The sequence below is a fragment of the Numida meleagris genome, chromosome 2 (genome assembly GCF_002078875.1).
Source record: "Numida meleagris isolate 19003 breed g44 Domestic line chromosome 2, NumMel1.0, whole genome shotgun sequence".
In the NCBI taxonomy this organism is placed as follows: Eukaryota; Metazoa; Chordata; class Aves; order Galliformes; family Numididae; genus Numida; species Numida meleagris.
The window spans coordinates 53,189,762-53,322,151 of NC_034410.1; the positions used below are offsets into that span (position 1 = coordinate 53,189,762).

Below are 132,390 nucleotides of genomic sequence, written 5' to 3' on the forward strand. Positions count from 1 at the left end.
ACTTCTCCTAAGAAGACAGGCTGAGGGAGCTTGGCTTCTTCAGTCTGAAGAAGAGAAGGCTCTGAGACTTTATTTCAGCCTTCCAATATTTAAAAAGGAGTTATAAACAGGAAAGAGATCAACTTTTTACACAGATAATGCTAAGACAAGGGGAATGGGAGAATGGTTTTAAACTAAAGGGAGGGAGATTTAGGTTAAATATTGGGGAATTTTTTCACTGAAAGGGTGTTGAGATACTGGAACAGGCTGCCCAGAGAGTTTGTGGATGCCCTGTCCTCAGGCATGTTCAAGGCTAGGCTGGATGGGGCTCTGGGACCTGTTCTATTGCTTGATCTAGTGGTTGGCAGCCCTGCCCATGGCAAGAGGTTAGGACTAGATGATCTTTGAGGTCCCTTCCAACTTAAGACATTCTATGATACCAGATTCATGACCCTTCGAGGTAGTAAACCACTCTAATTAATAGCTCCACCTTGACAGATCATTGCCTTTGTCACCTGAAGGAGAAAGTTAACCATTCCAATAACTTTTTATTTCTTCCTAGTGGTTTTGTAGTTGCTGGATTATGACTTCTCAGAAGAAAGAAACCTGTTGATTTTGTAGTTTAATTTTGCTTCTCCTTTGTGCCTTTCCACAGGACACAGAACATAAGTGTTCTTTGGTTTGTGGTCGCAAACTCAACTGCGGACTCCATAGATGTGAAGAGCCTTGTCACCGGGGCAGTTGTCAAACCTGCTGGCAAACAAGTGTGTACAATAATGCATTTTTTCTTACATATCATAGAAATGTGTTCACTTGAACTGGTCAGAGTTGGACATAGATTTTGATCTGTAGTTTGTTCTCATTGTTTTGTTTTCCTTATAGTGGAAAAGAAAGTTAATCCATTTTAGATGAGTTTAGTATCTTCGTTGAATTTTAATTGAATTACAGTGAAATGTGTTCAGTTATATTGATCCAGCAATCACTTAAACTTTGAGGACAATCATGCAAGAGTGAAAAAAAATCTAGAATTTTTAAGTTGATGGAACTCTTTTGTTTACAAGTTAAACTTTTATAGGTACTGGAATATGTAGCAAAATCTGTTTACAGGTTTAAAATTCAGACTTCCCTAAGTTAACATGCTAGTGATTTTTCTCTAGATTGACCATCTGTAGAAGTACGTGTCAGTTGCGTGTCATATTGTAGATGGTGAAATTACTAAAGAATTGCTTCAAATTGATTGACAACCATGAGGTACTATTTTAAGACTACTAAGATACAGATTTGAGCTGGTGCGATAGCTTTAAGTGAGTATGTACTCTGTTAAAGTCTGTCAGATTAAGATACTAGTTTTTCATAACTGCTTTTCTCTACTTGATGTAGGAAACCGTATATTCATCATTTCACACCTTTATAATAGAGAATACTAAGATTTCCTGATCTTGGCCTTAAATGGACAAAAGAATACTTCTGTATTTCAGCATGCATGCTGGTAGAACCGTTCTTTAGAAAAGAAATCTTACTGTGTCCAAATACTGCTCTTAAAGCAAAATAGTAAACTGAAAGTCTCACATTCAGGTCATCTCAGTAACTTCAGTCTAGTGAAGGCAGAACAGACAGATAGTGGATGTCAAAAGAGATTTGGTGACCCTTGGAAAGATGTTGAATGGATCAGAAGCACAGGTAGTGTTCTCCTCTCTTCTCCCATTGGAAGGCTGGGATCCAAAAAGGAGAACAACAGACATTGTGAACAATTGGCTGTGGAGATGGTACCACACTCTGAGTTTTGGGTTCTGTGGTGTCGGATGCACCTTTTTGAGATCAAGCATGTTGACATCAAGTGCGACGTGAGAGACCAGGTGTGGCAAGAGCATTCTGGGCAGCAAGCTGGCTGGACTTATTAGCAAGCTTTGAACTACATTCAGAGTGGGAAGGGGATGTATTTCTGAATGACAGAGAAGAGCTAGGGAATGCTGTTAGTCTAGAACATAGCAGGGAAAAATGTCAGAATTATTCCAAAGGGATAACCACGTTCATCAGTACAGGTTAGGGGATGACTTGCTAGAGAGGAGCTCTGCGGAATAGGACCTGGAGGTCCTGGTGGACAACAGATTAGCCATGAGCCAGCAGTGTGCCCTTACGGCCAAGAAGACCAGTGGTATCCTGGAGTGCATTAAAAATAGCATGGCCAGCAGGTCAAGGGAGGTTCTTCTCCCTCTCTCCTTGGCCCTGGTGAGGCCATGTTTAGACTACAGTGACCACCAGTTCTGGGCTCCCCAGTTCAAAAAAGACAGGGACCTCCTAGAAGGAGTCTAGCAGAGGACCACAAAGATGATAAAGGGCCTGGAGCATCTCCTGGATGAGGAAAGGCTGAGTAACCTGAGTCTGTTCAGCCTGTGAAAAAGACGACTGGGGGGTGGGATCTGAAAAATGTTTAAAAATGTCTGAAGGGAGGTGGGAGGCAAATGGATGAGGCCAGGCTCCTCCTGGTGTTACATAGCAATAGGACAAGGAGAAATGGCTTAAAACTTGAACATAGGAAGTTCTGTACTAACCTGCAGAACTTCTTTATGGTGAGGGTGATGGAACACTGGAACAAGTTGCCCTGAGAGGTTGTGGAGTCTCCTTATGTGATGATATTCAAGACCTGTCTGGACATGTACTTGTGTGACCTATTGCAGGGTATCTGCTTTAGCAGGGGAGTTGGACTCAGTGATCTCTAGAGGTCCTTTCCAACCCCTGTAATTCTGTGTATGTGGGAGGGCTCCTCTGAGAAGGTTATGCAGCTGAGCTGAAGTGCCTCTATACTAGTGCATGCAGCATTGGAAACTAGCAGGATGAGTTGCGTATCATGGTGCAGTTAGAAAACTATGACCTTAATGCTATAATGGAAACATGGTGGGACAACTTGCACAAGTGAAACACTGCAGTTGAGGGCTACAGGCTTTTTAGATGAGATAGGCAGGGCAGGAGGGGCAGTGGTGTTGCTCTCTATATTAAGAAAGAGATGATGGATTGCAAAGTGTTGCTTCTGAGCAACAGCCAGAAAGAAGCTAAGAGCTTGTGGGTGAAAATTAAGGACTGGACCAACAAAGGATGTCTGGTGGACAGGGTCTTCTACAGGCTGCCTGATCAAGAGGAGTCTGTTGACCAGGACTTCTTGATTCAGCTATAAGAAGCATTGCACTGGCAGGCTCTCATCCTGATGGGGTGTTTCAGCCACCTAGCTGTTTGCTGGGAAAGCAACACAGCAGGCTGTAAGCTGACTCTTGGGTGTGCCCTGAGGAGAACTTCTTGATCCAAGTATTAGACAAACCCAGCAGAGGAGAAGCATTACTGGACCTGGTGCTCACCCATGCAGATGAGCTCATTGAAAAGTTTAAGATCAGAGGTAGTCTGGCCTTTAGTGACCATGCACTGGTTGATTGAGTTTGTAATCTCCTGGAATATGGGCCTGGCAAAGAGCAAAACCAGGATTCTGAACTTCAGAAAAACAAAATTCCAGCTGTTTAAAGAATTAGTGGAAGAGATCCCCTGGAAAGCTGTCCTGAAGGTCAAAGTAACTGAGCAAAGGTGCCATCTCTTTTGGAACACCTTTCTTAAAGTGCAAGAGCTGTCCCATCACGTCCCCAGGTGTATGAAAGCAAGCAGGGGAGGCAGGAAACAGGTACAGCTGAGCAAGAACCTGCTGGTGAAAGTGGAAGCTAAGAAGTAAATGCACAGGCAGTGGAAGCAGGGACGTGTAGCCTGGGAGGGGTATGGGGATGCTGTCTGATTGTGTAGAGGTGGGATCAGGAAAGCCAAGTCAACTGAGCTTGGAAATGAATTTGACAAGACGTGTGCTGAAGAACGAAAAGGGACTTCATAGCACATTAGTCAGAAAAGAAGACAGAGAGCGTGCCCACTCTGATAAACGAGAAGTGAGAACTGGCAAGAACAGACATGGAGGAAGCTGAGGTACTCAGCAAGTTCTTTGCATCACTCTTCTCTGATGGTTGGATTTCCCACACCTTTCAAGTCCCTGGGGATTGGGGGAGCAAAAATCCCTCCCACTGTAAGCAGAGTTAGTTTGAGACTACCTGATGAGGTAGAATAAGACAAGTCTACCAGGCTCCATGTTATCCTAGGGTCCTGAAGGAACTGGCTGATATGTTTGCCAAGCCACTCTCCATCATACTTGAAAAGTTGTGGCTGTCAAGTGATATCAAGTGTTCAAGAAACGTTTAGATATAGCGTTGGGAGACATAGTTTAGTGGGGTTGTTGGTGGTAGGTGGATGGTTGGGCTAGGTGATCTTGTAGGTCTTTTCCAACCTAGCTCATTCTATGATTCTATCCTTGGTGACTGGAAAAAGAGACACCTCACTCCCAGTAATAAGAAAAGTAGGAAGAAAGACCCAGGAAGATACAGACCAGTGAACCTCACTTCTGTGCCTCTGAAATTAATCCTCCTGGAAACTGTTAAGGTACATGCTGTATGAGGAAGTGGTCAGAACAGCATGCTTTCACCAAGGGCCTATCATGCCTGCTTAATTTGGTGGCCTTCTGTGATGGAGTGACAGCATCAGCGAACAAAGAAAAGCAATTTATGTCATCTACCTGGACTTCTGTAAGGCCTTTGATATGGTCCCATATGACATTCTTATCTCTGAATTGGAGAGGGATACTGTAGCGACCAGAAGGACCAGCATGATGGAAAAGATATTACAAAATGGTGGAAGAGCTAGCATGATAGCAAGGTGCTACAAAGGAAGGGAAGTAAATCTCTCACCTGTATCAGAAGATTCTGGGTTCACTGGGAAAGGCTTCCACCAAGGAGGGATCTCCAGAAAGAGATCTTTCCTCAGTGGTAGTCAGCCCTTAAATGAGGCCTAAGAGGGGTGGAGCCAGGCTCCACCCCTTCCAGTCACACAGGTGAATTGCCTTCACCTGTGCTCCCAGGGCTGACTGGGTCTTTCCTCCAGGTGCTCAATCAGTGGTTCAGGCCATGACTCAGCAGTTCCCATACAGATGCATTTGAAGACTGGGCTATTTATTGGATGAGGAATTGGTTGAATGGCTGCAGCTAGAGGGCTACTGTCAAAGGTTTGGTGTCCAGGTGGGAGTTGGTGGCAAGTGGTGTATCCCAGGGTTCTATCTTGGGATCAGTGCTCTTTAGCATCTTTAATCATGACATACACATTAGGGTTGAGTGTGCTCTCAGCAAGTTTGCTGATGACTCTAAGCTGAGTGATACAGTTGATAAAGCAGGAGGAAGGGATGCTATCCCGAGGAACTTGGACAAGCTTGAGAAATAGGTCTGCATGAATGTAATGAGGTTCAACAAGTCTAAGTACAAGGTGCTGCACGTTGGCCAGGACAATCACAGAATGTGTACAGACTAAGAGGAAAAACTTGAGTGTAGCTCTGTGGAGAAGGACCTGGGGATTCTGGTGGACAAAAAGCTTGACTTGGGGCAGCAGCATTTGCTTGCAGCTCAGCAGGGCAATGGTTTCTTGAGCTGCATCATAAGAAGAGTGACCAGCAGGGAGAGGGAGGCGATAGTCCCTCTTTACTGAGCCCTTATGGAGCACCACCTTGAGTACTGTGCCTAACCCTGGGGTCCCCAGCACAAGAATGACATAGAGCTGTTGGAGCGAGTCCACAGGGAAGGCCTGTAAGATGATCAGTGGACTTCAGCACCTCTCCTTCAAAGACGCTCTGAGGGAGTTGGGTTTTTTCGGCCTGAAGGAGAGAAGACTTTGAAGAGATCTCATTGCAGCCTTTCAGTGTGTAAAGGGAGCTTTATAGAGTCGAAACTGGTATTAAACTAAAATAAGTGAGATTTGTTTAGCAATTAGAAGAAAATTCTTTAGAGAGTGGTGAGGCACAGTAGAACAGGCTGCCCAGAGAAGTTGTGGATGGCCCCACGCCTTAAGGTGTTCAAGGCCAGGTTGAATGGGGACGTGGGCCACGTGATCTAGTGGGTTGCGTACCTGCTTATGGCAGGGATTTGGGACTACATGATCTTTAAAGGCCCTTCCAACCCAAACTAATCTATGATTCTGTGGCCCTGTTAATCAGGCAAGGAACAGCAAATTTGGACACAGATGTAGCAAAGGTAGGACTAATGGAGAAAAAACTGTGTGGTAAGTTCTGTTCAGAATGAAACAAAACTGGACTAAGGAAGGAATCAAGGTGAATGGAGGGGAATGGCAGTCCATATATAGGAAAATAGAGAGAAAAAGACATGAAAGGCACTGGCTACACAAAAGATGCTGCTGGTCAGTGTATTCCTCAAAGTGCAACTGCTGCATCTGATAACCACTGTCTATCCTATTCCTAGTTAGGAATGAAACTCAGTGTGTTCTTGCTGATCCACTGTCTCTTTCTTCCTTTACAGATCAATCATATTCTCTTTTTGTTCTCATGTCTCTTTCTCTGTGTCTCCCAGTATTTGTATTTTTCTTACTGTCCTTTTTTTCCTTTTTTTTTTTTAAGATTTCTGTGCATTCCAGTCTGTCTCCCTCCCAGTTTATTTAAACTCTGAAAAACTGTATTGAACTGTATTAATTTCTGTGAGGTGTTTTGTTGGGTTGGTGTATGAGACTTTATTCCTTTTGTGCTTTATCAATAAGATTTGGAATCTTGTGATAAAAGTTTAAAATGTGTTGTGGTTTAACCTGGCAGGTGGCTAAGCACCACACAGTCATTTGCTCACTCCCCCATCTTCACAGAGGGATAGGGGAAGAGTATTGATAAAAAACAAGCTGAACTTGTGGACTGAGATGAAACTATTTACCAAGATAGAGGAAAGGAAAAGGATAATAATTATGAAATATATATATATTTATATATGAACATATATAGCAATTGATGCACAGGCAATTGCTCACTACCCACCAACCAGTGCCCAGCTAGGCCCCTGAGCAGCAGAAGAGAGTGAGATGAGCTCCCACCCCTTGAGAATTCCCTCTGCATGATATCATATGGTATGGAATATCCCTTTGGCCAGTTTAAGTCAGCTGTCCTAATTCTGTTCCCTTCCAGCTCCTTGGGCCCTTCACTGTGAATGGCCTTGGCCATTTTCCTAAAAGCAAAACATAGGATCATACCAGACGCTCTGAAGAAAATAATTCTAGCCCAGCTGAAACTAAGAGAATCTGTTTCCTAAATGAGGAAAAATTAAAACCAAACTGCACATGACTTGAGGCAGAGAACTTCCAAAACATGCCACGTTGCCTTTGCAGTTTTTGGTCAGGTTCATAAACTGATTAAAAGGATCCATGTAGTGCTGAATGGCATGAAGTATACAGAAGAGATTCTAGGTCAGAGTCAACAAAATGGTACCTTTTTGATTATTTTGTCTGAAATCTTCTCAGCACCATGTGCAGATCTGGGCAGAAGGATGAAATCTGATCACATACATGAGAAAATGATAAAAAAATGAAAATTCAAAAAGCTCGAAAGAAATCTGGACTAGCTTCTTTCCAAACCAGACTAGAGTCAGATATGTAAAGGAAGAAAACAAGAAACTGTGGAAAGAATTTTGAAGGAGTGGGTGAGGCAAAATTTGGATCATGCCCTTTTGGAACGGGAATTCAAGAAATCTCCCTGTTTTTGAGTCAGTGGTAGAACAAGAACAGCTTTCTACTTTACAAGAGCATTACTCCTGCTCCAGTTCAAGACATTGTCAAAGAACCACTCTCTCAAAGCAAACATATTTGTTGTGAAGTGACTGTATTTCAGTTATCTTGTAGGAGACACAGGAGGTAATAATTTCACTATAGCGGTTCTTAATATAGAAAATAAAAACCCAGAATATAACATTTGCATTTTCTTTTAATATTTCTCTTAGTAGAGAAGTACAAATACAAAGACTGATTTACATCTCTTTTGTGATTTGGTTTTTCAGGTTTTGATGAGTTGACTTGTTATTGTGGGGAATCAGTAATTTACCCCCCTGTTCCCTGTGGCACTCAGCCACCAGAGTGCAAAAAAACATGCACCAGGCCACATGACTGTGATCATCCAGGTAAGTCAAGCTATTCAGTTAAAAAAAGAAAAAATTCAAAATGTAATAAAATATACATGGGTCTGTTTGAAAATATATTTACCATTTTGTTAGCTATTTTTGCAGTAGTTTAGTATTTCCATAAGTCTGTACTTCAAAACTAACTAAAAATTTGCCATGAATAACAGCAGTGGTACTTCTAACTTGTGAAACAACACATTATTCTTTCTGATCCAGATAGCAACATTTAGACATCATTGATAGTCAGAATGCATTAAACCATGAGTGTGCAGCCTTTTGGCTTGCCTGGGCTGCCTTGAGTAAAGAGGAGTTGTCTTGGGCTGCATATCTGTGAGTTTCTCTGTATGTAATGCCTCCTATTTATTTCCACGGAAACTACAGCCAATATAAAGAAAACAGTAACAATATTTTTCAACATAGTCACCACCATTAGCTGCGTTTTTACCAGCAGTGAAGAAGAGCCTGCACGCAAGCTGATAAGAATCTGTGCCAGTGGAGGCGACCCACTGTCGACACTGCTAAAACGTACCACCCATTGTCTCACTGTGTTCACATCCACTGTTTGGTCTCCATAAGCATTCAGCAAGTGTTGATGAATGTCAGTGGGTGCCGTTTTTTTCTGCATGGAGGAATTCATTGACATGCCTTTGCTTCATACGCACTTCCATGTCACACACCATTTTGTCAGACTGCCCCTTTGCTGCCATCTGTTGCACAATGACAAAATGTAGTGCAATATTGTTGAGAGGGTTCAACCTCTACTGCCATACCACCAACATCCACCTTTGGTGTCATGGGTCAACATAATAAAACAGGAGACGTTACTTTTGGAGCAGCCCTCATAAAATGTACAATAATATTAATACATAAGTAACAAAATATTTCGTTTTTTAATATTTTTGTCTTAAAACATGAAAAAAGAGACAAAAAGAGAAAACTAGCAGGATATTTGACCTTGTTTTGTGAAACTAATACAGTCTTATTTAATGGCAGTGGTTGCAATTTTCAGTGAGGTCTCAAGATTGTTCACAAATGTGCGTCCTGCCAAAAAGCAATGGCATGAATAAGGTGTAACTGTGAAGTGAAGGGTATTTTTCCTCTGCTAAGGGAGGTCTTATAAAAGTGCAGTGGAGAGACATTATCAGATTTTTGAGTTGAATATCTGATTTCAACTCTGTACATTCCATTTTAATAATTGCAGGTAATGTATTTATATCAACTGAAAATGATGTCACAAACAGAAATTGATGATTTTTTTTTGCAATCTTGAAACCTGTTTTCAAATTCTTTTATCAAAATGGAAGGCATGGCTGCATATTCTTTGCTATTGAGAGCACTGTGTTTAGCCAGTATGGCAAAATGTACACAATTAGTTGCCATTGCTGGAGTCAGCACTGCCCTCCCCATGCACTATTTCAGTTGACACAGTGTTAATAGTGCACTGTTTGGTTGTTGTTGAATGATGGGTGTGCACCTGGAGCCACCTGTGGTGAAGAGCTTCTGCTCCTATATTGGGGAGTGGGCTGCATACAGCCTGCAGGCTACATGTTAGTCTTACCTTTATTATTAAATGTTACATTTAATTAGAGATAACATGCTCTATTGAAAGAGTAGAATAATGTAGTGAACAGTAGTGAACAGTTGGTTTCTGAGTTCCTTGAAATTACATTGACTGATTGAAAACCTGTGCTGTAGCACAGGTTGGACAGATATGCTTTGGTATATTCTGTCTAATAGTGTAATCCTGCTCAGAAGTTACAAATGTTATCTATTCTCTGTTATTTAGTTTTGAAAATGCCGAAGAATATTTGCCTAAAAATCTGCCATCGTAATTTTTAAAGGCTGTTTTAAAGAACAAATTATCAAATTATTATTATTAAGCATCTTTTCTCACATTAGTTGTGTACTAATGAAATACCAACTTATATCTAATAATCCATAATGTCTTTTTTAAGGTATTTGACTGAAGTATGGTAATAAAACTGTTTTTTAATCTGTGGCTGCAGTGTACCATTCATGTCATAGTGAGGAGAAGTGTCCACCTTGTACCTATCTCACTCAGAAATGGTGTATGGGCAAACATGAAGTAAGTCTTAGTGTTTTTGTATTCTAAATAATGTGTAGCTTGGAAATAGTTATTGAAGTTCAGGATGTACTTCAAGGTTTATGTAACTTAAGGAATAACCATGTGATGTTTCAGTTTCTAAGACTGTTGAGTTGTATGTTCATGGCTTCTTTGGAATGGAATATGTTACTGGAGTTGGTGTTTAATATGATTAAATGGGAAAAGTCTTATGCCATGTGTATTCATACTAACTGATATTATTGGACTATGATATAAAGAACACAGTCCTTGTCCTAATTATTTTAGTATTACATTTCTTGTGTGGAAAATGCCAAATAAAGGTGTGAACAGTAAAAGTGTTTTGAGATTTGCTTTTATAATTAATGATTTTCTTTTGTGTCGTCTTTCTCCATCCCTTTTTCAGCTGCGAAGCAATATTCCCTGTCATCTCACTGACATTTCTTGTGGACTTCGCTGCAATCAAATGTTAAAATGTGGAATGCACAAATGTAAAAGAATCTGTCATAAAGGGGAATGTCTTATAGATGAAGAGTGTAAACAACCATGTACTATTCCAAGACTGTATTGTAATCATCCCTGTATGGCTCCATGTCATCCTTCTTCACCCTGCCCAACAACATCCTGCTGTGCAAAGGTTAGATGCTCAGTGAAAATTAACTGCAAATTCACTGGCAAGTTGTATAATTTAACTATCAGCCAAAAACAACAGTAACAAAAAGTGACATTTTTTTAGTAAGAAAAATGTCATGCTATCAATATAAACTTAAATATTGAATAATGTGATGAAGTCTGTTTTGTTTTTTTTTTATTATTTATCATTAAAGTAGTCGCTATTCCAGCAGGATTGCAATTTACCTCTCTCACTTCCTTAAACAAAACAAAAAAAAAAGTTTAAACCAACTGTTGTCTTGTGTAATGCAACAGGTTGATCTTCAGTGTGAATGTGGAAGAAGAAAGGAGAGTATGATTTGCTCAGAAGCATCTAATACGTATCAGAGGTCTGTACTATAATAATTCTGTTAGTGGATCTTTGCAGTTTGATTGGATTTCAGTACTGGCAATATATTTCATTCACAAAGTTCTTCACACTTTTTTTATACTTACACCTATAGATTCTTTTTTTTCCTGTTCCTCTGAGCTTCTGAACCAGCCATCCTGTACTGCACCACATTTCTCTTTTTGCTGTCAGTCTGTAACTGTTGGCATGTCACAGCTTGAATTTCCCATCTGTGGAATTCTAATTCAGACTTCTGAACGTATCTAACAGTCCATGTGTGAGTTGCTGTCAAAATTGCCATTAATGTCTGATGGAACCTAGTCCGTACAGATGATGGAAGCTAAAGAGCTGAAATAGGCAGTTAAATTTAGGTAGTTGAATAACTTTTTAGATTTCATTGACCATAATGAGCGCTTTAGTTCTTAATATCTAAATCTTGGTTTTCAATATGCAAACTGAGTCCTACCTAACTTAATTAATTTTTTTGCAATAAATTTCTCTCTAAATCCTATTTCTAAACTACATTTATTTATTTTTATCTTATGTCAGAGGGTAAAGAAGGGACAAGGAAAACAAGAATCAAGTTGAACTTTGGAACTTAGGAAATACAAATAGCAAAATAGAGACAATAACAACTTTTTTTTTATTCCGTGGCTGTGATCGAGAGGGAATAAAAAAATTAATTTGGAGGGTTAAAATGCAACAAAATTTCTGCTCTACATATCGGTTTATAGGAGAGAGCAGACATAGGTACTTCTTTGTGACAATTGAGGGACAGACTCTGTTGCTAGTGCGGGACCAAGACCTTTATAGTACGTGCTCACAACCTTTTATACCCACGCAACAACCCCTGGGTCATGTGTAGGAGCCAGGTGCCTCCTGCGTGTTTACGTCTGGCGCAAGAAGCTGCCGAGCTTGTTTACTCATGCCAAGGTCTTCTGCTCATCAAAGCAAGAATGCCTTTGTTTTCATATGGTCCCACACTTCTTGTCTTTCAAAGAAAGCTTCCTAATGATTTTTTCTGTTCTTTAATACTGTTATTTGAGGAACTATCCCGGCTGAGGATGTATTGCTTTTCTGACTGATCAATGCCCAGATTTAAATTCTTCAGAAGATGGCTTAGCATCTACTTAATATGTTCTTAGTACTGTGAAAATGCATTGATCAGTAGCATTAAAGAACAACAGTAAGTGGACTTCCAGGAATAGTGTGATTTTTATGATTTTTTTCACTACCAATATAAATCAAAAGATTTGCTCAACATTGAATTATCATTTAGAATTGACGTGAGCTTGTCATTAATGATAACCTGGATGGTAACTGGATTACGAGTTCATGTCTTTGAAGCCTGTTATATTTCCACTATTTCTGAGGCTCAGTCGCTCCACAAATACTCGTACAAGGAACATGGTGTATTTGAAGTCAGTGAGAGTCCTTGTATATATAAGCCAAGTCAAAAGGAATGAAATGAAGCACTGCTCAGTTTAAAGCAGTTGTTTATTTCTCTTGGTTCACATGTGTTCGCACATGTTTAATTTTCTGACTTTGCATTAACTGATATTACCAACAAATCATGAGATATTAGTAAAAACAGTGTTTAATGCTTGCTAATTTTATATGATAACTCTAATGTTCAGATTGCCAAAACATTAAAATACTGTTGTTTTATAGGAGTTAGGTTTGAATTTTTCCACCATCTTTATTTTTGAGGGAAAAAAAAGATGAAAGAAAAAAAAAAAGAAAACCAAACTACTCCTGTGGTATTGCTGTGGAGAGTTCACCAAGCTAATTGAGTGTCCAGGTTTTATCAGAGATGTAACTGGGAGTGTTTCACCAAGTTCAAAGCTGTTTAATATCACAAAAAGCATGCCCAGAGGAACAGGAAAGGGTCTCTGAAGCCCTGTGTGTATACACGATATAGATGCTGTTGTCCTGTTGTCTGATGGCTTGTTACTTTGTCACAACTTGATAAATTTGAAGCTGCTAGTGTGTCTCAGTGTTTCTTTTTTTAAATGTAATATGGTTATCCTTCTTGATGTGTGAATAGTTGTTTTCTGAATGTCATGTGAAGTGTTTGGAGACAAACATATCTTTTTATCTGAGAATTAGCAGGAAAGACAGTTCAGAGAATAGAATGTTAGACGTAGGATTTTGAGACAGGTATATTTCACTTAAAAATGTATTGTACATTTTAGTCATAGAAATTTTAGCTAGAAAATGAGACTAGAAAGGCTTGCTATTGATGGGAATGATGAAGAAGCTTTATAAAGAAAATTGTAAGTTTCAGTAGGCATTTTTTTTGTTTCCTTTTGGCTTGTATCATCAATATTGTCTAAGTAAGCTTCAAAGTTTAAAAAAAATTAACTTTAGAGGTTTTAGTTGCATACATTTAAAGAAGAAACACATGAAAGTTAAAAACACCATTAACCCTGTATGTTCAGGTGCAGTTTTAGTATTAAGCAAGTACGAAGAAAGAGTATTCACATTGTCTAGTCTAGACTTAGAATTGGTGTTCTGAATAATTTCATAAAGAAGCAAGTCTGTTAGTTGCTTAAGATGAGAGAGAGTAACCTTTTAATCAATGTAAGTAGATAAATCTTCTAAAACTAGGTGGTTTAGAACTAGATTTCAGTTCTGTAATCTGACAAGGAAACATGCTTGCTTCTCTTCTTCTATCTGGATATTTAAATGTGAAGCTTTATATACTATTTCCAAGATCTAGTGAAAACTAATACTCTTCTTTTTCAGAATAGCTGCTATATCTATAGCCACTAAGTTAACGGATCTGCAGCTTGGAGATTCAGTGGAAATCAGTAGACTTATTACAAAAAAAGAAATGAAGCAGGCCAGGTAAGGACAGGCATGTAGAAACATATATGAAATCCTTGTGAGTACATGAAGAACAGGTGACTTGGAAAATGCATAGTATTATCAGTAGAATCCTTGTTAAAAGGCTTTTAATAACCTGGCTCTACTTTAATACTGCTATTAGAACGTTTTACTATTCTTTATCTGTTTTTGCTTTAATGTAGAATGAGCTCTCTATCATTGCTTAGTTTCTAGTTATGATTACATATGGCACATCGTATTAGTTTCAGAGTTTCTTTTAGTGGACTCAGAATCACAGAATGACTGAGGTTGGAAGAGACTTCTGGAAGTCAACTGGTCCCAACTCCTTGCTCTAGAGTCTAGAGGCAGGCCTTCTAGACACTAAGGACAGAGACTGCTCAACTACTCTGGACAACCTGTGACAGTGCTCAATCACCTGCACCTATATATATATGTATATATTTTTTTAGTATTTCGTGATGTTCAGAAGGAACTTCCTGTGTCTCAGTTTGTGCCCATTGTCTGTTGTCTTGGCTCTGGATGCTCCTGAAAAGGGATTTAGATAAATTGATAAGATCCTTGCCAAGCTTCTTCTCTAGTCCAAACAGTCCCAGTTCTCTCAGCCTTTCTCAGCACAGGACAAGTGCTGCAGTCCATTATAATCTTTGTCAGCCCTTTTGTTGGGCTCCCTTTGGTATGCCAGAGTATCAGTAGTACAGAGGAACCCAGAACCAGATGCAGTACTCCAGGATTAGCCTCACCAGTGCTGATTAAAGGGGAGGGATCACATCCATTGATGTGTTGGTGATATTTTGTCTAATGCAGCCCAGAACACCATTAGCTTTTCTTGTTGCAAAGGCACATTACTAACTCATGTTCAACTTGTTGTCCATAAGGTCCACAAACTCTTTTGAGTTCATCTGAATTTTCTCAGATTGCTGTTAGCGTTCTTTTCTGGATGAGTAAAAGGACTTATTTTTCCCTAGTCATCATCTTACTATTTATAATATTTTTCTATTACCCTTGTTAGATTTCTTAAATTTCTATATTGATTTATGCTTGGCACTTTTGCTCTCATATTGGCTGTCACTGCAAATCTGTTTTTTGTTTTTAAGAAACAGAAACACTTGTGACTTAAGTTTGGTGATTTTTCTCTGTTCCTCCTGATGTTCCGTCAGAAATTGAATAGCTTGTGTTTTATTTTTAGTATCACTTATTCAAGGCATTGTCAAGTTTCTCCAACTTCATTCTGTCTGTAATTTGATTTCCTTAAATCTTTGCTTTTCTAAGTCCCTAGGTTTTTTAAATTTTTGTTACCATCTCTCTTCTCTAAATTGTAAATTATTTCAGAGTCAATCCATTATATGTATTAAAATCTAATCTGTTATTAGCTGTATTATCTGATCTTATACATTATTCTAATACATTCTTCTTATGTCTTCAGGCTGTGATAATGTGACAGCAACAAAACTAGTTGAACATTGTGAGGAGAAGCTGTGAATCTAATTGTATTTTTTCACTATTCAGGTTGCAATGTGATGAAGAATGTTTAGCTCTTCAGCGGAACAGGTGGGCACTCTACTTGCTTTTTTACAAAAAAATCTGAATTTAAAGCGTTAATGCAACGTGGAAAAAATCTATTTCCTGTATGACCTACAGAACTGATGGAGGTGTGGAGGTGATTCTTGTGTTACAGAATCATAGAATCACCAAGGTTGAAAAAGACCTCCAAGATCATCTAGTCCAACTGTCAGCCTACCACCAATATTGCACACTAAACAGTCTCCCTAAGTATTACAGATACGCTTTCCTTAAACACCTCCAGGGACGATGACTCAACCACCTCCCTGGGCAACCTGTTCCAGTGCCTGACCACTCTTTGACAGAAGACGTTTTTCCTAATGTCCAACCTGAACCTCCCCTAGCACAACTTGAGGCCATTCCCTCTAGTCCTAGCGCTAGTTACATGGGAGAAGAGGCTGACCCCCACCTCACCAGAACCTCCCTTCAGGTAGTTGTGGAGAGCGATAAGGTCTCCCCTGAGCCTCCTCTTCTCCAGGCTGAGCAATCCCAGTTCCCTCAGCTACTCCTTGTGTTCCAGACCCCTCACTAGTTTATTGCCCTTCTCTGTACACACTCCAGGGCTTCAGTTTCTTTCTTGTAGTGAGGGGCCCAAAACTGAGCACAGTAGTCAGTACTTAAGGTGTTGCCTCACCAGAGCTGAGTACAGAGGGATAATCGCCTCCCTGGTCCTGCTGGCTACACTATTTCTGATGGAAGTGAGGATGTCGTTAGACTTGGCCATCTGGGCATACTGCTGGTTCATGTTTAGCCAAGTATTAACCAACACCCCCAGGTCTGTTTCTTCTACACAGTCTTCCTGCCACTCTGTTCTAAGCGTGTAATGTTGCCTGGGGTTGCTGTGGCCAAAGTGCAGGACCCGGCTTTTGGTGTTACTGAACTAAATCCCATTGGCCTCAGCCCATCTATCCAGTCTTTCCAGATCACTCTGAAGTGCCTACCTACCCCCAGGCAGATCGACACTTTCTTCCAGCTCGGAGTCATCTGCAAACTTACTAAGGGTGCGCTCAATGCCCTCATCTAGGTCATCAATAAAGATACTAAACAAGACGGGCCCCAATACTGTCCACTGGGGAGCAGCACTTCTGACCAGTTGCCAGTTGGATTTAAATCCATTCACCACCAGTAGGGATCTGTGTGGAGCAATCTGAGATTTAATAGTATAGTCTATTGAAAAGTCCTAAATATTAGTATCAAACATAAAAAATCTGATCTTTTATATGCTGTTTATCTGTACTGGTAACTCATCTCTACTCTTCAGTGACAAAATGTTTCAGGTTGATTTTTTTTTTGTGTGGTGTTTTTGCTTTTTTCTCTCCTACTCTTGAATTTAGGCGCCTTGCTGATGCTCTTGAAATAGACGATAATTCTGACCCTTTTAACACTCGTTCTGCTGGACCAAAGTACAGTGACCTTTTAAAAGAAGATGCCAGGTATGTGTTTTAATGATGATGGGTGTCATAGTTAAACAGTGTAGAGAGCAAGTTGGAAAATCCATCATGATTCTGTTCTCTTACAGAAACAAAGATACACATTTTCACTTTCTTACTGTGTTATGTGTCTTGTATATATTTCCCTCATGTATGCGCTGTCTTTTTCTTTGGAGTACAATCAAATCTCACCTAGCCTTCATCTTGCCACATTATACAAATTAAAGTCCTTAGTGACATCTTTTTCAAATGACTTCTATTTTCCTGTCAACTGTTCTCTACATGTACTGTAGTGTTTAGAATTGACCAGAATCCTGTACTATATTCCAGATACCTTAAAAAATAGTTTTAATACATTCATATTCCCTTCACGAAAGTATTTCTGTTGATTCATCTACAATTTTACTTGCATTTCCTTCTTAGCTGCTTTAATTTGGTAAATTAATTCTCAAAATAAAGTAATGCACTCAGGTTATTCTCACTGAGTCTCAGCCCTAAGCAAAAGCTTTTCTTAGTCTCAAATGACTTTGCACACTGAAATACTAAATTTCACTTATCTTGCTATAGTCTGCAATATGAATTAGTTTCTCCCTGTATTAACAGATCTACATTTATGTCAGCAGCAAACTTCAAATTGCAGAGCTAAGTCTTTGATATTTTCTTTCTTGATCACTCTTGATGGTCTTTCATCAGTTTGCAAAACATCTGACTTTCCCTCCAAATGGCAAAATCTACGAAGTATATAAGTTAGAGAATTTTCTTCTGGCAACTCAGAATTCTCTGTACATTCTGAAAAGTGGAATGACTTGCAACAGGATTCACTCTCCTCAGCCTAATTGTAGAATCACCAATGTTGGAAAAGATCTCCAAGATCATCCAGTCCAACCGTCTACCTATCACCAATATTTCCCACTAAACCACATCCCTCAGTACAACATCTAAAAGTTTCTTGAGCACCTCCAGGGATGGTGACTCCACCACCTCCCTGGCAGCCCATTCCAGTGCCTGACCACTCTTTCAGAGAGATTTTTTCTGATATCCAACCTGAACCTCCCCTGGCACAACTTGAGGCCATTCCCTCTAATCCTATCGCTAGTTACCTGGGAGAAGAGGCCGCCCACCCCATTGCCACAACCTTCCTTCAGGTAGTTGTAGACAGCAATAAGTTCTCACCTGAACCTCCTCTTCTCCAGTGGATCTTCTAATGGATCTGTTATTCTTGGCCTTCCAGAATCTTTGCTAGCATCGGAGCCTGCCTGTGTTGCATATTAACTTCATGCTTCTTTCCACCCTTCAGTGTGGGGTTCATGCTTTTGTGTAGCTTGGAATGCAGAACATACTTCCTTGCATATTGACCTAGCACTCCCTTTCAATTATTATGTTAAAACGGTTTCATGAAGCTTGCTGCCAAACTTGGATAGACAAAACTACACAGAATTGAAAAGAGTCTCTTTATTTTTTTAATCATGGCTTTATCTATTGCCATCAAAGGAAAATTTGAAACTCTAAAGGAAATCTTGCTTGTGCTTTGTCAGCCTTAGTGGCAGGGGAATGAACAGCCTGAAATTAGATTAGTCTGAAAATAGCCTGATTAGAATCTATTCTAATACTGTTCTTAACGTCTACATACAGAAGGTGCATCTTTATTGAATTGCCTTCACTGTTCCCTGATGCTATTCAGCCTACATACAGATCTCAGAAATCTCCAGATGTTTTCTCAAGGGTATCCCTTTAAAAGATACTTTCAGTTTAGGGAATACTGAATCCATAGCTTCTCTGGGCAGCCTGTTCCAGTGTTCTGTTACTCTCACAAGAAGGTCTTTCTCATATTTATAACCTCCTATGTTCCAGCTTGCACCCATTGTCCCTTGTCCTGTCATTGGATGTTACTGAGAAGAGACTGGCTCCATCCTCCTGACACTCACCCTTTACATATTTATAAACATTAATGAGGTCACTCCTCGGTCTCCTCCAAGCTGAAGAGACCCAGCTCCCTCAGCTTTTCCTTGTAAGGTAGATGCTCCAGTCCCTTAATCATCTTTGTGGCTCCGTGCTGGACTCTCTCAAGCAGTTCCCTGTTCTTGTTGAACTGAGGGGCCCAAAACTGGATACAGTATTCCAGATGCAGTCTCACCAGGGTAAAGTGGAGTGGAAGGAGAATCTCTCTCTACTTACTAACCACACCCCTTCTAATACACCTAAGGATGCAAATGGCCTTCTTGGCCACAAGGGCACAGTGCTGGCTCACGGTCATCCTGTTGTCCACCAGGACCCCCAGGTCCCTTTCCCCTACACTGCTCTCCAACAGGTCAGTCCCCAACCTGTACTGGTACCTGGAGTTGTTCTTGCCCAGATGCAAGACTCTACACTTGCCCTTGTTATATTTCATTAAATTTCTCCCTGCCCAACTTTTCAACCCATCTAGGTCTCACTGGATGGCAGCACAGCCTTCTGGCGTGTCAGCCACTCCTCCCAGTTTTGTGTCATCAGCAAATGACAGTATGTAACAAGCTAAAAAGGTAGTGAGGTCCAGCTTCTGCTTTTTAAGGAGGAAGTGAGAGAATAGATTTTAGATGATGGCCATTAAACTAGTTTCTGTACAGCTTATCTACTCCAACTCATTTAACCTGCAGAGAATTAATATTCTCTCAGCTGGTGAAATGTGCTTTTTTCCCCGTCTGAGTACCTCAGTCTTGACTGTCTTGGAATTTCTATTTGAAAGACACTTGGTTAATATTACTGTTCACTTTCAGTTAATAATCCTTTTACAGGCTGTTTCTTTTATTGTCTTTTTTTTTTTTTTTAAGACATACACTTTAGATGCTTGTAGACCATCTCATTGGACTGTTTCCATTTTTTTTTCTTCTCTGGCCATTTCTCCTTAAAATTCGAATGTTCATGGCTATCATTTAATTCAGTGTTTACTTTCTGACTCGGGATTTAAGTACATTCTGAACTGATCAATTTATTTTTTTCAGCTACTGATTTTTTGTGTTAGCATTCTTTCCAAAATCTCATGCTGCAAGTGCCAACTCTGTTTTGTAGCCTAGATGTCTGGAGTGACCTTTATTTTTAACGCAAAGGGTTAAATCCTGCAGTCTGTCTTTTGGAATTCTCTGAATTATGTAATACTTTTCTCAACTGACGATTCAGGATTTCTGATAACTCCATTCAATGTCTTACTCATCTGGTGAATGGAGACCTGTTATAAAACCTTGAAGATTTTCCATTGATAGGCTGAGTCCACTGTAGCATTGATCTAGTGATTTTGGTAGAAAACCAACTCAGTATTGTTATTTTGCACGTTTGCTTGAGACCACTTGATCCTTTGATCATACCTTCACTTCAGCATCCATAGCTTTGGTAGGACATCCGTGTCTTGGCTGATGAAATTTAGACATAATTCACAAAATAATGTTGTCTTGCTATGAAGTGACGCCTTTGAATAATTTCATTTACTACTAACTTTGAGATAGGAAATCTTCAGGTACCCTTTTTCTGTGTGAAGATGATGTGCTAACAAACGCTAACCTTACTTTTGAAGTTAGTTTATCTGCTTATTTAAGAACAGAGTGCAAAGCTCACTCTGACAGACTCAATCTACTGTGATTAATTAGGGTAAACTAATTACAAAAATCCTTAATATGTCATATCTGGAATATTTAGTTTCCTTGCAGTTAGCTTTATTCTTCTATTGTTTTCATGAATTCTTTACGATAGGTAAGTTGAAAACCTGCCAGTGCACTTTTTTTCTATCTTAGAAAAGAATTTAACTCTGTAAACCCAGTACCTGTATTTATATCTAATGTTGTAATCCTCATGAACTGCTTTAATGGCAAGTAGTTGAAAAACAATGAAATGACAAATTTAAAACCTACATTTTACTGCTCTGAAAATTCAGAGTTGTATTGTCAGATTGTAGAGCTGTATAATAGAATTCTATGCTGGGTTCCAAGGCTTGAAGGGAAAATAATTCAAGGTTTTTGTAATAGTGATGACATAAATGAACATTTTAAAATGCCAATAGAGCTATGTATAAACCAAACTGCACTCTAAACTGCTGTATTTGCCTCAGTTAATTGAGATCTTTAATTTCGTTGTTGTTAAAAATAATGTTAAAAAAATAAAGTTATTCCATCTTTGTACATTCAGTTGCCTTATTTACCTAGTATGTTGTTCTTGCAGGAAAGATTTAAAATTTGTCAGTGATGTTGAGAAGGAGATGAGAATGCTTGTGGAAGCTGTGAATAAGGTCAGTATTTGGGTATTCCTTGAGTTATTAAAAGGAACAGTTTTATCCAGTTTGGAAGGAATCTGGATAATATTTACTAAGCTTTAACACTAATAGTTAAGAATTAACACTAAACATTTTTGGACTCTATTTAGAATGCATATTTCTAATTAGAAAAAAGGATACACAACAGTAGGATTGCTTCTGTCACAGCAGAGTGATGGTTTATTTTTTTTGTTGTTTGTTTGTTTCAGTTAAGATTCAAATAGTGCCAGACATCAGTGCATCAGTGTTGAGGGTTGTGATAACATCTTAATCAATGACCTGGACCCCCAGAAAGTTTGCTGATGATGCAAAGCTGGGAGGAATGGCTGACACACCAGAAAGCTGTGCTGCTTTTCAGCGAGACCTGGACAGGCTGAAGAGTTGGGTGGGAAGGAATCTTATGAGGTTCACCAAGGACAAATATAGGGTCCTATCACCTAGAGAGGAATAACAAAATGCATCAGTACAGGCTATGAACTGACCTTCTGGAAAGGAGCTCTGTGGAGAAGGACCTAGGGGTCCTGGTGGGCAACAGGTTGACCATGAGCCAGCAGTGTGCCCTTGTGGTCAAGAAGGCCAGTGTTGTCGTGGGGTGCATTAAAAAATGTGCTGCCTGTAGGTCAAGGGAGGTTCTCCTCTCCCTCTGCTCTGCCCAAGTGAGGCCACATCTGGGCTACTGTGTCCAGTTCTGGGCTCTCCAGTTCAGGAAAGACAGCGAACTACTGGAGAGAGTCCAGTGGAAGGCTGTAAAGATTACTAGGGGCCTGGAACATCTGTTATGAGGAAAGGCTGAGAGACTTGGGACTTTCTAGCCTGGAGGAGAGGGGAGGGGGGGGAATCCAGTCAACGCTTAGAAATATTTAAAGGGCGGGTGTCTAGTGTATGAGTATTCAAAACCTGCTTTTCTTTGTAGCCTGCTCTAAGCTTTAGCAGGGGGATTGGACTTGATCTCCAGAGGTCCATTCCAACCTCTACAATTCTGCGATTCTGTAATGGATTACCAATCATTTTTGAATCTCCGCTGATAAGTTATTAATCATAAACACAGTGTTTAAAAATTCAGATGTTGAGAATGAAAGCCCTAGGTTCTTCTGATCCCTGTTGCAGAAATTGCTTACTAATCTATGGATGCTTTCCAACATTTGATGTGTGTGGTAGTCCTCCTTTTTCTAGAAGGAAACTTGGATTCAGCCACGGTTCTCTGGCAGACTTCAGTATACCTAGAGAGGTTTATACTGCAGACAAAAATCATAGGCTTTCAGTAAAAGCAAAATTCTGCATTCAGGCCTGCCAGCTTAGCGTACTCTGCCTTGCTGTAGAGCCATGCCTGAACTGAAATATGCAGTTCAAATAATAGACCACGCTATCCCCAGTTCCCTTAGTTTAAGGAACAGTAACCTTCTGTATCATTATCAGTGTCCTTTTCCTTTCTCTCGCTTATGACTGCTTAGACTACAGAGCTCTAATTTGTAATAGAGAGTTAATTAGTGATATAAAATATGATGGAACGAGAACAGGAGAGAATTAGAGAACATCTCTAATTCACAGCAGTAACCGTTAAAATTCCGCATAACAGACTTGAGTGTCTATTGAAAAGAGAGTATACATTGCAGAAGAGAATGAGAAGCATAAAACAAATCAGTCACAACAATACTTTCCCTGTCTGATCTAAAGGATCACAGAATCATTAAGGTTCAGAAAGACCTCCAAGATCATCTAGTCCAACTGTCAGCCTACCACCAATATTGCACACTAAACAGTCTCCCTAAGTATTACAGATACGCTTTCCTTAAACACCTCCAGGGACGATGACTCAACCACCTCCCTGGGCAACCTGTTCCAGTGCCTGACCACTCTTTGACAGAAGACGTTTTTCCTAATGTCCAACCTGAACCTCCCCTAGCACAACTTGAGGCCATTCCCTCTAGTCCTAGCGCTAGTTACATGGGAGAAGAGGCTGACCCCCACCTCACCAGAACCTCCCTTCAGGTAGTTGTGGAGAGCGATAAGGTCTCCCCTGAGCCTCCTCTTCTCCAGGCTGAGCAATCCCAGTTCCCTCAGCTACTCCTTGTGTTCCAGACCCCTCACTAGTTTATTGCCCTTCTCTGTACACACTCCAGGGCTTCAGTTTCTTTCTTGTAGTGAGGGGCCCAAAACTGAGCACAGTAGTCAGTACTTAAGGTGTTGCCTCACCAGAGCTGAGTACAGAGGGATAATCGCCTCCCTGGTCCTGCTGGCTACACTATTTCTGATGGAAGTGAGGATGTCGTTAGACACCCCCCAGATCCTTTTCCTCTGTGCAGCTTTCCAGTCAGTGCTCCAAGCCACTAACTCCAACTTGGTGTCATCCGCAGAATTCCTGAGGGTGCACTCAGTCCTCTCATCCAGGTCATCAGTAAAGATACTGAACAGTATGGGCCCCAATACTCACTCCCTGGGGGACATCTCTCGTGACCGGTCGACAGCTGCATCTAACTCCATTCACCTCCACTACTCTCTTGGCCCAACCAGCCAGCCAGTTCTTTACCCAGCAAAGAGTATGTCCAAACCATGGGCTGCTAGCTTCTCCAGGAGAATACTGTGGGAGACAGTGTCAAAGGCTTTGTTTAAGCCTAGGTAGGCTATTTTTTCTCCAACAGCCTTTTCCTCATCTGCCAGGTGGGTCACCTGGTCATAGTAGGAGATCACATTGGTCAAGCAGGACCTGCCTTTCATGAATCCATGCTGACTAGGCCTGATCCCCTGGTTGTCTCACATGTGCCGTTTGATCTCCCTCAAGATGGCCTGTTACATAACCTTCCCGGACACTGAGGTCAGGCTAACAGGCCTGTAATTCTCTGGATTCTTCTCACAACCCTTCTTATAGACGGGCATCACATCAGCAGTTCTCCTGTCATCTGGAACCTCTCTGGTTGACCAGGACCACTGATAGATGGTGGAAAGCGGCTTGACCATCACCTCCGCCAGCTCCCTCAGGACCTTTGGGTAGATCCCATCTGGCCCCATGAACTTGTGACAATCCAGGTGGAGTATCAGGTCTCTAACTGTTTCCACACCTAAATCAGGAGGGGCTTATTCTGCTCCCCCACCCTAGACTTAAAGGTCAGGAGGCTATGTGCCCCGAGGATAGCCGGTCTGACTCTTAAGGACAGGTTTAAAGAAGGCATTGAGAACCTCAGTCTTTTCCTTATCCTCAGTGGTCATTTTCCCTGTCACGTCCAGTAAAGGATGCTCCTTGGTTCTCCTCTTACTGTTAATATTTATTTGTGAAAACATTTTTTGTTGTCCTTTACTACAGTGGCCTGGTTGAGCTCATGCTAGTAGGCTTAGCCTTTCTAATTTTCTCCCTTCATATGCTAGCAAATTCCTTGTACTCTCCCCAGGTTGCCTGTCCCTTCTTCCCCAGGAGGTAAACTCTTTTTTTTTCTTTTTTTTCCTGGAGTCTCAGTGAAAGTTCTGTGTTCAGCTGTGCTGGTCTTCCCCACAGGCTCATCTTATGGCACATAGGGACAGCATGTTCCTGTGCCTTTAAGACTTATTTCTTGAGGAGCGTCCAGCTTTCCTGGACCCCTTTGCCCTTCAAGACTTACTCCCCAGGGACCTTCCCTACCAGTGTCCTGAACAGTTCCAAGTCTGCCTTCTTGAATTCCAAGGTAGCGGTTTTGCTGACCCCCCTCCTGACTTCACCGAGGATTGAGAACTCTTATCACTTTGCCCAAGACAGCTCCCACCACTGCATAAAAGGCGAATTGCTCACTGGTTAAGTTTCTGTCATGATCAAGATGATCAAGTTAGGGTCACATGACAACCTCAAGGATGAGTTCTGCACAATCCTGCACTTCACACTGTTGGGAACTGCTATTTTGCAAGGTAAAAGAAATCCCCAGGAGACAAATTACATTTCAAAGGGGATGAGATTTCTTTCTAAACAACAAAGACAAGTGATGCAATTCTTAAGCTTTGGAGTCTATTGAATACACGTGCAGAGTAAATATTCTTCTTTCATGAAGTCTTCAGAAGGCAAATCAAAGAGGTACTTGGGGAGTTCCATCAGAATCTTTAATGTTCTATGAGAGATGCTCCAAAAGTAATGCCTCCTATTTTATTATGTTGGAGGATGCAATGCAGTGCTGACTCAAGTTATAGCAAATAATTTTATGCATTTTGATACACTGGCCAAACACAATTGTGTGAACAGAGAAAAATATGCAGCCGTGCTTTCCATTCTGATAAAGGAATTTGAGAACAAGTTTTAAGACTGCCAAAAATATAATCTTTTTTTTGTATATTTGCAACTCCATTTTTGGCCAACATAAATACATTAGCTGCATATTTTCAACTTGAATTCGTATGGTTGCAGTCAGACATTCAACTTAAAAATTTGGCCATGTCTCTTTACTTCTATAAGACCTATCTTAACAGAGGAAAACATTCCTTGCTTTGCAGTCGCAACTTATTCACATCACAAATCACTTTTTGTCAGTACATACATTTGTGAACAACTATTTGCAAGAATGAAGTACAGGAAGAGTAAAATTTCATCAAAAATCTCTGATGAACACCTTGATAACTCATTGAAATTGCAGCCACTTCCACCAAACCAGGGATTGATGCATTAGGTAAACAAGGTCGGATATCTCACTAGTTTTGTGTTTTTGATGCTTTTTTGTTTTAATAAAAATATTGAAGGTTAAAGTAAGTTTTGTTACTTATATACATTGACCATATTATATGTTTTACGAAGGCTTTTCCAAAAGTAATGGCTCCTTGTGACATCAGAGGCAGATACTGGTGGAATGGCAGTAGATGTTGAACCTTCCTGCCAGTATTGTGTTACATTTTATTGCCATGCAACAGATGGCAGCAGAGGGGCAGTCTGACTGACATGGAAGTGCATATGAAGGCAAGGTGTGGAATTGAATCCCTCTTTGCAGAAAATATTGCACCCATTGACAGTCATCAACACTTGCTGAACATTTATGGAGACCAAACAGTGGATGCGAGCCACTGGTGACGTGGTGGTGCGTCTCAGCAGTGTTAACAACGACAGTGGGTCATCTCTGCTGGTACAAATTTTTATGAGTGCAGCATGCAGGCTGTAGCTTGTCGCTGGCAAAAATGCATAGCTAATGGTGTTGAATTTGCTCTGTCAAATAGTATTTTTGTGCCCTTTGTATCTTCAGTAGTTTCCATGGAAATAAATAGGAGGCATTACTTTCGGAGTGACTGTGGCCAAGACAATTCCTGTCCACTCAGTGCATTCCAGGCAAACCAAAAAAGTTAGACACCCATGTCCTAAATCCTTTCTGGTTGAAGATGTGACTTACGTTCTTTATTTCTAGATGTAGAGCTTATTCCCTCATACTGAAAGTATTTTGTATGTTAGCCTATCAAATGTTCAGGTAGCTCTGCCTATATCAATATTACATCTTCTACGCGTTACTGTTACATATATTTACATACTTTTGCTTTGATTTGTTCATGTTTTCGCACTGTTCTTCGGATACAACTTGAGCTTAACTGGATAAATGAGCAATAAAAAGGATTTTTACTCTTTTCCTTATTTACTGAATGATCACTCTACACATTAATACAGTTAAACTCATCTGTCGTTTTATAATTTTTCTTGCCTCATGAACATCTGTTCCTCTAGACTCACCTGTATGTACTAATCTAGTACAGCAGAGTTGTTGCTATTGGTGTATGTAAGCAGACAAGACAGAAAATATTCATATCATCCAGCTCTGTCTGCATATAGAAAGAAATTCTGATTCTTTTTCTGAGCCCAGAATTATCACCACTTTTCTAAAGGAAGTCATAAATAGGTGCAGAATCTGTAGTGCTCTCTTCATCCAAACATTTGTCTAGAACCTGTAAATGCTGTAGTAGGTGGATAGTTTATTACTGATTATTGATAAGTAAAGATTCTATCCTGACTGCATATAATTACTCTTAAAAGTAATAAACATGGAAAAGAGTGATCACAATTTCAGATGTTTACTATTCATAATTTAGCTACTGAACAGTTTGAGAGGAGGCAGATATTAACCATCCATCTACAGAGCAGCTACAATGTATCTATCCCTAATGTTTATCTTCTTATATATGGTCTTCTATAAGTGCATTTAGGTGACTGCAGCAGATTAGTATTCTCTCAATGGAAAGGATGAATTTTCTCTTTATTCTGCCTTTTTCTGTTTGATGTGATGATCGGAAGTCTTGACAGGTTTCATAGTAGAAGAAAAGATTATGACAATTAGGGTTGTTATTATGTAGGATTCCTCTTTTACTGTAGTGCTGATTGCAGTAAAAATTCTTTAAGTTACCCAAAAAAAGATCTCAAGAATCTATGTGTTGATTTCTGCAGTTTAAATAATTTCAAAAAGCATTCATTCTTCTGCTTAATGCAACTGGTTAAAGTTTACAATAATAGTTTCCTAGACTGTTAGAAAAGAGTACGCAGTACTGCATCGAAGTTACTTCAGGCAATACCAAATCAGACTTGAACTAACATTTGTGTATGGTTTAAGATTTATCAAAATCATCCTTTTATTAGATTCTAAGGTGAGGTTTTCTGCATCTTAGTGATTTAGAAAAGACTTTTCATGTGATCTATAATGTGAATACTTTTTGATGTAGTAATTCTCATTGTGTAATCCAGAGGTATATTACTCAGATGCTTGAATGTCTAATGTAGGTTGTCAGAAAATGTCTTAAGAATCATGTTAGAAGGGACCTCCAGAGGTCATCTAGCGCAACCTCTTCGTTGCAGCAGGAATCAACAATAAAGTCAGACCAGGTTGTTCAGGGCCTTTGTCCAGCCAGGTTCTGAAAAGCTCTCTTAAATTGGCCACTCTCATGGACCTTCTATTTCATGTTCCTAAAAATGCTTTGTAAGAGGACTGTGTGTTTTTTTCCCAGACTTTGAGTGCAGCTGATCAGCCTGTAGTTCTCGTTATCATTCTTGCTCTTCCTGAGCATAGGCACAACAGTTTTTTTTTCCAGTCATCAGGTCCATACCCAAAACTCCACAACCTTTCAAAGATGGTTCTGGTCTCTTAGTGTCATTAAATGCCCTACATCCAGTCCCAGAAACTTGTACAGGTTCAGGATTCTCAAGCAATCCCTGACTCAAACTTTGTTTGAAACTGGTAGTTTATCTTCCCCTTGAATCCTGTCTATAGACCCAAAGACCTGTGATAACTTTTTGGTGACAAATAAAGCAAAGGCTGAAATGGGGTGTTTTGAGTGATTGAAGCAGACTGAAGTATTGAGTATCTTATATGATGTTACTAAGTCACACCACCCATAAGGAGGGAGGGACGATTTTATTTTTATTTTTTATGTAGCAATCAGTGTCAAATCAAGCATCAGTCTTTGTTAACTGAAACTAAAACTACTTTAATGATATCAGTACACTTTACTACGTGACAGATTTTGCAGATGAACAGCTTCTTTGGTACAGGGAAGTGATAACTAAATCTGATGCCTTTATAGCAATCTGCAGTATTTGCTTTGTAAGAAAGTAATCTGAAAAAGGAAAATCCAGAAAAAATATCCCGCTTCTTTGGGATGTAAGTAGAGTGAATGTATTCAGAATTTGTTTCACAAATATATATGTATGCGTGTTGATGCTTTGAGGTGATAACTAAATTGTCCTTTTTAGATGAGTTTTATCAATACTGAGTTATTAGCATTTTGTAGTACTACTTTTTGTTACAGTGGCAAAATTTTTGAGGTAGAAGCAGTCTTTCTCATTTCTTTGTTTTCCCCTCACGCCCTGCCTTTCTTTGCTAAAGGAAAACTTTATCATATTTTTTTTTTCTTTTGAATTCAGGGCAAGTACACAAAGAAGAGTCATTGCTACCCACCAATGAACAGAGATCACCGCAGAATCATCCATGAATTAGCTCAGGTTTATGGCATTGAAAGTGTGAGCTATGACAACGAGCCAAAGCGTAATGTTGTTATCACTGCAGTCAAGTATGTAATTAATTTTGTTTTCTAGGAACTGTATATGATTTATCACTTAATTGAATTTTTTTATTTGCAGTGCAATTTGCAACACACATTAGTTTCCGTTAAAATTTTTAAATCCAGTTTTAAATTCATAATTAGGTAGATTTCTGTTTCTCACCATAGAGTACATCTTTAGGAGAGCCCAGTTTAAAAATGAGAAAGCAAGGAAAACAAGATTTTTGGAAGGCTTTTTTCCTTTTGTCTCAGCACTAACTTCTTTTTGTCATGAGCTAAATTTGAGAGAAGTGTCAAAGATAACAGATGTAATACATTTTCATGAAAATTAATGGCTGGATAGAGAATTCACTCCTAAATTTGCACCTTCTTTGGAGAAGCCTGCTATTGGAACTTACTGGCTCTATCTGAATCTGCCAAAGGAAGTCCTATCCTCCCTCAAGACAAAAGACAAAAAAGGAGATGGAGTTACTGCAAGAGATTTCTAAACAAAACTGGAGATACTTGGAGAGGGCCTGTAAGAGGAAGCTCATAGTAGAAGAAGTGAAGCAAGATTAGTGTATTGGATAGAGCATGACTTTCTTGATTCTGGTATCACTGAGTGGTTTATTTAGTTTAACACTATCGGTTTTTAGTTTAGCACTGTCAAATTGTGGTTCTTTGATTCAGTTTAACTAGTTTTTAACTGTAGATACTGACTGTAGTTAATAATAATATTTAAAAAAATAGTAATTTTTTACCTTTCCTGCTATTAGAGGTCATGATTTGCTTCTGAAGCTGTTGATGGATTGGTAGCTTAACTAGAATCTTGAGTACTTCCAGCAGAGTTGGGACACTTCTGTAAGATTTCTCTCCATGAACCCATGTTTCTGCTAAAGGAGGTTGATAAGATAAACCACACTTGAAAAGGCTTACTTAAGAAAAAGGGAGGCTAGAGGATGATGAGAAATTAATGAAGAAATGGAGAAAGTGTTAGAGGAAGGAGTGGGATAGATGATGATGCTTTAAAAGCAAAGATGTTATATGCTGCAAATTTAGAATGAGAAGACTTCTGTGGTGTTAGGAGAAATTGCACACTTGGTTGTTCCCACATATTATTTAGGGAAGGGCATGCAATACAGAACAAACATGCTGCAGTTTTACTTCTGATGCTCTTAATGACGATGAGTACTCTACTGAGAATATTTTTCAGCTGCCTAGCAATGTTTCTTCAGTAGATTCATTCAAAAGTTATTTTCACTGTCTCTTTATTCTCTTCAAAACCTTTAAAGTCATTGACACTTCAGACGAGCGATAGCTCAAGTTTCAAGTTTCAGTATTTCTTAACAGCTTCTTCAATTGCAGGGCTAATAGTCAACAGAAAGCTCAAATGGTTTGATTCAATTTGTTACATGTTGTTCTTAGTATTGCCTGAAGATTTCTTTAAAGGGATTCTCTGGGTATACATAATTAGAAATTATGCTAGGCAAAAAGACCATTCTTTTTCTTCACTCTTTTCCCATTGTATCACTGAAATGGTAACAACATGCAGGTTGTGTCAGAAGAGTGAGAAAGTCTCCTTGGTACTAAGGAAACTTCCACCAACCAGATTGTAGGCTAGGAGCAAAGACTGTAAATCCACTTTGCCATCAGCATCTGCCCCTAGCATCATCCACATCAGTAAGAGCTGATCATATTACCTGCATTAGAATCACTGACATGTAGCATTGCCACTATCAAACTACATAAAGAGCATTCCCAGTGCTGACTGTTGGTGTTCATCTGATTTACCATTTACATTCCTGGTGTAATGTGAAGTAAAGTCTCCAAGTGAATTGTTGCAAGTGCCCTCCATGTTTTCCTGCTGGTCACATTTGCAGTCACCATCTTTTGAGCAGTTGCAGTACCAGATTCCTTCTGAACCAAGATTCCTTTCATGTAGCAGTATGTTGTTAAGACGTAATTTCCAGACTGGATTTGGCACAAAGGGAGGAAGGATTTCCTCACCAAGTTGACATGTGCACTTCACTGTACCTGTTGGTGGTTTCCTGAAGTCTCTTATGTTAGTTTCCTCTTCTGATAAATTTAGGTGCTGGAGCTTTAGTCAGCGTCATTAAGGGGAGCTGGTCTATTGTTACATCGTGTCTAGTGTTCAGCAGCAGCTTATAGGGACTTGGGATGTCGGTTGATTCAATTCATCAATGAGGTTGATGAATGACTCAGCATGAGCCTGCAGTGTGTGCTTTCAGCCCAGAAGGCCAACTGTATCCAAGGTTGCATGAAGAGAAACATGACCAGCAGGTTGAGGGAGGTGATTCTGCCCCTCTACTCTGCTCTTGTGAAACCCCACCTGGAGTACTGTGTCCAGTTCTGGGGCCCACAACAAAATGAGGCATCAAACTGTTGGAACGAGTCCAGAGGAGTGCCACAAAAGCGATCAGAGGGCTGGAGCACCTTCCCTACAGGGACAGGCTGAGAAAGATGGGGCTCTTCAATGTGGAGAAGGCTCCCAGGGGAACCTTATAGCAGCCTTCCAGTACCTGAAGGTGGCCTACAGGAAAGCTCGGGAGGGACTTTTTTAATAGAATCATAGAATCACCAAGGTTGGAAAAGACCTATCACCAATAATTCTCACTAAACCATGTCCCTCAACACATTGTCTAAATGTTCCTTGACTCCATCACCACCCTGAGCAGCCCATTCCAGCACCTGACCACTCTTTCAGATAAGTAGTATTTCCTAACATCCAGCCTGAATCTCCCCTGGTGCAACTTGAGGCCATTCCCTCTAGTCCTGTCACTAGTTACAAGAGAGAAGAGGCCGACCCCCAGCTCACCACAGCCTCCCTTCAGGTAGTTATAGAGAGCAGTGAGGTCTCCCCTGAGCCTCCGCTTCACCAGACTAAAGAATCCCAGCTCCTTCAGCCACTCCTCTCAAGACCTGTGCTCCAGACCTCTCACCAGCTTCATTGCCCTTCTCTGAACATGCCCCAGGGCCTCAGTGTCTTTCTTGCAGTGAGAGGCCCAAAACTGGATACAGTACTCGAGGTGTGGCCTCACCAGTGCTGAGTAAAGAGGGACAATTACTTCCCTACTCCTGCTGGCAACACTATTTCTGATACAAGCCAGGATGCCATTGGCCATCTTGGCCACCTGGGCACGCTGCTGGTTCATGTTCAGCTGAGCATCGACCAATACCCCCAGGTCCGTTTCCTCTACACAGTCTTCCAGCCACTCTGCTCCAAGCCTGTAGCGTTGCCTGGGGTTGTTGCGGCCAAAGTGCAGGACCTGGCACTTGGTCTTGTTGAACCTCATCCCGTTGGCTTCAGCCCAGCAATCCAGCCTGTCCAGATCCCTCTGTAGGGCCTTGCTACCCCCAGGCAGATCGACACTTCCTGCCAACTTGGTGTCATCCACAAACTTACTGAGGGTGCTCTCAATGACCTCATCCAGGTCATCAATAAAGATATTGTAGAGGACAGGCCCCAGCACCAACCCCTGAGGAATGCCACTTGTGACCAGTTGCCAGCTGGATTTAACTCTTTAATAAAACTCTTTAATAAGGGTATGTAGTGACAGGATGGAGGGGAAGGACTTTAAACTGGAAGAGGGTAGATTTAGATAGATATTAGGAAGAAATTCTTTACTGAGACAGTGGTGAGACACTGGTTGTGAATGCCCCTTCCCTGGAGATTTTCACAGCTAGGCTGAATGGGGCTTTGAGCAACCTGGTCTTTAGCAGGGGGGGTTAGAACTATATGATGTTAAAGGTCCCTTCCAACCCAAACCATTCTATGATTCTATAACTTCAGACTTCAGTGTTATTAACAGTCATACCACTAATCTTTTTGGTGTTCCTTCCAGGAACTGCATTTAATTGTCTGTATGCAACTTGGTTCTGTATATTGCTGTTTATAAAAACATATATTTGTATATGGTTTTATATAGATTTTTAGAGAGATTTAATACATGGTTAAATCTTAATGTGTAATATATAGTTAAATACTTATTTTAATAAGTTATGTCTGTTCTCTGATAAAATAATTGCTAGGATATTTTTCGTATAATTTCCATGTAAATGCTGCCTTAACCTCAGAAATGCACAAAACATTTTTGAATGATAACAATACAGTGTAATTAGTAGGTTTTTCGGCCATGTTAAGTAAATGTACATTCAGTTACTTCCACATTGCTTTCTAAGCTGGTTTATCAGCAGCATATATAGGTTGCTTCAAAAATAATGCTCTATTTATTTCCATGGAAACTACTAAAGAATCAAAGGGCACAATAACACTATTTGATAGAGCAAATTCTCAGCTACAAAACACTGTTTTTCAACATAGTCACCACCGTTAGCTATGCATTTTTGCCAGCAATGAACAAGAGCTTGCATGCATCGTAAAGATCTGTACCAGTAACCCACTGGAAGCAACCCACTGTCGCCCCTGCTGAAATACACCATCCACCACCTCACTGATGCATGTTAGCATCCACGATTTGGTCTCCATAAACGTTCAGCAAGCATCAGCGGATGTCAATGGGTGCAGTTTTTTCCACATTGAGGAACTAATTTCCACTCCTTTGTTTCATATGCACTTTCATGTCAGATGCTATTTTGTCAGACTGTCCCTTTGCCTACCATCTGTCACACGACAACAAAATGTAATGGAATATTGGCGGGCAGGTTCAACATCCATTGCTATCCTACCAACATCTGCCTCTAATGTCATGGGCCAACATAATAACATAGGAAACATTACTTTTGGAGCAGTCCTCATATAAGACTGTTAAGAATAGTAAGAGATACAGGTTAACTTCTTGGAAATAGTACTGAAGAGTTATCACTAAGATATCTGAAATCATAGCCCAAGTACAGAATGCATCTTCTCTCTTTCTTCTCTTGTCAGACAATGTAACAGGAATAAATAAAATTATCAGGAAGAAGGTTCATACAATATATAACAATTGTGGAATGGGTTTCTCAGAAAGTCAGTTACTTACTATATATGAAAGTAAACAACCTTAGAGTGTGTATATGTAACTGAAGATATCATTACTAATCTATTTCATTTGTGTGTATGCTAGTGGTTTCAAATACAATGGTACTTTTGAGAATAGAAGTATCGGAAAGACTAAGGTTACATTAAATGATAAAGTCATAAATAGGCATTCAAACAGATGTTTCTTTTCAAGGTGGAATAAAATTAACTATTATGTAATGTAATGTAGATGGGAGGTCAAGAAGTAGCATTTATTCGCCTGGTTCTGAAAAGGAGAGGCCGAGCTAATTTACTCTCCATCTAAAAGGTAACTAGCAGGTAATATTTAGAGGAGATTCTACATCATAGAAGGCAGTGAAACATTCCTTAGAGGAGGAGGCATTCATACAGAAATAGGAAAGCATTGTAGTTTAGTGTACTACGGTTGCAAAATAGTTTGGTCTTAAAATGCCAGTAGCATGGGTTCAGAGGAAGCTGCAAGAAGGGTAAAGAACTGTCCTAGACAAGGTTTAAGAAATGTAATTTATTCCGTTTACTTCCCCCCCGAATGATGAAAAAGAGTCTGTGAATGGGAAAGGTCCTGGTGGTAGAAAGTTTTTCAGTCTTGCAGTTAAATCATAACACTGACTGGAAGCTGAAATAAAGCAAACTCTAGAAAGTGATTCATAAATTTATAGGAGATTTTAAGATTTCTCTACAGCCTGTTAAATATATAGCATGTATGGTATTTTCACAGATTAGATGCCTTTTTGGAATAATCTTTCAAAGCAGTTTCTGTTTTTTTTGTTTTGTTTTGTTATGAATATCCTTCCCCTTTCTCCAGCCATCATAGCCTTTGGACGTGGAATGCAATACTGAAGTTGATCATGATTCACAGACAATACATGCTAGGGACATGATAAAACTTCCTGGAGAAAATACCACCCTACACCATGACCGAAGGGTGTATTGCAGAATGCTCTCAGATATATGTGGTTTAATTCTTAGCTCGTACTGTGTGGAGCCAGAATTTGGACTCAGTGATCCTTGTGGGTCCTTTCCAACTGAGAATATTTTGTGATTCTATGAAAATTAAATATTTGTATTGATGAAATACAAATATAAACACTGACATCGGGACCACTACTTTTAAATGTAACTTTTTTGCCCTGATTTCTTAATGCATGTAACTTCCTATTTCATAAAATAACCTTTTCTTTTATTTCTAGAGGGAAATCCATTTGTCCAAGCAATACCTTAACTTCTGTGCTAGATAAAGAAATGAAGAGCAGGCCTCCACCTCCTATTCCTCATTACAAACAAACAGATAAGTAAGAAATTTGTTTCAAAAATGGTGTTCATCAATTTTGTGCTCAGTTACTTGAGAATAGTGTTGAACTTCAACTTTATAATCCCCAGGTCTTTGTTTTTCCCAAACTATGTGATACTTTGGAGTTTGCAGCCTGTGCTAAGATTTTCTTAAACCTGAAATGAAGTGTTGACAAAATGTTGAGTTGACTGTGTGGTATAAAAGCAGTAATAAAATAAATTTTGTGGACCTAATCTTTTTGTAGATACTAGATAGTTAAGAAGATATCGATGTTTCAGGGGCTATGTATTTGAACATACTGTGTATTTTTCTCATGTGGATGTGACTACACAGCTGGCTAAATGGGAGCTATGTTTTTCTCAGATATTGAAAACTACTTAAGATGAAATAGATAAGGCTTCTTGGTGAATAGTCTAATAAAAAAGTCTTTACTTTGTATGACCTGCCAGCTTCAGGCATGTCATAGTTAGGAAAATTGTTAATAGGTGGCTTATTCCTTGTACATATTTACCTTTAAGAACTCTTCTTTTCCCCAGGTTATTTCCAAATTAGCATTTGAATTCTTGTCCTGTGAAAAACTATTTGGAGAAAGGGACAAGTCAGTTTTGCATTAACTTATTATTAAAACTAATTTAAGGTGTTGCTGAAATACAAAGTGGACTGTTTTGAGAAAGATGTAAATTGCTTTAGAATTCAACATCTAGGGCAAACTATGTGTCTAAATATAATTTAGAACTGCCTTCTACCAATACAATGTGCAAGTGCACACAGAGACATTATGAGAATTTGGGATTTCAATTTACTTCTGTCTTGTTTTTCATGCAAAGTGAGTAATATCTAATATTCTTATAATTTCAGGAATAGTGGAAGCAGTGGTTTGTCCAAACCATTAAAAGAAGAGCCAATAATTGACTACTTTGATGTCCAAGACTGAAATGATTGATGTAGAATTATGACACAGAAGTTCACAGGTGAAGATACTAAATTACTGCAGAAGGTGCTTTTTGGTTATTTGTCAAATGAATACTTGTTCAACATATCCATGATTCAACATCTAAAGTTAGATTGCAATACTTTACCTAAGTGCATTGTACCTAACAGTAGTACCATTTTTTTGAAAGCTGGGTTGTCTGCAATTTTTTTTATCTAACATGCTGTCAGAATGATGTAAATTTCCATCAATGCCTTGAAAGTGAGAGAACTGGTGATCAAACAGATTATTTTGGGTAATAAGAATAATAATAATTCTTACAGATTTATTTTGATGTATCTCATGCAACTTAAACTGAACCAGGAATAATCTGTGAAAAACATTAATGGGAATATTCTAAAAGCATTTTCATATTCTATTAATTCACTTCCATGCTAATGTGGTAAATCTGGGGATTTGAGTTACTCTTCTGTGTGCAAGGAAATAGGAAACTTAGTCACTAACTATGAATATATATTCTAAATGCCACTTAAGAGCACAGATTTCTTTTGATATCTGAAGAAAAAAGATTTGAGGAAGGTGGGAAATTAAGGTTTATTTTGTTGTATCTCGAATTTGGCATTAAAAAAATAGACAAAACTATTGATGCTATGTTATTTGAGACACCAAACAAGACAAGATTTAATATTATTATTTTAGTGTTCTATTTGGTTTATTTTTTATTTAGATAAGTTAGTTTGATGGTCTTGGGGTTTTTTTGCATGGTTTTGTTCATGATTTATAGTATTTTTCTGTACTGTGCAAGCTCAAGGGAATATGTGAAGTTTGGTCTAAATATGTTTAGAGTTTGGAACAATATTTGTAAAATTTTTAAGAACATTTTTCTTAGCTCTTTGGTAGTGGGAGATATTTGTTGCATGGAAATGCCGTGAACAAAATGCGATGAGTAGACAGTGTAACAAGCAGATTCATAGATGGTGAATTTGTTCCAGATTATGAGGTAAGGTGGACTGTAAGTCTGATAAGAAGTGGCGCAGCTCTAACTTTTGTTGCCAAGAAGATGCAAGGCAGCAATCCATGCTTAGATTCACGTAGTTAATCATGAAACTGCAAACCTTAAATGTGAAGCATTCTGTGGCTACGTTTCATTCTCAACATCCTGAGATTGTGAAACATGAAAGAGTGAGCAGCAAATTCACCACATCTGCCTCCAAAGCCTTTTCAGAATTAAAATGCATGTTATTGCAAATTTTTGTGCTTATTATTTTGCATAAGATGTCTTAAATGTTTCTAAATGTCTCAAATGCATATGCTTCTGGTATAAGAACAGTTACCAGAAGGATTCTCAGTTCTCGAACATTTAATTTGCATGTAGTGGTTTAAATTTATTTTTACATTTTTGTCTTACATTTAGTGAACAGAAATGAAAGATAAAAAAGCCTATCGTGCCCTTATATTTTTTTAAGCAAATTAATGTTTGATCCTGCAAGGTGTACCACTTTGCTATATTCAGTTACAGAAGTAAGTTGCTTGGCATCTTTTCAGTAATGTATTTCTTCAAATCCCATCATTATGAGGAATGTATCTATTCCAGTACTTGCAGTGCCAGCTCACTGTGGCTAAACAGAGATAAACTTTGGTCTCAAAATTCAGAGCTGTGTTAATATGTTAATGTTTCCAAGCTAGTAACTGCCAATAGGGAGAATGTACATAGTTATACTGCAAAGGTTTGTTCTGGTCAGGAGCTGTCACATGTCTGGTGAGCTGAAAGTGTCTCTCCAGTACAGAACCATCTAATGCTGTTGGTATATGCTAGGTAGACCTAATAATAACAACAAAAAAGCATAATCAAAAACAAAAACACACCTAATTGATTCAGTTGATATTAAATAGCATAAGGCTGAAGCATGTTAACTTTTCACCCATACTGACGTGAAGACAGCTAATGCTTCTCATCTGTACTTCTGATTTGAAATACAAAAATTAAAAGGCTTCCATAATATTATGTTCAGCTCTGTTTCAGTTTTTGTTTTAATCAAATTACGTCTGACATAAAAATGTGAACCTGGTGAGATGCACTTCAGCAGTCAAGTATTCTGCTACTATTTTTAATAAAACACATATCTTTAGCTTCTCAAGTTGAAACTAGTAATTACACTGAATCTGTTCATCCTGAGAAGTCATACTCATCGCTATACATTTTAACTGCGTGAATATCAAAAATTTTATGTAGATATGTATACTACACATCTTTAAATCATAGCTGTTGGAGCTTACCTGTAGTTATGAATCAAGACATATGTGCAAAAACATTTGGTTTGAAATGCATTTTAATAACTTGGTTAAAACATGATACTACATATCTACCGTACATCTAGGGAAATAATACCAAAAAGAATAAATATGGATGTCTTTCTTTTTAGAATACAGTAACATGGCCTTAAAAAGGAACTCAGCAATGTTTAACAGAGGTGTTTGCTCTGTTCTCATTTGCTTTGGCTGCAATGTCTGTGACTTTCACATGGAATAGTACTGAAGGCTGTAGTTTTGAAATTTATGATAACTCATCTCCTTACTGCACGCGTGCCTCATAGAAATAATTTTCAATTAGTTATTTTGTAATTCTTTCAGCAGACCTTTACACCTTTTATCTGATAGAAAAACGAGTGAATAACAGTGATCTTTGCATCAGTGAAGTCAGAAGGAAAAACCTTACCGAAGTCACTGGAACCAAGACTTAAGATTGAATATACTAGCCATTTTCCACAGCTCCCAGAGTAATGTTGTTTCTTGTAAATTTACTTGATACAAGTGTTCTGCAATAAGTATCCTTTGAAATAACTTGTGATGTCAGAATTCATGCAACTTCATGAAGCGCTTTTAAAATTGTGTATAAAATAGATATTTTTGCATTTTGGTGTGATATTATCTATATTGTTTAATGTGTTTAAAGTGCGCTGAGTATTAAGTGCTTGGATTTAACCTAAAATCGTGTAGGATGTTTAAGTAGACCTCAGTACCACTGCTTCTGTGGCACTTCTGTACAATATCTGCCACATAATGAAATGAGCAAAGTAAGAAAAGTGTTTTAGAACAGTTGTTATTTGTTGAAAGATTTTTATTTGACTTCGTTGAGTTTTTGTTTATTTTTTGAAGTTACTGGTGTAAAATGACCTTCTTTATAAAGTTGAAATAAAAGTAAATTGAAAGTTCCGTGCTTTGAATTGTTTGCAATCTCTATTTTGGTATTCCAGAGTTGCCAGAGTCCCTTCAGTACTTTAATGGGACAGATTCACAAATGCCTGTCTGACAGAGTCCCCTTAGGACTTCCACTGGACAGTTTCACAAACATTTAAAAAGAACAGATGATTTATGGAAGCAACAGACATAACATATTAGGTATTGCAACCGATAAATGCACTAGCTGCAAATAGTGTGAATATATGGTAATAATGCTAGCAAAGTACATGATATGCCAGGTAGTCTTCTCCAAGAGGTTAGATGCAGTGCTTACAAAGGAAGTGTCCTTATCTTTGTGAAGGAAGAGGAACACAGCTTCCCCCTCTTAACTCTCTTCTCTCTTTCAGTCTCTCTTTCTTTCTCTTCCTCTTCTCCACTGTGCTACCCATGACATACTTTCCCTTATGTCCTAAACCTTATTTGTTTCCCATATTGGGGTGATGTTCAACACAATTTGGCAGAGAGCTGAGTACTGTAATCATATATGTTTAGCATGTTCTTCTAAGAGGTGATTGTCATACAGGGGGACGTTAACTTTAATATTAATTTCATGGCTAGTGAAGCAAAAGGTCTCACTCCAGGCACTGTGGCCTTCAAGATTCTGCTCTGGAACTGTTTTTCTGCTTATTGCCACAACCTTCAGCCAAAACAGGACTGACTGTTCTGCTGCCAGAAGACTCCCTCCATCTGCTGCTTTTTATGCCAGTCTCAAGGATCTCCATCATCAAGGTGTACACAAAGATAAGTAGGCATCAGCATTTTTAATACTCTATGTGAAAATCCCATACCTATTGTTGCCTGCCCTAGAGCTGTTCTCAGTGAGACAAAGGAGGGGCAACAGATGTCTGTTGTATGGATATCTGCTTTGCTTGCCCCTCATATCTTTTTGTGAAATTGTGTTCGGGAACTGCCACTTAGTAAATGATTCAGCTTCCTGCTGGATTTAATGTGTACTTTTTCCAAAGTCCAGTTTTTTGATGTATCCGCCTTTTATTCTCTAAAAGTGTAGAAAATTTATTCTAATTCAAGAGCTGGAGTGCTTCTTTTATAAGAAGCTGTAATAAACAAAACTAATAACCACTGTAAGAAAAAATGTGTATTAATATGATATCTTTATGTAGTAGATGAGAACCAAAGAATTGTCTCTGTAAAAAATTGCGCATATAGGATAAGTTTACATGTTTTACTAGGGAGCATTTGTGAAGAAATCTGAGTTGTGGTGGCAAATAAAAGTCTATGGTGAAAACTGGTGGTTGAATGTAGTAGATAGCTGCCTGTCAAACAATGTAGTAAGGATTTTCAATTTCAGACAATGTAGTAAGCACTTTCCATTCAAAGCACTTAAAGGGCTTGTTGTCTTTAACAAGCAATTCAGGGAATCTCTGACTTTACTGCTTACCTGGTAAGTTAGGTACCTCCTCATCAACATTACTAAATGCTATTTCAGGAAGTGTAAATTAAAGTCTTAGCACAGTTAACTCCTGGGCTAAGTACTGATTTAGGTTGGTGCTTAAATTCAGTATTTTTGTGTCAAATAAATAGATACCAAGTAAGTTTCTAATTAAGTATGTTTGTGTGATTGCTTAGGAAGGACCATTCAACAACTTCAGTCAAAACTTTATGCAATTCTAATTAAGCAGGTATTAGATTGACACCATTGAAATATTATTGAAGTCGCTTATTAATTGTTTATTTCTGGTAACTTTATTGATGGGATGCTACATCTTACTTGTTAGCTGACATCTAGGTCCTAAAAATTACGACTTAAAAGTAGCTGATAGAGCACCATATGAAATCAATGATTTTATTTTATTTTTTTATCTTGTAGCTCTCCCATTTTTTTCCAGTTCTGACTAAGAGGAATGATTTTACTTTTTATCATAAACACTGGCAAAGCTCTGGGAATGGAATGGACTCACAAAACCATGCAAGTTGTCTAGAAGGCAAAAAGAGAGGCAAAGAGAGTCATGACAGGTGGTAGCAAGTTGAACTTAAGCTAGCATTGCACTCTTGTGGCAAAGGGAGACAACATCCTACTGGGCTGTGTGATAAGCATGTAGACAGCAGGTTGAGCTAAGTGACTGCTTTCTTGTATTCAGCATTTGTGATCTTTCTGGTGCTGGGTATAGATAGCTATGGGCTCCCCAGTACTGTAAAAACCTGACCAAACTGAGTCACCAGGTTAGTCAGGAGATTAATCACATTACATACATGGAGAGGAATGGCACTGGTTCAGCCTCAAAAAGAGAAGACTAAGGGGAGATCCTACTGCTGTCCACTACTACTTAAGCAGAGGGTACTGAGAAGATGAAACAAGACTCTACAGTAGAAGGATGGAAGGAAATGAACACAAGCTGAAACACAAGAAATAACTGCTTAGATATATGCGAAGTATTTTTTACCATGAAGATGGTAAAACATGGAAAGAGTTTGCCCAGAAATGTTCTAGACCCTACATTCCTGAAGATGTTAGTAACTTAACCAGACAAGGTCCTGAGCAATCCATTATAAGTGGACATTATTTTGGCAGGTAAATGAAAAAGATCAACTCTTGAGATCCCTTCTAACCTCCCGAGTCAGAAAGTTATTGATGGTACATTCGTGATGTCTCTGGTTCTTAGGTACTCACAAGCACTTCAAAGAAGTTATCTTTGACTTCAGGTATGCTACTGAATGTTCACAGACCTAGTTCCTAGGGTAGCAGCTCTTAAGCTGGAAGGCTTTACATCAAATGAACAGTGCCTGTTTATGGTCTTACAAGTATAGTGGTCTTACAGGTATCAAATAACAATGAGTAAGGAAGAACAGGGAAGGTGTTCACAATTCAGTGGTTTAGGAAGGAAGAGGATAACAGTGTATTGACTTGCTCCAGAAACTAGAACAAGGTCAGACACAATCTGGCCATCCGGATAGATTATGGTCAAAAAGAGACAAAAAACAAAAAAGATGGACAGAGATACAATTTTTCAGTTACAGCCAAGAATACTTTTGGTGAAGTTGGCATGATCCAATAAATTGGAAAGGTTTTTATAGTGGGGGAAAGTTAAACAGCAAAGATGTCTTAGGGCTGACCTGACAGATTACCTGTGACATGACATTTGTTTTTAACTGTTTTGGAGCAATTGAATAACCCAGAAACAGACAGGAACAGAGAATAGGCTAGCAGAAAGAAGATGGAGGTAACCCAGATGTGGGCAGTGAGCCCTTGTGGTTGCAGTCTATTCTGTGTACCACCTCTACTCTTTTGTTTTTGACCAAAATCCAGCTGACCCTGTGAGGAAAGAATATAAAAGATCAAGTTCCAGAGGATAAGCTGTGTCCAGTGGTCAGATGACACTGAGAAATGGAAGATACTTAGCCTAGCAAGAAGTGGTGGAATCTATGTGTTTCAGGAATAGAAGGGCATAGCCATAACTGCACTGTACTCTACAGAGTCTGTGTGACAGTCACAGCTGCAACTCTTCTCCCTTACTTCCCTATCCTTGCTCAGATTAAGGTTTCAGATATTCCTTCTGCTTTCTCAGGTTTCCTATTCTCACAGCCAGGAAGTCACCCATTTCTGCCCATTCAAGCCAGAGATACTGTATCATTCCTCCCAGTCTTATTCTGTGTAATCTTTTCTGTAAGAAGTTTATTCCACTTATGTTCTATTTTTGTCCTGTCCATTTGTGAAGACAGGTCTTCTTCACAAAGGCTGTGTTTAAAGTAGAAACCTGCAGCAGTTTGAGCAATTTCTCATTCCTTTCTCTGAGATAACTTGTCTCTGTTTTCCTGACTTTGAGAGGATAAGCAATCAACTTTGTCTTAAGGAGGGATTAAATTGCCTTGTTCTAACAGGAATTATAGTGAGGGACATATAGTCTACATATCATGGAGTGTATATATGAATATACAATTAAATATAAGTATGCAAATACACTTTACACACTACATCTATAAACACAGGAAATAAATCCTAAAATATTTAAGGCCTTAGAATTGAAAGAGGTATTCTTATGGAAAATGGAATTTATTGAGCGGGAGTGACACTTAAGACATTTGTTCTTTCCAGCTAAAGATCTTTTACGTAGCATAGTGATGAGCTGAAAGAATGAAAAGTGTTCTTTCAGAGAACAGTCTACATCTCTACATAACCTTAAGACTTTACAGTTCTAACTACATTACCTATACCTTTAATCTTCAGTACCATTTGGAAGAAACGTGACTTCTCACTGCATTCTTCTCTAAAGGCATAACGTCCTCAAAGAAAGAATATTCTGCAAGTATGGCTTGATCTGTGTGGATGCTGTCCTACTCAGTTGCCAGCACAGACTGTATCTCTCCCAGAAAATCACAGTTTCTTTTTATGTTCAATAATTGCTGCAGACTTCCAAGAACAGGAAAAGCAGTAGGACTAGAGATGGCTATAATGATTTTTAAATTCATTAAGTTTAAGCTTACAGGGAAAATTACAGAATTTTGACCAGGCTGATGTACTTATGATACCTTTAATTTCCCCCAGGACTAAGCTGATGATGGATACTTATCTGATTCTAACGTGATTTTCTACTATGTTAATTACCTTTAGTACCCTATATTATCTACTTGCAAAACTCATCTCATACTGTATTCCAGTCATTTCATGCTTTTAGTAATAGAAAACATTTTTCTAACCTTTTTACTCTGAGCCATTTTCTTCCATTCCTGGACTAAACAGTTTTGTGGGTCATTTCTGCAATTGTTTAAATATCCAGGCATCAGTTCCTGCATTGGAAATTGTAATACTGCTTTGGCTTATCCATTACTGCTACATCAAAAGCTTATTTGTAAGACCCACCACAACTTCATGTAATTATTCCTCTAAATTGCTGTGCTAATCTGAGAAACTGGACTTGTTACTCATTTTCCCTATTTTCATTCTTTAACTTTTTAATGACTTACCTTTTTTTTTTTAAAAAAAAAAAAAAAAAGAAACACTTAAAAAGTCCTGGCAAACAAACGTTTGCTCTATTGCATGACAGGAAGCAGAACACATTTCTGCTCTTCCACCCTGGGGACGCGATGGACTTTTTCCTTCAATTGTAGTTACCATTAAACCATTCAGGAAAGACTTCTAGTCTCTTACTCTTTGCAAGCTCTCTTCCTTTTCCTCTTTCCTGAATAGAAATACTCTGTTGAATATTGCCAAAAGCCTGAGCGATTTTGATCAACCTTAGTGTTCCAGAGAAACATATTTCCCTTTAAAAAAAAAAAAGTAAATTTGACTTGTTTTGTTTACTGAGAAATATCAGTTGCCCCCCTGCAGTTGTTTGAGGAAGGAATAAGTAGCCGATAAACTTCATTTTCATCAGTAACTCAGAAACTGTAATAAGACTTGAACTATGAAACTTCATAATACAGAAAAATAACAAAACTTGCAGATTTTGTTTAGCAGATAAAGTTAGTTCCAGTTAATTTGCACATAAATAAAGTTTGGAGATAGTTAAGTTAGTTCCATGGTTGTTGTTCTGCTCACAAAGAAGCAAATTGCTTCTGACAAGTTCTTGGCAATAACAGACTAAGTACTTGCAGGTAGGCTGTCTGGAGCACAGGCCTTATGAGGAGCGGCTGAGGGAGCTGGGATTGTTCAGTCTGGAGAAGAGGAGGCTCAGAGGAGACCTTATCGCTCTCCATGACTACCTGAAGGGAGGTTGTAGTGAGCTGGGGGTCAACCTCTTCTCTCTTGTAACTAGTGACAGGACGAGGGGGAATGGCCTCAAGTTGCACCAGGGGAGATTTAGGCAGGACAGGAGGAAATACTACTTTTCTGAAAGAGTGGTCAGGCGCTGGAACAGGCTGCCCAGGGAGGTGGTTGAGTCACCGTCCCTGGAGGCGTTCAAGAAGCATTTAGCTATAGCGTTGAGAGACACGGTTTAGTGGGGTTACTGGTGGTAGGTGGATGGTTGGACTGGATGATCTTGTAGGTCTTTTCCAACCTAGCTAATTCTATGATTCTATGATTCATGCAGCCATTTGGTCCACCCCTGCAGGGACTGGGAGTCAGTCTTCAGAGCAGCCTTTAGAATGCTATTATATTGTTCTACTGGGCCTGCTCCCATCGTATTATAGGGCAGATGGAACACCATTCAGTGTTGTTTTCTTCAGCCCACTTCTGTACCACTGCACCTATAGACTATGTTCCTGGGTCACTCTCAATGACCTAAGGAGTACCATATGTTGCCATCAGCTTGGCACGTGCCTTGATGGTGTAGGATTGATTTGCTCAAGGTACAGGATAGGCCTGCAGTAGTCCGCTCACTGTATCAACAGAGGTCACAGCATACCTGGCCCCTTCAGACTAAAGGAGGGAACTTATATACTCAATCTGCCATCTCTGCAAGGGGTTGTGTCCTCTAGCAATGTCATCTGTTGTCTCCAGTAGTGGCTTCAGTTGCATTCTGGTACAAACTTCACAGTCATGACATACCTGGATGATACCAGACATTTGGACAGGCAGTTCCCATGCTTTTACTGCTGCCCGCATTATCTTTTTGTCTCACATATTGCAACATCTTGTGCAACCAGCGTGCAACATTCTCTGCTAGTGAATCTTCCAGCCATCTGACCCAAGCCACTGTGTTGGCTTCTTCATTTCCAGGTGACTGTATGGGCTTGTGTCCAGATACATGATAGGCATATATTGTTCTATGCCTAACCACATTCCATATACACATCCACATGTTTCAGCCCGATTGGTTGGGCACATATAGTCCAGTCCTGTGCGGCCCACTGCGCAACCCAAAGTGTGAGCCCTCAGCAGACTGCCCGGCTATCTGTGCAGATGCTGAGTGCACCATCACCTGACTCTTGGGTTATAACCATACACGCTGCTTATAAATCAGCCCCCCTTCTTCAAACCAGATCATCTCAGTTGAAGAATAGTGTGCTACCACGCACCATTTACTTGGGTTTCCTCTGCTGGACTCATCTGTGTACCTTGCATTCTCTGGAATTAGATATTTCCCCTCTTGTATGTGACTCTCCCCCAGTGGAATGACAGAAACCTCCTAGGGTACCTCACTGGACCAAGTATTTTCTGCAGATCTTCCTTCAGTGACAAAGAGGACAAACTGCTCTACTGCCCCAGATAGGCAACCCAGCGTGCCACCATTTGGGCTTGGGCCACCCCATCTTATGAATATGGGCCAGATGTTTCACCCACTCCTGAATAGGCAGGTTTTTTTTTTTTTACTATTACCTCTGCTGTTTGTGCTATTGATTCTACTGCCTGCAATACAGAATAGGTAGCCAATAATGGCTTCTCAGTCATACTGTATCTCTCTTCTGCTCCATGCCATACCTGGGACCAAAAACAAATAGGGGTCCAAACAGAGCCCGGTGCTGCCACAATCCCCAACCAAACCCTTCCTGAGGCACATGTATGTCCAGTTTGGTGGGGAGAGTTGGATCAAATATACTTAGCACCTGTGCTTGTTTAACTGATGTTTTCCTGATGAAAAGCATCTTCTTCTGCTTATTTCCAATCCCACAACTGGCCTTTCTTAGTTAATCGATATAGATGTCTTAAGATCTGCACAAGGTAGGGTATGAAGGTACTCCAATATCCCAGTATGCCCAGAAATTCCTCTAATTGTTTCACCATGGTTGGTACTTGGAATACTTGGATTTTATCAATAATAGCATTGGGTAAGACTTTAGTCTTATCAAATAACTCCCAAGAATTTTACTGACAATCCAGGCCCTTGGACTTTCTTTGGGTTGATAACCCATCCTTTCTCCTACAGGTAAGCCAACAACGAGCCTACCGCTTTCTCCAGCACTTCTGAAGAGGAAGAGGTTAAAATGAAATCATCAATATCATGATATAGTTTTACATCATTGGGTTTATCCCATTCTGCCAAATCATGTGCCACCAAGTTGTGGCAGAAGGTTGGAGAATGCACATACCTTGTGGTAGGACCTGGAAAGTCCACTGCCTACCCTCCCATGTAAAGGCAAATTGGTCCTGCAATTCCTCAGCAATTGGGATGCTGAAGAATGCAATGGCTAGATCCAGGACACAAGGATAGGTCTCCAGCTCCCTCCTCAGTATGCCCAGGAGGGTGACTGAAATGTCCTTAACTCTGTGCAGCACTGCTCAGCAACAACTAAAACATCACTGTCATCAGCGTTGTTTTTCTCCTAAAGCCAAAATAGAGCATCATACCAGACATTATGAGTAAAAATGACACTATCCTAGCTGAAAGGATGACAGCTATTTTTTTCTGGGAGAAGTTGACTCATGTATAACTATAACATTACAAAATATAAACTAGTCAGTGTTTTGGTTTTCAGTACAACAGCTTTGATATGCTTAGATAAGACAATTTCTGTAAAGTATATACTGAAATTCACCTAGGTAATACAAAGTATGTACAAACATGAAGTGGGAAGGCAAAACACTTTTTTTGCATACATTAAAACTATGAAACATTTAAATGAGTCTGTCACTCTGTCAGGAAAGGACTCTTAATAGCACAAAGCTGTCCTATTAAAAGTTTGTTGGTCATTGTGAGAGATGATTTCTTTTTTATTAAACAAAAGAAAAGAGAGAGGAAAAGTAGTAATGACATAGTTACCCCTTCACATTAGTGACAGAACTATAGTTTTCATCATTTTTCTCTAAATATAAGGGAAGGTGAGTTCTTTATGAGGTGGCAGTTTGGTCATAAGACCTGCTTTGAGGGACAGAAAATAATACACCTTGGCAACTCAAATATAACTATTGTCATATCATCTGTCTTTTCTATCAGTGTGAATACTGATAAGCTCTTCTGGAAATATTTACTAAGATTTTCAGAGCTAAACCAATAAGCTAAAGAAAGATACACACCTTTTCCTTTCAAGGCCAACTATTTTTAAGAGGTCACCACCAAGTAAAGATGCAAAAATAATTTTATTTCATTGTAGATGCACTCATAGGAATATTAGAAAAAAAAAACAGAAAACTTGAATCCCAGTGTAGCGAAATATTTCCAGCCAGAATAATAGTTGCTTTCTAGTTATCTACATTTAAAAAAAATACACAAGCATTCTAGTTCTTCACTGAGAATTAAAGATCTGAAATTCTTCTGGTTGTATGCACTGAGGGACCAGACTGTCTATATCTATGGGTTAATGAGTCTGACTTCAGAAAACCACTGCCACATGAGCTGCTGAGGGAAAACAGTGCCCTCCTGTTTATTCTCAAAATAAAATTAAGCATAATTTCCTTGGCTCAGGCCATCTTCCTGGTTACAAAATAGGTGATATTCCATGAAGACTTACAAGGCTATGCTCAGCACCCAACCTTATGCAAACAGTATCCCAAACTGTTTAGAAAACAGCTGAGGGTGTAATGAGTGAGGGTGCAGCACAAATCAGCACTCACCTCTGCATTACAGCACAAGCATTTATTCCTGTAGGGCAAAATTAGCCTGTATTGAGTTTTATCTCCAAAGAAAACCTGTGAGAACAAGCAGTAGTAGACATGTAGACAGCAGTTCTAAAACAAATTAGCATTTCTCAGTCAATAAGTTTGCAGCACACTATCTCTAAGTGTGATCAAAGTCTATATGGCAGGATAGCAGGCACAACATAGAATGTTCTCCTGGAATCCACCACAGTTGTATTTGTTATAGATTTACAGTCATTTTTCTTTTTTTTTTTAATAAACTAAAACCCAGTTCTTGTCTCCATGCTCTTCATTCACCAAAAGATGTCATTCTAGCATCAGTTGCCTCTGTACTTCAACCATATGTGAACAATTCCATTTATTTCTTAGAATCATAGAATCAGTAACATTGGAAAGGACTGCTAAGATCATCAAGTCCAACTGCCAGCCCATAACCACCATGCTCACTAAACCATACTTCTTCCAGCTGTTCCAACCGTAGTTCACTGGATGATAGTATACAGCATTATGGCAAAGGTGAGTCACATATTCACTGTTTATGTTAAGAAAAATAATCCACTGCAATTACGCATTCTCAACTGTTGTGAAAGTTATTTTTTTAAAGTAAATCTAATATAGATATGAGCTTTTATATTTATTTGGTTGATTTAATAATATGAAGCAAAAAAATGAATTAGTGTCTCAGCATGATATAACAGTTTTAGTAATCAATCACATTTGACGTAATCATAGCCACTGCACTAGGTTATAGGAAGGTTTCATTTACGCTAGAAGTTCCATATCAGTTTGAAAATTGAATTTGGCCAACTTTTCCAAACACAAAGGATATTTCCTCTCTTTATTGAGAAATAATTGGACAGTTTGTCACAGAAAACTATAGTTCATAGAACTTCATTGTTCTTTCCAACTTTGTTTTACAACCCTCCAATTGAAAAGAAAGACAGCATCCAAGGAAAAATACTGCAAAACTAGGTCTCTCATTTGCATATCTAAAAGTGAACCTCTCAATCTCTTTATAAGCAAACACATATTTACTGTCATCTTTGTGTGGGTTTTCAACTTGTCTGTATCACAGGTATCGGCAGAGAAGCAAAATAGAATTAAATGGAAGAGAGATAAACTGTAACAAACATCTCAGGTTTTTACACTCAGCATTTTGGAAGAAACCTTTTTCCTCACTCTTTGTTTTTAGAATTCTCAGACGTTACATTCTGTGATCTACAGAAGCTGTAAATTGGATGCATTTACTGTGTCACTCCTAAACCCACTGTGGAGTCCACAGACAGTGGAATTATTCTCATTTGATGACAATGGACAAGTTACAAGATAAAGAAATGTTCAACTAGGATGATATTACACACACACGCATGACCAGAATAAACATTCTTTATTTTCTAGTTAACACTACAAGCATATTTCTTGATTCAATCAATACCTGACTTCAGTTTGCAAGATTTCCTTAATGCTGATGTTTAGGCAACTTAACACATAAAGAATCAGCCTGTTTGCAAAGATAAACAGCAATTCAGGCAAAGCAGAGGAAAACCCTGATTTCGCACATCCACTGAGCGTCCTCATCTAGAAGACAGATTGAAAAATATGGCATGTAACTGTCAAGAGTTTTTTTAATTAGGAACAGAAGGAGCATGCTAACTTTTAGCATAACTTTTTACACAGCATACTCCTTCAGGCTGATTCTAAGCATTCCTCCTTACTTGAGGAGATTCAGCTGTGCTATCCCAAAATAGTAACCTACATGAATATGATAGAAGCTATGCCCTTACTCTTTCTACTGTAACCATAGTACTGTGCAGTAGAGAAATCAGGACTCAGTTACAGAGGGTGTATATAAGGGAACCAGAGAGTACTGCTGCTCAACAATAAAGGATTCTTAATGGACAGAAAGGGCTGCCAGCACTGAGTTAAGCATTCCTTCCTTCAGAGGAAAAAGTTACACACTATGCCTTGGTTTTTTTTTTGTCAAGTCCTCTGTGTCAGCAGAATAATAAAACACAGTTAAAGCAAAGTAGTATTGAAGTATTATTGTAAGTCTATGAGTCTACTGTATTATTGTAATGATTCTACCTGCCATTCATTTGACTGAGTATTGCTCCTTTAATAACACAATACATACTTCTAATATTTTTCTGTTCTCCTTACATATTGAGCATAACGGAACTTTTACAACAAATTTAAACCTTGGCAACAATTAATCTTCAATACTACTGCTTAAAGTCTATAGCACTGTGTCTCCTCCCAGAAGCTATTGAAAGAACACAGAGACTATTCATTTTGTCAGGCTGGGGGCACAACTGCTTTAAATACTTCCATGATGAGTGAAATCCAGTGTTTCCTCGCCTGCACTGCAGTGGTTTAGCAATGGCAAAGAGGAAGGGATGCATGTAAATGTTATGCCAGTGTACTAAGCAAACATTGGTGTTCCTACCTTCATCTTGCAGACAAGTTTGTACCATGCTTTTTCTTTTACTGTGAGTGGTTTTAAGAGCACTGCATGACTTTGCTTCCCTGTAGAAAAGCTACCCAGATAAAAAAAGCAGAAAGAAAACAATGCATGAAAAATGGAATGAGGCTGTTATTAAAGAATTTACAGAGAAGGAAAGAATGGAAAAATTAATTCTGCAAGAGATGTGAAACAATACAAGGATGAACAGAAATTAAGACTCTGAAGAGCTCCAAGACAGCAGTGTTCAACTCACCAGAACACAGGTTGGCATTTTTCATAGGAGGGGTTGATCTCATTCAGTTTCATCATCAGAAAAGATGGGATGTGTTACAATTCATATTCCCTTAGTGTTTCCCATAGAACATGACAAACTACAGGAACTTGGTACCATGGTGTCCCAGCAACTCACCATACTGATAAAGACAGGCAAAAGTAGAAGAGGAAAGAGCAGATGTAGAGGCTGAAGGCAAGAACTAATAAATTAAACAGAGGCTGGCCACGTCTCTTTTGAGGCAGCCCAGGATATTGTTAGCCTTCTGGGCTGCAAGCACACACAGCTAGCTCATGTTAAGTTTTTCATCAACCAGGAACCTCAAGTCCTTCTTCACAGAGCTACTCTCAAGGAGTTCTCCTCCCAGTTTGTATACATATCTAGGATTACCTCAAACCAAGTGTAAAACTTGGCACTTCACTTTGTTGAACCTCATTAGGTTCACAAAGACTCACCTTTTGAGTTTACCAAGGTCCCTCTGGATGCCATCTCTTCCTTCTGCTGTATCAACTACATTGCTCAGCTTGGCATCATCAGCAAACCTGCTGAGGTTGCACTCAATCCCATCATCTGTGTCACTGATAAAGATGTTAAAGAGTACCTGACCCAAGACAAACACCTGGTTGGACAACAGGTATCGGCCTCCACCTGGACACACAGCCACTGACAACTACCCTCTGGCTGCAATCTTCCAACCAATTCCTTATCCACCTTCCAAATCCCTATGTCTCCAATTTAGAGATAAGGATGTGTCAACCATTTACAGGCCAATTCAGCCCAGTTCCATGACTAAAGTGGCAAGGGGATCCACAGAAACCATGTCCTGGGAAAGGGGGATGGGGAGAAAGGGGGAAAGGTAGGGAGATGGGCCTAAAAACAAAACAGCATCAACATCTGAGGAGGAAAGTTAATTTACTAAATATGACATCAGAATGCAAGATAACACAATATAATACAATATAATTGGAATTGAAGCTAATAAATCAAATAAAATGAGAGAGTGTCCAAAAACCAAAGGCCTTACTCTAATGCTGAAGGCGAGACAGCTGGGGAGCACACAACTGCAGAGACAAGCAGTAAAAGAAAAAAGGGACGTCTCGTCCCTTTTTTTTTTCCCCAGAAAATGGAAATGGAACAGTGAAAGTCTTCTGGGAAATGGAGTTGTTCTTCTCTTCTGAGAACCAGGTACTGGGAAACATCAACAATATATGGAACTGGAGCATTAACTCGTCAACTCCCAGTACACTACATGATGTGGAATACCAATAACAAATCATAAAACCATAACAGGATGTGGTGGGGGACCATGTCAAAGGCCTTGCAGAAGGCCAGGTAGATGACACCAGTGCCTTCCCTTTGTCCAGCCATGCTGCCACTCCATCACAGAAGGTCACCAGAATGGTCAGGCACAACCTTCCCTTGGTGAAGCCATGCTGGCTATCTTGGGTCACCAGCTCATCACTTGTGTGCCTTAACATATCTTCCAGGAGGATCTTCCCAAGCACAGAGCCTCGTGTTCACCAGCCTGTACTTCCCCAGGTCCTCCTTCCTCCCTTTCACAGGAGTGATGTTTCCCTTTTTCCAGTTCTGGGGACTTCACATGACAGCCATGAGTTTTCAAACATGATAGAGAGTGGCTCAGCAACAAGATCAGCCTGCCCTCTTAGGACCCTAGGATGCACGTCATCTGGCCCCATGGACTTCTACACATTCAGTCTCATGAGTCAGTCTCAGACTTGCTCTGCCCTTACAGTGGGGGAGAGTATGCTCCCCAGGTTCCCACTGAGAGGTTCAGGGATGTGAGTATCCTGGCTGCCAGTGAAGACTGAGGCAAAGAACTCGAGTACCTCAGCCTTCTCCGTAGCCAGTTCTCCTTTTCCATTAAACAGAGGACGTAAGCTCCCTTTAGCCTGTTTCTTTTGACTCATGTACTTACAGAATCTCTTGTTGTTTTTAACATCCCTCACCAAGTTCAGTTCCATCTGTGCCTTGTCTTTCCTAGTCCCACCTCTGCAAGTCTGGACAGCATCCCTGTGTTCTTCCCAGGTGACACACCCTTGCTTCCACTGTCTGTACTTGCCCATCTTTACCCTCCATTTGACCAGCAGGCCCTTACCAAGCCATGCTGGTTCCCTGCCTTCCTTGCCTGCTTTCTTATTCTGAGGGGTGAAGAGCTCTTGCACTCTCAGAAAGGCATCCTTAAAGAGTAGCCAGTTCTGTTCAGCTCCTTTGTCTCTAAGGACTTCTTCTCAGAAGATCTTGTTCAACAATTCCTTAAACAGCCTGAAGATCTCTTTCTTGAAGTTCAGGGTCCTGACTCTACTCTTTGGCAGTACCACATTCCTTGAGATCACAAACTCAGCCAGGGCATGGTTGCTGCAGCCCAGGTTTCCTTCAATATTAATATCTTTAATAACCTCCTCCACATTAGCAAGCACCATTTCCAGTAACACTTCACCTATGGTTGGTCTGTCCAAAGTCTGAGTCAGAAAGTTATTGTCAGCAGACTCCAGGAGTCTCCTGGATCACTTGCAGCTCACCACGTTGTCTTGCCAGTGGATATCTGGGTGGTTGAAATCTCCCATCAGGATGAGAGCCTCGGAGTATGAAGCTTCTTTCAACTGAAGCAAGAAGGCCTCATCAACAGGCTCCTCTTGATCAGGTGGCCTGCAGCAGACCCTGAACACCAGCTGTCCTTCATTAGTCCTATCCCTAATTTTAACACACAGGCTATCCACCTGTTCCTGACTGTTTCTCAGAGGAAGCTCTTCACAGTCTATCTACTCCTTAACACAGAAGGCAACACCCCCTACCCACTCCTCCTACCTTGCATATCCCTTCTAAAAAGTTTATAGCCCTCTGTGGTGGTGTTCTATTTATGTGAATCATCCCACTGAGTTTCCATGATTGCAATAAGATCAAAGTTTTTTTAAGTGCACCTTTTTTCAGCTCCCCTTTCTTATTTCCCATCTTGCTACACAAAAAGATTGTGGTGGTCCATAGTGATCATGCCAGAAGTTGCAAGATTTGGGGTTTACATATATGTATTTAGCAAAACTCTGATGTAATGTTTCATTAATTAAGGATGAAATGCATCTTCCAACTGCGTGTATTTTTGACACAGATCTATACAATGCCTTAATCTCATTCTACCTTTGCTCTTTTTTTATTTCTTATCCCTAGAAGGGTACAGTCAGGATAATCTAGCGTTAAACTTGGCATGTATTGTGACACTATTTCTCTTATGCTGTTTTAAGGGAAACGACGAAGAAAAACAACATAAGAATTGAGTTTCTTTTCCCATGCTATGGTCTACATTGGGCAAAAAGAAATTGGGAGGCTTATAAAACACAGCTCTCATATTAGAGGGTACCCCTTGTAACTGGGGACAACCCACTCTCCTGTTTGATCTTACTATCCTTGCTCTACAAAATTACGCTTATTCTTCACCATATGGATCGCCACATTTACAACAGAAGAAAGCTGTAAAAGAAAGCAGTCCCTCTGTTCATTCAAAAGTTGTTTATTCTGAAGTCTCTCATTTTTTGGCTCTTAACCTTTCCTAAACTTAGAAGTTGTGTCAGGTTTAATCAGAATTAAATACTACAATCTGAATTTTTTACCACTCTACCATCTATATATACTTTTTACCTTTTTCACTGTTGTAACAGCAGCAGGACCAGTGCAATAAGAAGATGCAACAAAAAGGAGAATACTCACCTGTCTCCAAAGATCTAGGCTCACAGAAAAACTCCGCAAAGGAGGAATCACCAGCAAGAAATCCTTCCTCCATGGCAATCAACTCTTAAATGAGGTCTAAGAGAGGTGGAGCCAGGCTCTACACCTTCCAATCACACAGGTGAATTGCCTTCACCTGTGCTCCCAGGGCTGACTAGGTCTTTTCTCCTTTATAGGGTGCTACTCAAACAGTGTGTTAGGTAGATATCCCACTGAGGTATGGGATCCACAAACCCATCAGAGTCCTCTTACAAAAGGCATAGATATAGACTGATTGAATCCTTCTGTTCTGTTATAGCACTTTGCTGGGAAGGGAGAAGAACAGGAGAAAAAAGAAAAGAAGGCTCAAGTTTCCAAACCTGCTTTTACAATTTTTTCCCTACACAGGGAAGGAAGCTTAGGGTAATCAAGACCTACAGCTCATCACTAATGCTACATCATGAATACTTAATTTTTTTTACTAGCCCATCCACTGATTCCTGGAAGTTGCTTCACTGTCGGTCAGAGTTTATATGCTCACTCTAGCATGGATCATGGAACCTTCTGCTGTCCTCTGCAACCCACAGCTGTTGTTTAGAGCAGACTTCTGGGAACCATCTACATTTGACAATTATAAAAATAGAAGACTTTCTTCTCCAAAAGTATCCAAAAGCTGATCTGCAAAGATCCTGATTAGCACTTCTGGATGGTGTCATCCCTTAGAGGTTCAGTGCCCTGCAGTCTGGCCCTAGTTTCCTTTGGAAGATAGTTTCTGTCTACTGTAAATTGAGAATCAACAGCCTAGCAGTCCTAGTGCTGCAGGCACATATGTAAGGCAAGATTTGACAAAGGAGGAGCAGCTTCTTTCATGCCCAACAGCCATAGCTAGAGAGCAAACAAAACTGAATAATTCCGTTTGGCTTTCAAGCCCTTAGACAGACACCCTCCTCAGGCTGTTTTCACAATGGCACTCAGCTGGGCCTTCTTACTCTTGCCAGTACCTAGGCGTCTCTCATCTTCCTTTCCCGCGTGCGCACCCCCAAACGGGCCCCGCCTTTTGCATTAGAGCCTCGGCCTTAGTGCTTTTAGTCAAGAAAGGGGGCGGTGGTAGCAGGAGGTGGTGGCTTAGTGCGTGTCACCACCTCCTGCTGCCTGAGGAAATGGCTCTCACGTGAGGGAGGCGGTAGCGCTAAGCTTACCCTGCCCGCTACCTTGGGAGGAGGTGCTACTGAGTTCCGGGATCCGTGATCGGCTCGGCAGGGCGCTCATGCCGACTAACTTCACCGTAGTGCCTGTAGAGGCGCAGGGCGAGGAGCGGGACTTGGTGGAGCAGGATGCGTGGCGGCAGGAGGAGGAAGAGGACAACAGGGACCGGGGCTCCGGTGAGAGAGGGCAGCAGGGCGGCGCCAGGCACTTGGGTGAGCGCAGCGCCGCGTCTCTGCGTTAGGGGGAGAGAGGTTGCTGGTGCTACCGGGTCGTGCGAAGCGGGCCGAATCTCTCCCGTTGGGGCCGTGCTGGCTGTTAGAGCGGATACGTTTCCTTTCCGTAGTGAGTGGTCTCGGGTCTGCCTACATTAGTGAGGAAGTGCGCTTCGGGAGAGGGTGAAAGTCCAGTGCCAGAGGCGGCTGAGAGTTCCTTCCTATTTCCACGCGCTGCTGCAGCTGCCGCTGGCCGGGCCGAGGAAGTACTCCCGGGTCAGCTCGGGAGTGGCGCTGCTCGCGGTCTGGGAAGCGTGTACCGGCGCTGCCGCCCTTTGAGGGCGGTGAGCCAGGTATCCGGCTGTGTATGCTCACACTTGCCGAGGAGAACAAGAGTAACCAGCGCCGCAGGCAGGCATAGAAAGTATGTCTCTGTTTAAAAGTCAAGTCCTGCTAGAGTATACTGGAGAGAAGGTGGAAGTTTCTAGCTGTGGAGAAGAGTGCAGTCATAACTGGATTGTTTCAGAGCCAGCCATGTGCCTTTACACCAGCATCCGTGTCTTATTAGGTGAGATAAGTTTTTGCTGCCTGACGGTACTGTGTTAGGAGCCTTGCCTTCTGCTAGGCCTCACCCCTGAAGTTGCCAAGGTGAGCAGAATGGAGCCTGAGGTGAAGTTTTGTAATGCTGTAAGCAAGATACTCTTCAGGGTAGCCTGTTCTGTGACAGGATAAATGTTTGTCTATAAGCAGTGATGGGTAAAATAAGTGCTTTGCTCCCTTGGGCAGTAAGGCTTGTCTAGGGAAGCAGTAACTCTTCCTTTGGCTGAGGAGCCCTGAACACTTGGTCTTTCCAGAGCATGTTGCAGCAGCAGTTCCAGGTATGGTCCCTGAACTGCTGCTAGCAGTACGAAATCTGGTTGAATTGTACATGGTAATTTGGACACTGTATGTACAGTCAAAACTTGTTCTGAGTTGAGTAAGAGACTAAATGTTGTACTCAAATTCATGGGTTGAGGAAATGAACAATATATTTGATGTTTCTTGAGATATTATATGGATGTGTGTACTGTGTAAACCTGTAATGCATAACATTGTTAGATTAATGCTTTGTAATCAAATAGTTATCCTTAGCTCATTCTTCTCAGAACTTTAAAAAATCCTAAAATACGAGATTTGTTAATATTAACCACAGCTAAAAGATAGCGTGGTTAAGCCCATCTGTAGGCTTATGCTAAACTGGCAGAAAACAAAACTCATACAGTGGCCAAAAACATGCTTCTCCTGTTTTTAGAGGTGAGCTGAATGAGTGCTGCAAAAAATATGATGATTGCTAGAGTTGTAACTAAGTGGAGGGAGAACACAGCAAAGAGCAGAGATGGGAGTAAGAAAAGAGTTGGAATGAGACACTCCTCTTTGGATCGCCCGTAGTCTATACAACCAAATGATCTTATTGTTCGGGCTATTCTAGAATTTTATCTGTTTTAGTTGAATTATCTGATGTAAATGGTGAGTAATTGTTCTGGAATTGACTTGTCTGCAGTAGTGGTTTCTTTTGTGTTTGGTTCTTTTTTGCGTTTTCTTCCTTTTTTTTTTAAATTGTTTTAGAAGGAAGTAGAAACAGACTGTAAGCTGTTGGATCACCAGTAAAACATTTCTGGTGATTTATTACCAAGATACTTATTAACCATACTGTGTATTTACTCAGACATTCTCTACTGATACCTACGTGACCGTAGAGTAAGCTGGGATTTTCTTATTGTATTTTCTTCACTCCTTCATAAATATATGAAATTCTGAAACTTTCTTTTTATGTGGTACCTGTACATGTTTGAAAGGGGAAAGTTTAGGTGAATGGCTATTTGTTTGGATTATAGTACTGACTAAAGTAGGGTTTGTGATGAAGAATGAAGGGCAAGTGTGGAAATTAGTGTATCAATTGAACGATACAATTGTAGTTATTAGGCTCCAACCTTCAAGGTATCAGGGGGAATTTGTATGTGCTTGTGTTGATCAATGCCCTTGTAATTCCACATGAAGGATAAAATAAAAATACATGGAAAAATACACCCTTCCTTCATGTAGATACTCAGCTGATTGCTGAGTGGAAGGAGGCTTCCCTTGGGGGGAGGTAGGGGAGCTGGGGCTGCCCCTGGGGCAGCTGGTGTGCCTGGGTGTACCTGAGCTGGGGGAGGTAGATACACATGAAGGAAGGGTGGTTCAGAAATAATAACTGCTAAAAGCAGGGAAGAAAGAGGAATGTGTTGTAGTAAATGAAGCTTATGAGTTTCTGGCTTTTTTTCCTTATCTTTACATATATCAGTAATGAGTGTCTGTTGTATAAATCTATCAAAACTTTGAAATGACCAGACTAGTTTTTCATTAGACATTCAACATATCAAATATTTGTGGGATAAGTCCTTCCAGCTTCTTTTGCGAAAGATGTTCAAAAGTCCATCGTAAAATGTCACTGAAGAACAAGAAATCATGATAATTCTTCAGTGATGCTGGAACTCCTGCTGCTTCTGCCTCTTGATTGTCTTGGCAGGCTATGCATCTCAGGGAGAGTAGAATAGATGTTTAATTGTCACTAAAAGAGGCAGATCTGCCCTCCGTAGTAAAATACGTGCCATATTCCTGTCCGCATCAAAATTTCCACTTGGACATGCCCCAGCCTTTTATACCACACCCTTTAGTCTGATATTGACAGTTGAATAATTATGTTAGGTACCAAAGGGGGAGTTCTGATCTGCCAGAGTGACATAATTAGGGTACCCTTTGTGATAAAAATTGGAGTGTGTATTATAATTTCTGATGGCCATGTGCCACTTACTTGTGGTATTACCATTCATTTCCATTCTAATAATCACCCCCATGATGCAAGTTGGCCACACCATTTTGGCCCCATTTGCACTTCTCAAGGCCATCTTATCTTGTGGGTTCCTGGTTCTAGATTCTCAGGGGCAGGGAACAGAAGATTATTTAGTGTTCCAACTTGGGGTTTCAGTTGTATATCGCTTCTCTTAATTTTGATCCTAAGTGGGGAGGCCCAACTTATCTGTAACATATGCAGAGCACTGGGTCTCTCTGGGTCTTTCATTCAGATCTCTCAGTGTTTTGTGTAGTCTCTTAGTCCACCCCTGCAAGGACTGGGAGTCAGTCTTCAGAGTGGCCTTTACAATGCCGTAATACTGCTCTATCAAGCCCACTCCCATCAGATTATAAGGCAGATGGAGCTGCCATTCAATGTTATTTTCCTTGGCCCACTTTTGTACTGTTGTTCCTGTAGAGTGTTTACCCTGGTCGCTTTTGATGACCTGGGGAGTCCTGTATGCTGCCATTAATTTAGTTATGCCTTGATAGTTTGGGCTTGATTTGCTTTTGACACTGGATAGGCCTGTGTTAATCCATTGCTGTGTCAATGCAGGTGAAGGCATACCTGGCCCCTTCAGATAGAGGGAGAGGGCCTATGTAGTTGACCTGCCATCTCTGCAAGGGATGTTGTTCTCTGGCAAGGGTCTCAGTTGCATCCTGGAGGACACTTTGCATTCTTGACATGTCTGGACAACATCTGACATTTGAACAGGCAGTCCCCATGCTTTTGCTGCTGTCCACATGGTCTTCTGTCCAGAATGTCGCAACTTGTTATGTAGCTACTGGGCTATGTTCTCGACTGGTGAATCTTGTAGTCACTTTATCCAAGCTAGTATGTCAGCTTCATCATCAAGAGTCCAGCCAAGGGCCACAAAGATGATAAAGGGCCTGGAGCATCTCCCCTATGAGGAAAGGCTGAGAGACCTGGGTCTGTTCAGCCTTGAGAAAAGAAGACTGAGAGGGGATCTGGTTAATGTCTATAAATATATTAAGTGTGGGAGAGAAAGGGAAATGGCCAACCTCTTTTCAGTGGTCTGTGGGGACAGGGCAAGGGGAAATGGCTGTAAACTGGAGCACAGAAAGTTCCACACCAATATGCGAAAGAACTTCTTCGCAGTGAGGGTGACAGAGCACTGGAATAGGCTGCCCAGAGAGGTTGCGGAGTCTCCTTCTCTGGAGATACTAAAGACCTGTCTGGACGCCTACCTGTGCAACCTGAAGTAGGGAGCCCGCTTTGGCAGGGGGGTTGGACTCAATGATCTCTGGAGGTCCCTTCTAACCTCTACAATTCCGTGATTCTGTGATCATTCCACAGTGTCGGCCTGGACTGTTGTCCAGATATGTGGTAGGCGTATACTGTTCTATGCCTAACCATGTTCCATATATCCAACTACATGTCTCTGCCCTAGATTGATCAGGTTTGGATAGTCCAATCCTGAGGGGCCCACTGTGCAATCCAAAGCATAACTCCTCAGTAGACTGCCCAGCTATCCATGCAGATGTACAGTGCACCGTGACCTGGTTCCTGGGTTATAACCATTCACACTGCCCTTAGTGCAGCTCACTGGCTACTCTGTCTATCTCCTTCTTTGAACCTGATGGTCTTACTTGAGGGATGGTATGCAATTGCTTGCCATTTACTATGATTTCCTTTGCTGGACTCATCCGTGTACCAGGCATCTTCTAGGATTTCTCTCTGGTGGAGCGATAGTGGTCTCTTCAGGAGCATCACTGTGGCACATCACTGGGCCTGGTATCTTTTGTAGCTCTTCTTTTAACGGTGAGGAGGACAAGTGACTTCACTGTTCTAGATAGGCAACCCAGTGTGCCACTGTTTAGGCTTGGGCCTAAACAGACCCTGTCTTAGGAGTATGTGATATATCTTTTACCCACCCTTGAATAGGTAGTGTTGTTTTTACTACTACTACCTCTCCTGTTTGTGTTACTGTCTCTACTGCCTGCAGGGCAGAGTAGGTGGCCAATAACTGTTTTTCAGTTAGGCTATACCTTTCTTCTGTTGCATGCCAAACCTGAGACTAGAACCTGTCTGGGGTGTGGATGGAGCCCTGACACTGCCACAGTCCCCACCCAAATCCTTCCTGGGTTACATGCATGTCTAATTTGGCAGGTAGAGTAGGATCCAATATACTAAGTGTCTATACTTGTTTGATGGCTAATTTGGCCTGCTGGAAAGCATCTTCTTCCATCCATCCTTAATCCCACAACTGGCCTTTCTTAGTCTATACAGAGGCCTCAGGATTTGTGCAAGGTGGGGTATAAAGGTTGTCTGATATCCTAGGATGCCCAAAAGTTCTTGTAGATGTTTTGCTGTAGTTCATATTGGAAATGCCTGTATCATATCTATAATGGCATTGGGTAAGACTTTCGTCTCTTCTCTGACCAGATGACTCCCAAAAACTTCACTGACAGTCTGGGCCCTTGAGCCATTTGTGGGTTGATAGCCCACCCTTTCACTTGAAGGTAGTCTGATAGTGAACCTACAGCTTTTTCAGGTGTTTCCAAAGAGGCAGTAGTTATCATTATATTGATGATTTAATGATATAATTTGACATTATCTGTTCTATTCCATCCCACCAAGTCACAGGCTACCAAATTATGGCAGTAAGTTGGTGAATGTATGTACTGTTGTGGCACGACCTGAAAGGTCCACTGCCTACCCTCCCATGTGAATGCAAATTGGTTTTGTGATCCTTTAGCGATGAGAATACTAAAGAATGCTTTAGCTAAGTCTACGACACAGTGGTAGGTTTCTAGCTCCATACTCAACGTGTCCAGGAGGGTGACAGTATTGAGTACAATGTGAATTGGTGGAGTGACCTTGTTCATTTCTCTGTAGTCTGCTGTCATCCACCAGATCCCCTCTGGTTTCTGTACCAGCCATATAGAGGAGATATAGGAGCTATGTGCTGGTCTGATGTTCCCCACTTTTTCTAATTCCTGTATTGTTTGAGTGGTTTCTTCCTGACCTCCTGGGACTCTGTGCTGTTCTGTATTAGTGATCCAGCACAGTTGGGGCACTGAAACGTGTTCATGCTTTGCATAGCCCCGCAGAATTGAATACACTGCCTGAACACTAATACTCCTAATTCATAACCTGAACTCTCCAATATAAGTTTGGAGAGTCAGTGACCACAGTATATTTATGCCCAATATATATTCCTGTACTGGTAGAATAGATACTTTGTACTCCCAAGGAAGTAGGCATCCAACACCCAATTTTAACCAGGTTGGTGTCACAGGGATCATTTTTCCCCCATATTCTCCTGGAATAGCCCATTTACTGGGAAACTTTGATGGGTCACCGTGGACTACAGACATCTCAGCCCCTGTTTCAACTATTGCAGTTACTCTTTGTATATATTTTTTGGGACTGGTATACTGTCAATTTGACATAGGGCCTCTGGTCCTCTTTGGATGCCCTAATCCTCAGGGTTCTATTCCCCCCCTTCTGTTGACTAAATACCCCCAGGTCCTTTTCCTCTGTGCAGCTTTCAAGCCACTCTGCCAGAAGCCTGTAGTGTTGCATGGGGTTGCTTGTGACCACAGTGCAGCGCCTGGCACTTGGTCTTGTTAAAGCTTATACAATTGGCCTCAGCCCATTGATCCAGCCTATCCAAATCCCTCTTTAGGGCCTTCCTACCCTCAGGCAGATCAACACTTCTTCCCAGTTTGGTGTCGTCTGAAGACTTACTGAGGGTGTATTCAATCTCCTTGTCCCCATTAACAATAAAGACATTAAACTGGGCTGGCCCCAGTACTGACCCCTGTGGAAGTCCATTCATGAACCAGTCACCGGATGGATTTAATTCTATTCACCACCACTCTGGACCCAGCCATCCAAACAGTTTTTAACCTAAAGAAGAAACTTGTCCAAGCCTTGGGCTACCATATTCTCTAGGAGAATGCTGTGGGAGACAGTCAAAGGCTTTAATAGAGTCTAAGTAGACTATGTCCACGCTTCCACAGCTTTTCCCTTATCAGCTGAGTAGGTCGCCTGATCCTAGAAGATGATCAGGTGGGTCGAGCTGGATCTGCCTTTCACAAACCCATACTTGGTTAGGCCTGATCCCCTGGTTGTCCTACATACACTTCTCTTATACTGAGATCAGAATGACAGGCCTGTAGTTTGATGGATCCTTCTTCCAACAACAGATACAAAGAGTACAATAACACTAATAGGGTAAATTCTCATCTACAAAATGCTATTTTTCAACATAGTCACTACCATTAGCTACACATTTTTATCAGCGATGAACAACAGCTTGCATGCCATGCTTGTAAAAATTTGCACTAGCAGAGCTGACCCACTGTTCCACTGCTGCTGTGACTGACTAATTGCTAGGAAAATGTTCCCCACATAGTCCATCCTTCATTGGTCTGAACAGGTGGAAGTCAGAAGGCATTAAATTGGATCTATACAATGGGTATGGCAGCTCATTAATACTGAAAATTACCATTCATGTGTTTTGGGGCATGAAAAGTGTTACCTATTTGTTTTTAAAGGTCTAGGGATTGTAAGGGCCCACAGAGGGACTGTCTTGGAAGATCTGCTTGGAGGGGATTGATATTCTAGGTACCCTCGGGCTAAACTTAAGGTGACGTGACACCAGAGAATCAACTGAAGTATTTTATTAATGGCAGAAGCGTTCTGGCAGAAACTAGGTAACTTTAAACCTTGTTGTCTATAACAAATTGAACAATGCATCAGGATGTGCAATCCACGTTCAGTTTTAACTGTAAGGTTGTACGCCTGTGCTCTTCCTTCTCCCTCGCTGGAAATTAGCCCCAGAAAGGTGAATCACAAATCTCAGTCTCTTGCAGGTGCTCCTGTAACATCTCTTCTGCCAAATGTTTGAGACATTAAATCTTTTAGTTTAAGCTATTTTGGCAGTTCAGTCTCTTAGAATTACTTTAGAAATGAACTCACGAGCAGTTATGAGTGTATTTACTCTGGTCCTGAAGTAGCTTTGCTCTTGAATCATACCTACAGGGAAACATATCTCAATAACGCTCCTGTCAGTGGGAGAGTATCTGCTTCCTAATTTAATTCTTAATTCTTAGTTCTCAGTTAGCTTCCTTAATTAGCTGTACCCTTTAGCTAACTCACAGCAGCCAAAAATAAGCAGTATCCAGCCTGTTTAGGAAATCATTATGGGAGCCTTTGGATGGTGACAGTTTGAGTGGTAACCTCTTTAGAAAATGTTTATTTATTATGAAAACTAGTATGTATCTACTGAAAAAAAAAATCAAATGCTCTCGTTAGAAGAAGAAAGGAAACATTCAGTTTCTTAGTTTATGAAGAATGGGAAGTTTGCCTATTGTCCTTTCAGATTCAGAAGGGGAATTCTGTAACATTCCTCAAAAAACTGCTGACGTGACTAGTTTTGTGCAGCTGTTTAGCAGAAGTGCTCCTCCACAGGAGGAGGTTGTTGAGGAGAGTAAACAGAAAGTGACAGGAGTGAAGATCTTCGCAGCATCAGTGAGTTAAAGCAGCTCTTGTAAGAGGAGCTTTATGAAATGTTCCTGGAATGGCTTCAACCCTTTTTGGCCTTTCTGCAGGTTGTTGCTTGTTACATAGGTGTTAGGATTGTATAGAAAAGTAGATTTCTGGTGTGATTAAAAGATTACACCAAAGGAAATAGTATGTTGTAAGCAATAAAATCAATTTAATGAATTGTAACCACTTATATGAAGTTGCTTTAGGCTACTATAGAATATAAAAAGTAACACAAACTAGAAAATATTGATATTGATATATCTAATTTGAAAGAGAATTAACAACTTATGAAGCAGGGTTTAAAAGGGATCTCTTTCTTTCTAAAACAAGTGTTTTGAAATTTAAAAAAGTGCTTGCAAAATTATTAGGATTATATTTTGAAGTGTTTTATTAATTTGCTACATCTTCAGTATCCTGCAAGTGCTGCCCTTGTAAAGTCAATGTTTAGCAACTATAGTTGCTGAAGATCTATTCCTATGTACTTGATGCATAAAAACAGCTTTTTTTAACAGTAGATGACTCTTTGGATTAGGTTACTATTATTTGTTAACTCTTACTGGTTAGTGGAAGCATTTTGAATTTGAATAATGGGAAGAAAACCTTAAGCTGCGTTTATTATTAGGTAAAGACATGGGATTTGAGTGACTTGATCCTGCCTGTTTCACTAAGCACAGTATTAATTGCTGGCGGAAATCCTTCAGCTTAATTCTGATCAGTGAGTTCTGTGACTGTCATGTAGTTTGACTGTCATGTGCCTGTTTCACACTGTGTGAAGCCTTAATGACTTGTTTCACGATTAATCCAATACTAGTAAGAAACAGGATTTGAGGTCTTACACAAAGCTGGGAAGAAGCAATCATCAGTTTGTTTCTGTTCTTGGTATGTGAAGAATCATCAGAGAGGGATTAATTGATTTTCCTTAATTATGAATGAACAAGATAATGAAGAAAACGGGCAAAATCCAAGTGAGTTTCTTTAAAACACAGTACCATAGTTCTATTGAGTATTTTACTGAAGTAGCAGATTCTGTACTTCCAGCTGCCTTGTAAAGAATTGATTAAAAACTTACGGTGTGCTTTCATGGAAGTTATACTGTGCTTGATTAAAATAGCTCAGGTAAAGAAAAATTAAAACTTAGTGATGCAGATAAGGTAAGTGGATATAGTCCTGGAATCCTCCATTATGTAAAGGGGTTTACAAGGAGCTCAAGTACATTTTGTTGTGCTTTTCAAGTTAATTTAGATAAATTGTGCTAGTCATTACAACAATGGGAGAAGTCAATTATTTATTGAAAATATTTAAACAATTCTTTATTAAAAAAAGTAAACTGTGAATGAAGTAAACTGCACTGAATCTTCAGTCTCATCCCATGTAAAAATTATGATCGGCAAGATGTGTTCAAACAAGGTTATTGATGTCTTCATAATTTGAATTAGACAGTGACTTTTGGAAATTTGAGTCTATTTTAGTACTTTAAAGAGTACTTCTATAAAATGTTTGTTTTCGGAGTAGGAGGGGTAAGAAATTAATTTTTTTAATATTGTCTGAGTCCTTTTGCTTGCTAATAAAAAATAAAACTGGATGTGTAGAAAGTAAATACATATGATATAGAAGATAGAATTTTACTTTTTGCTATAGGTAGTTTTCTTGAACATGACATTTTGATATTTTAAGTGACTTTTAAACCAATTTTTTTTAACCTTAAATTGTTTATTTACATTAATAGTGGATACTTGTTTACCATTATGCAAGTGGGATCTTATCTTTATATTTTCAGCTTGTGGTGGTTGGTTTGATCTTAATCTGACCCAATACTAACGTCATGGATTATGCTACTATAGTTTTTATTCGTAAAGGGACATTTCATTGTATCCTGATAACCAGAACCTACTCCAACATACATGGGCTGTGGTTTAGAGTTGCTACTTTGGAACACTTTTTTTTCTAGTTTTCAAAAACTGTGCAAGCTTTTCCCTTTTTTAAAACAAACAACAAAAACAGGTACCTGTTGCTCAGTTGTTTAGAGAACAGTTTGGGGTGTGAGCAATAAATGACAGGTATAGTGTGGAACAGAAAGGAAATCGTAAATCTGGAAAGGATTTAGGGGTCAGGCTGGAATAGAATAGCACAAGCTTGGTTTAATGCTGTGTTAAAGAGGGCTAGCATGATCCTTGGAGTAGAAAGGTGATTATTAAACTTCTTTTAATAGCCCAATTGAGCCTAATTTTAGAAGGCTGTACTTGATTTTTAGAGCTTGAATTTTTCTTGCATGTCCTCCAGGTTGTTATGTTTGGAAGGTATACTAAAATTACAGCAAAAAGTTTGAAAAAAGCCAGGTTAAATTGGAAATAAGGAACAGTTTCTTTGATATTTTTCTGCTAATTGAAAATCATTAACATCATCATCATAATAGAACTCTACAATTATTGTTTCGATACTGAAAACAACAAGGTCAAATCTTATCATGCTTTCTCAAAGTTGTACAGCCTAGTGCAGAAATTCTGTAACCTGTGGAAACACAGAAGAAAAGATTAGATGGTCTAATATATATATTTTTTTGTCCTTAATCTCTTGAACAGGCATCCAAATGCAGATTCAGGATCACTTAGGTGACTGTTTCCCTTCTCTGTTCCCAAGCTCTGCTCTACCACTTTCCCTAAGACAAGACTTCTGCAAGACATTTTTTCATGGTCTAACTCAGAGTATGCAGGGATGGAAAAACTATCACTGTCATTCAAGGATATAATTATAACGGCATGACTGCTAAATAAGTGGTTTTACTTGGATTGTTGTTTTTTTTCCTTGTCCTGATAGTGTCTTTGCAGTGACAGCATAAGCATTTGCATAGTTAGCACGCACACTGAGCTGGATGAAAAGTTACAGCAAAGCAGTTATCTCCCAACTTAGCATTACTCCACCCACTCCTGCTGAAGAATTTATATGTAGATTGCTCTGAAAGTAATGCCTCCTATTTATTTCTGTGGAAACTACAATAGATTCAAAGAACACAGCGCTGTTTGGTAGAGGAAATTCTCAGCTACAAAACGCTATTTTTCACATAGTCACCTACATTAGCTATGCATTTTCACCAGCGATGAACAAGAACTTGTATGCCACATTTGTATGCGTGAACCAGCAAGGTGACCTACTGCTGCAATGGCTGCATTGTTGCTAGGAAAATGTCACCTGCATAGTTAATTTTCCATCAGTCCTAACAAGTGGAAGTCAGAAGGCACCAAATCTAGATTATACAGTGCGTTTTGTAGAACAGTCCAGCCAAGTTTGACAGTGTGCTTCACAGTCTTCAAACTAGTATAGGGCCTGCCTGTTCCTTTGTGAGCATTTGTGGAAAACACCTGGTGAAAATTTTGCAGTATTCCAATGTTGTCACAAATGTTTCCAAGGCACTGAAGCCATTATTCAGCTCTGTGCACGGTTCCCTGGTCGTAGTCCACCAATTTGAGTAAATGAGCTGATTGAACCACTTTCATGACCTGACTAATGTGCATGGCTGTCCAGAATGTGGCTTGTCTTTCACATCACTGTTATCACTGCTGAAATGCACAACCTGCCGTCTCACTGTGCCAACATTCAGTCTTTGGTCTCCATAGAACATTCAGCTAGTGTCGATGAATGTCAATGGGGGTACAGTTTTTTTTTCATGTGGTGGAACCGAATTACACACCTTTGTTTCACACGCATTTCCAGGTCAGATGCCGCTTTCTCAGACTGCCTCTCAGCGGCCAGATGTTGCATGGCAACAAAATGTAATAGAATATGGAATGAGAATTTGAACCAAGTGCATGTTTGGCGTTTATGACAAACACTTTGAATGCAGGTGTAATTCCAACATTTGTGTTTTCTTTGGTGTCTGGAAATGTGTATGGGAACTGTTGAGTCATGGCCTGAACCACTGATTGAGCACCTGGGGAAAAGACCTGGTCAGCCCTGGGAGCACAGGTGTAGGCAATTCACTGTGTGACTGGAAATGGTGGAGCCTGGCTCCACCTCTCTTCGGCATCATTGAAGGGCTGACTGGCACTGAAGAAGGATCTCTTTCTGGAGATCCCTCCTTGGTGGGGTTTCCTTTGTGAACCTAGATCCTCAGATACAGGTGAGTAATCCTTTTCCTTCCTTTGTAACACCTTTCTATCTTGCTGGTCTTTCTGCCATTACACAATGTTAATGAGAAATGTTTTGATGGCCCTAGCAGTTATAATGTTTAGACTAGAACTTTAGCATGCAACCCTGGGACATCTTGTAACTTGTTTGTTACAATGTATCTGCTGTTGGAAAGCTAGCTTACTGTTTTAGGAAGTAGAGTGATACAGTAGGTATAGTTACTTTTCTCATAGTTGTATTAGAGAGCCTTGGACAGGTGCAATGTTGGCTGGAAATGCTGGGGGGAAAAAAAAAGGATTCGAAAAATTGAAACTCTGTTTTATGTTTTTCCATTTAAAGCTTGAAGGTGTGTTAGACAAGACTTGTTTGTTGGAGATGATACTCTGAGTTTTTTCTTACTGGAACGGATCCAAGAAACATCGAATCACAGAACTGCTCAGGTTGGAAAAGACCTTCCAGATCATCAAGGCCAATCACAACCTAACCATACTACCCGAACTCATGCAGCCCACCACTAAATCATGTCCCTGAGCACCACATCCAAATGGTTTTTAAACACGTTCAGGGATGGTGACTCAGCCACCTCCCTGGGGAGCCTGTTACAGTGCTTAACAACCTTCTCTGTAAAGAAGTTTTTCCTCATATCCAACCTAAACCTCCCCTGGTGAAACCTGAGCTTTTTAAAGGAGGACTTCACTGTTCAGCTATCTATAATCTAAGTTATCAATGTACAGTGCCGAGAAGTTCATTTTACCTCTAAAGGTGTTAAGATTAATGACGTGAATAAGTATTCTCAATATATCATTTAGTATATCTTTTTGATACTTTGTGTAGTCTAATGTTTGCTGCTGTGTCATAACTCCAGTTACATTACACTCTGTATGAATGCAAAACAGCAGTTGAAATGCCCTATCTCTTTTTTTTTGAAGACTAATCTTTCATACCCCAAATGGAATGTTAGTATTTAGCAAATAAGTATGGCTACTAGTTGTCAGTTGACAAGAAAAGTCAATAGAACTGTGGTCTTGGTAAGACAAATATTAAGAAACCTTATCTGATGTAAGAGCTTTAACTGCAGAATTGGTCTTGTAAGGAATGCTTTTTAAAAACTTTAACATAAATAGCATAGTTGTTTCAAGGAATGCAGCTGAAGAAAACAATGCTCTGGCAATTTTTGTAAGAAACTAAGAAATTCTAGTACTGGTATGCTTTAGCATGGTGACGTGAGAAATCAGCATGTATTTGAGGATATAGTTGCTTTTTGTTTTGTACAGAAAAGCTAGCTGAACTATTTTCTCTAAGTATGATGGGGCTAATTAAAGGATAAAAGCCAGTTTCCTTGAGAATCTTGTGCAGAACTGATGCATTCCGTACACTGTGAAAAACAAAAACAGCAAAACGGACCTCACTTGAAAGCTAATGTGTGAGAAAGAGGGGAAGACTAGCCAGGCTGTAGGACTTGAAGCAATGTGACTTCAATTATGTTCTGCAGAGAAACAGAAAAAATGGAAGCTGGAGGATAAGATAAAACATTAGATAAGAACAGTAGTTGTAAATGAATTAACAATTATTTGGACCATGGAAGTAATTCTAGAGGACTAATGGATGATAGCTGTCTATTATGATAATATGCAGCTTCTGTCATAGTGTTATGGTAGTGTGGAGCCTATTCTATGTGGGAGCGATGAACATTGCAAGGATGTTTTTCAGGAATATTTTTAGTTCTATCTTCTTGAGGTAATGAAATGTATTTCTCTCCTGTTATAACCAGGATAGTACTGCTGTTAAGTGTCCCGTGTTTACAACAGGTTTGTTCTGGGACTTGAAGTTGGGAGAAGTGCCCTGGAAGGATAGAGTAAAGGACACAGGGAAAAGAGTACAGTTGTTTTTTTGTTTTTTTTTTCTCCCTCCAGCTCTTTTTCAGTTATGTGGTGAAGAGACTATGTATAGTTATTGCTGCTGTAACTTGTAAGGCCAAATGAGGCGATTTGGGATTTCCAGTGCTGTGATAGTATGAGCACATAATGCTTCTTGCATTGTATTGCTAGATGCTAGTAAAAGTGATGATGTATTTTTTTTGAAAAGGTGTTCTGGAGCAGGTCAGGGGATCTACAGCTTCATGAATTTGGTATTTTAACAAGAGGGAGAGTAAACCATGGCGTATAATAGAGTCTCTGCAAATTTTACGAAGTAATTCTTACAACTTTTTTTCATAAATTCCTACCTCAATACTACTGAAGTATTTCCTTAGATGTGGTCATAAAGTTCCTGTGCAACTGACTCATACCTTCTTGAACTAATAATTGAAAGCCTAAGGCATAAAAAAAACCAACAATAGAAAACCCAAGTTATTTCTTTTTCAAATTATATAGTTACCTTAAGTGACTTGTAGCTTTTTCAGAATGGTCATTCCTTATCAGGTTAGGTATTTCATAGTTGTACTGTTTTTTGAAGTAGGAATTTGACTGCAGTTCCATTTGCTTCCTGTGGAATATTCTTGAAACAACATCTTCAGAATATCCTTTGTATTATAAACCTTGCTGATTTGGGTTTTGTTTTCTGCTAGGAGATGGTATTTCCAGGGAAAGTAGTCCATTTATTAACAATGCAGAGACGGACAGAGGAAACATGTATGAAGGAAAAAATATGGCTCTCTTTGAGGTAAGTTCTTATTTAGTTGTGTATGTTTCTATATATATGTTTTGTAATTTATATATTACTATGCAATATATTGCATATATATGCGTTACTATACATATGTTACATTCAACCTCCCATTCTTATGTTGTCTTTCTGTGCTCCTCCCTTCTTTTTTCCAAATACATTAGCACAGAAAATGATCTTTCAGTTCTCCTGTATGACAAAAATTTGTGTACTGCTTTTCACTGAACTGTAGAGAAGATTGTGCCAAGGGTCATTAATGTCGGTCATTAAATCTTTGTCACTTATGAAATATCTTACGATTTTCTTTGACATAAATCATGATACTAGAGTTTTGTCTCTGAATTTATCTCCTTCAAACTCTAACTCAAAATCAATATGCAAAACTACCTACTATTCAAATAAGATGTTGTATTACTCAGTGTTGACAAATTGTAGCTGCTGCTTTTTTTCCCCTCATTGTCCCTAATCATCTTTGAAATATATGCTTGTGTTAATTGTTTGCAACACATTGCTGATGTAGCGTTGGATTTCTTGGTATCTTGTGTTTTGTAGTATGTCTTATATTTTCAGCTGACGTGTATTTGTAAAAGTTCATTTAAAAGTTCAAATAAGTTAGGATATTATAACTGTGATTGTCATGACCTAATGCCTTCAGGCAAAGGTTAGTTTTTGTATATTTCTGCTTTCAATTCTGATCTATTGTCTTCCTCCCAGTGTTTGATCCTGCATGCTTGACTCAATCTTCTAGTTCTGCTTCTTGTGGTATCCTTTTATTGTGTATGCTTCTTTTGGATTTTATTATTGTTTTCACCATGCTTTGGTTTTGTAGCAGATACTTGGCTGAAGAAAGATGGACTTGCTTCTGTGTCAAGTAATATTATATTCATTTAATTACATCTTCTATGAATATGTTCCAAAGCATACATTTGTTAAAAATACATGAACGCATAAATTGTTTTAAGAGTAGGCCTTATGGATCATAGTTCTTGAGAGCCTGAAGGTGCTTGAGAGAATTATCTAAGGCTACTCTTAGGCTTTTTTTCCAGCATTCAGCTTGTGTCTAAATGCCATGACCCTGCCATTGCAATATAGGAAGGGACTGCAATATAGTCTTGTAGCATTCAACTTCTATAAGGATCTAAAACTTTCCTTGTTTCACATATGACTGATATTTGGTCATGCTAGTTTTTGCATTAGAGTGATTCAGGACTAACCTGATTGTACGTTTGAAGAAGTACCATAAAATCATGATTGAAGTTTTTATTATATGCAGTTTTCTTAAAATCCTGACAGGAGGAAATGGATAGCAATCCAATGGTGTCATCTCTTCTTAATAAACTAGCAAACTACACTAATGTGACTCAAGGTGTGGTGGAACATGAAGCAGATGAAGACAGCAAGCGAAAGGAAGTCAAGGTATTTAAACTCCTGATAAGTTATAACAAAGCTAGCCACATACAGAGAAATATTTTTCAACCTAAAAAGAAAGCACATGATTCTCTAAAAACAGGAGAGATCAAAGTGGAAGTGTTCAGTGATCTTGATAGCATGTTTTAGCAACACCTTGCTGTAGAAGTCCCATATGATATGTAAAACTTGGACCCAAAGCAAGCATTACATGCACCTCAGTTCCCTCTTAATTTCTTTTCCTTTTCCTTCTGTCCTTGTATGAGCATCAGTAACTTTGTTTACCTTTAGTGAAGATGCAGTCTGGTGTTTTCTCATTTGATTGGTTTATTGATACATTTCAGTTGGCTGGATTTCTATCTCAGGTTGAAATTAGAGGAAAACTTGCAATGGAACAAGTCACTTTTTATGATCAGAAGTATATTTGCTTCTTAATATGGCAGCAGGTTTTTTGTTTGTTTTGCTTTATTTTCTTAGAGTAGGTCTATTGTTCCTGTGTTTGGAGGAGGCTCTCTTTAGCATATTTGCTTGAAGATAGCATCTAAGATCTCCAGGGGTTGTCTGCTGGATGCCCCAAATGCCTGTCTAGATCTTTGTTGGAGAGGTACATAAGCAACCTTGTCAGTCTCCAGTAAGATACTACACTGAACATACTGCAAGCAACAAGCTGTCTTAGAAAGAGAAAGCCAGAATCAAAACCATGTAGCTTGATTAGAGTGCAAAAAATTTGCAGTCAGGAGGGATGATGACTGGTTGGGCATGAAAGCTGCATCTGAGAAAGCTAGGGTAGATACTGAGAGAATGAGAGTACTGGGAGTTATTTGTCTTTGAGTAGTAGAAGGGGTACTGCTACGGATCTTATATTCTGAGCTGTGAAGGAAGAAGGAAAAGCAGATGAGAAAGAATAGAAGGAAAGAAGCACATGGCATAAGACAGATAGGAAAAATGTGCTTGGAATTAAGGTTACAACTGGAATTTATTTATCTGTAGGAGAGACTTACAGGGGAGCAGCAGCTGCTCCCCTAGCCAACTCCCTACTATTTTTCAAGGGTTTTTTTGTGTGTGTGATGTCATATGGTGTGGCAAATCCCTCCGGCCAGCTGTTCTGGTTCTGTCTCCTCAGCCCCCATCACTGGCAGGACAGTATGATAAGCTGAGAAACTGAAATGTCCTTGGCTCCATACAGCACTGCTCAGCAACAACTAAAATATTGCTGTGTTATCAACATTGTTTTTCTCATAAAGCCAAAACATAGCATCATACCAGACACTACAAAGAAAAGAGTCAACTCTTTCCCAGCTGGAATCAGAACAGACAGGGAGCAAGGCTGTGGAATAAGGTCCATAGCTTTTTGTTGTTCTTCACTTGTTTATCAGATTGTGTTGTTTTTTGTTTGTGGTTTTTTTGTGCTTGATCTCCATTTTTCTTTTTATCTGAAGGTATAGCTTGATATATGAGGAAACTGATGCTAATAAATTCACACTGTTCTTAGTGTGATCCTTGTCCTCAAGCTATCTGCTGCAGAGTTCTTGTTAATGCAGTGCAGTGTTAGTCCATCTAGAACTGGCTGGCTGAATAAACACTGTGTGTTTACTTGCACTCCATCAACTTGTGGCCTGAAAGCATGATTTGTATGTGCTTTTTTTCACTTTGGTGTCTGAAATTAATCAGTGGTTAAGCAGTAGTCTGGTAGAGTAGAATTTTGATGACCTGATATAGTACTGGCACACTTCTGCTATATGAACAGACAGAGAGGGAACTATTCAGACTGGAGAAGATGAAACTTGAGGGGATCTTATTTATGTGCATGGATATCTGAAGGGAGGTTGCTAAGAGAATGGAGCCCTGCTCTCTTTAGTGGTGCCCAGTGCCAGGACAAGAGGCAGTAGACACAAATTGGAAGGCAAGAGTTTGTCTAAAAATCAAGAAACACTTTGCTGTACAGGTGAGAGGGAGCTGACACAGAGCAGTAGTTGGTGAGTCTCCCTCCTTGGAGACCTTCAGAAGCTGTATGGATGTGGTCCTGGACAATTTGTGATAAGTGTCCTGGCCTGAACAGGGGGTTTGGACCAGATAACCTTCAGAGGTCCCTTCCGAATAAACCATTCAGTGATTCTGTACTAACTGAGATTGTATACAACATCAATGTTACTAACATTTTCCAGTATGCTAAGAAATAAAGATTATAGTCTTTGTGGCACTGTGTCCTTTCAAGTACTTGGAAATCTAGTGCAACCCTTGCTTGCTATTTTAAATTGGCTGCATTTTTCGCAGCCTGAGTTGTGATTTAAGACTAACTTCTGTACCTGGAGATCTGCTATGTGTATTTATTGCTTCTTAGTTGAGCATTTCAACAGAAAAGGCCTAACTTGCATGTAGTGCAGGAGGTTCATTTCAGTGACGAAGCCTGAGTGGTTTTGTGTCTTTGTTTCCAGGTTCCACGAATGGGCACTTTTATTGGTGTGTATCTGCCTTGCTTGCAAAACATCTTGGGAGTTATTCTTTTCCTACGTTTGACATGGATTGTAGGAACAGCTGGAGTTCTTGAGTCTTTCATCATTGTTTTCATGTGCTGTGCTTGTGTAAGATAATCTTTTTCTTTATAATTGGTTTACTATTCTGTTCGCAGAATACAGCTGCTTTCTCTTGTATAAAAAACATTACAAGATTTCTTAGTAAAGATAAATTCCTCTAGAAAATTTCAGTATGATTGAGAGATACAGGATAGGTTTAGATGACAATGTCTTCTATTACAATTTAAATATATGCACTGAATGTAATAGGTCATTTCAGCCTGTATTGGGTTTTCTGTGAGCCAATGACAGTAAGTTTTAGCTTGAAGTATTTAATGGATTCTACTGAATGAGCTCATAGCAAATATTTTGTGATGCATGTTGAGACGTGAAATCTTCATTTTTTTTTTTTTTACAACTTCGGAACAAACCAAAACACAAACTACTGAGATTGTGTCCATAAATTCATTTTGTGAGATATGAAACCAGCAGTAGATGAATTTGTCATAGGAATGATACTTTTCCAGTTTGCCAATACTATTAAATTGTAATAAAGAATATCTTAAATGTGCTTAGTGGTCTGTACTCTTCAAATTCTATTTGAAGGTTGTCTGAAGCATCTAAATTAACTAAACCTTCCTGTAGAAGGTTCAGTACTCAATTTACATGGAAATATCTAACCTAAGATGATCAGTTTTAGTTGCTATGGTGTTTTATTAATAAACAAACTCTTAAGTGCTTTTGATCACTGTCTTGTCCCATCTTTCAAAAAAACTTTAATTTTTGTTTCATCTTTCCACAGACTATGTTAACTGCAATTTCGATGAGCGCAATAGCAACAAATGGTGTGGTTCCAGGTAATCAACAATTTTTTTAATCTTAGATGAAAAGTGGTCAAATCTGAGGTAAGAAGTTGCTGTAGTATGAGATATCGTATGAGCTATCAGAAGTAGTACTTGGAGTATTGTTTCATATATCTTTTGATTTACTTTTTAAGGTGAGAAGCCATCTTCTACCTGGACCGTCCAGGAGCTGTAGGACACCTTTTTCATTAATTACTTGAGTGTGTAGAATGAAAGATGTCCTAATTTGAGCTAGTGGAGATTTGTTCTATAAAGAAATTAAGAAATTTGCTTCACCTTAAATTTAAATTTAAATACAGTGCTATTCCCCCCCCCCCCGAAATTGCCCCTAGATTACTTTATTTATTAACATCTGAAATAGCTTGGTTGTTTTCTGCAAGAATAATAGCCAGTCTACTGGTAATAATCTCCTTCTATTTAGGCATTTTAGGTTATGCTCGTCTCATTTAACCTTTTCAGGAACAAGTTTGTCTGTTAAACTATTCCTTTTTAATTATGAAACACGTTTTCAACACAAAATCAGTTTGCTTTTGAAGCTGTTCTAATCCTTGGTTTTCAACAAGTTAATTGAAAATATTAGTATTCTGATGTTACGAACCTTGAACAGTTTACCTAACAAAGTAGATGTTTACAATAGATATAAAATATTTTAAAGAAATTAACTCTCAGTTCTAGAGCTTCTCTAGCTTACTGAGGTGTTCCAGAATGGATGCATAAGTTGTTGGGCAAAATTAAACATGACAACTTGTGCAGAATCTTGAATTCCAGTTCCTGAAGGGGGCCTACAGGAAAGCTGGGGAGGGACTTGTTATAACACCATGTAATGACAGGATGAGGGGAAAAGGCTTTAAACTGGAAGAGGGTAGATTTAGACTATAAATTTGGAAGAAATTCTTTACTACGAGTGTGGTGAGACACTGCAACACGTTGCCCACTGAGGTTGTGGATGCACCCTCCCTGCAAGCATTCAAGGCCAGGCTTTGAGCAACCTTGTCTAGAGGGAGGTGTCTCTGACTATAGTAGGGGGTTTGGAACTAGATGATCTTAAAGGTCCCTTCCAACCCAAACCATTGTATGATTCTATTTCACAGATGTAGTACAGTGTGTGAAATATAAATGCAGTAAGAATTTTTTTCAATTGCTTTTGTTTTATAATTAAGTATAGTTATCCTAATCACTGTTCAGACATAAAATGTTCATTCTTTTTCCCTCATTTTTAAGTTTATTGTACTATTACTCCTGGAACATATGGAAGAGACAAAGTACCTATGATTGAAAGGAAGCTAGGCAGAAATAAACTTTTTACTTTCTCATTATCTCTATAGAACTTATTGTTTGTCCTCATCAGTTTCAGTGATTTTGTTGCTTTTTAAATTAAAAGGCAAATATTATTAGTAGTGAATCTGTTTCAGCTGTTCATTGTATCTGTAAACTGGAAACTAATATTAATTATTCACTTTTCAAAGGAGGGTTGAGAAAGGTTAGGTTTTTGGTAAACTTCATCAATATTCAGCTTCCTTTTTCTTTCCTTCCATTTGGAAAATCTCTAGCTCTGGAAAAAACATCCAGCTTTATTCAAGGGAAACCTGAAGGTTTTCTGTAGGTCTGACTAAATAGTTGTTATACTGTCCTTTCTGGTTTTATTAAGTACTAATCAGTAAACTAAATCAACTTATGGTCTTCCAATAATATTCTCCTGTGGTTGTACAGACTTCCAATAATCTGCTTCATTGGTAAATGTTTTGGAATAAAAAACCTTAGATTCTATGGCATAAGGAATTCTTCAATTTGTAAAGTTTCTAAGGCAGTATTTGAAAACTGTAAATGAAGAATCTGCTTTTTTTAAATGAATGAATTTCCCATCCTAGAATTCTATCTGCCATGAAGAACTACTGATATTCCAAATGTGCTTTTTTGTTTTTGTTTGGCATAGTGATCTCAAAATGTCTTTTTTAGCTAAGTTTCTCATCAGATTCTAATCTGAAAGAAGTAATTTCTCATCATAAGGCCTTTGATTAAAAAATAGGATTGCTTTTAACTTTATTCTAAATTTTTCTGAGTGATCAGCAAAAACTTGATGTTAGAATGGTGAGTACTATATCAGAGAAGAGACCTTTTACAAACATATTTTAATTAATTGATTTAGCATCTTACTGGGTATTAACCAGCTGAAGAGAATGATTGCCTGTACACATATACTCCAACAAGTTTTTTTTTTTTTAGAAAACTTTAGAGGAAGAATGGAAACTAATGGAAAGCAGCAGTAAGAAGGCATGGTAGCACTGTATTTCTAAAGCTTATGTATAAAACTTTTTAAAAAGTGGAATGTCAACTCACTTTTTTTTAAATTCTTTTCTGCTTTGAGAGTTCTTGGTATATGATTTGGAAATGTGTGTTTTTTCAAGATGCCCTGTGGGTAAAGAATTGTTTTTCTCTAAGCAGTATTATTTAATATTTCAAATTAACATACTTCCTTGAGAATATTCTGTTCTGATTGCTGCCAGTGGAGTGTGACTTGTGCCCACCTAAGATCCTACCTTGCTTTGTTAGCTCCAAGCTTTGTGATGTTTTGTTTTTTTTTTCCCCTGGATCTCTAGCTTCTGAATCAAAATATTCATAGAACCATAGAATGATTTGGGTAGGAAGGAACCTTAAAGATCATCTAGTTTCAACCTCTTGCCATGAATTGGGCTGCTTTTCACTAGACCAGGTTGCTCTAGGCCCCATCTGATTTGGCCTTGAATGCTTCCAGTGATGGGGCATCTACAGCTTCTCTGGGCAATGTGTTAAAGTACCTTACCATCCTCACAGTGAAGAATTTCTTCCTAATATCTAATCTAAATCTCCTCTCCTAGTTTGAAACCGTTAGCACTCCCTGATAAAGACCCCCCTCTCCATCTTTCTTGTAGGCCCACCCTTAAAGTACTGGAAGGCTGCTAGAGCATCTCCCTGGAACCTTATGCTTTTCAGGTTCAGAAACCACAACTGTCTCAGCCTTTGTTCATAGAAGAGGTGATCCAGCCCTCTGATCATCTTCATGGCCCTCCTCTGGATGCATTCCAGCAGGTTCATACCTTTCTCTTGCTGGGGACCCCAGAGCTGAAGGCAGCGTTGCAGGTGTGGGGTCTCACAAGAGTGGAGTATAAAGGGCAGAATTCTCTACCTCAGCCTGCAGATCACGCTTCTTTGGTTGCAGCTCAGGATATGGTTTCTAAGCTGGAAGCATGCATTGCCATGCATTGTATGTTTTCCCTTTTCAGGTCTGTGAGAACTTTAACAGACTGCAATGACTTATCAAATGTGATGGATAGTGGTACAGGAGCTTTATCTGCCATTCCATCAGGACCTTCATGTCCATTTCATCAAGTCCTTTGGACTTGTGTATGTTAAGGTTCCCTAAGTGGTCTTGTGCCTTATCTCCTACAGTGGGCAGTTCCTTATTCTCTCAATCTCTGCCTTCTGTGACTTGTACAGCACGGCTAGAACACTACTTGGTGAAGGCTGAGTCAAAAAAAGACAGAGTACTACCTTCTCAGTATCCTGGGTAACCAGGTCTTTCAGTTTGTTCAGGAGAGAGCCCACTTTTTCCCTGGTCTTCCTCTTTATCACTGATGTAGTAGCTCTCCAACAGATGGACACCATCAGTCCCTAATAGACAAGGTTTCTCCAAGGGTATCATGGTCTAAAAAGCCAAATCCCTGGCCAAATCACTAGTCCTGCAACTGTGAATTCATGTGCCAGATTGTACTGGTCTTCTCAAAGACTCTTCCTTTGGTAGGATTGAAAAGATTATTTGTATTCCAGGGCCACTTAACACTGTTTCAAGGGTTCTATAGCCCTTCGTGATACACTTTAGATGTTCTTGACAGTGTTGTTGGTGCCTGCATGAAATAACAGCAGCGGATGGTGGTTCTGTAAGCTGTACAAGGCTTGCTAATGTCTTGGCACCATCCGTAGTACTTATGTAAACCCATGGTAGGAGGCGGACCTCTCATGAGTGGGTCAGGGCAGCAAATTGGTGCCTCTGTACCTCTCAGTAAAGAGTCATCTACAGCTGTCACCAGTCGTATTTTCTTGTTTGCACTGGTTGTTAAACAGTCTGTAGTGCCACAGTCAACTACTTTGAGGGCCAAGCTGGCACCGGAACTGATCATCTCGCTGACTGAGTATTGATAGGGGTTAGTGAAAACAGTAAAACACAGTAGGACTTCTGTGCAGCTGTTTGATATATATTGAATTATTTCTGTAATATAAGAAAAAAACTATGAGCATCTTCATTTGCCAGTTTTATCTGTCTTAAAAAAAAAAAGCCTACTGATTTTAAGTGATTAGACTGTCTATTTGTTTTAATTTTATTTTCATTTCTTTAGCATGGTCTTAGGCAAATAACCGTCAAAATTGGCTAGTATCTCTTTCTTTTTTTTTGTTTTTACTTTAATTCTGATGGATGAATGTAATGCTTAAAATGTTTGGGTAGCTGATGTTTTGAGAACACTGCTTTTGTGAAAACACATGTGATGACGTGCGCTTCGAAGTGTACATTCTAACAGCCCAGTTGGTGTAAATGCCAAATATGGGTTTGGTATGTACATTTCAATGGAGATACACGCAGAGATTTTCTCAAGTATCTAGGTTGATTGAATAACTAAATTTTTTGTTTTCTACTGTTCTAATTAATCTGAAAAGTTGGAACCTTTTTGATTAAATTCACAGCTGGAGGCTCTTATTATATGATTTCAAGATCTTTAGGACCAGAGTTTGGTGGAGCAGTGGGACTTTGTTTTTACCTGGGTACAACCTTTGCAGGAGCAATGTACATTCTTGGTACCATTGAAATCTTATTGGTAAGTACTGGTTTCTTGCAAATCTGTATTCAATCTATTTTGAGAGATCACTGAGCATTGTCCAAATATAACAATTATACATAAGTTTTAATGAGGCCTAACATGTATTGTAGTTTGATTTTTTGAATGTTTTTGATACTGTATTTGAAGTATGTCTATTCCTATTCTACTTATGAATATTTGAAGAAGTTCAACAAACTTTGATTTGCGGGGCTGACTCTAGCCCAGCGGTTCCTTTGATCTTAAAATTATGATCAGTACTTAAACTGTTTAACATTTTTTTCCCCTCTTAAATTAGGAACATAACAATTCAGTAACTGACACTAATTTTATCAGATGGGATATATCTGTTGTGTCACCTCTTCATAATGTGCTCTGGATAAAAAAAGAATCCTACAAATTATGGTTGTGCTACTGTACACTTACATAGTTCAAAGAAAACTAAAAATTATAAGACTTACCTTTTAGTTTTGGAATTTTTGGTACAGGAAGAGAAGGAAGAGCAACACTTGTTCTTTTTGTAGGTATCAGACACTGCCATGTTGCATCCTCTTTGAAATGTGTACCTTTGTATGGAAATGTACTTGTTATGTTCCTTGTCTTCCTCTGTTTCTTACTGTTTTTTCTTGTCTGGCAAAGACATACATTTATGAGAGGCAGAAACTCTTAAAAAGCAGAGAAAAAGCTGGACTGAAAGTTCACTTTTCCACTTCTATAGGACACTCATTCAGCTTTACAGTTTTCTGATGATGTCACTTTCTATACATGCTGGTTTTCAAAGTAATTTATGTAAAATATATAGTTAAAAAATGGGAGTGGCATGTAATTAAAGCTTCATTGTACTTTAAAGCTGAGTCTCTTACAATTTCTCTGTAATAGGAAAAATCTTGAAAATAACTTTGTTTCATTATGTCAGATGCATGTGAGGATATTTGTTTCTGCTCTTTCTTCACTAAATAACAATGCTATCTGGTTGAGCTTCTTTGTGAAGTAAGAAAACTGATAACTGTAGTAGTTTAGATTTTAAAGTTCAAGTAAAGTTAGTTCTTCATGAAACATTTGTTATTACATGTATAGTAATTTGCTGTATCTTCTGCAGACTTACATTTCTCCAAGTGCTGCTATATTTAAACCAGGAGAGGCTGGTGATGAAACAGAATCTATGCTGAATAACATGAGAGTTTATGGAACATGTATTATCATTCTGATGGCCATAGTAGTTTTTGTGGGAGTCAAGTATGTCAACAAGCTTGCGCTAGTCTTCCTTGCCTGTGTGATTCTATCAATCATTGCCATATATGCTGGAGTTATCAAGACTGCTTTTGACCCACCTGACTTTCCGTAAGTGACATATCATTAAGTGATATCACCTCACATGTGCACAGTGATTTCAGTGGAAAGTTCCATATCTTTATTAGGCACTCATGTGCTCTTTTGTTATCATGAACTACCTATTTGAATCTTTGTTTATTAGACATAATACTTTGGAAAATGTTCTTTCATACTTAATGTTACTTTATATTCTTAGTCATTATTCTTTTCACTCTTAAACACAAAAGTGGTCTTGCTGACAGTAAATATAGCTGCTTTATCTAATGAATTAAGAAATTAAATATACAGAATGAAGTAAAACCTTCAAGGAAATGTAACTATGAACTGTAGGTAGCCTACTTACAAAATCTGTCATGAAATTTTTGAAGCTTCCATTTCACCCTATTCAAAATACAAGTTTTACATTGTTAAATTCACTTGCTTTACATGAAGAATTTTCTACCTTTTTGTTACTAAAATCTAGTTTTGTTGCCACACATCTGTTCTCACATCTTTATCATGTACCTCTCCTCAGCTCTCTAAGAATTTGTTCTGTTGTCTAGTTATCAGTATGCAGGTTATGTTTTTGTGCATCTTTTCCTGCTTAGAGAGCAAGCGGTAGTACTACTTTAAACAATAGTGGAAGAGATGAGAACTACTGTAGTGAATTGCCATCTATTATGTCAAACTGAATTCTGAAGCAGAATTCCATAGTACTCTGAAGTGTGATTGCTTCTTAAATTGAGCAATTAGGCAGTATTTTAGGATGGTACTGTAAAACAAACTTTTCTGTTGACAAAAATATGTCCAAATTTGACTCTTCTTGGAAGAAAACTTGAATTCCTTAGGAACTAGAGCTTCCATTAGGAAAATATTTCAATCTTTCAGCCCTCTATATAGGTAAAAGAGGGATTATCTGGATATGTAGCATTAGTAAGACTTATTACCAAGTTTCTGGAAACTGCTTCTGTGATACGTTACTGTTTGGAAAAAAAAATTAAAGCTTATCTTTCAATAAGTATAATTGTTCATGTTTTAGTGAGTCTGCCTTAAAATAAGAAACTCCTGTGTGGTTTCATTATGATAAAGCTGTGAGTAGGTCACCGAGCTCATCATCCAACAGCAAGTTGGTATGGGTTTGTAATAATAGTTCTCTAGCTTCTAGTCTAACATCTGGATGTTTTATAAAAACACCAGTTTCCTCTTTTGCTTACATATGTCTATCACCTCACTCCACCTCTGTTAGTTTTAGCTTATTTGTAGATGGTGAAATATTGTACCTTATTAGTTTACATCATGATCTTCCAGCCAAATCTAACAGAAAGAAGTTTATATAGGTTGAATAGTTAACCAATTCCAATAGCAAAAATAATAAGGAAGATCTTTCTCTTTAGCAGGGGACTTTCTGTTAAATCTGCTTGACCTCCATTGGATTTGCAGCTGTACTGGTGTCCTGTAAATTTCCCTTGTTCTTGTACTCTTTACTGCTATCAGAAACAGGATGTTGCACTAAGTAAATGTACTGTGTGACTTAATATACTTTGCCTGATAGCAAATGGTATGTTTATGCTGTTTGTTACCAGATTCCTGAACTCCTTCAGAAGTACTAGATGTGTACGATGTATGTGCTCTTAACTTACCTGCCTAACACTGATGCTTTATTTGATCATTGATCGTATTTGATTGTTCCTCATTTCATCTTCATAGATGCTATGTACCGCTTTATTAAACAAGCCTGGGGGAGATATCTCCTGACTGTCTTTTGCATAGCTTAACAAAGCGTTAACAAAAGAATATTCCTAGATGCTTAATGTTCTTTGCTAATAGGCATTTGCTTTTTGCAAAGCATTCCAAATTTTCTAAGTCTTGCAAAGAACTATACAATACTTTAATTTGAGCTAAGAGTCCAGTGTTTTTAAACTTTACTCTTCTAATTCTCCTGGCTTATTTCCTTACCTTTTAATCTGAAGTATTTCTGGGAAAAGTGCATGACTCTTGCCTAATTTTTCTTTGCTTTTTTTTGGTCAAGCATGTCTCTCCATTATATATTCAGATGACTTCATTTCACTTTTTTTAATAGAGATCATGATATATTCAGTCCTATTATTTAGTGATCAAGCTGCTTGAATTTATTGTATCTTCCAAAGAATAATCAGAAAATGTAGTAGCTGTCTTAAAGTGGAATTGTTTGAGTGGTGTTTTAAATGTTACTGATGGTGGTTTTATATGGAACGACTCTCTTCTGCTTTCATAGATGTTGTATAGCCCATAACATTGGTATTATAAATAATGGATTTCTGAAGATTAATGGTGGATTAAAAAAATGCTTAAATGCACGGTACTGTGGTGAAGAATCACTGTTTGTTTTGTTTGTAGCATCTGTCTTCTTGGAAACCGTACCTTGTCAAAACGCAGCTTTGATGTCTGTGCCAAATTTACTGAAAGGAATAATGAAACAAAGACTACAAACTTGTGGCTCCTCTTCTGTAATAGTTCTTTGCCCAATGCTATGTGTGATAACTACTTCAGTCTCAATAATGTAACAGAAATTCAAGGGATTCCAGGAATACGGAGTGGAGTTCTAATTGGTAAGTCAGAAAGCACAGTGATTGGTTTCTTGGACTGTACTGGTTTGGCCTGAAGCTGTTCAGTAATGTAGTGTTCTAGCCTGTCACTATTCCTTAGCTCTAATCTGCATCTGTTGAAAGATTGCTTCCTGGAGTATCCTTCTGTCTTTAAAGTTTCCATCTGGTTTTGGAAGTTTAGCATGAAATGCTTTCATGTGGGGATCGTTGAGGTTTTACAGGCAGTCTTTCAAAAGCTATTTTTCCATCATGCCAAACACAGTCATCTCAAAATCCCCCGAGGGAGAACTTTCCAATTTACAGATGGCACATGGCAGTGAAGTCCTGTTGTTTGTCCAACATTGTACAGCATGCCAGTTTGCAGAAAAAATAAAATGTTTTTCTAGCTATCTGTCTAGCGTTTAACAGGAGACTTTCTGCAAAGTGTATAGAATATCTTTATATTTTTATACAGTTGTGACTGCTTGAGATTTAAGCTAGTTGCACAGGATAATAAATTTCATTTTGAGTATGTGACAGGATTGCATAGGAACAAATAATGTTTCTGGGGATGAGAAGGACATTCTGATTCCTCTATATCCCCTTAAAATAGAGTTTGATTATAGAAATATGCAACTCTCTGTGAAGATGAATAGGGACACTAATTCAATTACTGCCGTAGTAATTGAATTTACAAGATTAAACAAAGTATACAAATACATACAAAGATCCTAGCTGAAGCGTAGGCTGCTCTGTGTCTGAATTTGTGTATAAAATTGCTCAACTTCTTCAGAATCAAGGATGAAATCCTGGTTTTGACTCGAATGCTTATTACAAGAACTGTGACTTGAGATTTTTTACTCTATGCATTTTGTAACTTAGCACATATATATTTTTCTTGAATATTCAGTATCTCTTTTCGTGCTGCTTTACATCCTCTCTGCACTGTCCTGTATTCTAAGCTTCAAACTGTTGTGTTTTGTTATTTTTGAACCAGAACTGCTATATAGAAGTGACTTCATTTTCCTGATGTCATATAAAGCCAAGATCTGTAACAACCATTATAAGTCTGCTGTGTAAGGGAAAAACTTTCCAGTGTTCATTGTTTGACTCTTGCCCTATAGGTAAATTTAGTCAATTTCTTTACTAGGCTCAGTGACTAAGCAGAAACTTTTTGTATAGTTCTTCACAGTTAGCTTTTGCACTCACCACCTTTGCATTGGAAAGCACTGGTTACATCCTGTACCATTTCTTGTGGAAGTTTGCTAGTGGGTTTCCTGCACTGTAAAACTGAATATACTTTTAATTTTAGCTGTTGTTTTCTATCTTTGAACCATTTTTTTAATACATGTGAAGTCTTTTTTTATTCCATGTCTATCTTAAGATTTCTTACCCAAGGAATCTGTCAAAAACATATGGGAAGTCTGGATGGACTAAATTAAGAAATCTAAGTCAGTTATATTTCCACCAAGGAACTTGAATAATTCTGAGGTACAATCTAACAAAAACTATGCTAGACTTGCACAGTTCCTCAAAACTCAAGGGAAAAACAGTGCAAATAAATACCAATTATACTTGAATTCAGAGGTAATACCTTTTATTCCTTGCAAATGTTGCTGCCAGTTGTTCATTTGCAGATGCTGCTTTTGACCCTTTAGTTTCCTGACCTCTTTGAAACTCTTCAGGTTGACTCTATGCTTGCTGTGCTTTAATCCTTGGCTAGCAGTGCCATTTCAGATAAATTAATATTTAGCCGCACAAGTCCTTTGGTATTCTTGGATAAATGCTGTTGTGCTAGCTGAGTGTGAACATGAGTTCTGGTATGTAATATAAGCTGGAGCTCTGTGGATAGCAAAGATTTCTCAAAGGAACTCTTTCTGCACTGGCGGCTTGTTTCACTTTGTACAAAGACTGCTGTAGACTCTGCATGTTGTAACTGGGAATTTGGAGATCTTGTCTCTTTTTGTCACTCCTCAAATGTTTGCTGAAATTTCTGAATTTCAGTTTTTTTGTTTTCCTTAGCTCTTGCTTTTGTGTCTTCATCTTTGTTAGTTTGTTCCACATTTGAATGAAATAACATGTATAGTTGCTCTGTAGGAAAGGCAAACATGAATTGCTTTTAACCTTTATTCTTCTCTTGCTTATGTTTTCTTATGCATAATTCCTTTTATTATTATTTCATACCAGTTACAATACTTCCTTGGCAAATCTGTATCTTTTGGCTCCTTAGGAGATTTTGATTCTGAATCTTCACGCTGTGTTGAACGTAACATCATGCTGTTGTGGAGGCTGTACTTAACTCCTTGGAGTTGTGCTGGATGGCTGAAAATTGGCCTTCAGATCCATTGTCTCCTAGCATATGAAAGGAAAACTTGTCTTATTTTAAAATGAGATCTAGGTTTGAGTGTACTTACCATCTTTTTGATGTACATTTTTTGGTACAATTACCATTTCCACAAATGTAAACTCTCAGCAGCTACTACTTCATTGACCTATTGAACTTCATTATACAAGCATCCTCAGTTTATAGTTGGGGGAATGTGGACCACTGCCTGCGATTTGTGTGTTGTTTTAGTTTGTTTAAATTTCTTTTGCTTATCAGTCCTCTTCTGGAGTTTGGCTAGTGACTATGAGGAATACCTTCATCATGAACAGCCAAATATTTAACTGCTGTCCAAATTTCCTGAATCTGGAGACTTAAGTTTTTTTCCCTTACTGCTATACTTCTTATACTTTTTAGACCATTATAGTTGGTAATACATCTATGTGTTTGTATAATCTAAGTGGATGTTCTAAAAGCATGTTAGAATTTAATTCTGTAACTCAATCTTTGGCAGAAGAGAATTTTTTATAACACATCTCATATACCACTGCATCTCTACTGGCATCCAATGGAAATGTCCACCAGTTATGACTGATACTGATGTTATTGCTGCTGTGTCTAAATTTCATAAGGAAGCACTGGGAAGCGTCATAGTTTCTATGTATGAAAAGTCATCTAACTTACAAGGGTATTGCACTCTCACTCTCTCTAATATCCAGAAGCAGAGATGGCTATTGTTTTTTTTCCCCTTGTAGATAATCTGTGGAGCACCTATTCAGAAAAAGGATCAATAGTTGAGAAAAAAAATCAGCCATCAGTTTCTGGATCAGAAGACACAAAAATTGGTGGACGCCCTTATGTTTTTACAGACATCATGACCTACTTCACAGTACTTGTAGGGATTTATTTTCCATCTGTAACAGGTAGATTAAAACTGTTTTTCTTGAATGAGGATGTGTGTTTATAGCTGAAGGAAAAAAACTGGTGTGAATATTGATGAAACATGATTCCTTATCTGTCCTAGTTTTAAGTAACAGATTTTCTGGGGCTAGAGAGACATCACTGGCTGCTGGTTATTTTAGGGGTTTATAGAACATGAACAATGGATCAGTTGACAGGCTGTTTTCTACCTCTGGCAATAAAAAGAAACCTCAGTGTTTATCCACAATAAGTTGCAGCTGAGTTAAAATTATTTTTATAATGTCTTAATCTTCAAATGCATGAGAGAAAACTGTTGTGTTAAGGTTATATATTAAGCCTTGTACTTTGTTTAAACTTCCAGGTTGTTTCCTTGTTTGTTTTTTTTTTCCCCTCAGCTCTAACAGTAGAGACTTTTTTGTTCGAGATCAAAAGTTAGGTTAGTTTCCCTCAGATTTCATTTGATTGAAATAACTAGAAAACTTTAATTGAGAAATCCCAGACCAAGCGATTTAATATCAAGAAACAAAACAGAATTTTTATGCCAATTTGCAACGCTGTTGGCTAGTAGAATGCCAAATGGAGGTGTCCCTTCATATTCTCTACTGTTCTCACTTTTATGGTTCTCTCCCTCTCTTTCTCTCTTTATCAGCACCTCATGGTATCACGGCTTGTAGTTAGGATTTCATTGTGTGGAGTTTGACAGTATTTTTGCATTGGAATGTCTTGACCTTAACTACTGTTATTTTCTCTAGCAGTGATAGGACAGTTCTAGGAAAGAACGGTTTTATTCTACTTCTTAACATTGTATTAGTAAGCAATTTTTGTTCTCTAATTAGGTTCAAACATGAATGTGTGCCTGTGATCTCATGACCATTCCTTTCGTGCTTCTTATTGCTCCTTTCTTTTTGTTTCTCTTTTTATTATTTAGTAGATTTGCTTGCATATCTTACTATATATGGTCTGTTTAGTAGGAATTTGTACATCTGGTATGCTGGTTAAAATTCCTAAACTCATGTTTATAACATCCATCTCCTACTTTTTGCTTTCTTTGTACGTCTTCCCATTCTAAAAATGATCATGTTTTTACTGAGCCTTCTGGAGTTAGTTCCCTCAATGATAAGAGGTAGCGCAGATTTATGAATCAAATGGAGGTACAAAGTAAGGATTTATGCAGTAATATAATACATTTCTGTAGCCTGCTTTGTTGGTTATGATAAACTTAAATGTTCCTATTCTATTAGTTACTTAAATGAAGTTAGAATTCATTGGTTTTACGATGTACGAATTCCTTTTTCTTCAGGTATTATGGCAGGTTCAAACAGATCTGGTGATCTTAAGGATGCGCAGAAATCTATTCCTACTGGAACAATTTTAGCTATTTCAACAACTTCTTTTATTTGTATCCTTTGTTCTGTGACTATTTTTCTAGTCCACATTCTGTAAATATGTACTATAGTATTGATTTTTTTATTTATTTTTAAAAAGTCATTGAGTAGCCTGAGTATAAAATTAATGAAATCTACCTGAAAATAATTTTTTTACATGTATTATATATTTATATGCATACACATATTATATAAATTATATGTGCGTAGATGGTTAAGATTTCCAGTCTTTTACTAAGGTTTCAAACTCCAGATTACAATTTGCTTATAGTTAACAGATATTTATAGCATATTTCACTTGGCAGATTGCTTTGTCATTATACTCATTACAGCCTCTAAAAACCTTAAAGCTAGGTAACAGCAGTAGAAATTGTTAGATCTTCTATAACTAGAAGACACAAATATCTTTGCATGAGAAATTACCTGTTCAATTTCATGACACACAAGCTGTTTACTTCCAGTACTTTACAAATCAGTTGTGGATCAAATGCAGGACATATGTAAAGAACACAAACTAAAAATTTGTAGTATGGGAGAATGATAAAAACAAACAAACTGAAGTTAGTTATCGCGGGCATTTAAATTTTTCTCTATATAATCATTTACAGTGTAATCTTCCTTCAGTCTCAATAATAGATCTTTCTTGCATAGTGTTGTTTGGTGCCTGTATAGAAGGTGTGGTATTAAGAGATAAGTAAGTTGCATTCAACTTCTAATTTTATAGGGGCATGTATGATCATGAGTTACGTTAATCAGATTTCATTTTATTAATGGCTTTTCTGAGAAACATCCAAGTAGAATATTTTTCTTTTAAGTAAAATTGGAGAAAAAGCTTATCTCTTAAGATGAGATGGTTCCAAAAACTGAAAAGGGTATTGGACAGTATCACTGCATGAGATAGAGGAAGAATCTGAGATAAATGTTTGTGACGTGGAACTGTTCCTGATTAAACATTCTTGAGAGACAAAAGCATAGTTGGTATTTGTGGAATTGATAGAGATGAGGGTAAGGGTGTTTTTATTAGTTCAGGAGAGGTAATGTGCTCCTGAGGAATAAAGACAAAAAAATTTTTTGACAGCTGTATGACAAGTGGAGTTCATCAGAACGAATACAGTATACCATCTAGTGGATGCATGACACCTTGGTTTTTGAAGTGATCACTTGTAAATTAGGATTCATATTAGGATGAATTTTCCAAGCTGAGTGTGGGTAGTCTGTCACAGAATCATAGAATGGCTTGGGTTGGAAGGGACCCCGAGGATCATGAAGTTCCAAACCCCTGCCAAAGGCAGGGCCACCAGCTTTCAGATCTGGTACTAGACCAGGTTGCCCAAGACCCCATTCAACCTGGCCTTGAACACCTCCAGGGATGGGGCATCCACAGCCTCCCTGGGCAGCCTGTTCCAGCACCTCACCACTCTCTCTGTGAAGAACTTCCCTCTGACATCCAATCTAAATCTTCCCTCCTTAAGCGTAAAACCATTCCCCCTTGTCCTATCACTATCTACCCAAGTAAAAAGTTGATTCCCTTCCTTTTTATAATGCACTTTTAAATACTGGAAGGCTGCAGTGAGATCTCCTCGCAGCCTTCTCTTTTCCAGGCTGAACAAGCCCAGCTCTCTCAGCCTGTCTTCATAGAGGAGGTGCTCCAGCCCTCTGATCATCTTTGTGGTCCTCCTCTGAACCCTCTCCAACAACTCCACAGATCGGTCACTAGAGCAGAATGCACTGTAGCAAGGTTGTTGATTGTTCTCTCATTTACACTGCTGCCAGTTCATGTTTTTCTGAAGTCTATCATGATAAAGAATAAAATGTAGGAGAATTTGTCTGTTTTGAAAGTCTGTTTTTATTTTCATTATGAGTTGTTATGTTTGCAATGGGAAGAAAAACCTTGTACATTCTTTCACATTTTTTTTGATACTCACTTGTTAGTTGTAGTTGTTCTTTTGAATTGCATTGGGTAGCATAATAATCAGAAGACGTGAATAATTTGGGATGGTTGTATCTAGCAGTTTCTCTGTATTTCTTTGTCTATATATTAGTATCACACTACTGACAGGAATACGTTACTTTAACAAATCTCCTGTTTATGCCCTGGGTACACCAGTATTACATGCAGATGTAATGCAGACTTTTTTCTATTGTTAACTTTGTAAAGTTTGCCAAGATATCTAATAGTTGCCATGTCGTCCTAAAAGGCAGCATCTAAGTACCTAAAACTGTCCAAAAAGATTGAGATATGGGTTGTGACGCTATAAAAGAAATTATTTTGTTTACTGTGGGTTTTTTGGTTGTTGTTAACTTGTGTGTTTTCTCCTGGCTTTTGCGTTGTTTTTCCCTTCTCTAAGGTTTGGTGAAGCAGTTAATGGAAACCTAGTTGTTGGTACACTGGCCTGGCCTTCACCATGGGTTATTGTGATTGGTTCATTCTTTTCAACATGTGGTGCTGGTCTCCAGAGTCTCACTGGTGCACCCCGTCTGTTGCAGGCCATTGCAAGAGATGGCATTGTACCATTTATTCAAGTGAGATAATACTTTCTTTTATATATTTCAAATGTGGCTTTTATTTTGTTGACAAATCAGGCATTATTTCTGCTGTTCCTCCAGAACTATGAGGAAAAGGTTTGGAGCTGAGGCCTACTTATGTACAGCAATATAGTAAGCTATCACAGACTAAAGTTTGAACTTGGTTATTTCTGTGTAATTTAGTTACTTTTGTCCATATATATACACATTTTAGAAGGTCAAAACTGGAAGACTTCTGTAAATTGAAATGAGCAAGCTATGAAACAACTGAACTTTGACTCCAGACTGCACTAACAATTGATGTTTGTGAACTGAGTTGATATAATTTCATGATGGAGATGGATTATACTTCCCACATCAGAGATACAGTTCTCATTTTTATTCATTTTTGTAGGCTAAATGAAGTCAAGAGAAATAAGTGACAATGTAATTCCATTTTATGACTCCATATACTAAGACTTCTCTGTTTGATGAGGGATTTGAGACTTGGAAGGTACTTGCAGTTTTGGAATCATACAATTGTTGCATGGACAATTGGGAATTAGAGAAGATTCCTACAAGGACAACAGTAGGACATCTTTTAAGAACAAAGCAAAGGACTTTCAAACCATAATCAGAAAAAAAGTAACATTTTAGTATAAAGAAAAGTAGACTTATCAATGAATCATAGAATAGAGTCATGAAGGTTGAAAAAGACCTCCACGATCATCCAGTCCATGAGAGGAAATAAGGAGGAAGGGAGAACACAGGATAAAGAACAAATGAAGTGAACAACCTACATGTTCAGAAAGGAAGTAATTATGGAAAATAGCAGTGAGTGTTTAGTGTTTTAAACTGTGGAGGGGAATGCAAAATAAACTAAACGCAGCCTAAGTCCTCTTCAAAGATCAATATATGTTCATAACTACAGACTTGTGCCTGCTGTGTATGTTACAAAAAATGCTTTCAACCGTGTTAGCTTTTTATAGGCTAACCATAACTCATTTTAAATTACTTCAGATTATTTCAACAGCAGCTGCTGAAGTACTTTAATGTAATGTAGTCATTGTTTATTTTGGTAAACTTTTTCATAATGGAAATATATATTTTTACACTCCCCTTTTCTTAAACAAGTTTTTTTCTTTTCCATTGTAAATTATTCCTGGTTTTGGTTCCAGGTAGTTCACAATCTGCAGCATGTTTTACAACAGTATAATAAGCAGCTTTTTCCCAGTTTTACTTTATACTTGAATTGAACTAGGTATTTGGTCATGGAAAAGCAAATGGAGAACCAACGTGGGCTCTGCTCCTCACTGCTGCTATTTGTGAAATCGGAATTCTGATAGCTTCTTTGGACAGTGTAGCACCCATTCTTTCAATGTAAGTATGAATTTGTTATTTCATGTTCTTTTAACTTAATAGTATTTTACTTTTGAATTGACTAGGTAATGATTTTTCTCTTTGGAGTAATACCTGCTAGACCTAGTCTTCTAACAACTTACATTTATGTCTGATCTTTGAGATAGTCTGAAACAAACTTTTTTTTAATTGCAGTTAATTTCTAGGCACAGTAAACTTTCCTTGATGGATTTCTTGAATGCTAGCAAAAATGTTTAACTTTGAATAAATAAATAAATGAACATTACCCCTCCTAAAACAGTTTCATATTTTAGGGTGTGAATGGATATTTAGCTTACTGACTCTGTCTTGGAAGTTTATTCCATTTGTTTTGGGTTGACCCCAGTAGACTGCTAAGTGCTGTACAGCCACTTATTCACTCCCCTCTTAGTAGATGAGGGAAAAGATTCAGAAAATTAAAAGTGAGAAAACTCATGTGTTGAAATGCAGGTAGTTTAATAAGTAAAACATAAGTTTCTTGTGCAACAAAGCAAAATAAATTCAATGCTCCATATCTTCAGGTAGATGTTTACACATTTCCAGAAAAGCAAGGGTTCATCACTCATACCGGTTAGTTGGGAGTACAAACTTCCTAACTCCAGATGTCCTCCCATTTGTACTTATTTCCTTCAGTTCTTATTGTTAAGCATGATTTCATATGGTATAGCATATCCCTTTGATACTCTGGGGTCTCATGTCCCAGCTATATTCACTCCCAGTTTCTTGCGCACCCCTAACCAGACCTCCAGCAAACTTTCCTCTACCCCCCGGCTTACTCCTCCCAGTTTTATTGTTCAGCATAGTGTCAAATGGTATGGAGTATCTTTTTGGCCAGTTTGGGTCAGCTGTCCTGGTTCTATCCCCATCCCAGCTCCTTGTGTGCCTCCAGCCTCCTTGCTCTCAAGGTAGTATTAGAAGCTGAAAAGTCCTTGACTTAGTGTAAGCACTGCCCTGCAGAAACTAGAACATCAGTTTGTTGTCAGTAGGTTCTCTCTCTAAATCCAAAGCACAGAACTGTAGCAGCTATTAGGAGGAAATTTATCCCAGATGAAACTGGGAGGTGACAGTTTAATGAACATACTGTGTTCTGTTGGCTATTGTGAACAAGTACACAAGTTTCTACTCTCTCTTTGGATTCTGTCTAGTTCACTTCCTGTTGGAGAAAATCTTTTTTTCTTCCTTTGATAGGTTTTTCCTGATGTGCTATATGTTTGTAAATCTGGCTTGTGCAGTTCAAACGCTCTTACGAACTCCCAACTGGAGACCTCGTTTCAAGTATTACCACTGGTAGGGGATATTCTTTCATTCAGAATAATTAAAAGTGCTTATGTAGCCTTGATTTGTTAATTTTATTGCAGACATTAATTGAAATAGTTTTTCTGACTTAACTGAGTTAGTATTGAGTACATGAACCAACTTCTCTAACAGTAGCATTTTTTAGTCTGTTTGGAATAGAGTTGTAATTAGCGAGCTTGAAAATGTGACTAATATAGAGGGTCTGGGAAAGGGCTACAGGGTAACATGTTTATAATCCAAGAGACCTTCTGATTATGTGAAAATGAAGTTGAAATGGAGTATCACTTTTTGTATACGAAGAGAAATGGTAAAAAGTTTTGGGAATGTTGATTTTTTTCATTTTGGTAATGCATATATAAAAAACCCGAACTTCTACAGAAAAATATCATCATTAATATACCAGTTTCTTCTGTAACTGACAAGTGTTTTTAAAATGTCATGCTTTGAGCATTGCATTTGGAAATAAAAGTCCACAGTATACAAGTGAATACTTGATAATGTTGGTGAAGGTCAATTACACAAAAAGTATGTGGTTTTTAATGGCTTAAAGGATGAAAAAGTTCAGAATAAGATTGGGGAAGCTTTTAAGTTTTGACCCAGTGTTGAAAATGCATCTGATTTTTTTTTTTATTAACAGTGATTCAATTGAGAAATTTTAGTGCCAAAATGCTTTAAAAACTAGAACCTTTTGGAGACAAACAGGCCTGATTCTAGGATGGAAGAGTCGTCTCCCCCCCCCCCCCCTTTAAATGATAGAGTGGAAGTAAAATGCCATATTTTCATTCCTGAGATATCTTTTTCGGTACATTCAGTAAATACTTACTAGTTTGGCACCTAAATCTCCAAATATTTCAGTGCTGGTTTTCAAGTCTTTATCACTTCAACATCAAAAACAAAATGGGGAATTGTCTTATCCTTGGTTGATTGTTTTGCTTTGTTCTTAAAGCCCCTCCTCTCACAAATAATGGGATTGTGTGAGAAATAGTAGGAAGTACAAAGCGTAGAAGCTAATGCAGATGGATAAGATGGGAGGGTACCAAGAAGAGGATGGACCATGGTATGGAAGGAAAAACAAAGAGTTCTAAAATTTAGCAAGTTATCTCACTGTCCCATGTTTTCCTGAGGACTAGTGAGCTGACTGACTGTGTGACTACATAATCATTTTCTTACAGAAAAAGCAAGTGTCAAAATGCTTGGTCAGAAGTGGCATGGGACTATTTTTTAAGTGAAACCAGTATCTTAAGTTGGCTGACATTATGAAAGAGCAACAGTTCATCTGTTAGACAAAATACATTTAGGTTGGTGTACTCAGAAAAGCTAGATAGCATTTCTTTGAAATAAAACTGGATGCATTTGGCCTGAATACTTGCATGGTAATAAAAACGCAAACAAAAGGAACCAAACAAAAGTTGGTTCTGCCTTCCTTGTCAATATAGTGAAAGCAAGTTCTGATTTTTGAAAGCAGATGTAAAGAAATTCAAGTATCGAACTAAATGTAGTCAGAAGACTGTATGGTTCTGAGCTGAGCTACATCTGTCTGAATTATTGTGGGAGCAAAGCAGGCATATAAATGTCAGTCTGGACATGCTTCTGTGACTTTTCTAGCTCAGTCATTCTTGAAAGCCTTTGAAAGAAAAACCTTCCACTACATGTATGCTCTTAAGCAAGAGATGTACCACAATGTAAGTGGAAAAAATAATGTGTCAAATTTAAATGAATCGACTGTTTTTGCTCTAAGTAAGAGTTTCAGAACAGACAAGTGTGTTAAATCTATTATATCTAGTTCAATTGTATTTATTTCACATGCAAGACTTTAGTTTTTAAAAAATTACATTCTGAAGTTGTGACAATGTATTTTTACTTGTATATTTACCTATGAAATCTCATTGGGAGGTAAGGAGAGGTCTTTTGGGGAGATAAGTAAGAAACTGACTGTAGAATATATGCATGCCTATTTAAAAAATGGAAAAAATGATTTCTTTTAGGACTCTTTCATTCCTGGGAATGAGTTTATGTCTTGCCTTGATGTTCATTTGCTCTTGGTACTATGCTTTGATTGCCATGCTAATCGCAGGATGTATATACAAATACATAGAATATAGAGGGTAAGACCAAATATCTTATTTATTCTATATTTAATATATTTAACATTCAGCAAAAAGATTTTTATTACATAAAATAGGTGCAACTGAAGCAATAGAACTAAGAATATTCTTTGAAACAAGGTAAGATTCCATCTCTGTTAAAGGTTACAAGTTTGAAAATTCTTTTTTTCTCTAGAAGCTCAGTTCCAAAATCCTCAGCAGATATAACTAATCAAAATAAGAACCAGTATGGCTGGGAAATTTTAATTAGAATAAATGTTGTAGTGTTCAATTCAGTACTTGAAGTACATCACAGTTCTGGGCTCCCCAGTTCAAAAAAGACAGGGATCTCCTAGAAGAAGTCCAGTGGAGAGCCACAAAGATGATTAGGGGCATGGAGCACATCCCTTGTGATGAAAGGCTGAGTAACCTGAGTCTGTTCAGCCTGGGGGAAAAAGACTGAGGGGGGTCTGATTAATGTTTATAAATATCTAAAGGGAGGTGAGCAGCAAATAGATGAGGCCAGGCTCTTCTCAGTGGTGTGCAGTGATAGGATAAGGAGCAACAGCCTAAAACTTGAACACAGAAGCTCCGTGTAAACATGCGAAAGAATGGAGCACTGGAACAGGTTGCCCAGGGGGGTTGTGGAGTCTCCTTCTGTGGAGATATTCAAGACCTGTTTGGATGCCTATCTGTGCAACCTATTATAGGGTACCTGCTTTAGCAGGGGGGTTGGACTCAATCTCTTGGGGTCCATTCCAACCACTTTTGTGATTCTGTGATCATCTTTTTGCACCAAGCAGCTACTAATACAAAAATATAATGAACTTGTGCAAAAGTGATAAAACTCTGCTCTTTTGTGTGAACTCTAGTACTTGTTTGAATGGATTACACTTAAGAAGCCAAAGCACCCACTGAAAATGATTTATTTTATGAAGTCTAGATAATCTTTAACTTGCAATGTAGTTTTAGAGCCATGCCTGTAAGAAATGCAGGGAGGTGGGAGATTTAAAGAGTATATTCAATTCATTAAATAATCTCTAGATTTTATTTATGTATTTATGATCAGTAGTGTGTACATTTTCCCTTTCTAAGGAAAAGACATCCAGTGACAAAAGATTCTAGTCAAGAAAGACCAAGACCAGAAAATTGAAATGAGTCTAGTTATTTTGATGAGTAATTAAGCACAAGTGATCAAATGATCAGTTCTGCTTATGTATGTGTACATTGGTATATTCATATATAAAATTATACATACATCCACTTACATGTACAGACTCTACAAATGTTGAAATGTAGCCATTGCATCTATCCTGTAGAAAGATTCTATTTTGCTCAAACTCAGTCCCTTCCTTCATAAATGCAGAGTGTGATTTTTGTGGGAGGAGTGAGGGAAAATCTGTCTTGAAACATCCTAAAAACTTCTTTCTGGACAGAAATCTGTTTTATTTTTTGGGTAACTGAGTAAAAGAAACTTTTTTTTGTCTATCTGCCAGTGTACATTATAGTTGCCACCTTGTTCTCTAAGCTAAATTTTGACTTATTTTTCCTAAATTTTGAAAGAAGTCTAGAAATAACAAAGGTCAGTGAAAATTCATGAAAGGAAATAAGGAGGCATGGGTGGGATGAGAAATGGGGTGGGGCAGAGAGGAAAGGAGAGAGGAAGGTGATTGATATGCTACCCAAAGTAGCATTTCCGCAAAATAATATAATTGCAATATTAGGCTAACATTCCCCTCCAGTTTTGTTAGTCACCTGGAATAGTTCTGTACTGGGATAAAGAGAAGTCAAACATGTACAGGCTGAAAGTGGCTGGGAAGAAGGATGAAGATTTAGGTTTCTCTGGAAGAAGCTGAAAAAGAAAGGAAATAAAGAAAGCAATAGAGATGTGGGGAGAAAGTATAACACTAACACATAAGAAGTAAAATCTTGCTTACTCTAAGGCTTGAAAGCAATTTAGGAGGATCCCATTATTACAAACAAAAACCTTTTAAGTATAACATAAACCATAATAAATATTTTAAAACATTATAAACAGATCTCTTGAAAAGACCTGAGATATAAATCTATAATATGAGATTTTTTTCAGGCATTTCTGTTTGTTTTTTTTAAAAGGGGGGGGATATGCAACTTATTTTTGATGTTTCTTATCCTTCACATGGAAAGATACTCTTGATTTGTGTAAATAAGCGTACCACGTTAACTGAATTTCTTCTGCATTCCAAAGAGCGGAAAAGGAGTGGGGTGATGGGATACGAGGACTCTCTTTGAATGCAGCTCGTTATGCTTTGCTTCGTGTTGAAGATGGTCCTCCTCACACCAAAAACTGGAGGTAAAAGTCCTATTCCTTCTAAGTTTACATAATTCATGTGTAAGGCTAAAGCTATTGGGAATACTACTGGTAAAGCTAATGACCAAAGTGAAAGTCAACATTAAAATAATGTTTTAACTTGAGCATGGAAAAGATGTCACTGCAATTCTATTATTTCACTGTAATGGAATACTATTTATGAGTAGCATGTAATCAGCAAGGCTGATAAACTTGAACTGACATCCATGCAATGTTGACATGGTTTTCTAAAATGCAGAAGAATATTAATGTTTTATTAGAGATTTTCAGATTCAAAACAACAGTTACCTTTGATCCTACTGTTTCTATGAAAGAAATGTGCTGCAAGTGCACATTTCTAAGGCTCTTTTGCTTTTATATATCATGCCCTGTAAAATTGTCCCAGTTTCAAGTGAAAGAGTGTTAATAGCATGGCAGTGTTTTGGTTATTGTTTAGTCATGGGTGTGTGCCTGGGATAAGCACTGGTCACTTGGCAGGGAAGAGCTAGTGCCTTTATGGTGTGAAAGCAGGGGGTGGGGCAGAGCTGGGACACCTGGCCTGAGTGTGAGTTAAGAGGGTGTTCCATACCACGTGATGTCATGCAGAAGGCTATAAAGCTCTTGGAAGCAGGCCAGGGGCTGGCCCCTGACTAGGATTAGCTGATTGCTGTTTGGAGGATGGTGAGACTTTAGCTTTGTAAGTGGAGTGACAGGTAGTATTGTTAGCTAGGTGGTGGTTGGTGGGTGATGAGTAATTGCTTTGTGGATATGTGTACTGTTATCATCACATTTTTGGTTCTGTTTTTCTTTTCTGTCTTAGTTTGTCTCAACCAGCAAGTTCTGTTTTGTTTCCAATTCTGTCCCTTGTCCTGTTTTTGAGGGGCATGAGTGAATGACTGTGTGGTGCTTAGCTGCCTGCCAGGTTAAACCTCAACAGAAATACATTGTAAAAAGTATACAGAGGAATCATTATTTCTAGAACTATCAAGGAACTCTCTAAGGCTCAATGTGGAGTGTGAGAAAGTAGGTATTCTTTAATACCAGCACTGAATGCATGGGGGATACTCTCCTATCATGCATACCTTGCATGAAAAGGTCCTCAATTTTTATACATTCAGGGATCTTCCCAGAGGTACATACATGTTCCATACAAAGAGTCGTGGAAGCTCCCTTATCTATTCAATACAAAGACAGAGACCCTTCCTGTTATCTAAACAAGCTACAAGATTGTCGATTAAGAAACTTAACAAGCTGCAACTTGTATCAGAACTTTTTTTAGTACCTATTATAATGTAAGGCAAATTTCATTTAATAGCAACACTTCTGAGAGTGCTTAAATCTCATTAAAACAAAATTTTAAATTTGGAGCTCTTTTGTATGTAATGGGGATAAATGTCCATTACTATTTTTGCAGTTTATTTCTTTTGCTTGGTAAATTTTGATTTTCTCTAAGCCAACACAAAAAGTCTTAAGGTTTAAAACCAAATGCCTGCTCATGCACTCACTTCTAATATATGCAGCAAAAATTAACTCTTTAATCAGTGAAACACACCAAAAAAGAAACTATCACTATTTGTAATTGTATCCCTGTAGAAGCAATGTTCTGCTGCCCTTCAGTGTAACAGTATTTTACCTTTACTTGTGGAGCTGTTAAACCTGAGCAGTTTCTATAGCATGTGTGAGCCACTGCCTATCCCTAGTCTTTGTATTGTGTGTGAACTGACAAGCACTGACAACCGTTAGTGTAAACCAACACTGCTGCCGTTAAACGTCTGACATCTCTTCAGTTCCAGATGACTTATCCTCTTGTTTTGTCAAGATAATTGCTAGAACAAGACTTTGTTACATATTAAACTCTGCTGGTGTTGAGGAGGGAAATACATTCCATTTCTCTTGGAGCTCTTTTGAACTTTTAGTAATTAGAGGAAAATCATAGGATTCAGTTTGGGGAAAGTATTCAGATTTAATATTGAATGAGGGAAATGGAATGCTGCCACATTTAGCATGGAGGTTAAACTGAACTTGTGGTGCTATCAGTGCAGTCAAGGGCATGACTATCTTTAGGAAGGACCTAGTCAGGTATAGGAATGAGTCAATACGAACATCATGAAAATCCAGGACAAGTTCAAAGTCATGTCCATGGGACATCCTAGCCCAGTGCAGTGGTTCAGCATGGGAATGATGCAAAAGGATCTGTTGTTCCCAGTGGGTAGTAAACAATCAATATGCCTTGGCACTTGCATTATGTTGGACTGCATCAACAGGAGTGTGGCTAGCGTGCTCGGGGTAAGTAAGTGTTCCTCTTTACTTAGCACTCTTTAGAGCACACGTGGAATATTTCACCCCATTTTATGCACCCGAATGTCAGACTAGACATCAATAACCTGTAACACGTTCAGCAGGAAACTATCAGGATGGTGGGGGCACTGGAGAACGTCCCCTGAAGGGAAAGGCTGAGGGAACTAGTCTTACTCAGCTTGGAGGAGGCTTAAGTGGAACTAAAAGCTAGTTTAAATAGCTAGTAAATCTCTAGTCCCTAAGGAGATGTTACTGAGAAGACAGAGCAAGACACTTTACAGCTGTATATGGTGGAAGAACAAGAGAATGATATAATGGAAAGAAGTAGTAGAACCTCTGCCGTGGAAGTTTTCAAGATCCAGCTGGACTGAGACCCAAACAATCTGGTGTGCAATTCAGTATTGAACTGTTTCAAGCAGCAGGTTGCCCTAGAAAACCTCCAGAGAGTGATAATTTTGCTTCAATATTTTTCTTGATGAAACCGTTCTCTTAATGTAGATTTTTGGAATGGTGGTTGATGTACCTGAAGTGTTGTAGCTACTGCTCATTGTGATTTTTTTTACTTGAGGTTGACTACTTTTGCATTAAGCATTTAATCTGCATTTTATTATTTGTTAATTCTGTATTTCCTGTCTTTCACTGCTTCTGTGTATGTATCATATGCAACTTTTTTTGGCAGACCTCAACTTTTGGTCTTGTTAAATTTGGATTGCGAACAGTTGGTAAAGCATCCAAGATTGCTTTCTTTCACTTCTCAGCTGAAAGCTGGTAAAGGGCTCACTATTGTGGGATCTGTGCTTCAAGGAACCTACTTGGACAAATGTGTAGAAACTCAGAAAGCTGAAGAGGTATGTAAAAGACAGCTTACAAACTTTCTGTAAACTCTATTAGTATTTAAATATTGAATCTGAGATTTTGAATTAAGGTACAGTTAAAAGCCTTTTATAAAAATGTTTTGATTGATCTGTTTGCGTATTTAAATTGAAAACAGGTTGCTGTACTATAACAATGTCTTGTGCAATTTCCCAGTGAGTCAACACTGATGCTGCTTAATTTTTTTGTGTTGAGGACCAGATGGGCTCACAATTGAATTATATTCTTGTAAAATCTGAGTGATATATTTCTTAAAAATCACTTCGTAAAAAAACTGATTTATTCATGTAAGAAATGCAGACGTTGGCATAATTTCAACTGTGTGGAAAAGACTTGAAAATATCTGAACTCCAAAATCTTAAATCTGTCACTAGAATGGAAATTAATAGAAATTCTGAAGATCTGTTCATACAACTTTGATTTTTCAGTGCAAAGCAAGTGTACGTTCCTGTTCCATCTTAATCAACTTGTGTACTTCTTTGTATACCCCAGTAGTTCCAGTGTTGATGTTTTGGTAATGATATGGATATACAGTTGCTTAACTATGCACAGCTCTCCTACTCCTAACTTTACAGAGCACAGTGAAACATTTTTAGAAAATACCATGTAGGCTTTGACCATTATGTCTTTCAAAAATGGTTAATGTCTTCAGTGTTGTTGAAATAAGAATCAGTTGAAACGTCTGCTGTTCTGTTTGAAGAATTCTTCAACTCTGAATAATTCATAGGAGTCTTTAAACAGACTTGATATCTCTAAAATAGGTCTAAGAGATGGAATTGGAGATGAATTCAAGGGAGACCTAATCCCTGTGGCCTCTAAGAAGTCAGACTTGCTGGTGTCAAACTCAACTATGCTGTTGCTTTTAAGATATAAATGAAGACATTTCAAAGGACTGAGTGTCTGAAGGGTTTATTGATTTTTGGAAAATTTCAGCTAGAAAATAGTGTTTCTAGAAGACTTGTGGAAAATCAATTTTTTTCCTTTTTCAAGAGAAATGAGAAAAAACAAACATTTAAACTGATATGCTCTTATAGATACTGTTGGGACACACAGGTTTGTTAGCTTTACTATCGCATTCCTTGAAGACTGTTTGTTTTCTATGCAGAACAGTATTTCTCATGTGAAACACTGAGTTAGCACCAGGCATTCTGTAATCAAACGTCTCCGTACTGGTGTTTATAGGGCTTCTCTTGCAATTGTACTTTTTGAGTGGGAGTCTTTGTGTGGTCAGGCATAGGACCTAAGAGCAGATAATTGTCTTTTTCAAAAACAGTTCTCTTGTCTGGCCTTATGGTCTCCAGTTGTCATGGGAAGGAGAGATGTAGATATGCTTAAGGAACAGCATTCAGAACTTGTTGAGAAGTCTTATACAGTGAGACAGTTAAGAGTTTGCAGTTATGAACTGAGGAGTATGAAGGGGTGAGGAATTGGGAGGATTAAGCTCTCCTTTGTTGAGAGGAAAACAAACAAGATGCTAAGTTAGGGATAACCTGTTTGAGAAGACTGGGCAGTATGAACTGCACAGTAACTGCCTGGACAAATGCAGAGTGGAATTGGTAGTTCTCTGGTCCTCAGCATTCTTAGTTTCTGACAAAACTTTGAAGCCAGTGAGCAAACCTAGTGAATTAATCCATTTTAAAAGCTGGTTCAGCTCACAGAATATAGGAATGTTTTAGTGCTATTGCATCTGCTGTTTGTTATTTTGTGAGTCCAAAAACATCTATTCCTTTGAACTTCTGAATGATTTTCAAAAACAACAACAACAACAAACCTTAGCATTTTGATGGTTTCCAGAATTCCAAGTTTTGGTTCTTCAGTGTTTTCTTTAGAAACTATGCTGAGCTCCCTTGCAAGTCAGGAATTATGGGATTTTCAAAGTAGGATCATGTTTGCTGTTAAGGAATCAGAGTGGTGTCTTGTTGGATGTACATTATATCTAGTGTTTTGCTTATATTTACTCTGTTACTCTTTATGGTATTTATTATCTGTGTCGATCGCTGTATTTCCTCATGTGTAATCTTCCTTTCCCACAGAATGTTAAGGCCTTAATGGGAGTTGAGAAGACTAAAGGATTTTGCCAGATTGTTGTATCTCCTAGTTTCAGAGATGGAATATCACATTTAATTCAGTCAGCTGGCCTAGGAGGAATGAAACACAATACAGTCTTGATGGCATGGCCACAGTCATGGAAGCAGACAGAGAATCATTTCTCTTGGAAAAATTTTGTTGGTATTTGTTTATTTTATCTTACATGATTGTAATACAACTGTATGACTAATGTATTTGCTGTATGGGGGGGAAAAATGTGAAGCTGAATATCCAGTTGACATTCAGGACTTCCTGAATTAATGGGGAGTGGGTTTTCTCAGTCCTTAGTCTGTTTAACCATTGATTTCTCTTTTCCTCTTAGGCAGATTAGTCACTAAACCCAGGGTGTCCTCTTTCAGCAGAGGCAAAATCTGGGTGCATTTAAGCTTTTGAATTTAAAACGAAAACAAACGTGGTGAACAAAAACCAGAAGTTCTTGATCAAATGTCTTATTTTCCCTTGCAGACACTGTACGAGAAACAACAGCAGCTCAGCAAGCATTATTGGTGGCTAAAAACATTGACTTGTTTCCAACAAATCAAGAACGTTTTACTGAAGGGAACATAGATGTCTGGTGGATTGTTCATGATGGTGGAATGTTGATGTTGCTGCCTTTTCTTCTTCGACAGCACAAGGCAAGTACAATAAAAAACAGCTTTGATTTCATTTTCTTGTAATCCATATTTGTAAAGCTCTCTAATGAAATGTGCAGTGAAAGAATTATGCTTGGAGACTGCAATCACTGTAATATAAACAGTTGAATTATTTTTTGCTAGGTTTGGAGAAAATGTAAAATGCGTATCTTCACAGTTGCTCAAATGGATGATAATAGCATTCAAATGAAGAAAGATCTTCAGATGTTCTTGTACCATCTTCGCCTGAATGCTGAAGTGGAAGTTGTTGAAATGGTATATTACTGCATTTTTTTTAAGATGAAACTGGGGCTAAAGTTGGGAAACTAGATTAAGCCATTGTGAAACTAACGTTAGCCCAAATACAATGCTGCTAAGATTTCAGTCCCACCAAGAATAAGAAGTTGTTTCATAACACAGTGCTGTCATACCATGCCATAATGCCAGAGTGTGTGGTAGTGAGTTTAATGGTGTAAAGTAGAGGTGAGTAATTTTGATATGCATTAATGCTTACTTTATGAAGATTAGTCCATAGATACAGTTCATTAAGGAAGGTAAAAGCCTGAATTCATAGTGATGGGCACTGAAATAAAAGGCTGAATGTGGTTAGTCCCTAATAATAATTCCTGACCAGTAATTGCTGACATGACTAACATATATTTCTCCAGCTGATACATGAATGTGTCTCTGGAATAAAGAATCTTCTGGCCCCTGTGGCATTGCTGGTCTCTTTGGCAATGAATGACAAGACAACATAGCTGTGGATTCACAGTTCAAATTGTGACAAATTGAATTTCATAACTTTTTTCCTTTTTTATACACTGGTTGTAACCTGAAAAAAAAGAGAGATAAAGCTGTAATCTGCACACTCATCTGGCAACTAAGGAAAAGCATCATTTCATTTCCAGCGCTATGACTAAACATCTCTTCTACACCTCATCTGAAGAGGTTGTGAGAGTGGGTTGCTCCTCCCAGGATCTGCTGTTCTTAGGAGCCTTTTGAGCTTTACTTCTCAAAAAATGTTTATCGTGCCATAAAACAAATTTAGACTTCTAAGAATCACTTAAATTAACATGAATAATTGTGGCATGCACAGGTGAAAGAAGTTCAACTGAGTGCTGTTAAAAGGCTCTGCCTTGGTTGCATTTTTAGCAGATTATTAGGAAGTGCAATGTACCCCTTTCTTATGTTGTCTATATTTAAGCATGAGAATCTTCCAAATGATAAGAAACACTTTAAATGTCAATTACATCGGTGATAGCTCTAGGTTGTATTCTAGCTTTGTGCTTACCTGAGAATCATAGGATGTTTTGGGGTGGAAGGGACCTTTAAGATCATCTAGCTCCAACCTCCCTGCTGTAGGCTGGGACATCCCCTAGACCAGGTTGCTCAAAGTCCCCATCCAGTCTGGCCTTGAACACAGACCTCCAGGGTAGGGGCATCCACAGCATTTCTGGGCAACCTATTCCAGTGCCTCACCACCCTCACAGTAAAGTATTTCTTCCTAATGTCTAGTCTAAATCTACCCTCTTCCAGTTTAAAATCATTTCCCCTTGTCCTGTCACTACATGCCCTTCTAAAAAGTCCCTCCCCAGCTTTACTGTAGGCCTCTTTCATGTACTGGAAGGCTGCTATAAGGTCCTGCTGGGAGGCCTTCTCTTTTCCAGGCTGAAGAGCCCCAGCTCCCTCAGCCTGTCCTCATAGGGAAGGTGCTTCAGCCCTCATCTTTGTGGCCCTCCTCTGGTCCTGCTCCAACAGCTCAATGTCCTTGTGTTGTGGGACACAGTACTCCAGGTGGAATATATGTTAAAGTTGCTTCATTAGTGCTTCTTTGTGAACAGTTCTCATTGGAGAAAAGACAATGTGTGATGTTGTTGCTCTAGACTGTTTTCAAAGACACCAGTATGCAAACAAGCTCAGGAGTCAGCAGTGCAAATGGTTTGAATAATCATCTTTGACCCTTACTTGTTTCTGTAGATATAATGGAACAGAACAATGGAAAGTCTGTCACATATATCTCAAATTTAGCTGATATTACATTGCTATTGGTATTGTATAATAGTTCATGGTAGAAGATTGTCTTCATTCTTAAAGCTTAATCTTCAGGTAGCAGAAGTGATCAACAAAATATGCTCTTGGGATTACTCTAATGCCATTAATGAATCCAGGGTTCACTGAATGCAGGAATAAGTGGGGTACAAGTGTCTAAATGTTTTGGATTGCTTTCTTGAGTAGTACTTCTGTTCTGCTATTTCTAACGTCAACCACTTTTGCAGTTTGAAAATGATATTTCTGCATTCACATATGAGAAGACATTAATGATGGAACAGCGATCCCAGATGCTAAAACAGATGCAGCTATCAAAAAATGAAAGGGAAAGAGAGGTATGAAGTTTTAACTTGGCAAGATATTCTATGAAAAATCTAAACGTTGTTTTGTTGTTATTTTTAATCTGTTTCTAACGAGTCAAAAGCTTTTATAACTGCATTCTATGTTACTTTCTCTGCAGCAGGTTTCACAAGTATAAAAGAATCTTAAACATAACTTCCTAAGCATTTGGATAAAACTTTCTAGTTTTCCAGTTCTTTTTGTTAAGCTTAGTGCAGGTATTTGAGTGGTAGTGTGTAATGTATCTAGAGCACTGCTAAGACTGAGACAAGTAATGCCTATTGATATGATTATTTTGCTGGACCAATTAGCTTTTTGGTTTAGCTTACTTCCTGGAGCCAAAATTAGGCTGGCTAGCTGTAGGGGAACTGTTAGGTTGTGGCTTGAACTTGTGATTGAGCACCTGGTGAAGGGGTGTGTCTGGCCCAGGGAGCACAGGCAGATTGTTTGCACCTGTGCTCCCCATGCCACCAGAAGGGGTGGAGCCATGCCTTGGCTCATGTAAGGGCCAGATACTGAAGGGACAATATCTCTTGGGTCTGAGCTCCTTTCTGAGAAAGAATGCTGCATAGCCAGAGATCCCCTTCATCAGATTCTTTTTCTGTATGTGACTATTGGTTTATCTGTGAATACTTTATTGGGTATTGCCAAGAACCTGTCAAAGCAATTCTGTGTCTTTGTGAGCATAATACTAACCTATAATCCTACATGTTTGCTCCAGCTCTTACTAGTTCGTTGTGGTATTCTGCATGCTGTAGTAATAAAATTCACGCAGTTGTGTTTTCCTGAATATTTGTAACTTAGAAAAATATGATCCTTTTCCTCTTTTGATCAGTGCTTCTTTCCATCCATTCATTTATTCTATTAACTACTACTAACAGTTTTAAGTGGTGTAAAAGTTAAATATTTTGGCATTTCTGTCATATGTGGTGTTTTCTGTCCTGTGCTGGAGGAAACATCTCTACTGTGTTAAACTGCTAATTCATAAAATAACTAGATTTTTTTGTGCACTTCCTTTGTTTTTATTCTTATTTATTCTTTTCCCATTTTGTAAGATTTCCTAAAGATGCCTTGTATTGCTATATTAATACACTGCCATGCATCCTCCTTTCTTTCTCAGTTGTCTCATACTAGTTGTCTTCTGGTCTGAGTCTACAAAATGTCTTTTTAGTGAAAAAGGCCTCTCCGTTTTTCTTTACTCTTTTTTAATCTCTCATTCCTTGCTTTGAATTATTGACCACACAAACAATTTTCCAGTGGAGCTGAGCGATTAATCAATCTACAACAGGCTTTAGGATTTAATTGCCTCATGAAAACTGTACAAGCATCCCAAGGATATTGTAAGGCTCTATAATCTACAGCTTATAAATTTGCAGTGGAGACAAAAGACTTTCTTGTCTCTGTGAGTTAGTTGGAATGTGTACTATTCCAGAGTGATGGTTGCCTGAGAACTTTGAATCCTTTTTCCACTCCTCCTCTACCCTGCTCTCCATTGTTTTTATTACTCATTTCTGTCTGAATGTAACTATCACCATTATAGTTTCAATTTCTTTCTTTGTATATTGGTAATTTCAGCAGCCGCTACTATTTGTCCTCTTGTGCATTCTTTATTTGGGAATGATAATAAAAAACAATTCATCTGTTATTTCTTATTAGGATATTTTATTTTGCCGTGATCTTTTATTTTTATCAGACAGTGTTGAGTAGTTATACCTCTTGCTTCCTTAGAACTGCAAGTTGAGTATCTGCACTTAATGTGAAATGTCTTTCTTAATCTGTACATCCTCTCTTAAGTGAGCTGAGGCACTCCTTCCAGTTTTATGACAATCTCTGAAATAGTTCTTTAGTATCACCACTTCAGGTTAGCATTGCTTTTGTTTTCATTGTCTATATCTACTTCTGACTATCAGAGTAATGTTCCAGCTTTTTGAGTAGCGCATGTAGTTCTGTTGTTTCCTGTTACCAACAAAATTAGTATTTTATCCTTCCTTTTGTGCTTGTTCATCTTCAGGATTAAACCTATACAAAGAGGAGAACTTGTACAGTGTTCTTTTGCTGTTTCTTTCATAGGTGTGTTCCTGTGTTTGAGTAATCACCCTTGTCCTCCCCCTTTTCTCTCATTTTTAATGGAGCTTTGTTTGGTCTTGACCCTCTTATGGCTGGGTTTTCTTGTGGAATTGGAACACAGGGGACTTCTTCCTTTTATTTACTCTTTTCTATTCTTAATAGTTTTGGAAAAGCTTGTTTCTATCTAAGTGTAAACACAACAAATGCCTACAGAGCTTAAGGTTTGCAAACTTCGGTGCATATGCCAGACATTTAATCAGTTTGATAATAATTCTGCAAACACAAAAGAAATTGTAGAAGCAGATTCACTTCCTTGCTACTTTGATTATAGTTGGCTTCCTTCTGTGACTAGTCACAACTGTTGGGCCAGGTAGCAATTATGTTGAAGCAGTGAAAAGGAAGTCATCCATCACAGTGCTGCTTTGTATTCGGTTGTTCCATGTAATTGGTGTTCTGTAGATCATTGCTGCTAGGTAAGATTGAGAGAAATGAGGGTAAATTATAGTTAGTGAACGGTTGGGCATCAATATTTTGAGCTGAAAAGCAGTTCTCTAATCTGTTTTTAAGTTTTGTCCATATTTTGATTGTGAGTGAATAAAATCTGTTCATCTGAATCATTGCATGTATGAAAGGATGAGACCCTTGTGCGTGTGTGAATACTTGAAATACTTGAGTTACTCATACAGGCTAAAGGTTTTAATTTCACGATTTACAAAATCTCTGTGAAGAGACTTTGAAACTGTTAGCAGTTAGTTATGAAAAGAACTCCACAATAAATATGCACGTATATAACACATATCATGCTTATGAACACAAACCAAGTTTATAACAACCTAAGAAAAAAAATATAATCTGTTTAAATGGAGGCAGTTTTTATTTTGAATGATACAATCACTTATTTTGTGGGCTCTTTTTTTGTCATTGGTAACCTTTTTGTCCCAGATCCAGAGCATCACTGATGAGTCTCGAGGCTCTGTCAGAAGAAAAAGCTGTTCTAGTCCACAATCCATTGGCCAAGATGTACAGGCACTGCTGAATAATGATTATGAAAAGGAGGAGGTAGCTAGAAATAGTGCACTGTAGGTTTTTCCATTGCAACACTTGAAGTGCCACTGTTGCAAACTGAACTAGAAGTGAATGACTTGATCTGTTTTAATGGCAATGAAAGTCCTTCATAAACTTTAAGTACTCTCTTAATTGTACTTTTTTTCTCTAGGTGATGTTTGTGGCATTAATTGCATCTTTATCTTGTCACAATTAGTTTCCATAAAAGAAATATTGGTAATCTGAGAGTACCTCTTTTTCTTAAAAGTATAAATATTTGTTTCTTCTCTTAAAAATGTTAATAGAGGGTGTTAGATTAATATTTCATGCTTTCAGAGCATTGTTTTTCCTTTACAGTTGCTGTACTGAAGTGCTGAAGTTTCTCAGTCTGTGTAGATGTATTAGGGCTTTTGTAGAAAAGTAGAAAAGACTTCCTTGCATATTGATAAGCAACTATTAGTCCGTACGCATCATAACTACTTTTCTACATAGAGAGTTTGAAATTAAATGGACTGCTGTAATTAATGCTTTTAGTGTGCACTTGAAGTGTTGCTTATCTCTAAAGATGCATTGCTTAGTTTGTAGAAGTCCTGTATTCCTTTGTTTCCCTTCTTGAAGTGTGACAAGAATGTTTTATTCTATGTAACTAATTTGACTTCAAAGTAGCACTAATAAAAGTGTGCCTTTTTTATCTGTGCAATTTTATGAACATGTGCTGTAGGTCCAGATTTTTTCTTAGGCCTGTCTTTCTAAAAATGGAGAACTAGCTTCTGTTAAAGCACAAATGAATTCACCTTACAGTTAGTTTTAGTACACTGGTTACTGCTCTGCAGCATGAATCTGCATGTATTTCTTAACTTTTTCTATTATAAGACTAGCTAGTGTATTCGCAATAACTTCTGATTGATAGTCTAGACTCACTGTCTTCTGGGAGATATGAAGACCATCAAGCAAATAGGTGCTTATATGTGAACCACGGAATTGAACTCTAGGATTTGGGAATCCTCAAGGTTAGACTATGAACTAGAGAAATAATTTAGGAAAAACTTAAGAGCTCTTAAACTGTTAAAAACAGATGAGATTACAGTCAATGAACCACTGGGGAAATCAGTGTTTAGAGATGGAAAGCAGTTGTCTTATTTGCAATTTTATTCATGTCATTGTGACTGAATGAAATCAGTTCTCCTGAGTCGTTGCGTGTATGGAGGGACCAAAGTGAATACTTGAAGTTCTTGAATAGAATAGGGGACTCAATTCATGATTTAATAAGTCTCTGTGAAGAGAGTTCAAAACTATTAAAACTTTAAAAACAAGCAAAATAAAACCCCAACCAACAAAAACACCACAAAACCAATCATCGCTCCCCTAATACCAATTCATTATAAATTGTAAGAGTCTAATGTACTGAACTTGCGTTGTTTTTGATGGAAACTACAGTGTTTCTAACAGTGTCAGAGCAAGTTAAAAATAACTGATAGTGCATTGTTCTTCAAGCTGTTCACCGACAGAAGACCCTGATATTAATAAAGACTAACCTCAAACTGGATTCAAACTCTATTCAGTACATTACAAAAATTATATCCCAGCCTGGATGCAATCTTGCATACAGAACTAGACTTCTATAAGCACCTTCATGCCAGTGTCAAAACACTGATATTTGTCTGATGCTTGTTCACAAAATAAGGTACTCTTTTTTTTCTTTTTGCTACACTGCAGTGAAATTGCATTTCAAGGAATTAATAATCTGTAACCTACAATTCTATTTTTTTCTGTGCATGGCCAGGCTCAGTTGATCCATGACAGAAACACAGCCTCACGCTCAGCTCCAGCTGTCAAAGCAAGCATGGCTGCTGCCATGCCAGAAAAAGTGCAAATGACCTGGACTAAAGAGAAGTTTGTAGCTGAAAAATATAAGAACAAAGACACAAATGTGTCTGGGTTTAAAGATATTTTCAACATGAAGCCGTAAGTATGCATGTGGTGGTTGAAGTTTGTATTTTTTGTGTGGGGTTTTCTTGTTTGTTTTATGGCTGTTTTTCTGTTTTGTTGCCCTTATGTAGTCTATTTTTAAGAGATTCTGGTTTCTTTGAAATTAAGTGCAAATCTGATCTTTCCGTGAACTTAGCTTAAATGCCATCCTTGTGAGATGGGCTGGGTAGAATAACAGTGTTTGTAATGAATAGTTAATATGCACATAAAATATTTACAAGAATGTTGTGGATGAAGGTCAAATATGTCAGGCTTTTAAGATTTTCAGCTTCTGGATTTAAATCTTTTGTTTTCTTTCTTCCTCTAAGTACCTAATTATTGCGTATACAATAGAAACAAAGAAGCAGATAAGATTTTTTCAAAATGCTTAGTTTATATGGTTGTTTTTTCTTGAAAAAGACATTAGGCCTTCGTCTTGTAAATTAACTGTATAGGCACATGTTTTATATTGCTTTATATGTATGTTTTGATATATTCAGTCTTTTCTGGTGAAACTGTTATATCCCTTAATGTCTTCAAAACAGAAGACACTTACTCAATAAGAGCTACTTCCTGTGTCATGCCTGATATAGTAGGCATACATAACCAATGACAGGACATCAGCTTACTCACTTCCTTCTTTTTTGTGATTCAAGTTGCATGGTCCCGGAAGAAAGGAGTTCTAGGCATGGTCTAGTCTATTTTCTACACATACTCAAAGCAAAACTGAACGGCAAGGGAAATGTAATGTTTCAAGGAAATACCTTAAGTTGAGGACTTACAGACAGATTTAACCACTACTACTTCTAGATGTACTTAAGATTCTAAGTGTTGTGGATTTGTTCCATGCTCTTTGCAAAGAGTTTGCCTTTTGTAAATTCCAAACACCTTGCAAAATGAAGCAATCACCTTCTAGAATGCCTTTATTTTGTTTTGTTCTGGGCTCCGTTATTCTTTCATTCTTAAGAGTTTTTTGTTGTTGCCTGTTTGGTTTTTTAAATAGTATCTTGTAAAGATTTCCTCTTATTTCTTTAGAATTGTGCAGAGTGTAGACTCCAACTACAATTATTTAAAAACTACTACATATCATTGGGAGTATAAATTACAGTTTGAACTTGATGTGCCTGTACAATTATTAATATTGTTGAATTAAAATGTACTCTATACTACAAAAATAATTTTTTATGCATTTGCTTCCCTTCCATATAGAGAATGGGGAAATCTGTAAGTCTTTAAATTTCCTTTCATTTAAGCAGTTTAGGCTGTGTTCCTTAGCTCTCGTGGTGCTGTACATTGTCTGCATGTTCCTAAGCCATTATTTGCAGTTTGTGTGTTGATTTGTACCTTGTTTTCCATGCTATGTTTTATCATTTATCACTGAAAAACAATTTGAATCATGACCTGTTAATGTTCTTTTTTCCTTGTAAATATTATCAGATTTTCTTTCAATCTGTAAGAATGTAAGATTTGAGTGTTCTTCTCCACCAGAGTAATATTTAGTTTTCTGACTACCCCGAAAAAGTGAATATATACTTTGTCTGGAAAAATATCCCCTCTTGTAACAAACTCCATCTTTATGGTCCATGGAGTTATATCATAAAGAGCTTTAACTTTCCTTTGGATGCCAGTTCTGCCTTCCTTCTACTCTCCATGTATGGATATACCTTGGGTATGACACAAGCAGACAAAAACTGAAGATCAAAATCATAGAATCTAAGAATCTTTTCTGTTGGAAGAAAATTTCAAGATATCAAGTTCAACTGTTAACCTACTGAGTCCTATTACTAAACTGTGTCCATTAGTGCCACTTCCACATGGCTCTTACTTCCGGAGGTGAGGAATTCACCACTTCTCTGGGCATTGCATTCCAGTACTTGATCACACTCACCATGAAGAATTTTTTCTAAAATCCAATCTAAATGTCCCATGGTGCAATTTGAGACAGTTTCTCGCATTCTGTCACTGTCACCGGAGAAGAGACTGACACCTTCCTTTCTGATAACTGTACAGAGAAGTGACATCTACCCTCAGCCTCCTTTCCTCTAAACGAAGTGATCCCAGTTTCCACAGCCAATCCTCAGAAGTCGTTTTCTAGTCCTTTCACCAGCTATGTTGCTCTTCTCTGCACATGCTTGAGTAAATTAATATCCTTATAGTGAGTGTCTTAAACTGAATATTCAAGGTGCAGCCTGCATACAAAGGGATTTGTATGCAGTGCTGCATACAAAGGGATGGTCCCCTTCCTAGTCCTTCTGGCCATGCTCTTTCTGATGCAGGCCAGGATGCTATTGGCTTCTTTGGCTACCTGGGCCTACTCCCAGATAATATTCAGCTAGTTGTTGATGGACACCTCCGGGTCCTTTTTACCTGGGCAACTTTCTAGCTGTTCTTTTCCAAATCTGTACTGCTGCATGGGGTTTTTAATGACCCAAGCACAAGACCTGGCTTTTAACTTTGTTGAATGTCATGCAGTTGGACTCCGCCACCCATCTGGACTATCTGGATCCTTCTGCAGAGCCTTCCTATCCTTCAACCAAATGTATGGTCCCACCTAAGTTGTATTGTCTGCGAACTTACTAAAGGTGCACTCAGACACATTCAGATCATTGATAAAAGTGTTAGAACAGTCTGTCTCCAATACTGAGCCTTTGGGAACACCAGTGGTGACTGGCTTCCAAGTGGATTGAACTCCATTCACTATAACTGCTTGAGCCTAGACATCCAGACAGTTCTTCACCCATTGAATTAGGTGTGTATATATATAAGCCATGAACAACTAGTATTCTCCAGGAGAATACTGTGGTCAAGTACGAAACACTTTACTAAAATTTGGGTGAACAATATCCACATCCTTTTCTTCATCTTCTAAGCAGATCGTCGTCTTGTTGGAGGAGATCAGTCAGGCAGGACTTACCTTTCATAAACCCACGCATCTGATCACACACAGACTTGACTGTGAGCCTTCTAGTTACTTATAGAATTTGCCATCTACCTCTTCTACCTAGTTGGGTGGTCTGCAATAGACTCTCATCATAATACTGACCTTGTTGGCCTTTCCCCGCCTCTTCCCTGGAGACACTTAACCCTTTCATCACCACTGCACAGCTCTATGTAGTCAAAGCATTCCTTAACATATAGGGCTACCCACATCCTCTCCTTCCCTGCCTATTTGTCCTGTAGAGTCTGCAGCTATCACAGCACTCCAGTTGAGAAAGGTGTCCCACCATCTTGAACTAAAGCCAATGATACCATAGCCCTGAGACTTTAACTAAAAATCCTTGTTTGCTTTATTCCTTATGCTGCATATGTTAATTTAGAGGCATTTAAGTTGGCAACTAGTGAAGCTGTTGTACAGGATGAAGTGTCTGGAATTCCTTTGTGCCGCTCTTTAGGTACTCCTCTGACCTTTGACTCTTGATCCACCTTTTCAAGTTTATTTTCATCTCTGGTATTGATCCAATAAAAGTTGGTGGATTGAGGTTCCCCTTCCTCAGCAACTTTACTTTAAAGCTCTCTTCACCAGGTTGACAAGCCCATAACCAAAGACGCTCTTCTCTGATAGATGGAATTCATAAATCTCCAGCAAACCAGGTTTCTTAAAAGAGATCTGTGGTCTAAAAGGCCAAATCCCTGGGTGTTTCACCAGTCCTGCAACCGTGCACAGATCTGCCAGATTCAAATGGCCCTTTCAAAGCCTTTTCATTTGACTGGTAGGATCAAAGAGTGTGCTCCAAGAGCATCTTGCAGTTGCTCAGAGGGCTTTATATTCCTTCATGACATGACTGGGATGCTCCTGACAGTAACTGATGCCCACGTGAAGTAACAGCAGTGGATAGTTGTCTGTGGACTGTACAAAGCTTGATAATCTCTTGGTAATATTCCAAATATGAGTCCTTGATATGCAACAAACCTCTCCTGAGATTAAATCAGATTGGCAAATGGGTGCCCCAGTTTGCCACAGAAGAGAGACCCCTGTGGCTGTCACCCATAATACTTCTTTGGTTGCACTGTTCAGTATAATGGGAACAGGCCAAGTGGCTCAGTTAACACCAGAGTCTACCGTGACGTGATGGGTCCTTCTTCTGCAGTCTTTAGAGCAGTGAAGTAGTTCTGCAAGGGAATCTCAGGCAGCAGGGCAAGTCTCATCCTCCTTCCTACTGGTCCTTGCTGTAACAAGCTTTACATTTTTCTGTGCTTTGAGCATTGTTCCTGTCTGTGTATTTTTGAGGGGGAGTTTCTGATTGTGGGTCTGATGCAGACTGCATGGAACCACATAACTCATTCTCAGATTCCCGATGTTGTGCAGTCTTCTCACTGTCTATTGAAGCTCAGCTACCTGTTGCAGGACATCTCTATCTGGGCACACTTCTCAAAAGCAGGTCTGCTCCCTGTGCCTTGCCGCAAGAGAAGTGTCTAATCACTTCCTGCAACCTGAGGTCTGTACTCCCCCTTCAGCCTCTGTCTGGGTAGAGGCATCAAACAGTCGTGGTGTAGGTGGTATAGACACTCCAGCTGGAACTGTAGCCTTTATGATTGCCTACCATTCTGTCTTCAGAACAAAGAAGGGTGGCCTTTATCAGTGCACATGGTTGCTGCACTTTTGGACATTGCATCTCTATTTGTACTTGGGTGGAACCAGCTTAAGAATGCTCTGCATTTTTTTCAGTGCAATATTGGCTTCATTTTGTGCATTTGCCAGTTTGAGCTGCTTATAAAAAACTAAGAGGCCTACATTGTGTTCCATGTATGACTTCAGTCAGCATTTGAAAACTAAGTGAGCCTCAGTTCACACTGTACACAGTGAGCAATTTGACCCTTTATTTCAGCACTGAAATCCTGTCCACTTCACCACAAATTTACACTCTCCCTATTTCCCCTGCGTTTTATCTGTATTTCAAGAATTTCTACTTCAGCATTTATACACCTCTTCAGTTAAACACTTTTATCTCTCCTCATAGTTCTCATCAAGCTGCTATTCTGCCTCTGGAAAGCTGAGCTTCAAGTATTTTGTTGTTCCGTATGTGGTTTTCTTACAGTTTGTTCTTGTTTGGGATGTATCGCCCTGTGACAGGAAGTACCCCAAGGCAGACTGGTAAACTTAGCTTTGGAAATGTTACTGGTTTTTTTTTTTTAGGGGATCTGGAATTGATGGGGTTAGTCTCCTTTAAGTTTCCAGTCTTCCATTTTTCATCTTTTTTTCCCCTCTAATTGCACCTGCAATACTAAGGATAAATATACGCTTCAAGATGTGCTATTCCCAGTAGTTGATTATGAAGGGAACAGCTGTTAACAGGAAAATGGGACTTACTATAAAATAGTAATATCAATAATTTCTGTTGTTTACCTGATCTGAAACCACGCTGGAGTGTTTCTGCTACATTTTTTGTCAATTGTTACTGGAATTTAAAAAAAAAAAAAAAAAATTTCTGGACTTGGTCAGGCAATTCAGAAGATGTCTTATACCCTGCTGCTGCTAACCTGCCAGTCCTCTCTCTGACCTAAGATAGTATGTGAGTACAGCTGAGCGCTTTAACTACAGTTGTGCTTTAACTAGTGGTCTTGCAGTAAAAGTGCTAAGAAAATTGCATAGGATATAGGCTGACATAAGATGCATCACTATCAGTTCTACTCTTGAGATGTGCTCTCACCATGTGTTTCTAAAGTTCCCTTTTGAAGCAACTGCTTCTGTTGTGAAGAATCTGCTTTAGGACAGTGGATCTCTGATAACTGGGTGTTTCTGTTGCACTGGTGCATGTGACTCATTCCCAGTTCTGGCTAGTTTTGTTACATAAGTAACAGCTGACTTCTTCAGGAACTACAAGTTCCTACTGTTTCATTTTATTCTTTTGAAGAGAAAATAAATCATCAAAGTTAGATGCTAAAATAAAGAAATCCCTGAAGTTTAAGCAGTTCCTCCCTATTTTACACAGATCTACAACCAAGATTGTGTTTGTGGGCACAGTAAGGGAAGCATTAGTTTCTTACTGATAATGTCCCTTTACTGATTATGTCAGGGGAGGGGCTCAATTTCCAGTTCATTGTTTACTGCCTTCTTAAGACATGCTGAGAAACAAAATTTTTTCCCCATAAAATTTTTGTTTCTGAATTTTCTTTGCTAGATTTGCAATAATCCTCTTAAAGGAATGTGAGGGAAGTCTGGTACTGTACACAAAAACATACTGTAATCTTTCACAGAGTCACAGAATTGTGGGAGTTGGAAGGGACCTTAAGAGGTCAAGCTCAACCCCCCTGCTTACAATAGATTTCCTTACAATAGATTTCCATTGTATTTCTGTAGCTCTTATATTCTTATATCTCTTGATATTTCAAGTTTTTGTAGTTCCTTCGATATTGGAAATTTCTTGCAAAAATCCAGTTATGTTTTTGTATAGTTCAGTAAGCAGGATTCTCAGCATATGACTAACATTAATTTCAGTTGAAATTTATCTTTGTAAAATGTAGCTGGCCATTAGAAGAGTTGTGTGTTTTGGCAGTCCACTTAACGTTTAATGTTGATATACAATCACTTCTGTTTTTGAAGTAAAAAGATCTTTCAAACCTAGGTATCTCCCTTTCTCACATTTATTTGGAATATGTATGAGTACTGATGTCCATGGAAGTCGATTATTATATGCATTTAGATTAAGTTTATAAATTCTGGTACGTAAGATATGTACATTTGAATTTATTAATTCAAATATAAGTATTGTGTCAGTTTCTAAAAATATTTGTGTATTAGGAATCAGTCAAATGTAAGAAGAATGCACACTGCTGTGAAGCTCAACGGAGTGGTGCTTAACAAATCACAACATGCTCAGCTAGTTCTCCTGAACATGCCTGGACCTCCTAAAAACAGAAAAGGAGATGAAAACTGTATCCTCTACTATATTGCTCGTGTATTTCTTCAAACTGGAAATTTGATTCTGCTATTGTCTAGTTTTGATTTCACAAAAAAAAATTGCAAGTGCTGATAATGCTACCACTATCAACTGCAGGGTTTTTGTCAGCTGAATTGATGTAAGAAATTCCTCAATTTTGAACTTTCCCTTTAAATTACTTTTTTTCTTTTCTGTGGTTAAGTAGGGTAGAACAATGTTTTCCCTTGGAAATCCCCCAAATTAGTCCTTGTTTCTGCTTGAATAAACAGGTGGAAGTGCACAAGCATAATGAGACAGTAAAGGGGAAGCTCCCTGATGAACATGCTTTTTAATTGTACATCACAGTTCTTAAGTCATTGGTAGCTGTTTTGCTTCTTTTCTATGATCCTTTGACTTAACAATATTTCAGACATGGAGTTTTTGGAAGTTCTAACTGAAGGCTTGGACAGAGTTCTCCTAGTCCGAGGCAGTGGACGTGAAGTGATCACCATTTATTCTTAACCTTGTTTTTTTCCTTTTTTTTTCTTTTGAATGAAGGGAACAAAATGTATAAAGTCTATGTGATGTAATTGGAGCAGCTTCATTTAAGAGTTCTAGCACATGGAAGAGAAAATTGAGGTGTGTTTTTTTTTCTCCTGAAATATTATATTTAAAAGTATATTTTAAAGACCTATGAAAACACTTCTGTAGTGGATTAGTAAATCCTGACTGGATTAGGATATATGTATATAGTATATTACGATGTGTTAATCTGTGCTGAAACAACAAATGGTAATGTTGTGTTATTTTTAAACATACAGAATATAAGATGTAAGGAACTTTTGTTTTCTTAATCTTTGTTCTGCTACTAAATAAAAGGGAAAAGTTTGCTTCCTCACTTACTAAGATGCTGCTATGTTGCTTCTGATGGGATTAGTCCTGGGTCAGGGATCTTCATTTAGAAATGTATAAAAATACTCAAATTTACATGTTGTTGCATACTGTGAAGTGTTTCCCTGAAGCTTATGATTTGTCACATCTGTTTTAAATAACATTCTCTGTTGAAAATACTTCAGGCAAGGAATTTAAAGGCTCCAGGTGAGAGTAATAGTAAGTTGCCTGTTTCTTTCATATTAACTACTAGCAGTTTAAGGTGTACTGCACAATTATAACTATCCAAATCATAGGAATTCCATGATGTGATATTACCACCTGCTGGAGATAAAATTATAGCAGCTGGTAAACAATTGACTGGTGAAGTGTAATCTCATTTTCAAATGTGTGTATTTTGATAACTGTTGCATGCATGTGCTGCTATGAAAATAAAATTTTTCTGAAAAAAAAATCTTGGGTGTTTTATTTGTACTCAGTAAATACGTTGAATACTTTAAAGTACTCAAAGGAAATAAAATTTTCTGTTAGAAATCTGCCCTATTTTCAATCATTGTGTACTTTTGCAATTCTGAAGACTCTGAGGTACCAAAGTAGCCTATGAGTAACTTCTGCCTTGCACTGTGGCCCTCTGAGTGCCTTCTGGTGTGCCCTGGGAGTATGTGAGAATTCTGAAGTACAGTAGGTCACTTGTCTTGCTGCACTTCTTGGTTGTCTAGGAGTACCTTTGGATATGCACAAGGGATCTCTGAGTGCCTTTCTAAGTTCCACCTACCCCTCCTGAGAAGCATGTAGGCCACACAAAGGTGCACTGAGTTTTGTGTAGTTAACAGAAGAGGCCTCAGCAGGACTCATAGTTTAGAAGCCAATAGTTAATGGAGTAGCCTCAAGCGTCATTAATGTTTCCAGTCCTGTTTAATGATGATGCTAATAACCTATCCAGAGACACAGTGTACCCTCAGTAAATTTGCGGTTTCATACAAACTGGTAAGAATAGCAAATCATAAGCCATTCTATGACTTTGGGTTAGAAGCAACCTTAAAGATCATCTAGTTCCAACCCCCTGCCAGAGGTATGGTTGCCACCCACTAGAGCAGGTTGCCCAGGGGCCCATCTAGCCTGGCCTTGAACACCTCCAGGGATGGTGCATTCACTTCTCTGGGTAACCTGTTTCAGTGCCTCACCACCCTCCCAGTAAAAAAAAAATTCCTAATATCTAATTAATATCTAATCTGACTCTCTTTTAGTTTAAATCTATTCCCTCATGTCCTATAGTGATAAACCATGTAAAAATTTGGTCTTCCTCTTGTTTATAAGCTCGCTTTAAGTACTGGAAGGCTGCAATGAGGCCTTCCTAGAGCCACCTTTTCTCCACACTGAACTCCAGCTCCCTTAACCTTTCTGTATAGGAGACATGCATTTTTGTGGCCCTCCTCTGGACCCACTCTCAACAGTTCTACATCTTTCATGTGCTATGGGCCCCACACCTGGATGCGGTATTCAAGATGGGGCCTTGTGAGGTCAGAATAGGGAGGGGCAGTCACCTCTGTTGCCCTCCCGGCACCCCTCTTTTGTTGTAGACAAGGATATGGTTGGTCTTCCAGGCTGCAGAAGTAGTGACTGCAGGTAAATAGAATAAAATGGGAGGTTGGTCTGTGTGCTTCTGGCAACAGTTAAGTAATTGGTTTAGCAGTAGTATAAGTCTATATTACTCATAGAAATTCACATTGAATGATTTGAATAGCGTGACTATACTCCAACTTGATTGATGGTAAGTAACCCAGAAGAAACAAAACTACTCCATTTAGTCATTTTCTAGTTTGAAGTTTCTGTATGTTCATCAGATGTGATAAAACTGCTAGAACTTGTAGAACTAATACTATAATCGGCAATCAAGTAATTGCGATGTAAGTAAAAAAGTGATTCAATTCAGTTGCTCTTGTGACAGTACTTATGAAGTTGTTTATTGTGTCTGTTTAAAAGAAAAAGTGCTTCTACTTCAGATTTGTGGATCTGCATAATTGAACTAAATAACTAACTTGGTTGAGCCTTCCCTCGCTATTCTGTTACATTTTGTTGCCATGTGACAGATGGCAGTAGAGAGGCAGACTGACAAAAGGTCGGAAGTCCATGGAAGTCCATCTAAAGAAAAGGTGTGCTACTGAATTTCTCTGTGGAAAAAATTGCACCCATTGACATTCACTGCTGTTTGCTGAACATTTATGAAGACAAAACAGTGGATGTGAGCATAATGAAGTGCTGGGTGGTGTGTTTCAGCAGTGGCAACAGTGATGTGAAAGACAGGCTATGTTCCAGATGGCCATGTACTGCTGTAACACCACAAAATGAAGACTAGCTCGATCAGCTCATCTGTGTGAATCAGTGCATTATGATCAGGGAACTGTGTATGGAACTGAATATCAGCTTCAATGCACTGGAAACAAAGGTGGCAATGATGGAATATTGAGAAGTTTGCACCAGTTGGTCCATGAATGCTCAGACAGGAACAGAAAGAGCACCATATTCAAGCAACTCCTTAGCAACCTATGTAATACTGACAAACATACTAGATGAAGTTCTTTTTTCTTTTATTTTTCTTTTTTCTCCTGCTGCATCTTGTGGCATGGAGATATTGCAGGAATACTATTTTATTATCCTACTCAAGGAAATGGATCAAAACTACTTAACTAGTAACAGTAATAGAAAATAAAAAATGATATGAGGTGTTGTTACAGATAAAAAATACTATAGATTCACATCTCAAGTTCTAGATAATTCCAAAATGAAGTAACATTGTTTTTGAAAGTCAACATTTAAGAAAAATGCATTCAGCTTTGCTTATTTGGAAAGATAACAAATATATAAATTGCTTACAACAAAATGAATGTTTCAGTAGAAAGCAAGCAGAACACAGCAGTAAGTACTTTGGTGGGTTGACTACAGCAGACTAAGTAGATGTGTGGCTGTAGTAACAGCTGAACAGGAACAGTCTCTGCCTCTCTGTATTTGGGCAGACGGTGGATTAAGTACATGCCAGAAGTGGGAGAGTGGAAAATGAGAATTATTCCACTTCTGTAAAGAATTTTATTTATTTGTGTAGAATTTGTGAACACCATTTGGACTAGGACTAAGAGACTTGTGTGCTTTTGGTTTTTTTGTTTGTTATAGTACATGATAAAGAAAATTAGGACATTGCATCCATTTGTAATTGTATTTGCCAATATGTCTCTAATTTAAGTGTCATTTTATTCCCTCTTCATCTATTAGTTACACAATTATGTGACAACATTGCTATTTTCATAGAATCATAGAATAGCTTGGGTTGGAGGGGACTCTAATCTAGTTCCAGCTTCCCTGCTGTGGGCAAGTTTAGTGGTTGCCAACCGCTCAATCATGCACAAGATCAGGTTGTCCAGGGACCCATGCAACCTGGCATCGAACAACTCCAAGAATGGGGCATCCACAGATTTCTCAGAGCAACCTGTTCTTGTGCCTCACTACCTGAGTGAAAAATTTCCCACTAACATCTAGTCTGTTCAAAGCAAACTGACATAATTGAACAGACTTGTTTTGCTGTATAGTAAGAATTACCTGTCTTAAAACATGTCAGTTAATTGGCCATATGTTAACATACACTTTCTGGAAAAACTTGTATAGTGCATCTGTGTACTGAAATTAATGTAAGTTTCTGTATCACAGACACAGTACTTTTGGAAGTATGCTGTGCTGTAGCTGTAGAACAAATTTTGATAGCACCCTAACAGAAATCCACACCTAAGCCCTAAAAAAAACCCTAACTCTAAGTCTACCCCTAACCCTAACACTAAACCTAAACCTAAACCTAAAACAAATCTTAACCATAACACTAAACCAAACATAAACCCTAACCCTAATCCAAAACCTGATCTAAACCTTAACTCTTGGTTCTAAGACTAAACCTAACACTAACCTCTAACCAAAAACCTGCAGTCAACCCCAACCCTCACTGTAACCTAAACCAGAGTTTAACCCTAACCCTATTTCAAAACCTAATCCAAACCTTAACACAAAAACTAAGCCTAACACTTACCAAACCCCAACCCTGAAACTAATCCTAAACTTAACTGAAACCCTGACCCTGACAGCTATTCTAACCTTAGTTCTATCACTGACCCTAATGCTAACCCTGGCCGTAACCCTAAACTGCCAGCATATTCTGACTAATCATAGAATCATAGAATTTCTTAGGTTGGAAAGGGCCTTCAAGATCATCAAGTCCAACCACAACCCAACCATACTACTCTAACTCGTACAACCCACTGCTAAATCATGTCCCTGAGCACCACATCCAAACGGTTTTTAAACACATTCAGGGATGGTGACTCAACCACCTTCATGGGGAGCCTGTTCCAGTGCTTAACAACCCTTTCTGTAAAGAAGTACTTCCTGATATCCAACCTAAACCTCCCCTGGCGCAACTAACATTAAGCCTCTTTCTAACACTGATAGTTCTGGTTTCAGCTGAGATAGAATTATTTTCTTCATATTGTGTGGTCTGATGCTATGTTTTGGCTTTAGGAGAAAAGCAGTGTTGACAACACACTGATGTTTTAGTTGTTGCTGAGCAGTGCTGTACAGTGTGAAGAATGTTTCAGTTTTCTCAGCTTCTCCTCCTGTCCTGCCAGCAAGGGGGCTGGGGGGGAACAAGGACCTGGCAGGGGACACAACCAGGACAGCAGACCTAAACTGACCAAAGGGATTTTCCATACCATATGACATTGTGTAAAAATAAATAAATAAATAAACAAACCTACAAAACTGACGGGAGTTGGTTGAGGGGGTAGCTGCTGCTCCGGCACTGGCTGGGTATTGTTCAGTGGGTGGTGACCAATTGCACTGTAAGTTCGCTTGTATTTATGTGTGTGTGTATGTGTATATAGTTACTGTTATTTCTCTCTTGCTGTTCTTAGTATATAGTTTTTATCTCAATCAAAAAGTTGTGTGGTGTTTAACTGCTTGGCATCTTAAACCACTGCACTAATTCACACCCTAACACTAACACCTTTATTCCAACCCAAATACTATACTTAAGGCTAATCCTAAACCAAACCCTAATTTCAAATGGATGGAAATCCAGTCTGCTGGGGGAAATCCCAGGATGTAAATGGAGCTCCATGTGGTATGCAGTTGCCCAAATAACAGAGCAATGGAGACTGATGTGATAGTACAGGGATGCCTCAAAATTGCCAAAGGAATTGTCTGCAATTTTACAAATGGGGAGGAATATCAGCAGAGTTGAGAAAGGAGAACACTGAATTGGACTGCTTCCCAGTTCTCTGGCAGGTGATGGTGGCTACTTGGTTTCAGCCTGATCTGGACTCCTCCTCATTAGAGTTGTTGAAGAGCAGTTAACACGGGCCTAATTCTGAAGTGACAGACTTGTGCTGAGGAAAGCTGGCAATCTCACACAGTTTTTGCAGGATGGAAAAAGGACTTGGCAAAAGAAAATAGACTTAGTTCTGAAAAAAAGGAACACTATTGCTTGTGGAGTGTTAGGCCAGAAACAAAAGTAACACTGAAGGAAAGTGGGGTATATAAACTCCTCCACAGTCAGACCCAAGAAGAAAAGGAAACACCTCCCCTCAAAGAATAGTGCCTGCAAGGCACTGGGCCTGCCTGACTCAGAAAAAACTTATCAGCACATGAATGATAATAACCGATATACATATACATATATGTATTCCAATTTGCCCTTAAGTACATATATATATATACATATATGAGAGCAAAAAGTTCAGTGTTAACACACCTAGGTTCAAGGAAACAGCACACAACTCAGACAGAAAAGAGTGAAGATTATCAGTGGAAGTAGAACAAAATGTTGTGTACCAAATTGTCAAAGCTAATTTCTGACTCCCAGGGGAGAAATGTATGTCAACCACTTGCTCTGCAATTATAAATTGTCATGAGAAATATTTTGGGCTTCAGTGTTTTAAGTAGATGACTTTGGCACCTGGTCTTTCAGTTCAAATATTGATCCCAACCCCCATAGAAACAGGGAGGCTGTAATGCATGTATTTTGCACAGCCCTTGCACTCTTTAATGTAGAAGTTACCCATGTGCCACAATATCCAATTTCTGTTGTGGCACAGGGTGTAATTTCTGAAGTTACAGCAACTTTGGAAAACCACAAATTATCTCGCTCACCCACACTATGCAGTACACTTTCATGAACAGTTTCACTCCCTAAAGATGTGAAGGAACTTTCCCTAATGGAAAAAAAAGAAGGAGAGGGGCAGGAAAGAGTGGGTTGTGGAAGCAGTAGCAGTAGTGTGACTACCTACTGGCTAACTTAGCAGAATTTAAAGAAACAGAACAATATGCTGAAGAGATAAGGAAAGCTTTATGATCTACATAGCAAATTGATTATATCGGAGTATTTAAATAATCTGAGAGATATTTATACATCCTCACAGGAGTGGGAGCAGTCACTTAAACAAGCCAAAAGGATTAAGTGTCAGCTAGCAAGCAAAATACTGTGTGAACTCTATTGTCTTGGTTCTCCAATCAAACTTCTGACGCCATCTAAAGTGATAACAGTTATGATTTTGATAATGAGGTGTTGCCATGGTTTTATGATTTTTGTTATCAGTATTTGAACTGGCCTGTAAACCATTGGCATTTATTGGTGGAAAATGCACGCAAACTGCCTTGGCTGGAAAAGACGTAACTTTAGAACAAACTCTGTACTCCTGAGAGCTTCATTGGAAAGCTATGCAAATTTTCTTTTTTTTTACTTTTGGCTTCAGTAAATAAAAAAAATAATGTATTTGCTTTCTCTTAGAAAACTGTTCTTCAAGAGATTGCATTCCATCATTTTTCCTCTTTTAATATTCAGAACTTACTGGGCCTTTATTAAATTTGCCACTATGCTCTATGGAGCTATATGTATACATAATCAGTTATATACACTGATGGGAATACTTACCTGGTGTCTGCATACAATGTGGCATGGACTGGGCATTGAAAGTTACATCCCAGAGGGAGTTGTTAATTTACAGAACATGTGATTTTTCAATAGGCTTCCAGTTTCTGCCCTGAAGCCCTTGTGTGTCTTTGGAATGCTTATCCAATGATCATGTTGAGAATCTCCCTGAGTGTACTCCTCATCATTTTACTCAGTATCTGTATCTGTAGTATTTTGTGGAAGCCTTCCCCAAAGCCAGAGACTACTGAGTTGCAGGGACTTGGAAGAGACTTTAGAGAGATGGGCATAGCCGGTGTCATGGAACTTTACTCCTGAACACCTGCAAGATCCTAAGAACCTAAGCAAGTATTTGAGAGAGGGATGTTGCGGCTCAGGCAGATCTGAGGAGGCACAAATTATTTGGGGCCTGGCTTATGCTTATAGGGCCTTATTCAATACTATCCCAGAGAGGGAGAGAGTCTCTGAAATTGAGCAGAAGAGTCTCCAAGCTGAAAGGGAGAGTTTTGAGGAGAGTGTCCAAACTGAGAGAATCTCTGGGTCCAGAAAGAGTCTCCTAGTCAAGAAACAAAGTCTCCAAATCAAAAGAGAGAGTCTCCAAGCTGAGAGGAAGAATCTCTGGGTTGAGAAAGAGTTTCCTAGTCAGGAAAGAGAATCTCAAAACATGGCAAGTGTCTCTGAGCTAAGAAAGAAAGTCTCCAAACCAAAAGGGAAGATCTCTGAGTTGAGAGAAAGAATTTCCAGTCTCGACAAGACACCCTCCAAACCAAACTAGACAGTCTCCAAACTGAACGAGACAGACTCCTAGTTGAGCTGGAGAGGAAGAGCATCAAAACTGAGCAACCTGATCAATCACAGGAGGCACCAGTATCAATGTCAGCTGCCCCTGCAAGAAGACAGAAATCAAAATGAACATCACCTCATTTAGAATGGAAGAAAGAGGAGGAGGAGAAAGAAGAGGAAGAAGATCCAGGGAAGGGGCCCTCAACAAGACCACTGTCACTGACACCAAGGAAGGCAAGGACTAAAAGAGAAGAAGAAGGCAAGGAAGACATTGTCACCATTACTACTCAACCTCTGAAAATGACTGAAATTTGAGGTTCGAGAAAAGACTTTTCACGGCACCCAAATGAACACACTGTCACCTGGTTACTTCAGTGTTGGGACAATGGGGCCAACAGTGTGTTGCTACATAGTAGCGAAGCTCGCCAACTGGGAAGCATTCCTAAGGACTCAGCCATTGACAGAGGTATTAGTAGATGTCAGTATGAGGCCTCCGCCCTCTGGAAGCGGATGCTATTAGCCCTGAAGGAAAAATACCCCTTCAAAAACGATCTGATGCCTGAGGCAAAGAAATGGACTAGTATGGAAAAAGGCATCCATTATTTGAGAGAATGTTCCATGGTGGAAATGTTACATGATCCCACGTTCATTCCTGACGATCCAAACCAAGAGCATGATCCTGAGAGAGTCAGGTGTACACCAACTATGTGGTGTAAATTTACAAGAACTGCACCAGAAAAGTATGCTGGTACCCACCCTAGCAGGAATGGATGGCAGAGGGCAAAGAAGACCCCTTTTAAATGAGCTGATTATTAGACTTAATGACTTTGAGCAACATTTAACCTCTCCACAAGCTTATGTTTCAGCCATTTTGAAAGTAACTGAAAGACTGGATAGAATAGAGAGTAAACAGGAAGATATGGAGGTACTGCCTACCTTGCTTCATCGTGATGAAACCGATGAACCTGATGAACCTGTGGTGCCATCAGAGACACCTGATGAGGATCAGGATTATCAAAACCATCTACTGAAGGAGCTGATCAAATTGATTTGCTCCCTACCTCTATCATCCAATATCTCAGCTATTAAAAGCAGACATCCTCCTGCTCTAGCAAGTGACGACAGTAAGACTATGTCGCATATTGCCTTGTGGAGTTACCTATGTGAGCATGGAGAAGATAGGAAGTAGTGGCATAAAAAACCCACTTTGAGCACAGGTAAAAGAACCTCAAGACAGATCAACCACCAACGCAAACTCCTCCAAAAAGACAATCACTCCAGTTGCTGCAGACACAGCAAAAGCCATAAGGACCCTGACCATGACTCACGGGAGGAGAACAATAGAGGTAACAAATAGAGGGGCCCTGCCCCCAGCCAGGGAGGGGAAAGGGATAATAGAGTATATTGGATTGTGTGGATTCAATGGCCTGGCACATCAGACCCGCAGAAATGTAAGGCACTGGTGCACACTGGCGCACAGTGCCCTCTAATGCCCTCAAATCACAAAGGGACAAAATCAATTTATATTTCTGGAGTGACTGGGGCTTCCCAAGAGTTGACTGTGTTGGAGGCTGAAATAAGCCTCACTGGTAAAGACTGGCAAAAACATCCTATTGTGACTGGCCCAGGGGCTCCATGTATACTTGGTATCGATTACCGAAGGGGCCGTTTCAAGGATCCCAAGGGGTATCGATGGGCCTTTGGAATAGCTGCTTTAGACACAGAAGATGTTAAGCAGCTGTCTGTTTTGCCTGGCCTGTCAGAAGATCCATCTGTTGTGGGGTTGCTACAAGTGGAGGAGCAACAGGTACTGACTGCCACAAAAACGGTGTACAGATGGCAGTACCGCACTAACAAGGATTTCTTGCTCCCCATTCATAAGATGATTTGCCAACTAGAGAGCCAGGGAGTGATCAGCAAAACTCACTCACCTTTTAACAGCCCCATATGGCCAGTGCGTAAAGCCAGTGGAGAGTGGAGGCTGATGGTAGACTACTGTGGCCTGAATGAAGTCACACCCCCACCGAATGCTGCTGTGCCGGACACGCTAGAACTCCAGTATGAACTGGAGTCAAAAGCAGCCAAGTGGTATGCCACCACTGACATTGCTAATGCCTTCTTCTCCATTCCTTTGCCCACAGAATGTAGGCCACAGTTTTCTTTCACCTGGAGGGGCATTCAGTATACCTGGAACATTTTGCCCCAGGGATGGAAACACAGCCCAACCATTTGCCATGGGCTGATCCAAACTGCACTGGAACAGGGCGGTGCTCCTGAGCACCTGCAGTATATTGATGATATTGTGGTGTGGGGCAATACAGCAGAGGAAGTTTTCAAGAAAGGAGAGCGAATAATCCAGATCCTTCTATGAGCTGGTTTCGCTATTAAGCGAAGTAAAGTGAAAGGGCCTGCACAAGAAATTCAGTTCCTAGGTATTAAGTGGCAGGATGGACGTCGCCACATCCCAACGGGTGTGGTCGACAAAATCACTGCCATGTCTCCGCCCACTAACAAGAAAGAGACTCAATCTTTTCTGGGCGTAGTGGGCTTTTGGAGAATGCACGTTCCAAACTATAGCCTCATTGTAAGCCCCCTTTATCAGGTGACGCGGAAGAAGAATCATTTTACGTGGGGCCCTGAGCAGCAGCAGGCTTTTGAGCAGATTAAACAGGAGATAGCCCGTGCCGTGGCCCTGGGGCCAGTACGGATGGGACAGGGTGTAATGAACATCCTCTACACTGCTGCTGGAGAGAAAGGTCCCACCTGGAGTCTGTGGCAAAGAGCCTCAGGAGAGACTCGAGGCCGACCCCTGGGATTCTGGAGTCGAGTGTACAGGGGGTCCGAAGAGGGCTACACTTCAACTGAGAAGGAGATCTTAGCTGCGTATGAGGGGGTTCGAGGTGCTTCTGAAGTAATTGGTACTGAAACACAGCTTCTTCTAGCACCTCGACTGCTGGTGCTCAACTGGCTTCTCAAGGGAAAGGTTCTCTCCACCCATCATGCTACTGGTGCCACTTGGAGTAAGTGGGTTGTGTTGATTACACAGTGAGCTTGGACTGGGAACCTCAGTCATCCAGGAATCTCAGAAGTGATCATGGACTGGCCTGAAGGTAAAAAGTTTGGAACATCACCAGAAGAGGTAATACGTGCTAAAGAGGCCCCACCTTATGAATTACCAGAAAACGAAAAGAAATATGCCTTGTTCACTGATGGATCAAGCTGTACTGTGGGGAAGCATCGCAGATGGAAATCTGCTGTGTGGAGCCCTACATGACAAGTTGCAGAGGCCACTGAAGGAAAAGGAGAATCAAGCCAATTTGCAGAGGTAAAGGCTGTCCAGCTGGCCTTATATGTCGCTGAATGGGAGAGGTGGCCAATGCTTTATCTTTGTACTGACTCACAGATGGTGGCAAATGCCTTATGGGGGTGGTTACAGCAGTGGGAACAAAACAACTGGCAACGAAGGGGTTGCACCAATTTGGGCTGCTGAACTGTGGAAAGATATTGCTGCCTGAAAAGAATATGGTTGTAAAGGTGCGTCATGTAGATGCTCATAGAATCATAGAATCATAGAATCATAGAATCATAGAATCATAGAATCATAGAATCATAGAATCATAGAATGGCTTGGGTTGAAAAGGACCTCAAAGATCATCGAGTCTCAACCCCCCTGCCAAGTGCAGGGTCGCCAACCACTAGACCAGGCTGCCCAGAGCCA

At 38.9% G+C, this 132,390-nt stretch overlaps 2 protein-coding genes across 14 annotated transcripts in view; both read left to right on the forward strand.

The window, feature by feature from the left end:
- Window positions 1-39,603, forward strand: part of NFX1 (nuclear transcription factor, X-box binding 1) — a 101,462-nt gene extending 61,859 nt beyond the window's left edge. For 2 of the 7 annotated variants that reach the window (XM_021385667.1, XM_021385662.1), the window contains exons 13-24: window positions 635-743; window positions 7,869-7,988; window positions 9,995-10,074; window positions 10,478-10,708; window positions 10,999-11,072; window positions 13,820-13,921; window positions 15,428-15,469; window positions 16,816-16,914; window positions 21,097-21,163; window positions 29,025-29,170; window positions 35,348-35,449; window positions 36,307-39,596. In XM_021385667.1, the coding sequence (XP_021241342.1) occupies window positions 635-743; window positions 7,869-7,988; window positions 9,995-10,074; window positions 10,478-10,708; window positions 10,999-11,072; window positions 13,820-13,921; window positions 15,428-15,469; window positions 16,816-16,914; window positions 21,097-21,163; window positions 29,025-29,170; window positions 35,348-35,449; window positions 36,307-36,382 (1,248 nt within the window). In that variant the 3' untranslated portion in view covers window positions 36,383-39,596. Of the gene's footprint in view, window positions 1-634; window positions 744-7,868; window positions 7,989-9,994; window positions 10,075-10,477; window positions 10,709-10,998; window positions 11,073-13,819; window positions 13,922-15,427; window positions 15,470-16,815; window positions 16,915-21,096; window positions 21,164-29,024; window positions 29,171-35,347; window positions 35,450-36,300 lie in introns of all 7 variants that reach the window. The other 5 variants (XR_002434809.1, XR_002434810.1, XM_021385664.1 and 2 more) reach the window with 5 other exon arrangements.
- On the forward strand, window positions 56,610-121,379 carry SLC12A7 (solute carrier family 12 member 7). Of its 7 annotated transcripts, XM_021385722.1 has the most exons (26): window positions 56,714-56,865; window positions 69,752-69,852; window positions 71,979-72,073; window positions 73,370-73,492; window positions 75,919-76,065; window positions 76,799-76,853; window positions 81,573-81,703; window positions 82,803-83,044; window positions 85,391-85,602; window positions 88,657-88,824; window positions 90,123-90,221; window positions 90,844-90,901; window positions 92,556-92,730; window positions 93,974-94,092; window positions 95,299-95,397; window positions 97,392-97,511; window positions 99,718-99,822; window positions 102,797-102,965; window positions 105,024-105,219; window positions 105,544-105,713; window positions 105,855-105,986; window positions 107,987-108,094; window positions 111,108-111,224; window positions 112,993-113,174; window positions 119,917-120,050; window positions 120,465-121,379. In XM_021385722.1, the coding sequence occupies exons 3-26, from the start codon at window positions 72,041-72,043 to the stop codon at window positions 120,554-120,556; spliced, it is 3,186 nt and encodes a 1,061-aa protein (XP_021241397.1). In that variant the 5' UTR covers window positions 56,714-56,865; window positions 69,752-69,852; window positions 71,979-72,040; the 3' UTR covers window positions 120,557-121,379. The 7 variants fall into 7 exon arrangements, with proteins under 7 accessions (XP_021241392.1, XP_021241395.1, XP_021241391.1 ...); XM_021385717.1 differs by lacking the exon at window positions 69,752-69,852 and having other exon boundaries at window positions 56,610-56,901; window positions 71,982-72,073; XM_021385720.1 differs by lacking the exon at window positions 69,752-69,852 and having other exon boundaries at window positions 56,610-56,865; window positions 71,982-72,073.

Bases quoted from the DNA above. Each gene is read 5' to 3' on its own strand.
- SLC12A7 (XM_021385716.1), top strand. From the start codon at position 56,751: ATGCCGACTAACTTCACCGTAGTGCCTGTAGAGGCGCAGGGCGAGGAG. The intron at 56,902-71,978 runs GTGAGCGCAGCG...GTTTTCTGCTAG, and splicing joins GGGCGGCGCCAGGCACTTGG to GAGATGGTATTTCCAGGGAA. The intron at 105,987-107,986 runs GTATATTACTGC...CCACTTTTGCAG, and splicing joins AAGTGGAAGTTGTTGAAATG to TTTGAAAATGATATTTCTGC.